This window comes from Oryctolagus cuniculus, chromosome 19 (genome assembly GCF_964237555.1).
Source record: "Oryctolagus cuniculus chromosome 19, mOryCun1.1, whole genome shotgun sequence".
In the NCBI taxonomy this organism is placed as follows: domain Eukaryota; kingdom Metazoa; phylum Chordata; class Mammalia; order Lagomorpha; family Leporidae; genus Oryctolagus; species Oryctolagus cuniculus.
Genome location: NC_091450.1, coordinates 10,814,754 through 10,958,932, shown reverse-complemented (window position 1 = coordinate 10,958,932; position 144,179 = coordinate 10,814,754). Strand labels below are relative to the sequence as shown.

General features: G+C 39.2%; 1 protein-coding gene and 5 pseudogenes across 1 annotated transcript; 2 read left to right on the top strand and 4 right to left on the bottom strand.

Moving 5' to 3' along the window:
- Positions 1 to 14,307: 14,307 nt before the first annotated feature.
- On the bottom strand, positions 14,308 to 15,277 carry LOC100343620 (ras-related protein Rab-23 pseudogene; annotated as a pseudogene).
- Positions 15,278 to 39,996: 24,719 nt separating this feature from the next.
- LOC138847050 (vomeronasal type-1 receptor 90-like) lies at positions 39,997 to 40,926 on the top strand. The gene has a single exon (XM_070064677.1). It carries the CDS (start codon positions 39,997 to 39,999, stop codon positions 40,924 to 40,926), a length of 930 nt encoding a protein of 309 aa, XP_069920778.1.
- Positions 40,927 to 52,133: 11,207 nt separating this feature from the next.
- Positions 52,134 to 102,174, bottom strand: LOC138847090 (MARVEL domain-containing protein 2-like; annotated as a pseudogene).
- A 1,701-nt stretch (positions 102,175 to 103,875) lies between these two features.
- LOC138847089 (TM2 domain-containing protein 1 pseudogene) lies at positions 103,876 to 111,679 on the top strand (annotated as a pseudogene).
- A 14,718-nt stretch (positions 111,680 to 126,397) lies between these two features.
- LOC138847143 (core-binding factor subunit beta-like) lies at positions 126,398 to 129,751 on the bottom strand (annotated as a pseudogene).
- A 4,054-nt stretch (positions 129,752 to 133,805) lies between these two features.
- On the bottom strand, positions 133,806 to 134,145 carry LOC138847142 (mitochondrial import inner membrane translocase subunit Tim13 pseudogene; annotated as a pseudogene).
- Positions 134,146 to 144,179: the final 10,034 nt, after the last annotated feature.

The following is a 144,179-nucleotide window of genomic DNA, read 5'->3' as shown; positions in this document are numbered from 1 at the left end:
TAATGGACATATAACATAGAAAGATACTAATTAATTAAAAACTTTCACTAGAGATAATATGAAATGGCATATATGAGGGCTCTTCAAAAAGTTCATGAAAATCTACATTATGAAAAACCAAGACATGAATTTCAAAAGTCTCGCATCAAATTATACTTATCTTTTAATTACATTTTCATAAATTTTATGAAGTATGTTTGTATATTGCATGTCTAGTGTCTGAAAATCAATGCATATAACATACCAGGTAAGTAAAACTAAATAAAATTTTCATATAATCATCTTAACAGAAAAGACATCTGGGTAAGCCTATAACCCATTTAAGATTAAACTCTAAACAAAACAAGAATTGAAAGCAACTTCTAAAACTGATAAAAAGCAATTATGTGTCAAAATTTGTTCTAGCAGTTAAGAACTAAGTAAGGATTCCAAGATCCTATATAAAATGCTGAACATGAGCGGGCATTGAAATACAAATGGCCAACAGACACATGAAAAAATGCTCAGGATCATTAGCCATCAGGGAAATTCAATTAAAAGCAATAAGGAAGTTTTACCTCATCCCATTTAGAATGGTGATCATTCAAGTCAAAAAGTAATGAATGGTGGCAAGAATATAGAGGAAAAGGCATGCTAACTTACTATTGGTGAGAATATAAACTGGAGTAACCATTATGGAAGACAGTATGGAAATTCCTCAGAAATATAAAAGTAGATCTACCATGTTACCCAGCCATCCCACTCATGGGAAAATACCAAAAAGAAATAAAATCAGCATATAAAGGAAATAGTTGTACTTCCATGTGTATAGCAGCTCAATTCACATTAGCTACGATACAGAATTAACTGAGGTGTCCATCAAATGACAAATGGGAGAATGTGGTATACATACATGATGGAATACTACTTGGCCATAAAAATAATGAAATCCTGTCTTTTGCAACAAAATGCATTCACCTGGAGACCATTACCTTTAGTGAAATAAGCCAGACCCAAAAAGACAAATATGATACATTTTATCTGATTTGTGATAGCTAATCTGTAGAGTGCAAAAATGTTAATGTATATGCATGAAAGTGATAATTAGATTTGTTTATTGTTTATGGTCCTTGACTATACTCATGTGGAACAGTGGTCTATTTGTCACTTGTTGTAGTCTTTATTTAGTGGATTATAAAGTAAAATAAAATATACTATTGCAAAAAATAAAAGGAAAATAAAGAAAGGTGAGGGCAGGAGGGAAGCAGGTATTATATTCTTGGAAATGTATCTATGTACTACATAAAATTTGCTATCCTCATAGTAATCAAAATGTTTACAATATTTGTGCAAGAACTCACAGGTTCTATATCTGAGTGGGTTCAGTTTCCAGCTCCATCTCACTTCCCCTTTTTGTGACTGTAGACCATGGAAAACAGAAGTAATGGCTCAAGCAGTTTGGTTTCTTTCACTTATGTAGGAGATTTGAATTGAATCTCCAGTTCCTGACTGAGGCTTGTCCTGCAAAGCCACACCGTGTGGGAGAGCAGGGCGACAGTGTCCTTCCCACAAGGAACACCAGAGAGGTTTCGTGAACATGTCTGAATTTATTCACAGCCACATCCACTTTTTAAAGGGCAGGGAGAAGGGTTCATAACTAACTCAGGGGAACACTAACTATAGGATAGAATCAACACTGGTGACAATATGCCTCTCCAATCAGCTTGGTGGTAGCTTTCCAGGTGGGCCTGGACCACACTCAGGAGCAGTTTATCTGATTGGCAGAAGGCGGAGGAGGGGAGAAATGTGCCTGGGCTCAGGCTAACTGCTGGAATCAACCACACCTTACTCTGGTCCTGGCCCACCCTGGTTGTTGTAAATATCTGTGCTATCTGGGCTGGCACTGTGGCATAATGCAGGAAGCCACTGCCTGCAGTGCTGGCATCCCATATGGGTACTCTCTGCTATGGCCTGGGAAAACAGTTGAAGATGGCCCAAGTCCGTGGGCCACTGCACCCTCATGGGAGACCCAGAAGAAGCTCCTGGCTTCAGATCAGTGCAGCTCTGGCCGTTGCAGCCAATTGGGGGTGAACCAGCAGATTGAAGACTCTCTCTCTCTCTCTCTCTCTGCCTCTCCTTCTCTCTCTATGTAACTCTTTCAAATAAATAAATAAATCTTTAGAAAAAGATCTATGCTATCAACCAACAGATGGGAGATATCTCTGTGTGGGTTTCTCTTTCTCTCTCTGTAACTCTTTCAAATAAATTCTTAAAATTATGTCAAAATAAAAGTTCTTAAACCCTTCTCATGAGTATTAGTCTTGTTTTATTACTTAATTATCCCTACCATTATTAAAGATTCCAAAAAATGTCTTGAATAACAACAAATTGTGGTCAATGCTATAATGGATTTAGTAAAGGACTAGGACCACATGGCAAGAAGAGATTGATTCCAATTCAGAGTGGGGAAGACCTGGGAGAGCTTTCTGGAGGAGCTGACATCTGAGCTGAACTGGAAAGGCCAGCTGACATGCAGTTGGGAAGGAAACACTGTGCACAAAGACTTAGAAAGTGTCCATGGTGGCAACTGAGGAAGTGGAGGGAACCTGGCACCCCTGGAGTATATCATGGATATAATGGGGCAAGCAGTTAGAAAGTCAGAGAATAGCCACATTGGACAGTCTTGATAACATCAAAATAATGGGTTTGGACTTGACTCTGCAGGCACTAGGGAGCCTTGGAGAGCTTTTGAGGAGGGCTGGATATGAGCACTCAGTGTAGAAGTAGGTCAAATTAGGTTGAAGGTGGGAAAGAAATTAGAGACAATTCTGAGGTAATAAAATTCCCATATTTTCCATTTAATTTCAGCAAAAAAAATTACAAGAGGTGACCATCTTGTGATTTCAGGAATTTTTGATACAGAATTTCATGTGTTTAAATTTTAATGGTTAATTATGCCTCCAGCAAAGTGATTGCTCCTCTGATCTTGTATTTTTAGCAAAGGCTAAGCAAAGCTTGAAAGAGCAGCATTGATAAAACACATATTTCCCCTCCCTTTTTTTTGGCAAGAATAACATCTGAGTCAGTACTCCAGATTTTCTCCAAGGAAAAGAGTTATCCTTGTTTTAGTTTCAGAGACAGGACCATGAAATGTGACCATATAGCAGACAGAAACAACCTGACAAGAAGCAGGACTGTTAGATAAAATTCAGTCCCCATGTTAGCACTGTATCCAGCTGCCTGGCTTTGTAATCAGGCCCTGCCACTTACAGCCTATGTAACTTTTGGCATGTTACTTAACCATTTTGTGTCTCAGTTCTGCCATCTGTAAGATGGGAATAGCAATAATATTTACCTCCAGCATTGTGGTGAGGATTAAATAAATTGACACCTATAACGTGCTCTCAATAGTGCCTGGCATATAGTAAAAACTCAGTAAATGTGTACTGTTTTCATTAAGTAATCAAGCAACAAAAATGAAATAACTGTCCATGACACAGTGTAGCTTACCGAGCCTCTTCACAAATCCACCTGGTCACTGAGCTCCACAGTAGAGGGATGCTAGTTGTTCTAATTACCATTGTTGCTAGCAAACACAAAACCTAGAAGCACAAAAAAGCCAATTGCTTCTGATCACAGGCCCTGAGGAATTCTGAAAAGGTACAGTGAGAATGTCTTCTCTCTGCTTGCCATGTCCAGGGCTACAGCTGGAGAGGAACTAAAAGGCCAGTGAGGGGAAAGGTGGAGCTGAATCAGCTGAGGCTGGCAGATCCACTGCTGGACGTCTTTGCTAATCTCCCTGGAAATTGGTGGGATGACTGTCCCCCAGTCACTAGGCTTACCGTGACTATGACACTTACCTTTTATATATGTGCACGGAAGTGACCTTTTACCCCATACATACATACAACTATTATGTATCAATTAAAATTTAAAATACAGGTATGTGCCACAATTCAGTAGTTTGGTCAAGTACAACAGCATATGTGACCATGATCCTGTGAGATTATATCACCTAGTGATGTAGCCATCTTGGTTTGTGCAGTACACTCCATGAGGTTAGCACAGTGAAGAAATCACTTAACAATGCATTTCCCAGAACAAGTCCCCAGCATTAAATGACACAGAACTGTATTTTTTTTAAATGAGGTTCACATTTATAAGAGTTGGCATACAAAGTTCATATTTTAGGGGTTTCTAGGATGAGTTCAGTACTAACACTGGTCAGCCAGCAATTTCGTATCATTTTCTCACAAGGAAGAAAGAGCTCTGCAAATGTCCAGATATTTCATGATGATTTTCTTCTCTGGGAAAGTCACACTTGGCCATTGCCCAGTGGGTGAATAATGAGGGGGAAGGAGACCACTTCTGTGAGGTGATAGGCATTGTCACGCTGGAGGGCATCATAGAGGAGATCATCAAGTCCGAGATCCTGGACGAACCTGACCTCTACAGTAAGTGCATGGCCTTGGCTATTCTCTGAGGCCATCCTGTTTGCCTCTGAGACTCTCAGCGGCAGCCCAGCTTGGTGCAGTGTGAATGAGTGCCAGAACAAGCCCAGTGCACTGATGTGTGTCAGCCACTCTGTCAAGCGGCTTAAATCATCCATGAGTCACTGGGAACATGCTGGCTAATTACCCAGAGAGTACCTTTAGGAGCTGAGCCAAGACTATGAAAAGGAGACCTCCCCGCCTTTGCTTGGGAAACACCGTGTATCAGAGTGGAGCCCAGAGTTTTCTCTGCCCTTGCCTCTGCCCTCTGTCATTCCTTTGTTGTCTCTTCTACCTACACACAGACCTCAGCAGCCCCTGGGGGTCCAAGTCATAGTCTGCTCACACCACATACCAGGGAGTGATGGAAACCAGCATGAGGTTGCCCACCCCATCCTAAGCCAAAACCTTCAGTGTCCATATGACTGCTCAGATACGGCACTGCTCTCTTAGGCCTTTCAGCCCACCACCCAGGTTTCTATTCCCACCCCTTCACCCTGGACAAGTCACCTGCCTGGCTCGAGTCCCTGCCCTCTTCTGTCTGGGTTCCTCTCCCGCCTTCTCCCTCCCCAGAACAATATGAACCACTGTATGCAGGGAGTGGCTGCTTGGGTTACTGATCCTTATGAAAGCTTTGCTTGCAAACATTACAAAGGCTACCTTGCCTCTGGGTCTCTGGGATGGGAGTGTTATCCCTGGGACAGTAAGCATTTTCTCCTCTGGATTTCATCTTTTCCTCCCCTCAGATAACTCATTTCAGACCTCTGTCCTTTGCTAGAAGCAGTCTTTCAGAAACCAACAGCTGGTAGAAACAGCTCAGACACTGCACAGCAGTAAGGCAGTGAGCTGTATAGAAAGAGTGTGTTGCCTTTGGGCTAGGAAAAAAATTAATGCTGAATGGTGAGGCCAGGGCTGTGGCATAGTGGGTAAAGCCACCACCCATATTGCTGGCATCCCATATGGGCGCTGGTTGCTATCCAGCCCTCTGCTATGGCCTGGGGAGGCAGTGAAAGATGACCCAGATCCTTGGGCCCCTGCACCCATGTGGGAGACCCAGAAGAAGCTCTTGGCTTTGGATCAGCACATCTCTGTCCATTGCAGCCATTTGGGGAGGGAGGCAGTGGATGGAAGAACTCTCTCTCTCTGCCTCTGCCTCTCTGTAACTTTGCCTTTTAAATTAATAAATGAAATAAAATCTTTTTTATGTATTGAAAATTTTTACTTTTTTTAACTTTTATTTAATAAATATAAATTTCCAAAGTACAGCTTATGGAGTACAATGGCTTCCCCCCCATAACTTCCCTCCCACCCGCAACCCTCCCCTTTCCCACTCCCTCTCCCCTTCCATTCACATCAAGATTCATTTTCAATTCTCTTTATATACAGAAGATCAATTCTCTTTATATATATATATACTTAATATATATATTAAGTAAAGATTTCAAAGTTTGCACCCACATAGAAACATAAAGTGAAAAATACTGTTTGAGTACTCGTTATAGCATTAAATCTCAATGTACAGCACATTAAGGACAGAGATCCTATATGAGGAGTAAGTGCACAGTGACTCCTGTTGTTGACTTAACAAATTGACACTCTTGTTTATGGCATCAGTAATCACCCTAGGCTCTTGTCATGAGCTGCCAAGACTATGGAAGCCCCCTGAGTTCACCGACTCTGATCGTATTTAGGCAAGGTCATAGTCAGAATGGAAGTTCTCTCCTCCCTTCAGAGAAAGGTACCTCCTTCTTTGATGACCTGTTCTTTCCACTGGGATCTCACTCACGGAGATCTTTCATTTAGGTCATTTTTTTTTTTTTGCCAGAGTGTCTTGGCTTTCCATGCCTAAAATACTCTCATGGGCTTTTCAGCCGGATCCGCATGCCTTAAGGGCTGATTCTGAGGCCAGAGTGCTGTTTAGGACATCTGCCCTTCTATGAGTCTGCTGTGTATCTCGCTTCCCATGTTGGATCATTCTCTCCCTTTTTTATTCTATCAGTAAGTATTAGCAGACACTAGTCTTGTTTATGTGATCCCTTTGGCTCTTAGTCCTATCATTATGATCAATTGTGAACAGAAATTGATCACTTGGACTAGTGAGATGGCATTGGTACATGCCACCTTGATGGGATTGAATTGGAATCCCCTGGTATGTTTCTAACTCTACTGTTTGGGGCAAGTCAGCTTGAGCCTGTCACAAATTGCACATCTCTTCCCTCTCTTATTCCCACTCTTATATTTACCAGCAATCACTTTTCAGTTAAGTTTCAACACTTAAGAATAACTGTGTATTCATCAGGAAAATCATCCACCCAGACCAAGTGGGATTCATCCCTGGTATGCAGGGATGGTTCAACATTCGCAAATCAATCAATGTGATTCACCACATTAACAGACTGCAGAAGAAAAACCATATGATTATCTCAATTGATGCAGAGAAAGCATTTGATAAAATTCAACACCCTTTCATGATGAAAACTCTAAGCAAATTGGGTATAGAAGGAACATTCCTCAATATAATCAAAGCAATTTATAAAAAACCCACAGCCAGCATCCTATTGAATGGGGAAAAGTTGGAAGCATTTCCACTGAAATCTGGCACCAGGCAGGGATGCCCACTCTCACCACTGCTATTTAACATAGTTCTGGAAGTTTTAGCCAGAGCCATCAGACAAGAAAAAGAAATCAAAGGAATACAAATCAAGAAGGAAGAAGTCAAACTATCCCTCTTTGCAGACGATATGATTCTGTACTTAGAGGATCCAAAGAACTCTACTAAGAGACTATTGGAACTCATAGAGGAGTTTGGCAAAGTGGCAGGATATAAAATCAATGCACAAAAATCAACAGCCTTTGTATACACAAGCAATGCCATGACTGAGAAAGAGCTGCTAAGGTCAATCCCATTCACAATAGCTACAAAAACAATCAAATACCTTGGAATAAACTTAACCAAGGACGTTAAAGATCTCTACGATGAAAATTACAAAACCTTAAAGAAAGAAATAGAAGAGGATACCAAAAAATGGAAAAATCTTCCATGCTCATGGATTGGAAGAATCAACATCATCAAAATGTCCATTCTCCCAAAAGCAATTTATAGATTCAATGCAATCCCAATCAAGATACCAAAGACATTCTTCGCAGATCTAGAAAAAATGATGCTGAAATTCATATGGAGGCACAAGAGACCTCGAATAGCTAAAGCAATCTTGTACAACAAAAACAAAGCCGGAGGCATCACAATACCAGACTTCAGGACATACTACAGGGCAGTTGTAATCAAAACAGCATGGTACTGGTACAGAAACAGATGGATAGACCAATGGAACAGAATTGAAACACCAGAAATCAACCCAAACATCTACAGCCAACTTATATTTGATCAAGGATCTAAAACTAATTCCTGGAGCAAGGACAGTCTATTCAATAAATGGTGCTGGGAAAACTGGATTTCCACGTGCAGAATCATGAAGCAAGACCCCTACCTTACACCTTACACAAAAATCCACTCAACGTGGATTAAAGACCTAAATCTTCGTCCTGACACCATTAAGTTATTAGAGAACATTGGAGAAACCCTTCAAGATATTGGCACAGGCAAAGAATTTCTGGAAAAGACCCGGGAGGCACAGACAGTCAAAGCCAAAATCAACTATTGGGATTGCATCAAATTGAGAAGTTTCTGTACTGCAAAAGAAACAGTCAGGAGAGTGAAGAGACAACCGACAGAATGGGAAAAAATATTTGCAAACTATGCAACAGATAAAGGGTTAATAACCAGAATCTACAAAGAGATCAAGAAACTCCACAAAAACAAAACCAACAACCCACTTAAGAGATGGGCCAAGGACTTCAATAGACATTTTTCAAAAGAGGAAATCCAAATGGCCAACAGGCACATGAAAAAATGTTCAAGGTCACTAGCAATCAGGGAAATGCAAATCAAAACCACAATGAGGTTTCACCTCACCCCGGTTAGAATGGCTCACATACAGAAATCTACCAACAACAGATGCTGGCGAGGATGTGGGGAAAAAGGGACACTAACCCACTGTTGGTGGGAATGCAAACTGGTCAAGCCACTATGGAAATCAGTCTGGAGATTCCTCAGAAACCTGAATGTAACCCTACCATTCGACCCAGCCATCCCACTCCTTGGAATTTACCCAAAGGAGTTTAAATTGATAAACAAAAAAGCGGTCTGCACCCTAATGTTTATTGCAGCACAATTCACAATAGCCAAGACCTGGAACCAACCTAAATGCCCATCAACGGTAGACTGGATAAAGAAATTATGGGATATGTATTCTTTAGAGTACTATACCGCAGTAAGAAACAACGAAATCCAGTCATTTGCAACAAAATGGAGGAATCTGGAACACATCATGCTGAGTGAAGTAAGCCAGTCCCAAAGGGACAAATACCATATGTTCTCCCTGATCGGTGACAACTGACTGAACACCAAAAAGGAAACCTCCTGAAGTGAAATGGACACTATGAGAAATGGTGACTTGATCAGCATAGCTCTGACTGCTAATGGACAACTTAATACATTATCCCTCATAGTATTTTTTTTTTTGTCTGTTCTACTTAATATGACTGGTTTAATTCTGTAATTATCACACAGTTATTTTTAAGTGTTGAAAATTAACCGAAATGTGATCCCTGTTAAACATAAGAGTGGGAATAAGAGAGGGAAGAGATGTATAATTTGGGGCATGCTCGGGCTGACTTGCCCCAATTGGTAGAGTTGGAAACATACCAGGGGATTCCAATTCAATCCCATCAAGGTGGCATGTGCCAATGCCATCTCACTACTCCAAGTGATCAATTTCAGTTCACAATTGATCATAATGAAAGGACTAAGAGTCAAAGGGAGCACATAAACAAGTCTAGTATCTGCTAACACCAACCGATAGAATAAATAAAGGGGAGAGTGATCCAACATGGGAAGTGAGATACTCAGCAGACTCATAGAATGGCGGATGTCCTAAATAGCACTCTGGCCTCAGAATCAGCCCTAAAGGCACTCGGATCTGGCTGAAAAGCCCATGAGAGTATTTCAGGCATGGAAAGCCAAGACACTCTGGCAAAAAGACCTCTGTGAGTGAGATCCCAGTGGAAAGAACAGGTCTTCAAAGAGGGAGGTGCCTTTCTCTGAAGGGAGGAGAGAACCTCCACTTTGACTATGACCGTGTCTAAACAAGATAAGAGTCGGAGAACTCAAGGGGCTTCCATAGCCTTGGAAACTCATAACTGGTGCATAGGGAGATTACTGATGCCATAAACAGGAGTGTCAATTGGTAAAGTCAACAACAGGAGTCACTGTGCACTTACTCCTCATGTAGGATCTCGGTCCTTAACGTGCTGTACACTGAGGCTTAATGCTATAACGAGTACTCAAACAGTATATTTCACTTTGTGTTTCTATGGGGGTGCAAACGACTGAAATCTTTACTTAATGTACACTAAACTGATCTTCTGTAAAAAAAAAAAAAAAAAAAAAAAAAAAAAAAGAAAAAAATTTTCAATTCCCAACTTGACTCTCACTGGGATTAAACATGACAATAGGTCTGATCTGATTTCATCATCATTTTAAAAAAATCATCTATTATTTTTCACTTTATGTTTCTGTGTGGGAGCAAACTGTTGAAATACTTACTTAAGGTATACTAAGCTGATCTTCTGTATATTAAGATAATCGAAAATGAATCTTGATGTGAATGGAAGGGGAGAGGGAGTGGGAAAGGGGAGGGTTGTTGGTGGGAGGGACGGTATGGGGGGGGGAAGCCATTGTAACCCATGAGTCGTACTTTGGAAATTTATATTCATTAAATAAAAGATAAAAAAAAAAAAAAAAAAAAAAAAAAAAAAAAGAATAACTGTGTATTGATTATAGTATTCAACCTAAAGTATTAAATAGAACAAACAAAAAATACTAAGAGGGATAAGGTATTAAGTTGTTCATCAACATTCAGGCTGATCAAGTCACCGTTTCTCAGTGTTCATTTCACTTTAACAGGTTTCCTTTTTGGTGCTCGGTTAGTTGTCATTGATCAGGGAGAACATATGATATTTGTCCCTTTGGGACTGGCTTATTTCACTCAGCATAATGTTTTCCAAATTCCTAACAGGGATCACTTTTCAGTTAAAATTTAAACACCTAAAAATAATTGTGTGTTAATTACAGAGTTCAACCAATAGTACTAGAACAAAAAAAATTACTAACATGGATAAAGTATCACATTGTACATCAACAGTCAGGACAAGAGCTGATCAAGTCACTGTTTCTCATAGTGTCCATTTCACTTCAACAGGTTTCCCCTTTGGTGCTCAGTTATAAATCTTTAAAAAAAAATTTTAAAAAGCTGAATGGTGGTCTGGCCTTGGCAGGAAGGAGCTGGAGTGTCCCAGTGCCCCCACCAGGACGCAGGTGCTGCTGTGCTCCAGGGCCAGGAAGGGACTGAGCTCAGAAATGTCCTGTCCCTCCCCACCCAATGCTCCCTTTTCCACCTCTGCCCACCACCCTTGCTTTAGAATTCCTGGAGTCTCAGTAGACAAATTGGTGAAGACATTCACACTAAGGTGTTAGTGCCTAACAGAAGTCTAAATGAGTCAGCCCCTCCCAGGACATTTGTGTGAGCAACCTTAATACTCCAGATCCCAATCTTGAAATAAAAGGAAGGAAAGGAGAACCCAGAGGAATAGTTCTTTAATGATGAAATGTTAACTGCCATTCTGAGTGGGACATGTTGAATGACACACATCAGCGGGCTGCTGGCTAGTGACAGTAAAGGAACTGGGTCCCCCACCCTTACTTGCTACTCTCTTTCTCTACGGGAGGCAGTTAGGGTTTTTCCACCCAAATAAGCAAATACCTGGTATGATGCTTACCGAGCTGCTAAAAGACCAGGATCCAGAAATACCTTGTTTTTCTTACATGACCCTGACTTCCTATAGGGTCCAGACTCCTGGGTCTGTACCTTCCCACTACTGTGAGCAGAGCAAGAAGAGTGTCCATCCAGGGAACAGGTGACTGCAGAAGCCCAAAGTCAAAAGCAGCCCCTAAGAGCCGCTTGACAGGGAAGGGCACTTTCTCCCTTTACAGGGAGATCCAAAGGAGCTGGCAAGAGCACCCTCTAAGAGGAAAGGGAGCATAAAGGGGACCAGTTTCTGGGGCCCTCTTTTAATTCCCCAGGGGGTTATCCCCTTCCATCACATCCACTCAGCTTTCACTGGAAGTTCCCTACAGCCCTGATGGCTTCAGGACAAGTCTGGAGAAAGACCCAAGTATCTCCCCCAGTTTCCCTAAAAGCAGATGAGATAGGCCAGGAGTTTCAATGATTTATGCAGTATTCAGGGAAGACAGAAATGTCCATGGAAAACACCTACCACACCAAATTAAATTGGAAAAAAAACTTTTTTTCCAGTCAATAATCACAGGCCCAATATATGGGCTCTTGGGGGGTGCCAGGCCATGCCTCAGGCCCCTGCTCACCTTCATAGATTACAGGTCCATTCCTATTTCTTTCCTGCTTACCTATATTTCCCTCAATTCTCCCCCCATGTAGGGGCTGGGGTTGAAGCAGAAGAGGTAGTAACTGCTCTCACCCTCTTGCATGTATGACTTTGTGCAAGTACTTTCACTATAGTTTCCTTTTTTAGCTTTGAATGCATTTTTATTATTAAAATTCATCTTTCATGAAATTTTTATCAAGTAGTATTTTTAGATTAAGTTTAGGGTATAACTGCAATACATACAGGTGGTTTTCCATTCCCAATTTACAAAAAGCATTATTTATTAGTAACACAAATATAGAAAGAATTCAGTTTTCTTTTTACTCCAATGTTTATTTTTAAAAGATCATTTACTAACATCCAGCTATAAATGAATTAAACAGAAGAAAAGGAGCACTACTTCATAAAGATTATTATGGCCAAACCATCTAGTTACCCAGGTGTGTGGTGAATGATATTTCAGAGTCCACTGTGGCTTTAGATAGTTTTTGTTAGCAAATAAATTCTCTTGTAAGGGAAACCTAATGAATGATAACAGTACACATGATATTAGTAATAGTTAAAATTGAGGAAGTCTACCTGTTCAGTGGATGACTGTGCAGTACAAGACAAATGCACACCCCTTCAGTTCATTTTGTTTTCAGAAAAACAGGCACACTAATGATACACTGGGAGCACTTCAGCAGGTCACCAATAACAATTTCAAAGTTTTGAAAAGAATGTAAACAATGTACAGTATGCACTGAAAGAGTACAACACTTAAGATGGCATTAGTAAGTCCAGCGCTGCGGCTCACTAGGCTAATCCTCTGCCTGTGTGGCCGGCATCCCAGGTTCTAGTCCTGGTCAGAGCACCGGATTCTGTCCCGGTTGCTCCTCTTCCAGTCCAGCTCTCTGCTGTGGCCCAGGAGTGCAGTGTGCACCCACATGGGAGACCAGGAGGCAGTACCTGTGAGGGAATGGACCCTCACTAGATGCAAACTCTGCCTCCGTTTTGATCTTAGACTTCCTTGTTTCCAGATGGCAAGAGATAAATTGTTATTTATAAGCCCCATAATATATGTCATTTTGTCATAGTAGCCTGAATGCACTAAAGTGCATACTACTAAAATTATTACAATGAGTGTTATTTCATATGTGAAATACATAAATGTAGCAATGTAATATTGTGAAATGCATAAATGTTCATGAGAAAAGAATGTTACTATTTTCAGAAAAGAATGTTTAAAAAATCTATGGCGTTATAATGAAATTCAACTATACATCTCAAAATATGGTCTTCTATTTATTCAACATATCATCTTTTTTAAAGTTTCTATAAGTTACACATATAAAAAGTCTGAGAATAGTATGGTTCAGTAAATAATTACTAAAATTTTACATAATTAAAGTTGTGATGGTCTTTTGTCGCTCCCCCTCTTCACGGAGGAACGACACAGGACCCTGCGCTGTTCTTTTGTCTGCTCGGCCCTCCCCGGGTTTGCTGCTGGTTCTTCCCGGGTTGGCTGCCGTCCCTCCACCTCCATGGAGGGGCGGGCCCCCCTGCCACTTTCCCCACTTCCGCGGGGGAGCGGCACACCGCCGGCCGGCTCTCTCGGGGGCTGCTCAGATGTTCCTCAGGTGTTCCTCTTAGATGTTCCTGGTGCATGTTGTCTCTCTCCTCCTTTATAGTCCTCTTCCACCAATCCCAACTCTGCTACCCACACGCCGAGTATGCTGCTCTCCTGCAATCAGGAGCAGGATCAGCTCCTGCAGGTTATTGTTCAAACTGGAGGCAGCTGTGTAGAAGCTGTTTACTCCTCTCCCAGCGCCATACTGTGGGAGAGCAGATGCATAGAATAAGTCTTAATTCCAGTAACTTAGTCTAGTCTGAGTTGCTCCCCACAGTCTTTGAAGAAAACAAAAGAAAATAAAAAACTTACATATACATAATGTGTAAATGGTTTTAGAATCTGTTTCCTTACACTCTACATACATATACCTTCAGTCTACTCCAGTAACAGGTATCTGCATGCATACCTCCACTCTCTACATTACACAGATATTGCACAAGTGACATTGCCAACTACACACTCGTACAGTCTGGCAAGATTTAGGGTTTACCTTTTAGTAATTTTTCTAAGTATTCAAATCCAATACTATTTTCCAGAAAAGCTATTATGACCAATTTCAGAAAAAGAATGTTTATTGTCTTTCCTTGATCCACAGTGTTAAAATCTGTACCAATATATTTAGGCATTTATGTTTTCCAATATCTAAAATTCAGCAAAACCTGCTTAAAGAATTGTTTCAAAAACAGGAAATGCTTCGGTTAATGTGAAAAAAATTAAATACATCCACAGGGCATTCATTTTTTCACCAGAGGTCTCACTCTACATTCTGAAAAGCATTGCAGAGCAATAGTTAAGTCTGTCAGTTTTCAGAGAGCCATTAGGTGCAAAGTCTGCTAAAAATCTTGTACCATAACATTACAGCTGGATGTGTTTCTTGCGGAACTGCACAAGATCATTCAGCTCGCATCTTATTTAAAACTTTTTAGGGTATGCTACAGCTGCTGAAAGGATTTCTGTTTTTCTTGGCCTATTTTTTGTTGTATTTGTTGGGTCTTTTGTTGGATTGTTGACATCGCCACCATTCAAGGTACTTACATTCTGACTGGAGTAACTGCCACCGTAAGTATTAAAGACCCCAATTTTGTTACTACTTGAATGCATTAGTTCTGGATCCTCAGTTATGTGTTGTTTGAGTTTTTGAAGTATTTTTCAGCAAATATTTAAAAACATCATTCACATTTAGATCTTTCACTGATGTTCTGTAGAATCTTAACTTCAGCCTTTTTGCCTCATTCTTTGTACAAGAATCATCCAAGAAATCAATCTTATTTTTTTACAAGTACAGTTCATATATCCCCAACTTTCTCTCTCCAACTGGAAATTGTTTCAAAAGATTCCCTGTCTGTAGTAGAAAATATAAGCACACAAGTCTGGGCTCCTGGATAATAGGCGTTCATTATTGTATCAAATTCCTTTTGACCAGCAGTATCCCATAACATCAATCTGACATCTTCATCAATAACTTGGATTTGTTGCTCCAAAAATCAACTCCAAGGTTTTCTTGTAGTCTTTCGTAAAAACGCATTTGCAATATTGCTGAATCATACTTGATTTTCCAACTGTTCCATTCCCTACAACCACCATCTTGATGGCCACTTCCATATCTTCCTCCAACATTTTTGGAGTTGAAATGGTTTTTGTAGCAACTCTAATGACAGGTAATCAGGTCTTCTCTCTCAGATTGTCCTCCCAGCCACGGACCCACAGCCTAGCACGACTGGCTCCTCCTGGTCACAGCGCAACCTCTGCTGCCTCCCAATGCCCCAGGTCCCCCGTAGGGGCCACACAGCTGGCTAGCACCCAATTTTACTCTATTAAAAAGGACTGTGTTTTTTTAAATGAGCTTTACTAATGGCCAAGGCTCAGAAGGAGCAGGCTCAGCAGCTGCTGGCTCTGCCGGCAGTGGCGGGGCACAGAGACCAGACTCCCCTCATCTGTGGACTTGCTGCGCTGCAGTGCATGTGACCTCACTGTAGTTTTTAGTTGGAGTCTCATAACTGCATGTGATGAGTAGGAAAGCTGTCGCTAACCATCATCAGCCTCCTTATATAGCCTCAGGCAAACAAAAACGTATGTTTAGAGGTGTTACACAGCTAGAAGGTAGGGGAGCCCCACTGCAGTTTTTGCATGGTTACCACCTAAGTGTAAATCACCTAAGTTGATTAGAGGCATTTTCCACTAGAGATAGATACCCATCTCTATCCCTCAGCAACATCCTTCCACTCCCTAGGAAAGAGGTGTGGTCATGTCACCTGTGGTTGGCCCTGCAGAAATGTGTGTGATCCCAAAGGATTTCCCTGTCCTGTGTGACTCTGGGAAATCCTCTAAAGACCAACAGTGATTCTGAGATAGCTACTATCTGTCCCCCTGTGACCCTACAGCTGACAATCAGAAGCAGTAGGTCCCACACCAGGAGAGGAAGCAGCACGACTTCTCCTTGTTTACACTTTCCAACTCTGAGATCAGGGTGAAGATCTCACCCCAGTTCCTGCTGGACACACATTGCTTCATGGCCACAGGCAGGACCCTGCCCTGGCCCCGTGAGTCTGCAGTGTCGTTGAAGCAGTATCTCTAGTGTGGCCAGAGATGTCAGTGCCTTCTGTTCTCATTCCAACATGCAGTGGCACTGAGAACCACTGTTCTGGGAAGGAAATTGCCTTATAGAGGGTATTGGATGCCACATGCTGTCATGTGCAGCCCAGAGCTCACCACGTAGGGATTGAAGTATAAACTACTCAACATTTTCTTCCTCTTCAGAAAAGAGCTAAAGAAACCATGGTTGTGCTTTCCCCTTACTTCACTCACTTCCTGGCTGGAGCCTGAGGCCAAGCCCATCCTGTTATTCTAGGGGTGCCCCAAGTATTTGAACAGGAAAGTCATTTTCCTATACAACAAGACCCTAGAGGACAGTGTCCACAAGGATTCTGAAAATATAGAAGTAGCCTTTTTTTTTTTACAGGCAGAGTGGACAGTGAGAGAGAGAGAAACAGAGAGAAAGGTCTTCCTTTGCTGTTGGTTCACCCTCCAATGGCCACCGTGGGCGGCACGCTGCGGCCTGCGCATCATGCTGATCCGAAGACAGGAGCCAGGTGCTTTTCCTGGTCTCCCATGGGGTGCAGGGCCCAAGCACTTGGGCCATCCTCCACTGCACTCCCAGGCCATAGCAGAGAGCTGGCCTGGAAGAGGGGTAACTGGGACAGAATCCAGCGCCCGACCAGGACTAGAACCCAGTGTGCTGGCACCGCTAGGCAGAGGATTAGCCTATTGAGCTGCGGCACCGGCCTTAGAAGTAGACTGTTAATCTTGGGGTATTTAGAAGGAAAAAAATGATGAAAACTCTAAGAAAATTGGCTTTAAGAGAACAATCCTCAACACAATTAAGGCAACTGTGTTGTATCTTCATACAATTTTTTAAAATATTTTTATTTATTTATTTAAGGAGTAGAGTTACAGAGAGAGGCAGAAACAGAGAAAAAGTCTTCCATCTGCTGGTACACTCCCCAAGTGCCCTCAATGGTCAGAGCTGAGCCCATCCCAAGACAGGAGACGGAAATTCTTGCGGGTCTCCCACATAAGTGCAGGGGCCCAAGCACTGGGGTAATCTTCCACTGCTTTATATATAGCAATGAAAGATGGCTTTGAAAAAAGAATTTGACAGACCTCCATCTTGTTCAATACTTGGGAATGATTTGAAATGTATTGGAGTTAGTTCCTCTTTAAAAGTTTTCTGGAATTCAGTTACAGATTCATCAGGGCCTAGACTTTCCTTTGATAGGAGAAGTTATCTCTCTATGCAGACTGGTGTCTTAGCTATTAATAGATACTAATATAATATGTTTTAAAGCAATATACAAGTTATTATTTTTATCCTATTTCTTTTTTAACTTTTATTTAATGAATATAGATTTCCAAAGTACAGCTTATGGACTACATTGGCATTAGATGGCACTGGTATATGCCACCTTGATGGGATTGAATTGGAATCCCCTGGAACGTTTCAAACTCTACCATTAGGGGTAAGTCCAATTGAGTATGTGATGAACTGTACATCTCCTTCCTCTCTTATTCCCACTTTTATATTTAATGAGGATCACTTTTCAGTTAAATTTAAACATGTAAGAATAATTGTGTATTAATTAAAGAGTTCAACCAATGGTATTAAGTAAAACAAAAAATACTAAAAGCAATAAAATAGTAAGTTGTTCCTCAATAGTCAGGACAAGGGCTGATCAAGTCTTTGTTTCTCATAGTGCCCATTTCACTTTTTTTTTTTTTGACAGGCAGAGTGGACAGTGAGAGAGAGAGAGAGAGAGACAGAGAGAAAGGTCTTCCTTTTGCCATTGGTTCACCCTCCAATGGCCGCCATGGCTGGCGTGCTGCGACTGGCGCATTGCGCTGATCCAAAGCCAGGAGCCAGGTGTTTCTCCTGGTCTCCCATGGGGTGCAGGGCCCAAGGACTTGGGCCATCCTCCACTGCACTCCCTGTCCACAGCAGAGAGCTGGCCTGGAAGAGGGGCAACCAGGACAGAATCCGGTGCCCCAACCGGGACTAGAACCTGGTATGCCGGCGCCACAAGGAGAAGGATTAGCCTATTGAGCCACGGTGCTGGCCTACCCATTTCACTTCTACAGGTTTCCCTTTAGGTGCTCAGTTAATTGTCACTGATCAGGGAGAACATATGATTTTGTCCCTTTGGGACTGGCTTATTTCACTCAGCATGATGTGTTCCAGATTCCTCCATTTTGTTGCAAATGACTGGATTTCGTTGTTTTTTACTGCGGTATAGTATTCTAAAGAGTACATATCCCATAATTTCTTTACCCAGTCTGCCATTGATGGGCATTTAGGTTGGTTCCAGGTCTTGGTTATTGTGAATTGTGCTGCAATAAACATTAGGGTGCAGACTGCTTTTTTGTTTGCCAATTTAAATTCCTTTGGGTAAATTCCAAGGAGTGGGATGGCTGGGTCGAACGGTAGGGTTATCTTCAGGTTTCTGAGGAATCTCCAGACTGACTTCCATAGTGGCTTGACCAGTTTGCATTCCCACCAACAGTGGGTTAGTGTCCCTTTTTCCCCACATCCTCGCCAGCATCTGTTGTTGGTAGATTTCTGCATGTGAGCCATTCTAACCGGGGTGAGGTGAAACCTCATTGTGATTTTGATTTGCATTTCCCTGATTGCTAGTGATCTTGAAAATTTTTTCATGTGCCTGTTGGCCATTTGGATTTCCTCTTTTGAAAAATGAATATTGATAAGCCACTCCCAAATGGACAAATACCACTTGTTTTCCCTGATAGGTGACAACTAACTGAGCACCAAAAAGGAAACCTGTTAAAGTGAAATGAACACTATGAGAAACGATGACTTGATGAGCCCTCACCCTGACTGTTGATGAGCAGCTTAATATGTTATCCTCTTAGTATTTTTTCTGTTTGTTCTACTTAATACTGTTGGTTGAATACTGCAATCAATACACAATTCTTCTTAAGAGCTGAAACCTAACTGAAAAGTGATCGCTGTTAAATATAAGAGTGGGAATAAGAGAGGGAAGAGATGTGCATTTTTGGGACAGGCTCAAGCTGACTTGCCTCAAACGGTAGAGTTAGAAACATACCAGGGGATTCCAATTCAATCCCATCAAGGTGGCATGTACCAATGCCATCTCACTAGTCCAAGTGATCAATTTCTGTTCACAATTGATCATAATGATAGGACTAAGAGCCAAAGGGATCACATAAACAAGAGTAGGGTCTGCAAATATTAACTGATAGAATAAAAAAGGGAGAGAACGATCCAACATGGGAAGCAAGATACACAGCAGACTCATAGAAGGGCAGATGTCCTAAACAGCCCTTAAGGCATGCAGATCCGGCTGAAAAGCCCATGAGAGTGTTTCAGGCATGGAAAGCCAAGACACTCTGGGGAAAAAAAAATGACCTAAATGAAAGATCTCCGCGAGTGAGATCCCAGTGGAAAGAACAGGTCATCAAAGAAGGAGGTACCTCTCTCTGAAGGGAGGAGAGAACTTCCAATTTGACCATGGCCTTGTCTAAATATGATAAGATTCGGTGAACTCAAAAAGCTTCCATAGCCTTGGCAACTCATGACAAGAGCCTAGGGTGATTACTGATGCCATAAACAAGAGTGTCAATTTGTTAAGTCAACAACAGGAGTCACTGTGCACTTACTCCTCATGTAGGATCTCTGTCCTTAATGTGCTGTACATTGTGATTTAATGCTATAACTAGTACACAAACAGTATTTTTCACTTTATGTTTCTGTGTGGGAGCAAATTGTTGAAATTTTTACTTAACATATGCTAAACTGATCTTCTGTATATAAAGAGAATCGAAAATGAATCTTGATGTGAATGGAAGGGGAGAGGGAGTGGGAAAGGGGAGGGTTGTGGGTGGGAGGGAAGTTATGGGGGGGAAGCCATTGTACTCCATAAGCTGTACTTTGGAAATTTATATTCATTAAATAAAAGTTAAAAAATTATCAAAAAAATGTCTATTGAGGTCTTTGGTCCATCTCTTAAGTGGGTTGTTTGTTTTTGTGGAGTTTCTTGATCTCTTTGTAGATTCTGGTTATTAACCCTTTATCAGTTGCATAGTTTACAAATATTTTTCCCATTCTGTCAGTTGTCTCTTCACTCTCCTGACTTTTTTTTTTGCAGTACAGAAACTTCTCAATTTGATGCAATCCCAATAGTTGATTTTGGCTTTGACTGCCTATGCCTCCCTGGTCTTTTCCAGAAACTCTTTGCCTGTGCCAATATCTTGAAGGGTTTCTCCAATGTTCTCTAATAACTTGATGGTGTCAGGTGGTAGATTTAGGTCTTTAATCCACGTTGAGTGGATTTTTGTGTAAGGTGTAAGGTAGGGGTCTTGCTTCATGCTTCTGCACATGGAAATCCAATTTTCCCAGCACCATTTATTGAATAGAATGTCCTTGCTCCTGGAATTGGTTTTAGATCCTTGATCAAATATAAGTTGGCTGTAGATGTTTGGGTTGATTTCTGGTGCTTCAATTCTGTTCCATTGGTCTATCCATCTGTTTCTGTACCAGTACCATGCTGTTTTGATTACAACTGCCCTGTAGTATGTCCTGAAATCTGGTATTGTGATGCCTCCGGCTTTGTTTATGTTGTACAAGATTGCTTTAGCTATTTGAGGTCTCTTTTGCCTCCATATGAATTTCATCATAATTTTTTCTAGATCTGCGAAGAATGTCTTTGGTATCCTGATTGGAATTGCATTGAATCTATAAATTCTTTTGGGAGAGTGGACATTTTGATGATATTGATTCTTCCAATCCATGAGCATGGAAGATTTTTCCATTTTTTGGTATCCTCTTCTATTTCTTTCTATAAGATTTTGTAATTCTCATTGTAGAGATCTTTAATGTCCTTGGTTAAGTTTATTCCAAGGTATTTGATTGTTTTTGTAGCTATTGTGAAAGGGATTGATCTTAGCGGTTCTTTCTCAGCGTAGCATTGATTGTGTATACAAAGGCTGTTGATTTTTGTGCATTGATTTTATATCCTGCCACTTTGCCAAACTCCTCTATGAGTTCCAATAGTCTCTTAGTAGAGTTCTTTGGATCCTCTAAGTACAGAATCATGTCGTCTGCAAAAAGGGATAGTTTGAGTTCTTCCTTCTCAATTTAATTCCTTTAATTTCTTTTTCATGTCTGATGGCTCTGGCTAGAACTTCCAGAACTATGTTGAATAGCAGTGGTGAGAGTGGGCATCCCTGTCTGGTGCCAGATCTCAGTGGAAATGCTTCCAACTTTTCCCCATTCAATAGGATGCTGGCCATGGGCTTTTCATAAATTGCTTTGATTATATTGAGGAATGTTCCTTCTATACCCAATTTGCTTAGAGTTTTCATCATGAAAGGGGGTGTTGAATTTTATTGAATGCTTTCTCTGCATCTATTGAGATAATCATATGGTTTTTCTTCTGCAGTCTGTTAATGTGGTGAATCCCATTGATTGATTTGCGAATGTTGAACCATCCCTGCATACTAGGGATGAATCCCACTTGGTCTGGGTGGATGATTTTCCTGATGTGTTGTTGTGTTCTATTGGCGAGTATTTTATTGAGGATTTTTGCATCTATGTTCATCAGGGATATTGGTCTATAATTTTCTTTCAATGCTGCATTTTTTTTAGGGATTAAGGTGATGCTGGCTTCATAGAAAGAATTTGGGAGGATTCTATCTTTTTTGATTGTTCTGAATAGTTTGAGAAGAAATGGAATTAGTTCTTCTTTAAATGTCTGGTAGAATTCAGCAGTGAATCCATCTGGTCCTGGGCTTTTCTTTGTTGGGAGGGCCTTTATTACTGTTTCAATTTCTGTTTCAGTTATGGGTCTATTTAGGTTTTCTCTGTCTTCATGGTTCAATTTTGGTAGATTGCATGTGTCCAGGAATCTATCCATTTCTGATAGATTTTCCTGTTTTCTGGCATACAAGTTCTTGTAATAATTTCGGATGATTCTTTTTATTTCTGTGGTGTCTGTCGTTACGTTTCCTTTTTCATCTCTGATTTTATTGATTTGGGTCTTTTCTCTTCTTTTTTTAGTTAGTTGGGCCAATGGGGTGTCAATTATGTTTATTTTTTCAAAAAACCAGCTTCTCGCTTGGCTGATTTTTTGTAATGTTTTTTTGGATTCAATCCTGTTAATTTCTTCTCTGGTTTTAATTATTTCTCTTCTCCTACTAGATTTGGGTTTGGTTTGCTGCAGTTTTTCTAGGTCCTTGAGATGCACTGAAAGCTCATTTATTTAGTACCTTTCCAATTTCTTGATATAGGCACCTGTTGCTATAAATTTGCCTCTCAATACTGCTTTTGCTGTATCCCATAAGTTTTGATATGTTGTGTTGTTGTCTTCATTTACTTCCAGAAAGTTTTTGATTTCTCTTTTGATTTCTTGAATGACCCAGTGTTCATTCAGGAGCATGTTGTTCAGTCTCCATGTGTTTGCATACTTTCTGGGGTTTCCTGAGTTGCTAATTTCCAGCTTCATTCCGCTGTGGTCTGAGAAGCTGCATGGTATGATTCTAATTCTTTTAAATTTGCTGAGACTTGCTTTATGGCCTAGTATGTGATCAGTCCTAGAGAACGTTCCATGCACTGCTGAGAAGAATGTAAATCTTTAGATGTAGTTATCCTATTTCTTTAATATTCATTCCATGTATCATGAGGTCTCAACTATTAAATTAATGTAGTTAAAATACTTAAACACCTGTTTTAAATTCTATAGCTCAATATCTAGAGTTATATTGATTTATCTACCAAAACCATATTATGAATTTATTTTCTGCCTATAGTCTTTGAATATCTCCTCTGATAGAAGAAATGATACTTAGAACCAATTTTTGTTGATATGATAGGGAACTGATAAACTGTGTGCAGAGTTAGAATACAGGTTTTACGCACATATGGGATTTATGGAATCCAATGTGTACATTTTTCTAGTCTTCATTAACTCTGAAGGATCGGGGTCCAGAATAATAGAAATACATATTTTGTACATTTTGTAACTCATGTTATCACCTTTCCCTCCCAGGTTTCTGTGATCTGTTTTTAAATAGGACATTGTTTCCCTTATCTGCAGGGGAAAATTCCAAGACCCAAAGTAGGTGCCTGAAACTTCAGATAGTACAGAGCCCTATATATACCATATGTTTTCTTATATATACATATCTATTTTAAAATTAAATTACAGGCACAGTAAGAGATTAATTACTTTGATAATGAGAACAATTAAAATACACTTTAGTAAAATGTTAATTCTTTTCTGTCCCTCACTTTCAGTATTTCTCTCTCATTGTCTTGTTGTACTCCATTGATCTTCCTTTAGGACAGAAGTTGATACTGAGTAACTTAAATTGGAAAATAAAATTGTGACTGGACAGAAACTACAGTATATTTTAGGAGGAATTTGCATGCAATCTCAGTAGTTTCATCACATTTTCTAATATACAACAAATATTTCATTTTAATGTTTTCATTACTTCTATATTTAATGGCCCTAAAAAATTAAAAACACATTAAAACAACATCTGTCTTAATTCATATTCAGAGTAAGATGGGATTATTTTGCAACACATGTATAATATACAAAATTATAATCTGATTCACTGAGCTAAATCTAAGAAAAGTGATATTTCATATACTTAATCATTTAAGCAATATTCACATATATTTAATCAATGGTACAGGATGTATCCAAATATCAAAGATGAAGAATCAAAAGCACTACATATATCTTTTTATTTTTTATTGCAACATGAACAGTATGTAAAGCTGTTGAGACACATTTAGGTTTATAGGACTAAAATAGAAAACTGGGATTTGTGAATAATGTGTTTTATTATCAAAATATTTATTTGTCAAATGACAATTTAACATAAGTAGTCATGTTCTTAGACTTTCAGCCTGTTTTGTGTCAATAATTTTTTTAACTTTTATTTAATAAATATAAATTTCCAAAGTACAACTTTTGGATCATACCGGCTTCCCCTCATAACTTCCCTCCCACCTGCAACCATCCCATCTCCCACTCCCTCTCCCATTCCATTCACATCAAGATTCATTTTCAATTATCTTTTTTTTTGACAGGCAGAGTGGACAATGAGATAGAGAGACAGAGAGAAAGGTCTTCCTTTTGCCATTGGTTCACCCTCCAATGGCCACCGTGGACGGTGTGCTGCAGCTGGCGCACTGCGCTGATCCGAAGCCAGGAGCCAGGTGCTTCTCCTGGTCTCCCATGGGGTGCAGGGCCCAAGTACTTGGGCCATCCTCCACTGCACTCCTGGGCCACAGCAGAGAGCTGGCCTGGAAGAGGGGAAACTGGGACAAAAGCCGGTGCCCCGACCGGGACGAGAACCCGGTGTGCTGGTGCTACAAGGTGGAGGATTAGCCTATTGAGCCGCGGCACTGGCTGAATTATCTTTATATACAGAAGATCAATTTAGTATATATTAAGTAAAGATTTCAACAGTTTGCACCCACACAGAAACACAAAGTATAAAGTACTGTATGAATACTAGTTATGTCATTTATTCACCTAATTCACACATTAAGGACAGAGATCCTACATGGTGAGTAAGTACACAGTGACTCCTGTTGTTGTATGGCCTTGTCTAAATAAGATCAGAGTTGGCGAACTCAAGAGGCTCTCATAGCCTTGGCAGCTCATGACAAGAGCCTCGGGTGATTACTGACATCATAAATAAGAGTGCCAATTGTTAAATCAATAAATGTTTAAATAATGATTTATAATATGAAATCTGATGCTAATATAGATATAACACAATTCAGTTACAGTAAAACATAGATTAATAGAAATACATGTAGCCGTATTTGGCAGGTCATGGTAGATAGCAAATGAGTCAGAATGGCATATGCTTAAGGAGTCCAACTCTCCTTCCATCTCCACCAGATCTCCCACCACTTATTTCTGTTCATTTTCTTTAACTTAATACATTGTGCTTTTAAATGTCTATTGATCTGTCTTCACTCAACTGTGAAGTACTCTATTTTACTTGTTTTTCATTTCATCTGACACAACTTTCTATGTATGGTGACTAGTCACATGGGGAGTACCTAATTTTTTTTAATCAGTGTTTGAAGAAGACCTGGTTTCAAAGTGCCCTGAGAAAAGAAATATTAGCAGCACAACAATTTGAGATGTATTTTTAAAACTGAGATGGAGCTCTTTAGGTGTCCATAGCAGCATCTGTGTACCAATTGTGGTGCCATGTAGGCAGCATAGCAAATAGATTAATTGGTTTAAAGGTGAGGTTCATGTATGGATCACTGGAGATAAACCTAAAATCACTGGCTCAGTCAAATTGTATCATTGTCAGTCCAGGGTTTGAGGATGGGATTACATAATAAATATCCAAACCATTGTAAGACATGAATGGAGAAACCACATCTGACATGAAAAATACACTATTTCCAATGTAAAGTATACTATTAAAGAAACATTTTCCAAGCAAAGAAATTAAAATTAAAATTTTTTCTAAGTAGACAAATCAGGTGTGCAGTGATTAGGTATGTCTGAGCTTAAATACAGTTATTTTGAGACTTCCTGCCCAAGCATTCTATTTAGATTTGCTTCTACAGATAACTTCCACTGTGTTTAACTTCCAGAATGTGAAATTAGCCTAGTTAATTTAACCACCAGGATTCCATTCTAATCCTATTGTGGTATTCCTGAGAATTAACAATCTGAGCAGTTGCATTGTCTGATAGCCAATATAAAGCACTACAAAAATGATCTTGTACACTGTGGATTTAGTGGATACATGAAAGAGAGATTTTTCTTAATAGCTTCACTTTTCTTAAATTTTATGCATTAATAGGGTTCAATTAATGTGGCCAAGTGGTGGGCTTCCAACATATGTCTCTGGGACTTTGTGAGTTGAGAAAAACAATATGTACTGAATGGTTGAGCACTTATATGGGTACCCTTGTAATTAAGATACAGATAATTAATGTGCATCTGTGTTAGAATCCTGAGTACTGTCAATGATCCAGAAGTGTGAAAATAGAGAAATTATGAGTTTGGAAAGGGAACACAGATTTTTGTCTTGTTTCTTACACTTTAAATCGACATCCATATTTAATTAGAAGAAATGATTTCCCACTAACACCATTAGGCAACATGCTATGGTTGCTTAAAGCCTACATGGGCTATGAAACTGATCTAGAAATCCCAGGAAGTCATACAGGGATTTTTAATCTCAGAATGACTTTTAAATAAATAGATTTGCTGCATAATGTCTACCTAGTTGTTTATAGAATACTTTCCTCTTTTTGCTTTTGGTCATTATCAAAAGTTATGTGTAATTTAAATAAAATCTCTGAGATAAAATGACTTAACACAAATGCAGTTGAATTTTTTCCAGTAATAAAGGGAAATACGTAATGACATTACATTTTTAGTGAGTTCAGTATATGCAAACGTCACATATGCTAATGACAATGTAAAATAGTTTACTGAAATATGATAGTCATGGATGTTTCAGATGACTATTTGTGTTGACATTCTAGTTTCCAGAGAGATTCAAATTGAATTTCTTTTATCTCCTGAAGCAGAATAATATTTCATATTCCACATAATACAATGTATCATTAGGGCCAGTAGGATGTCTGTACTTTTAAAATGAAAAAATCATAATTTAATTAGTATGCGCAATACAGGCCTCCATTTTAAGAGAAAGATGATTCTCCTGCATGTTCTTTTTTTTATTTTATTTAATGAACATAAATTTCCAAAGTACAGCTTATGGATTACAATAGCTTCCCCCCAATAACTTCCCTCCCACCCACAACACTCCCCTCTCCCACTCCCTCTCCCCTTCCATTCACATCAAGATTCATTTTCAATTCTCTTCATATACAGAAGATCAATTTAGCATATATTAAGTAAAGATTTCCACAGTTTACACCCACATAGAAACACAAAGTGTAAAATACTCTTTGAGTACTAATTATAGCATTAATTAAACACCTAAGAGTAATTGTGTAATTACAGAGTTCAACCAGTAGTTTTAAGTAGAACATAAAAAATACTAAAAGAGTAAAGTATTAAGTTCTTTTTTTACTTTTTCTTTTTTTTGTTTGTTATATAGTTATTTTTTTATTTAATAAATGTGAATTTACAAAGTGCAACTTGTGTATTGTTGTGGCTTCCCCCCCCCAAAACCTCCCTCCCTCCCTTGGCCTTCCCCTCTCCCACTCCCTGTCCCATCCTGCCCTTCATCGAGTTTCATTTTCAATTACGTTCATATACTGAAGATCAACTTAGTATATACTAAGCAAGGATTTCAACAGGCTGCACTCACAGAACCGCACAAGGTATAGGGCATTGTTCGACTAGTAGTGTTGTTTTTAAGTTTCATAGTAAAACACATTAAGGATAGAGATCCTACATGGGGAGCATGTACCCAGTGACTCCCATTGTTGATTAACAATTGGCACTCTTATTTATGATGTCAGCAATCACCCGAGACTCTTGCTATGAGCTGTCTAGGCTATGGAAGCCCCTTGAGTTCACTGACTCTGAACTTGTTTAGTCAAGGCTGTATCACAGTGGAGGTTCCTTCCTCCCTTCAGAGAAAGGTGCCTCTCTCCTTAATGGCCTGTTCCTTCTGCTGGGGTCTTGTTCACCAGGATCTTTCATTTAGATTGTTTTTTGCCACTGTGTCATGGCTTTCCATGCCTGTGAGACTCATGGACCTTTTAGCCAGATCCGAATGTCCCAAGGGTTGATTCTGAGGCAGGAGTGCTGCCATTCTATGAGTCTGCTATGTGTCCTGTTTCCCCTGCAGGATCATTCTCTCCCTTTTAATTCTATCCTTCATTATTTGCTTACACTGGTCTTATTTGTGAAATCTCATCGACACATACCCTATCTTTTTGATCGGTTGTGTATTTATACTTATCACTTTACCAAGTGCACTGGCTTTGGTACCTGCCTCCTTGGTAAGATTGAGTTGTTCAATGGCTCCTTAAAATTCTGTTTTTTGAGAGACAACTACTGAGTGATCTTATCTGTAATTAAAATTTACCTTTATTTAACAATTTGGTAATGTTCTTCCAATCATTCCATTGAGATATCAACTTAGAATGAGGATATTCACTCTTTCACATACAGTTATTTTATAAATTTCCTATGTTGGACATAAAGTTGGATTTTGAGGGGGAATGATTTAGCATTGAACACCAACAAACAAATTATATATGCAGGTTAGTGGTGGGTAATTTTAATCCAGTATGTTTCAGTACTTGAATTTTGTTAGTTCTTTGAAAAAAAAGCACAATGTTTTGCTATTCCTAATTTAAATGTAACAAGACAAATATCATGTTTTCTCTGATATGTGGTAGTTAATACAGAATACAACAAAGTGTATGAATGAAATGGTCATCTTGTGATTTTATTGTTGTGTTTAACCCTAGTTCCTGTGGAACTGTGATCTTCCAACTTTTCACTTGTTGAGTATTATGCTTACTGGTGCTTTAAGCCTGTGATTACAGAATGGATTGAAATTGTGGTTTTGCAAAAATTAAATTAAATAAAATAAAGAAAAAAGATTAAATGACATGCAATTTTCTATTGCAAATTGTAATAATTTCTCAAAAAATTCTATGAAAGTAAAACAATATAATAAACTGCATAGTAATGATTTATTGAAGTTACTTAAAATGCATGTTTAATTTTATTCTTGCTCTAAGCTTTTATTATTCATTTAAGATTGCAAAATGACTTCATAAATTAAAATTATTGAAAGGACACATGAATTTTATTTTTCTTATTTATTTAAGTGCTGCATTTTAAACAAAATTTAAACAAAATTTTATCTTCTCAATTTACTGGCCATTTCATCAAGCCATTTAGCTTCTATTATTTTCTTTCCTTGACCAGAAAAACTGCAAATGGTAATTTCTTTTTTTTTAAAGATTTTATTTTATTTATTTGAAAGACAGAGTTATAGAGAGAGGTAGAAACACAGAGAGAGGTCTTCCATCCATTGGTTCACTCCAAGATGGCTGCAACAGCTGGATCTGCGCCAATCCGAAACCAGGAGCCAGGAGCTTCTTCTGAGTCTCGCACGTGGGTGCAAAGGCCAAGGCACTTGGTCCATCTTCTACTGCTTTCCCAGGCCACAGCAGAGAGCTGGATCAGAAGAGGAGCAGCTGGGACTAGAATCGGCACCCATATGGGATGCCAGCACTTCAGGCCAGGACTTTAACCTGCTGTGCTACAGCACCAGCCCCAAAGAAGATGGTAATTTCAATGTCACAAGGTTGTTAAGATTTTGAGTAAGAATTAATATAATGATGATGATTGTGACAAATAGTAACTAATTGAATAATCACAGTTACATGGAAAACCATCACAAGTGAAGTAGATTAAAGATGGTTTTAAATTCCCTGTTTGTCTTTTTGTTGAGAAGTGGAATCCAACTCATCTCTGCTTTCATGTGAACTTGTACCTTTAATGTGTCTAAGCAATGAAATGTAGCAAAAGTGAGGCTCTGAGACTATGGAGGTTGGCCCATAAGAAAACTTAGGGCTTCCATCAATCTTCTTGGAATAGCACTCACTCTCACATGGTCCCTCCTAAAAACCATCTTCCATGTTCACCTCACGTATCAAAGGAATATTCAATCGATAACTGTTTAGAGGTTCCAACTGAGCCTCAAGCAAGAATCAGAATCAACTTCAGCTCCGTGTTGTCATCTTGGAACTCCAGCTCTGTCAAGCCTTCAAATAATTGTAGCTCCAGCTACAATTAATCACTTATGCTAATATCAACATAAATTACCCCATATTATATTTTTTTATCTTTTATTTAATGAATATAAATTTCCAAAGTACGACTCATGGGTTACAATGGCTTCCCCCACATACCGTCCCTCCCACCCACAACCCTCCCCTTTCCCACTCCCTCTCCCCTTCCATTCACATCAAGATTCATTTTCAATTATCTTAATATACAGAAGATCAGCTTAGTATACCTTAAGTAAGGATTTCAACAGTTTGCTCCCACACAGAAACATAAAGTGAAAAATAATAGATGATTTTTTTTTAATGATGATGAAATCAGATCAGACCTATTGTCATGTTTAATCCCAGTGAGAGTCAAGTTGGGAGTTGATAATTTCTTTTTTTTTTTAACAGAAGATCAGTTTAGTGTACATTAAGTAAAGATTTCAACAGTTTGCACCCCCATAGAAACACAAAGTGAAATATACTGTTTGAGTACTCGTTATAGCATTAAGCCTCAGTGTACAGCACATTAAGGACAGAGATCCTACATGAGGAGTAAGTGCACAGTGACTCCTGTTGTTGACTTTACAAATTGACACTCCTGTTTATGGCATCAGTAATCTCCCTATGCACCAGTCATGAGTTTCCAAGGCTATGGAAGCCCCTTGAGTTCTCCGACTCTTATCTTGTTTAGACACGGTCATAGTCAAAGTGGAGGTTCTCTCCTCCCTTCAGAGAAAGGCACCTCCCTCTTTGAAGACCTGTTCTTTCCACTGGGATCTCACTCACAGAGATCTTTTTGCCAGAGTGTCTTGGCTTTCCATGCCTGAAATACTCTCAACCCCATATTATATTGATCCTGTTGCACTACTCAGTGCATGGACAGTTAGAGATAACAATGCCTTATTATTTTAAGATTTGCACCGTAATGGCTAATTTGAAATATGAAATCTTATTAAAAAATATTTTACAATATCATTTTATCAATTATGAAATAATATACTATTGCCCTGGGCTTAAGATTAAAAAAACATTAATGACATTTTTTGAATATTTTGGAGATTGTTCCATGTACTTTGCATATCTTAACTCATTGAGTCAATATATAATCAGGCATCATACTACCATCATTCACATAATACTCTGAGATAAACAAAGGTTAACTTAACAAATTGACAACAACAGGAGTCACTGTGCACTTACTCCTCATGTAGGATCTCTGTCCTTAATGTGCTGTACATTGTGATTTAATGCTATAACTAGTACTCAAACAGTATTTTTCACTTTGTGTTTCTATGTGGGTGCAAACTGTTGAAATCTTTACTTAATATATGCTAAACTGATCTTCTGTATATAAAGAGAATTGAAAATGAATCTTGATGTGAATGGAAGGGGGGAGGGAGAGGGAAAGGGGAGGGTTGCAGGTGGGAGGGAAGTTATGGGGGGGAAGCCATTGTAATCCATAAGCTGTACTTTGGAAATTTATATTCATTAAATAAAAGTTTAAAAAAAAAAGGTTAAGTAACTTCATGAAGAAATGTTTGAATTGAAACATTAATCCAGGAAGATAGATATGAACTCTTTCCTCCTACGACAGCATTGCATTTCAGATGGTTGACTTTGGATTTGAACTCATGTGTGCCTGATTTCAAAGTTTACTAAATAATTGACCTATATAGAGTTACTTGTTTAAGGCAGTTGTATGAATTTTCAAATGTATTATGGTATGAAAGCAACATGCATTTCAGATAGTAGAAACTGTACTTCAGAGTTTGAATGTTGGCCTTTTTACTGGGTTAGCAATATGTGGTTACTCTCTTACAATGACCGGGCAGCTCCCAATTGGCTAGATGATCAGGAGATCAAATGACTGATACTTTTTTTTCATATATACAGTTTTTTTAGAAAACTTTTTTAGTAAATATAAATTTTGAAAGTACAATTTTTGGATTATAGCGTTTCCTCCCCCATAGTCACCCTCCCACCCACAAACCATCCCATCTCCTACTCCTTCTCCCGGCCCATTCACATCAAGATTCATTTTTTTAACTTTTATTTAATGAATATAAATTTCCAAAGTACGATTTATGGATTACAATGGCTTCCCCCCCATACCGTCCCTCCCACCCGCAACCCTCCCCTTTCCCACTCCCTCTCCCCTTCCCTCCCTGATCGGTGACAACTGACTGAACACCAAAAAGGAAACCTCCTGAAGTGAAATGGACACTATGAGAAATGGTGACTTGATCAGCATAGCCCTGACTGTTAATGAACAACTTAATACATTATCCCTCTTAGTATTTTTTGTCTGTTCTACTTAATATGACTGGTTTAATTCTGTAATTATCACACAGTTATTCTTAAGTGTTGAAAATTAACTGAAATGTGATCCCTGTTAAACAAAAGATTCATTTTCAATTATCTTTATATAGAGAAGATCAACTTAGTAAAGATTTCAACATATTGCACCCACACAGACAAACAAAATATAAAGTAATATTTGAAGACTTTTTACCATTAATTCTCATAGCACAACACATTAAGGACAGAGATCCTACTTGGGGAGTAAGCGCAGAGTGACACCTGTTTTTGATTTAACAATTGCAACTCTTATTTATGACGTCAGTAATCACCTGAGGCTCTTATCATGAGTTCCCAAAGTTATGGGAGCCTCTTGAGTTCACAAACTTCAACCTTATTTAGAAAAGGCCATAATCAAAGTGGAAGTTCTCTCCTCCCTTTAGAGAAAGCTACCTCCTTCTTTGATGGCCCGTTCTTTCCACTGGATTCTCACTCACAGAGATATTTCATTTAGGTCATTTTTTGCCACAGTGTCTTGGCTTTCCATGCCTGAGAAACTCTCATGGGCTGTTTAGCCAGATCCGAATGCCTTAAGGACTAATTCTGAGGCCAGAGTACTGTTTAGGGCATTTGTCATTCGGTGAGTCTGCTGTGTATCCTGCTTCCCATGTAGGATCATCCCCTCCTTTTTAATTCTATCAATTATTATTAGTAGACACTGGTCTTATTTATGTGATCCCTTTGACACTTAATCCTATCTTTATGATCAATTATGAACTTAAAATGATCACTTTAACTAGTAAGATGGAATTGGTACATGCCAACTTAATGGGATTTGGAGTCCCATGGCATGCTTCTAGCTCTACCATTAGGGGTAAGTCCGAGTGAGTGTGTGCCAAACTGTACATCACTTCCCTCTCTAATTCCCACTCTTATTTTTAACAGGAATCAATTTTAAGTTTGATTTAAAAACCTAAGAATAATTGTGTATTAATTAAATAGTTTAACCAATGGTATTCAGTAGAAAAAGAAAATACTAAGAAGAATAAAATAGTAGCTATTGTGAATGGGATTGATCTTAGATGTTCTTTCTCAGCCATGGCACTCTCTGTGTATACAAGGGCTGTTGATTTTTGATTTTATATCCTACTGTATACAAAGGCTGTTTTGATTTATTGACTTTATATCCTACTATTTTGCCAAATTCTTCCATGAGTTCCAATAATCCCTTCATGGAGTTGTTTGGATCCCCTAAATAAAGAATCATATCATCTGCAAAGAGGAATAGTTTGACTTCTTCTTTCCCAATTTGTATCCCTTTAATTTCTTTTTCTTGCCTAATGGCTCTGGCTAAAACTTCCAGTACTATATTGAATAGCAATGGAGACAGTGGGCATCCCTGTCTGGTACTGGATCTCAGTGGAAAAGCTTCCAACTTTTCCCCATTCAGTAGGATGCTGGCCATGGGTTTTTCCTAAATTGCCTTGATTGTGTTGAGGAATGTTCCTTCTATACCCAATTTGCTTAGAGTTTTCATCATGAAAGGGGGTTGTACTTTATCAAATGCATTTCCCTGTATCTATTGAGATAATCATATGGTTTTTCTTTTGCAGTTTGTTAATGTGGTGAATCACATTGATTGATTGGCGAATGTTGAACCATCCCTGCATACCAGGGATAAATCCCACTTGGTCTGGGTGGATGATTTTTCTCATGTGTTGTTGTATTCTATTGGCGAGAATTTTATTGAGGATTTTTGCGTCTATGTTCATCAGAGAAATTGGTCTGAAATTCTCTTTCTTTGCTGCAACTTTTTCAGATTTAAGAATTAAGGTGGTGCTGGTTTTGTAGAAAGAATTTGAGAGGATTCCCTCTCTTTCAATTGTTTTGAAAAGTTTGAGAAGAATTGGAGTTAGTTCTTCTTTAAATGTCTGGTAGAATTCACAAGGAATCCATCTGGTCCTGGGATTTTCTTTATTGGGAGGGTCTTTATTACTGATTCAATTTCTGACTTGGTTATGGGTCTGTTTAGGTTTTCTATGTCTTCATGGTTCAATTTAGGTAGGTTGTATGTGTTCAGGAATCTATCCATTTCTGCTAGATTTCCCAGTTTGTTGGTGTACAATTCTTAGTAGTAATTTCTGATGACTTTATTCCTGTGGTGTCTGTTGTTACATTCTCTTTTTCATCTCTAATTTTATTGATTTGGGTATTCTCTCTCCTTTCTTGGTGTGTCAATTTTGCTTATTTTTTCAAAAAACCAGCTCTTTGTTTTGTTGATATTTTGTAATGATTTTTGATTCAATTTTGTTGATTATTTTTTCTACTTTTAATTATTTCTCTTTTCTTACTAGCTTTGGGTTTTGTTTGCTGTAGTTTTTCTAGATACTTGAGATGCATTGATAGCTCATTTATTTGGTGCCTTTCCAATTTCTTGATGTAGGCACCTATTGCTATAAACCTTCCTCTTAACACTGTCCCACGGGTCTTCAAGCCTCATTCCCTCTAGGCTCTTCCTGCTGCTTTTCCGCCAGTGTCTCGGGCTACTGTGGTCTCATCTCATCTCGCTTTCCAGTGCTGGTGCTGACTCAGCAGCTGGAGTCCCTAGCCATGGGTGCCCACATCCTCCACGGAGGTCCACCATGTCCTTCGAATTACAGAAGAGTTTCCTCTGCTGTTTTTCCCTAACTCTTCCCTAAGACTACACTATCTCCACTTTTATTAAACTATCTTCTCCTGGACTAGATCAATAAGCTCCTTCCTTATTTCACCATCTTGGAACCTGACATGTGAGCAGTTTTAAGAAATAACATCACATATGTCCTCCTTCACAGCTTCTGAGTACAAAAGAAATCATTTAAAATAATTCATACCTATATTTTATGTTTTTGTCATGTACATCATAATGTTACATACATACATTGTGGAATGGTTAAATATATCATACTACTGAATGTTAGAGTTTTTCACTGAGTTTAAATTTATTTATGCAAAAAGTAAATTCTAGAAATCTACTGTACATAATGTCCACAGTTAAATGTGTAGTACTCACTTAAATATCTTCAAGAAATTTTTTCATGATAAATTTTTCATCAACAAAAAGGGAAAATGCCCAATATATATAATTATAGAACTCAGAAGTGGAAAGCTATTAAATACATATAGGGGTATATCTGCATGACCACAAATTAGACAATGAAGTTGCAAGTATGAGACAAAAATAAAGGAAACAAGGTAAAATATTTATAAGTGAGAGCCAGCATTACTCATGTGACTAAGTACCAAAAAATCCAAGGATCTTGGAGTATGAGAACCTACAAAGTCCAGATCAACATAAAGTTCTAAAGAAGCATAATGTGCATCCAGTCCCACAGTGCTGCTGGGATGGGAATTTCCTTGTAGCCATGAAGGCACTGATTAGTCCAGGTAGATGTGATGTTCTGAGTGCTGGGGGACACCTGAGAAAACCACCAGAGTCTCCTGAACAAGTCAGAAAACATTGGCAAGTCTGCTGTGGCTCTTACTGATTTTGAAGTTGGAGCTACTGCAGGTCTCCCGTGTTGTTGACAAAGACTGTAACCATACAGTCCCCATGGGCAGATGTAGGATAGCAAGGTGTGTTCACACGTGGGGAAGGTGAGGCTCAGCTGTTCTTGCCCTGTGCTTTTCCCCTTTCCCCTCTGGTGTCTCCTGTATGTGCCAATCTCAAGGTCAGAGCTTCTACTGTTTCACAGGTGACAAGAAAATCGTGGGCCTGATGGAAGATGAGCTCATAGCATATTTCCTTATAACTACATGGGTGGAGATTCATCTCATCTTCATTGCCTCCCTGCAGAGACTCAGCTGGGTGAGTGTGTGTTTCTCAGCTCTGTCAGTAGCCATGAGTGCTCCACAGCCAAGGGGGTTATTAGATTTTGCAGGATGATATCAATGACGATGAGGAAAATTCTGTTATCATAATTTCAACCTTACAACATAGAGTATCACGAGTGAAATCAGTAGATGCTGCAGTTGTAAAAATCAATTTCATACATCTTATGAGGCTATAATTCATAGATGCGGGAGAGAAAATTTATAGTTAGAGAATTATGCTTTTAAATTAGAATTGTATCTGATTTTTATCTTATTTGAATAATTTTATCACTTTTATTTACTATATGCATAGTGTTAAATTTTTTTTGGCAAAACACCAAGTCTGACCTAATTAAGAATGCTTTTAGGGGCCGGCACTATGGCACAGTGGGTTGACACCCTAGCATGAAGTTCCAGCATTTCATATGGGCACCGGTTCTAGTCCTGGCTGCTCCTCTTCTGATCGAGCTCTCTGCTGTGGCCTGGGATAGCAGTGGAGGATGGTTCCAGTCCCTGGGCCCCTGCACCCACATAGGAGACCCAGAGGAAGCTCCTGGCTCCTGGCTTCGGATCCGTGCAGCTCTGGCCATTGCAGCCATTTGGGGAGTGAACCAGTGGATGGAGGACTTCTCTCTATGTCTCTACCTCTCTCTGTAACTCTGTCTTTCAAATAAATAAAGTAAATCTTTTAAAAAAGAATGTTTTGTGTTTGTTTTGAGTTCTTTTAAGTTTAAAGGTAAATTGTTTTAGATATTTTGAAACCTTAAGATTTATATAGCATAAAACATTATATTTTTAATCTTGCAAATTATTGAATATTAGCATGTCAAGACAAAGATATATTTTGTGATCAGAGAAAAAATAAGTACAAATTTCAAGAAATTAGATTTCCTTTTAAGAAAAGAACCCTCTAATTGTAGTACCTTTGCTGTTTACTTTAAAAATTTTAATTTTTGATTTGATATTTAAAATACATTTTAAATGACCAGTTAACTTCAATGTCATTAGTGAGTCATTAATTTCATGATGATGCCTGAATTCAGCAGGCCTCCTGCCTATTTGTCTTTAAATGCCAAACTTCAAAGTGTTCAGTGTCAGTTTAAAAAGAGAAACACACTTTAGTGATTTGCTGCACAGCATTATAACTCTTTTATTGTTTTTGTACTGTGAATTTGAATATTGCTAATAAAGCTTTTAAATGCTCTCATCACAAGGAAATAACAAATGTGCAGGATAATGCATAGGTAAATCAACATAACTGAATCATTATCTGATATATATATATATATATGCATCATGTCATCTTACAATAACCCATAAATAAACATGTTTATGATTTAGTAAAGTGAAATAAAATAAAGATAGAATCAATAAATGTTACCCTGAAAGTAACAAAATGAAACAAAGCAATGTTGAGGGTTAGCCATTCCCTGCTGATGAGAACCAAATGTCTCAAGAAACAACTTCATTATCTTCCTGTGTAGATGCTGGAGATGGTTAACGTTGTCTTAGTAGCCATCATGCATTTCTTGCATTTGAGCATGGAGACTCTGAAGTAAGGAGCTTCCAATGACCCCGACTAAGGCACCTGCAACAGAGGGAACAGGTTCTTAATTTCCTTCCAGATTCCCCACTTATGACAGCTCTCGGGACTCTGACCCTCTCCAGATTATGATGAATAGGCATGTGATTATAAGACATATCCAAGCCTATCATAACATGTTAAATTTTCAAAAAATTTCTTTGTGCTGTTGATAACCAGTCACAGGATTTACAATGCTATTCACAAAATATTGTCAATTAATAGAAAAAATATTTTTTATTTATATAATCCAACAATAAAGAACAAGGTAGTATCTTGTAATATAGATCATATAATTACATCTTAGCTTCAGAGTACAAACATCTATGTATAAATGATATCATTTCTAAAGCAATATTTCTCTGAATTTTAACATACAGATGAGAATCTTATAGTTACTTTTATCCAAAATGACAAATTATCATATACAAAATGACCCCTGTGTTCTTGTAGAAAGCTTCTTCCTTTCGTTGCACTCCTCTGTGTTTCTGAGGTAAGTCCATAGACTTTTTTGTTCCTAGTATGTTAAATGGTGTTATTTGCTCCAACATAATTTACAATTATCTATAGACTGGAACTTACAATATTGACAATAAAGTAAAAATCCACAAAATAATTATGAAATGTATCTTCACTATTTGTCTTCTGATGATTTTCATAAGGTTCATCCTCAACACAAGCAGAAAGTGGTAAATGAGTCTCTTTTGTATATGATAAATCAAAAATAGGCATTCACATTTGTCTGTTTTTAAAATAAGTTAGTTGGAACCACTTTCCTTTACACTATGATCAACTTTATTTGAACTGTATGGATTTGATCTTCATGCATACCTTCTATTTTCTCCTATTGTCTGCACTGAGTTATTCAAAACCCTGTAATTGTTTCCATGTCAGGGTTTGCAAATTCAGCAAATTCAAATACAAGGTCCCAATTAATTAACTAATTAAATTAATTAATTAATTAAGCTTACATCATAGCAAAGTAATAAATGACCTCTAGTAAAAATGTGCAATGTGTCTACTAGTTTGCAATAGCATGAAATTGATATAAAATTATTAAAATTCTTAATCTAAAATATGTTTAATGCAGTTCCTGCATTTTATCTGCTAACTTCTCTTGGGAACAATAGTTCTCTGCAGTCTGGCATCAGCGCCAATGCTCATAGAGCCTTGCTGAAATAGTGTGCTGCCCTCCTGCAGGTGGTGAAGGCATGCAAAAAGAGAGTGAGCTAGATATAAATTTGGGCCAAGGAACAAATACTGAAATTATTCTCTGCAATATTTAATCTGATACTGTATATATTTTAATGGCTGAAAATCACGTGTTGCATTAATAAAAGGATTTAGGTGTATCAGGCAAAATATGCATAATTCATATCTGTGCTCTACTAGGTTTTTACTAATACTTAAGAGGAACTCTTAAAATTTGGGAAATATTTGAATTGTGCTGTTAAGTCAGTATGATTTTGGAACTTCTTGTTGGTCTAATCTGAGATCAAAACCAAGTTTGCTGAGAATGCTGAACTTATTGATGGCAGCAACAACTTGTTTAACCCCAGCAGTTCACATGCACAGATATTTTAGTAAGTGCAGCTTTTGGTAAAAGAACATCAAATGGATAATCAACTCTGTGCTTTCCCAGATATAAGCACAGGCATTGCCATTGAAATTATAGGGTTCTTTTATTCTAACTCAGCTAGGAATGTCTAAATATAAGCCAAAAATGCAACTTCCCAACAAACCTGAATACATACATTGATGTGCCTACAGTGGTACAAGTGGCCTTGAAAAGAATCACACACTCATTGGCTTTGGTAAAGGGAGAGATCTGGTTGTCTGCAGTTTTCTCAACATCAGACAAGTAAATGTTTGCATCTAATGATTCTGCTATAACAGCATGAAATGGAACAAAACCCAGATTAAATTAATTTGATGACATTATTTTGCCTTCATTCAATGTAATAGCATGGTAATGTAATGGTGAACTGTTAACATTGTAACTATGTTTAATGAGACTTGAAAAGAATGATCATAACTATTGAAGATCTAAGGATTTTTTAAAGCATGGGAGAATATTCCACAATATTTTCAGTGATAAAATCTCACCATGTGTTGATTCTGATAAAAACACATATATGATGTAAAATAGAGTGTTTATTACTTTTCTCTTGCTGATTGAAAGCAGTACTTTGCAGTACCCTACTGAATTGAAGAGTTCATATAAGGAATTTCTGGTATGGAAACTGAAAATAACGGAGATCTGGGACCATTCTGAAGATGGGAAGCTAACACAAATTTCTGGTATGCAGAATAATACTTTCTGATGATGTGAGACTTACTGTATTTGATTGCTTTTCAGGCATGCATGAGTTTCCTCTCCACTATTAAGATGAACACACTTTCTGCTTATGTAGCTATTAATAACTGTATTCTCTGCCAAGCTGGCATTGGAATCTTATCCAACAACTTTCTCTTCTTCCACATCTTCACACACCCACAGTATCACAAGCCAAAGCTCACTGACCTGATCTGCTGTCACCTGGCCCTTGTCCACATAATGATGCTTCTCACTGTGCTGTTTTGGAGGTCTCCAGATCTGTTTGAGTCCCTGAATTTTTTCAATGACTTCAAGTGTAAGGCTTTGTTCTACCTCATCAGGGTGATGAGGAGCCTCTCCATCTGCACCACCTGCCTCCTGAGTATCATCCAGGCCATCACCATCAGCTCCAGCACCTCCTGGTTGGCACAGTTGAAACATAAATCCACACATTTCATCTTCTTTTTATCATTACTATGGTTTCTCTGTTTGTGTTCCAGTACTAGCACGATCTTCTACACTGTGGCAAATTCCAATGTGACTCAGACCAATGTAATGGTCATCACTAAATACTGTTCATTTTTCCCCATAAGTCATAGCATCAGAGGTTTGGTGTTCACACTAATAACATCCAGAGACATCTTCCTTATAGGAGTCATGCTGCTCTCAAGTGTGTACATGGTGATCCTCCTACTCAGGCATCAGAGGAGGTCCCAGTACCTTCACAGCACCAGCCTCTCCCCAAGATTCTCCCCAGAGAAGAGGGCCACCCAGACCATCCTGCTGCTGGTGAGTTTCTTTGTGGTCATGCACTGTGTGGACTTCATCCTCTCATCCTCTTCAATTATACTGTGGTCATATGACTCAGTTATCTTGGGTATACATGATGTTGTAGTCAGTGCCTATGCCACTGTCAGTCCACTGGTGCTTATCAGTTCTAATAAAAGGTTAATTAATTTTTTTCAAAATATACTGTAGAAAAGCTTTGAATTTTAACAAATTGAGTATAAACTTGGTGGTCTTTGTGTGAGCATGCGACATAGAAAATGCTTCTTCAGTTCCCATATCATAGTTCTGGCTTTGAATACCACCTGTGCTTCTGGCTGGATTTGAAGGTCACCTGTGCTTCTGGTTCTGATTTGTGTAAATGCATATCCTGAATGGCAGCAGGTGCTGGCTTAAGTACATAGGTTGCTGCCACTCACATAGGAGAAACATATGAAGATCTAGAATCCTGGATTTAACCTTTTCTACCCTGCTGTTGCCAGCCTTTGGAGAGAAAACCAGATAAGTGATCTCTCTCTCTCTCTCTCTCTCTCTCTCTCTCTCTCTCTCTCTCCTCTTTCTCTCACCTTAAGTCTTTCAAATACAGGAAAAATTAATATATGAAATATAATTTTACAATGATTGTCTTATAATAGTTGTTTCACACATGATGAAAATTATTCTAATGGGATAAGTTCCTGTGGGATTAAATTAATCTCTATGGAATCACACTTTTATATCTAAATACTTTGAAATCTATATTGCTGAGTAGTTCATTTTCTTTCATTTAACAAGCAACATGATTTAGTATCCCCATATGTTTACCCATTACTTGTCTTTTCATTTTGATTTCAGACTTTCACCCAGGAAATCTTTTATTTCTTCTTAAAGTAATTACTGTAGAAGTACTCACTGAAAATCAAATATTTCATGATTCTTATGTTGAAAACAATCACTGTTATAAAAAAAAAAAAGGAAGGCCGGTGCTGTGGCTCAATAGGCTAATCCTCTGCCTTGCAGCGCCAGCACACCAGGTTCTAGTCCCGGTCGGGGCGCCGGATTCTGTCCCGGTTGCCCCTCTTCCGACCAGCTCTCTGCTGTGGCCCGGGAGTGCAGTGGAGGATGGCCCAAGTGCTCGGGCCCTGCACCCGCATGGGAGACCAGGTGAAGCACCTGGCTCCTGCCTTCGGATCAGCACGGTGCGCCGGCCGCAGCGTGCCAGCCGCTGCGGCCACTGGAGGGTGGACCAACGGCAAAAGAAGACCTTTCTCTCTGTCTCTCTCTCTCACTGTCCACTCTGCCTGTCAAAAAAATAAAAGGAGATAAGCATTCAATCATAGCTTGGACATCAATTTTGCCAGCAATGGTATTTTGTATTTCTCTCTTTTTTTATTTTTTAATAAAGAGTGTGGAGATTTTGCCATCATCATTTTGAAATTGCAAGTCTTTCCATTCATGCATTCTTAAATTTTACTTCTCCTCACTTTTACTAGGTCTGATTCTGATCTCTGTTTGAATTTTGTTTCCCTTTTAAACTTCTTACTATAATGAAATGATTCATGCAGTGTCTTACACCTGACATACTGTTAGATATTTATAAATTTTTTGTTGAATTACTATCTTTCATAATTTTATAAATTCTTTAAATCTAATGATCCAAATAAATGTATCTTATTCCTTATCATTCTAGTTGTCATTTGATTACATTTGGATTTTCTATTGCATGGCCATACTATAAAACAACTTGGAAGCTCAGTCATTCAGTTCATTACCAACTGAGTTTAATTTAATGTTTAAACTGAGCATTGCATTTTGCTTGTTACATTTTTCTAATATTTATGTTTTATTTGGTTGTTTTCACAATATGGCTGAACAAATTCATTGTTGTTTGCTTTGATTATTTTTCATTCTCATTATTAATTATTTCATTTTCCACTTTAAATATCTGAAACACGATTTCAATGATGTGCCTGAGTATTAACCCCATTGGGTATAATATTTGTCTGCTCTGTCCCAAGGACCACACAAAGGATCTGTGCAGTCCTCAGTGTAAGCTTGGGCCCCTGCACCTGCAAGGGAGACCCAGAGGAAGCTCCTGGCTCCTAGCATCAGACAGTCCCAGCCCCACCCATTGCAACCATTTAGAAAGTGAACCAGTGGATGGAAGCTCTCTCTCTCTCTCTGCCTATCTGTAACTCTGCCTTTCAAATAAATAAATAAATCTTATGCCGGCGCCGTGGCTCAATAGGCTAATCCTCCACCTTGCGGCGCCGGCACACCGGGTTCTAGTCCCGGTTGGGGCGCCGGATTCTGTCCCGGTTGCCCCTCTTCCAGGCCAGCTCTCTGCTATGGCCAGGGAGTGCAGTGGAGGATGGCCCAGGTGCTTGGGCCCTGCACCCCATGGGAGACCAGGAAAAGCACCTGGCTCCTGGCTCCTGCCATCGGATCAGCGCGGTGCGCCGGCTGCAGCGGCGGCCATTGGAGGGTGAACCAACGGCAAAGGAAGACCTTTCTCTCTCTGTCTCTCTCTCTCACTGTCCACTCTGCCTGTCAAAAAAAAATAAATTAAAAAAAAAATAAATAAATCTTTAAAATTATTTATTTATTTATTTAACTCAAGAGGCAGAGACAGATATAATGAGAGAGATCTAAATTTTGTCTATTAAAGTGATATGAAAAGAAAGGCAGGAGGAAAAGGAATGGACATGGCTTGAACATTGCTTAGAATGCATACATATACAAAAAGAATACAAGCTTGTACATGCAAATCATGTGTCTAATTTTACCAGGCAATAAAGTTAAAGTAATGATACTAAATTATATAATATACTCTGCTTTAATTCAAAATTCATTAGGCGTAGGAAAATGTAATAATATTAAGGTAAGAACATTTCTTCTCAATTAAAACTAATAGAAAGCATCTTGCACACATATTTTGACAGCACCTCTTTCAATATTTGGAGGGACTATTAGAGCACTCTCTGTCTTTAATGTTGCACTATCACTTATTCATTCATCAGAAATTGTGACACCTAGGTCTGATAATAAATATAAAAATTAATTATTCCAATATATAGAAAGATAATTGCAGGTTTGCATTATGGCCACACATTACAGCTTTGGTAAATATATATATGTATATATATATACACATATATACATATATATACACACATATACATATATGTGTGTGTTTATGCTTTTTTTAAATGGCATTAAAGACATTTTTTGAAATCTTTAATGATGGTAGGAAAAATTAAGTAATAAAAGAAGACCAGTATTCATGAGATCCGTTTAATAAGTTTAATTTTTACATAATTTAAAAAAAATTCATCTTAAAGAGTTACAGAGAGAGGGAATGACAGAGAGAAGGAGCGGGGAGAGATCCTCTATCCCTTGGTCCCCATGACCACACAATGTCCAGGGTTCAGCCAGAATGAAACCAGAAGCTAGGAGATTCATCCAGGTCTCCCATGTGTGTGAAAGTAGCCTAAGCACTTGAGCCATTCTCCACTGCCTTTCCAAGCTGTTAGAATGGAACTGTATCTAATATGCAGCAGCCAGAGCATTAACTGCACCCTGATGGGATGCCAGTGTCACAAGAAGTAGTTTTAACCATTACACCACAATGGCAGCCCCTATTTTGACATAATTTTCAATTACCATTTCCAGTTTTCCTGTAGGTGACTTAAAGCAAAAATCAAATTTCATAACAGCTAATTTGGTTAGCTGTTATGATTAGCTAATGATTTAGTAGCTATTTCTAATTCACAAATATGTAAACTATATTTATATAAAATAAATGAATATACAATAATACTTATAGGTAATAAAAAATTATACTCACAACATACGTGTATTTTCTAGTACCATATTAAAATTCAGTACTGGGGTGAGCATTTGGCACAGCAGTTGAGGCTTGTTGGGAAATATGTATTTCACATCCTAGTGCTTGTTGTTAAGTTCCAGTTCCTTTTCTGTTTCCAAATTCCTGCTAAGGGTGTATGCTGGGAAGCAGTAATTATGGCTCAAGTTATAGGATCCCTGTCCCCTGCATGAAATACTTGGATTGAATTTTCAGCTACTGCCTTTAGACCTGGGCAAGATTGAGAAATTGTAGGCATTTATCAAAGAAGGAGGTACCTTTCTCTGAAGGGAGGAGAGAACTTCCACCTTGACTATGACCCTGTCTGAATAAGATCGAAGTCAGCGAACTCAAAAGGCTTCCATAGCCTTGGAAACTCATGACTAGAGCCTAGGGAGATTACTGACGCCATAAACAAGAGCGTCAAATTGTTAAGTCGACAACGGGAGTCACTGTGTACTTACTTCTCATGTGGGATCTGTCCTTACTGTGTTGTCCAATGTGAAGTAATGCTATAACTAGTACTGAAACAGTATTTTACACTTTGTGTTTCTGTGTGAGTGCAAACTGTTGAAATCTTTACTTAATATATACTGAATTGATCTTCTGTATATAAAGATAATTTAAAATGAATCTTGATGTGAATGGAATGGGAGAGGGAGTGGGAGATGGGAGGGGTGTGAGTGGGAGGGAAATTATGGGGGGATGCCATTGTAATCCATTAACTTTACTTTGAAAATTTATATTTACTAAATAAAAATAAATAAATAAATACTCAAAAAAAAGAAAGTGTAGGCATTTGAGAATTGAACCAGGAGATAGATGGAAGCTTCTCTCTCTCTCTCTACTCTCTCTTTCTCTCTCTCTCTCTCTCCCCTAAATAAAATATTTATAAAAAATTTAGTTTTAGTAAATTTTAAGATTGAAATGCTACAAACTATAAGTTAAAGAGATTTGGCTTAACCCACATTAATATTTTACATAATTTTTTTCTGGCTATTCAAATTTAAAGCATTTAATATATGCAATGAAATTGGATTCACATAGACAGTGATTGAAATGGATACATGAATCTTCCAAAAACCTTAGTTGTGAAATAGCCATAAGAAATAAGAAAAAAATATATCCAGTCTTGAAACTAAGGGATGATAAAAATCCTTTTTTCTTCGGCTTTCAGAGTAAAAGGGTGCACCATTTAACCATGCTGACATGAACCTAGTATTTTAGCAAAGGTTCACATAAAGAGTGAGATTTACTTGAGGCAGAAAAAATAGTTACAGATCTTAAAATTTGAGTAAGAAACCAAATATGGTGTTCCAAAAGCTGAAGTTCAACATAAATGTACCTTATGACAGAACATTCTATGGGTGAAGAGAAGAAAACATTTATCCCATGGAGGTTATGAGAGGAAATGATGTTTTAGAAAGATGAAACTTCATTTAGCTCCCAAAATCTCTGAGCACATTGTAGATTGGGAAATACGAATATTTATAGATAGATAATTCCATGTTACTGAGATTTGACAAACAAATGGTTAATTTTGCCACTCTGAACCTCTGAAACTGTGTATTAAACCTTGGACAGCAGCCATTTTAGGAATGCTGAATAACTTGTGACAATGTAACTACATTTCCTTTTTTCATTGAAAACAGAGCCATGTTTTCTACTCTGTCTCACTCTATAGGGACTCAGTGTTTTCCTCAATTTAGGCCCCTCTTCCAGGCCAGCTCTCTGCTGTGGCCAAGGAGTGCAGTGGAGGATGGCCCAAGTGCTTGGGCCCTGCACCCCATGGGAGACCAGGAGAAGTACCCGGCTCCTACCTTCGGATCAGGGCGGTGCCGGCTGCAGCGTGCCAGCCACGGCAGCCAGTGGAGGGTGAACCAATGGCAAAGGAAGACCTTTCTCTCTGTCTCTCTCACTGTCCACTCTGCCTGTCAAAAAAATTAATATGGAAAGCAAAGAGACCCAGAAGAGCTACAGCAATCTTAAACAGCAAAAACAAAGCTAGAGGCATCACAATACAAAATTTCAACACATATTACAGGTAGTTATAATCAAAACAGTCTGGCACTGGCACAAAAGCAGATATACAGACTAGTGGAACAGAGTAGAAACCATAAATCAATCCATATATCTACAACCAACTAATATTTGACAAAGTAGCTAAAATAAGTCCCTGGAAAATTGGATCTCCTCAGGTGGAAGTATGAAAAAAGGAAACTACTAACTTACACATTATATAAAAATGACCTCAAAATGGATCAAGGATCTGAATATATGACCCAGTACCATCACATGACTAGAGGAGAACATTGAGGAAACCCTGAAAGACATTGACATAGGCAAAGACTTCTTGGAAAAGACCCCAGAAGAAGAAATAAAAACCAAAATTGACAAATGGGATTACACCAAGCTGAGAAGCTTCTGCACTGCAAAAGAACACTCAGCAAAGTGAAGAGGCAATTGGTAGAATGAAAAAATATTTGCATTATGAAATTGATAAAGGATTAATATCCTGAATCTATAAATAGTTCAATAAACTCAACAACAAAACAATCCAATCAGTAAATGGACAATGGACTTCAATAAGCATTTTTCAAAAGAAATTCAAATGGCAAATAGACACAAGAAAAAATGCTCAGAATCACTAGCCATCAGGAAAATGCTAGTCAAAACTACAAACGACGTTTCATCTTCCCCCAGTTATTTTGTTTTAATGCAGAAATCAACTAACAATAAATGCTGGTGAGGAAATGAGGGAAAAAATACCCTAATCCACTGTTGGTGGGAATGTAAACTAGCACAGCCATTATGGAATACAGTATGGAGTTACCTCATAAAGCTGAACATAAATATACCACATGAACCAGAAATCTTACTCATGAGAATATACCCAAGGGAGACAAAATCAGCATATTAATGAGTTATCTGTACCCTCTATTTATTGCAGCTAAATTCACAATAGTTGAGATATGGAGTCAATCCAGATGTCCATCAGCTGATGACTAGATAAATAAATTGTAGCATAGCTACAAAAAAGCTGTAAAAAGAATGAAATCCTGTCTTTTGCAACAAATCAGATGCTACTGGAAACCATTATACTGACTCCAGTCACCTCATTCTACTACCTGTTGAACTCTTTACTGAATGTAAGCATAAGGTGACCTGAACATTAACATTGTGAACATTAACAGAGGGAATAAGATAGGAAGGAGGAGAAGTGGTGGGAGTGTGGGCAGGCAGGAGGGAACAGGGGAAAGTATCACTATATTCCTCAATCTATATACATGAAATACATGAAATGTGTGTACCTTAAATAAAAATTTTAAAAGGCCTTTAGAAAAACAATAAGAAAAATGTTTAAGCTCTATTTGAAAAAAATGTTTATTTAAGAATAGAGTAAGAGAAGATAAGAAAAGAAGATACAGCTTTATGTTCATTTCAAGGAGATAGTAACACCCATCCATTGTCTAAATCATTATATCACAAATGTTTCTATAGATACTTGATCTGAACTATGTCTTGTAAATACATCAAAACTATTGCAAATGCCTAAGTTAAAATGCCATAACGTATAAGCTATGGCTGGATATATGTAACCCCATTTAAATAGGAAAAATGACTTAAAAAGAAATATATTTTAAAACCTTTGAAAAAAAGTACATATATAAATTTCTTTTGGTGAAAAATTATATATAAATAGAGAACTAAAACACACTAAAGAAAGTAGAGATTTCAATGACCTCATGGACATAATGAATTTGTTCTTGTGGCATTATCTTTTTTCATTCTGATTCATTCCATATTTATTCAAAAAGATTTATTCTGTTTAAGTGATAGCTTATAAGACACATCCTAGCGATGACATATAGAATGGTACATACTACATGAAAGGAAAGAAATGCAGCTTTTAAAGCATGGGTGATATGTATACTTATATTCATACCCAAATTGAACAATTGGTTACATGCATAATTCATGACAATACAGAGTACTTTGAGTCAACAGTTTTATTACTGTCACTTGAGAGAGCAAAATTGGAGAACCATGGAGCTGATTTTGAATATTATAAATAATATTTTGAAAAGATGTTACTGGGGCCAGTGCTGTGGTGTGGCAGGTAAAGCTTCTGCCTGCAGTGCTGGCATCCCATATGGGCACAGGCTCGAGCTCCGGATGCTCCACTTCCAATCCAGCTCTCTGCTGTAGCCTGGGAAAGCAGTAGAAGATGGCCCAAGCCCTTGGGCCCTTGCCCCCACATGGGAGACCTGGAAGAATTTCCTGGCTCCTGGTTTCATATCTGTGCAGCTCCAGCCATTGTGGCAAATTGGATACTGAACCAGCAGATGGAAGACTCTCTCTGCCTCTGCCTCTCCTTCTCTCTCTGTGTAACTCCGATTTTCAAATAAATAAATAAATCTTTTTTAAAAAAGAAAAGATGTTGCATATAAAATATAAAATATGCAAAATGCATGTTCTTCTACCCAGCAGAGATTGAATTTCATTATCCTTCCTGTATTGAAACTGGCTCAGTGAAGACCAAAGGAATAAAATAGCTGGGCCATTCTGGCTTCAGAGATAATCTGTGCCATGGGGAAAAGGTATGATCCTGCTGCCCTTGGGACAGGGGATATAATCTGGAGCAAAAGACAGGCATACTATGAACTATGGAAGGAAATACTGCAGAAAGAGATGTTTTTCAGAGTAAGGAGGGCTTTGAAAGTTTTCACATATCTCTGGGTATCTAGATTGTCACACTCAGGCTCTGGGTGGGGCATATTATCATCAAAGTCCTTTGAAAGGTTAATATCTAGTTATCTGATCTTCATTTTCTCTGTAACAGAAACTGAAGAGAGAACGGTGAGCTTTACACTGCTTGTACTGGTGTTAATGGCATGACCTGTCACAAATGCCGATCAAAATAGTGAAAACAGCGATATTTTATTTATTTATTTATTTTTGACAGGCAGAGTGGACAGTGAGAGAGAGTGATGGAGAGAAAGGTCTTCCTTTGCTGTTGGTTCACCCTCCAATGACTGCTGCAGACAGTGCACCGCGCTGATCCGAAGGCAGGAGCCAGGTGCTTCTGGTCTCCCATGGGGTGCAGGGCCCAAGAACTTGGACCATCCTCCACTGCACTCCCTAGCCACAGCAGAGAGCTGGCAGGGAAGAGGGGCAACCAGGACAGAACCTGGCGCCGGTGTGCCAGCGCTGCAAGGTGGAGGATTAGCCTATTGAACCATGGCGCTGGCCGAAAACAGCACTACTTTGTCTCTTCACACTAATAAAACCTTTTTCAAGTCAACAGAAAACAACTGAACTAAAGGAACAGAAAGATGCTCTCTAGTTTTCTAATTTTGTCTTCCCATCTTTGTTAGATTCCTGTACAATGCTGGTAAGAAGATACATTAATGAGCATCTTTCTTCTCTTTATGAATTAAAATATTTCTTTATGTGACCAAATACATATACATAGGATACCTATTAAATTGGTCAATAAATGTAACACTTATGCAAAAAAGTAACACTTATGGTAATTTTGAAATAAATATTACACTTCAGAGCAGTATTTCTTTGAGAAAATTAGTAGGTGAATGATTATACCATTTCAAATATTTTACCTTCATTGTGAGAATGGGATAATCATTACCTCAAAATTTATTTTTACCAAACATTCAAAAGATTACATACATAACTGATTGTAATATAAGAAATGATTTGATGAAAGCATTTGCTAGAACTAAGCTGTCATTTTATTTTGAGGAATTCACTGCATTTCAAATGATCAATATTAAAAGTAGGTGCCCCATATGGACCCTGGACAAGTATATAGTGCATAGGTATGTGGAGTGCACTGCACTGTGACGTGTGATACCTCAGCTTATTTGTTGACAAGCTGTGACCTGTGTGCTGGGGAGTAAGGATTCTCTTCACACGTTTGAATTGATGGAGAATCCATACCAACCCTCAATTTTATTTGATAGTTAACTGGTGTAATTTCATAATGATTCCAAGATATAGGCACCATCAGAATAAACAGACTACACAGGTGTCCTCTGAAACCAAATGGATGAAAAGCAAGCAAGATGGTGGTATGATTACAACTTTTGAAATTCTCATTGTGAAAATATTATATAATAGGTGCATTATTGTTGCAACAAAATATGATACAGTGGAACCACTTGGTAAAATTCAATGATGGAAAAAAGAAATCAAATGTAGAGTTAGCATGCCTTAAATATATTGAGGACCTATAACAATTTCAGTGGTGGGGCGGATAAACAGGATTGGTTATTATCCAAATATTCCACTGCTAATCGAGATTAAAGATGATATCTGTCTTTGTTCATTTAGGTAACTGGTGTATGTGCCATAAAATCATGGAGTTTTCAGAAATTTATGAACAAAAGATGAGAAATATCTCATAAATTGATTTTGGATTTCAAATGATACATCTGAATAGCAGGAGGAAGAAAGGTATAACACTCCCCAGACCTACTACTTTCAAAGATGATATCAGATTTGACATAAGAGGACTTATTATTTTCAACCAGCAAGAGTAACTATGATGTTAAAACAAGTCTTGTTGTATCAAGGCAACAATTTTCAAAAATGTAATGTCGCCCTTACTTTGAAGTATTTTGCTCTTTTGCATCTAAATAACTGTACTTCCTTGTATACTGTATAATGTATGAAAAGACATTGTATTTCTCAATGTTCTGTTTATAGAATGGAAATATATATAGCCCCAGTATTCCATTCAAATAATGATCTCATCTATTTTATTTTAATAACAAAGTATGCATATATGCTTTAGATTATTTCCAACTTATTGTAATGTACGCATATGCATTTTATTGAAATATTTCTAGAATTAAAAACTTGGGAATTAGTGCGTTAAGGTAGTTAAGATCTTATTATTAAGGTAGGCACAACTTAAACTTTTAATCAGGTTTGAAGTCACATCACTTACCTGAAAGGTCTTCCTCAACTTGATAATATAACAAAAATTAAATCTCTCAAATAAATAAATAAATAAATATCATCTCTTGTCTATTTCCCGGGGCAGGGCTTTAAAAAGAGCACCGAAATACTTGGGCTCCCAAACGGACTCCTCCATCGGTGGGCTGTGGCGGATTCATTCTCCCAAGGGCGTCAGTCCCAGCCCCATTTTGTCTTGAATTCCCCACGGTTTGCTCTTTTCTCTGCGCTTCCCCGAGGTTACAACTTCGGAGCCCGCCCCTTCACCCACTGGGTTCTCTTCGCCCCAGAGCGCCCGCCTTTTTTCGTCCCCACCCCGCCTCCTCCGCAGCCAGGCTGACAGCAACAGGGCTGGGTTTCTCTTTGTGGAGCACACCCGTCTGGAAGCCTCCATGCATCAAGTCCTTTCTTCTCTTCGCTGTCAGGATCCCGCACCTGCCGGGCTGTTCTCCCCCCGCGTGGGGCATCTCACAAATCTGAGTCCCCAGCTCCAGGTGGCGTGTGGAGCAGCCTCCCTTCCCCCAAACTCCCCAGGCCTCGTGCCTCAGGTCACCACTATCCACCTTCCAGGGAGTCAGAGTCGCCCAGCTCTCACGGGGTTCCAGCTCCGAGGCTCCCGCCCCAGCCCTGCTCTGCACAGCCCCATCGCGCCCCCACGCACCCACTCGTTGGCCCAATGGCCAAAGGTGCACAGAGCCACCTGGCTGGCCACGTCCACGATGCGGTTGATATAAGGGTCGCGGCGCTGCAGGGCCGCCAGGCTGATGTCGCGCCCCTTTCCCACCAGGCCGCCTTCTGCCAGGGCTGCCATCTTCCCTCCCGCCCGAATATCAACACGGGGCTCCCAGAAGCTGCTGTCAATAGATTGCAGAATAGCAAGCCGCCTCACAGCGGAAACCCTATGGAGACCTCTGGTCCGGGGAGGCCTTCCCAGGAAGTGGCTTTCATCTGTATCCACAGAAAAGAAAACTTCCTTGAATGTGTGTTAAACATACCAACAACGGGCCAGCGCCATGGCTCACTAGGCTAATCCTCCACCTGGGGCTCCGGTAGTATGGGTTCTAGTCCCGGTTGGGGCACTGGATTCTGTCCCGGTTGCTCCTCTTCCAGTCCAGCTCTCTGCTGTGGCCTGGGAAGGCAGTGGAGGATGGCCCAAGTGTTTGGATGGCACAAGTGCTTGGGCCCTGCACCCACATGGAGACCAGGAGGAAGCACCTGGCTCCTGGCTTCAGATTTGCGCAGTGCCAGCCATAGCAGCCATTTGGGGGGTGAACCAATGGAAGGAAGACCTTTCTCTCTGTCTCTCTCTCACTGTCTCTCTCACTGTCTAACTCTGCCTGCCAAAAAAAAAAAAGAATACCAATAACGTCTATGTCACGGAATGTTGCTACATGAATCCGGACACTAGGAATGGGGGAGAGTGTTGGAATAGCTGAACAAGACTTCAGTGAAGCAAGATGATTTTTAATCACTGAAGTGAGCTAGTGGGGAAGTACTGGCAGATGTCAATGAGGTTTCAATGTGAGTGGTGTTTGTTAAAGGTCACTGAGTGGAGTGAGGCCCCACCATCCCACAGGGACTTTGAGACAGCAATTCCTGTAGCTTCCAGGTCATTGAGAAACACATTCCTGGATTGTAAAACTGGCAAGGGACTCAGAGAAGATTTACATATCAAAGGCACAGAGAAAGAATTTTAAAATGCTCTAAAGTAAATGATTTAAGAAATGGAAGGTCATAGATCTAGCGTTTGGAAAAAGTCTTTTCCCAGCTCAACCAGATGGAGGCAATGTCAGGCCATCCTGGTCACCGTCACCATGTTCCATGCATGCGCACCATGTGTCAGCTCTTTCTTGTGTACCTTGGTCTGGACTCAGCACTGATGTTCGCCTCTTGCACCTCCCCCAAGCAGTAAGTCCAATGGTGGAAGTGTGGTTCCAACTGATTTCTGCACTCTTGGAGGAGTCAGTGTGATGGAAGGTGGGGGAACTTTTGGAGATTTTCTTGAACTCTCTGTTACCATGATGGTGCTTACCACAAAGGAAATGAAGTAAAGACAAGGTTGGCTAATTCCAACGCCATTTCTGGGCAGACACAGCAAGCCCCCACTCAGGCCATAGGTCAGGCCTCTCCAGGTCTGCAACAGTCACAGTGCTTCCTGATACTTGCTTTTCTAGATCCAAGGCTGTGGACGATGCTCCATGTGATGACCCATTCCACAGGCACCATCAGAATCGCAATGTCTATTGCTCCCATTTTTTGTACTCACCCATCCATACATATCAGATGACCTAGTGATTTTATAATTTCCCAAAGGCAAGAATTACACAAGTTTCTTTCCTTCTCTTTAATGTAAACTTGGGTAACTCAGCACAAACCTGCATGGCATCAGCCTATGCCCATGCCTCATGGCCTTCATGGAAATTCACAGCCTTGGCATTTTTTAATTGAGGGTCAAAGAGAAAGATGTTAGAATTAGTTGATTTTTTAAAAACTTTTTTAGTTAATTGGTTTTTACTTGAAATGCAGAAAAACAGACAGAGAAACAGAGTGCTCTTTTATCTGCTGGTTCATTCCCCAAATGTCTACAAGAGCCAAGGCTGGGATAGGCAAAGCAGGGAGCCAGAAACCCAACCCAAGTCTCCCATTTGAATGCTAGAGATCCAAGTACTTGATCCTTTGCCTGATGTCTCCCAAGGTGTACATTAGCAAGAAGCTGGAATTAGAAGGGGAAATGAGACTCAAACCCAGGCACTACAACTGGGAAGCAAGGATCCAAATAGTGTGTGTGGGGAGCAACCCGGACTAGACTAAGTTACTGGAATTAAGACTTATTCTATGCATCTGCTCTCCCACAATATGGCGCTGGGAGAGAAGAAAACAGCTTCTACACAGCTGCCTCCAGTTCAGCCAATAAACTGTAGGACTTGCTCCTGATTGGAGGAGAGCAGCGTACTCGGCGTGTGGGCAGCCGAGTTAGGATTGGCGGAGGAGGACTATAAAGGAGGAGAGAGACGGCATGCACCAGGAACATCTAAGGGGAACACCTGTGCAGCCCCGGAGAGAGCCGGCCGGCGGTGTGCCGCTCCCCTGCGGAAGTGGGGAATGTGGCAGGGGGAACCGCCCTTCCATGGAGGTGGAAGGGATGGTAGCCAACCCGGGAAGAACCAGCAGCAAACCCGGGGAGGGCCAAGCAGACGAAAGAACAGCGCAGGGTCCTGTGTCGTTCCTCCACGAAGACGGGGAGCGACATAATGGTGCCGTGACTCGGATAGGAAGCCTAGGCAGGACTTAGTGTCGTTCCTCCATGAAGGGGGGAGCGACAGTGTGTCTTTCTTGAAATTATTTTTTTTACATTTTAATTTTATAAAGATAATAGCTTTCATGTATCTCATAGATACAACTCTAAGATCACCATACTTCCTTACTTCCTCCCTCCCCCAACCCTCTTTCCATCTTTTCTCTTTTCTCCTTTCATTTTTTACAACATATTTTCAATTTACTTTGGAATTACAGATTTAATGTTTCACTAACCATAATGTTCAACAAGTAAAAAGTAGAAAGACCACTAACCACAGAAATACAGGCAAAAACTATAAAATAATCAAGTCATCAGTGGCCACTTCATCCTTATACATTTTTGTATTCTGTATTAACTACCACATATCAGAAAAAAATATATATACATGTCCTTTGGAGATGGCTTATTTCACCAAGCTTAATGTTCTTGAGTTGCATCCATTTATTAGCAAAAAACAAGGTATCATTCTTTTACAAATAACTCTTTAATATGCTGATTTCATTTCCTTTGGGTAAATCACCACTAGTGCAATGACTGGCTCATATGGTAGATCCATTTTTAGATTTCTGAGCAGTCTCCATAATGCCTTCCACAGTGGTTGTACTAGTATACATTCCCACCAGCAGTGGATTAGGGTACCTTGTCTCCACATCCTCACTGACATTTGTTATCTTTGGATTTTTGGGTGGTAACCACTATAACTGGCATGAAGTGAAATTGCCTTGTGATTTTTATTAGCATTTCCCTGGCAGCTGGCATCCTGAGTGTCTTTTCATGTATCTATTGTCTGTATTTTGTCCTTTGAAAAATGAATGTTCATATCCTTAGCCCATTTCTTGACTAGATTTTGTTGTTGTTGTTGAGTTTCATGAGCTACTTATATATTCTGATATTACTCCTTTATCAGTTGAATAGTTCACTAATATTTTCTCCCATTCTCTCAGTTTCTTTTTCACTTTCTTTTGTGTTTCTTTTGCTGTACGGAACCTTCTTAGTTTGATGCAATCTCAGGTCTCTATTTTTGCTTTTATTACCTCTGTTTCTGGGATCTTATCCAAGAAGTCCTTGCCTGCGCCAATGTCTTGAAGTGTTATCCTTGTGTTTTTCTCTAGTGATTTTATGGCTTCAGGTCTTAGGTTTAGATCTTTGATCCATTGTGTGTTGATTTTTGTATGGGGTAGAATGTAGGAGTTTTGTTTTATACTTACACATGTGGAGATCCAGTTTTTCAGCACCATTTATTGAAGCAACTGTCCTTTCTCCAGGGAGTCATTTTAACTTTTTTTGTTAAAGATTAGTTTGTCTGAACCTAGCTAGCGCTGCAGCGTAGTAGGTAAAGCTGCCGCCTGTGGTGCCAGGATCCCATATGGACACCAGTTAGTGTTATGGCTGCTCCACTTCCAATCCAGCTCTCTGCTGGATTGCCTGGGAAAGTAGCAGATGATGACCCAGGTCCTTGGGCTCCTGCACCCATGTGGGAGACCTGGAAGGAGCTCATGGTTCCTGGCTTCAGGATGGTGCAGCTCTGGCCATTGTGGCCTGTTAGGTAGTTAACCAGTGGATGGAAGTCCTCTCTCTCCCTGCCTCTCCTTCTTTCTCTGTGTAACTCTGCCTTTCAAATAAATAAATAAATAAATCTTAAAAAATAGTGTGTTTAAGATGTGTGGATTGATTTCTGGGGTTTCTAACCTGTTCCATTGGTCTACATCTCTAGTTTTTGTGCAAGTACCAGGCTGTTTTGATTGTAATTGCCCTGTAATACATCTTAAAATCTGGTATTTTGATGCCTCCAACTTTATTTTTATTGTTTAAGATTGCTTTATCTATTTAGGGTCTCTTGTATTTCCACATGAATTTGGGGCCTTTTTTTATATTTAAGAAGAATGTCCTTTGTATTTTGATTGGAATCACAAGGAATCTGTAAATTGGATAGTATGAACATTTTCATATTAAATATGGAGTCCATGAATGAATATGGAAGGTTTTGACACTTGTATATCATGTATATCTTTCCTTAAATTTTTGTAATTTTCATTGTAGAGATTGTGTTCTTGGTTAAATTTATTTAAATTATTTGTAGTTATTATGAATGGAATTGACCTTACAAGTTCTTTGGCAACCATGTGATTTTTGTGTACACAGATACTACTGATTTTTGTGTGTTGATTTTATATCCTGAAATCTTACCAAAGTGTCTTATGAGCTCAAATAATCTCTTAGTCTTTTGCTTCCCATATGTATAGGAGCAAGTCATCTGCAAACAGGGATAATTTGACTTTCTTCTTTCACATTTCTATCCCTTAGATTTTTTTTCTTGCCTACTGGCTTCAGCTAAAACTTCCTGAACTATATTAAATAGTATTGGTGAGAGTGGGCATCCTTGTCTGGTTCTGGATCTTAGTGAAAATGCCTCCAGCTTTTCCTCATTCAGTGTGATACTGGCTGTGGGTTTGTCATGTATTGCCTTGATTGTGTTGAGGCCAATTTCTATTTGGCAATCAATGCTCTTGGCCGCATTCCTGCTTAAGCAAATCTTGCAAGATTTACAGATTTCTATGTTGATTGGTCCTTTCCTCTGTTTCTGGGATTTTACCTTAATTAGAGAGTGTCACAGTGCATATTAGAGAATAAAATCTTGGCAGAGGGATACAATAATGATGTAGATAAATTTCAAATGTGATACAGGCCAAGAACAATCTCATTTGTGCCCACTTGTCAATGTAGTTCTTTAACACACTACTCAAAAATTTATTTAGAATTAAATGTACAATTAGAATTGTGTATGCCTTATTGAACTTAAATTCTCCACTCATCTGCTAGTTATAATACTTTACTCTCTTGTATGATTATGAGAACCTCATAGTATACACTTCATTCTCTGTATACTTGTATATATTTGTTTTTAAATAATAATAAGATACATAGATTTCTTCTGGCATCAGGTTCTTTAAAAATAAATAATTTTGTGGTATATAAATGAATCCATAGAAGGAGTTGCAAAGCTTCCCAATTTTATAAAGTCAGAATTAATTGAGTTTCCAATATGAGAGGTAAACTACAAAGAAAGTATGGTTATAATATAAACCGACACAAAATTCTAAATAAGATCAACACTATGCCTTGATAACTTGAATAAGATCAATTTCTTCTTCTGATACCATATTAAACAAATATGCAAATGTAAACAGAAGTCTCAGAAATAGCAGTGTTCAAGATATTACAATAATCAATACTGAACATGAGACTAATAAAATTTTGTAGTTAAGTACCCATTAAACTTCAACTGAAACAGAAATAGCAATTTTATTTTACTTATTTTTCAAAAATATGTATTTATTTACTTGAAAGGCAGAGTTACCAAGTAGCAGAGGCAGGGGGCAGGGGGAGGTCTTCCATCCTCTGGTTCCCTTCCCAAATGGCTGCAACTGCCAAAGCTGAGCCGACCTGAGGCTAGAAGGCAGGAGATTTGTCCAGGTCTCCCATGCAGGTACAGGGGCCCAAGCACTTTAACCATCTTCCACTGCCTTCCCAGGTGATAGCAGAGAGCTGGATCAGAAGTGGAGCAACTAGTACTCAAACTAGCATACATAAGCAATGCTGGCACTGCGTAGTGAGGCTTTACAAACTATGCCATAGTGCTGGCCTCAAGAAATAAAAATTGTACATGATAAAATTATTCATCAAAACATATCGGCCAGTGCCGTGGCTCAATAGGCTAATCCTCCACCAGCAGTGCCAGCACATGGGGTTCTAGTCCCGGTCAGGGTGCCGGATTCTGTCCCGGTTGCCCCTCTTCCATGCCAGCTCTCTGCTATGGCCCAGAAGTGTAGTGAAGGATGGCCCAGGTCCTTGTGCCCTGCACCCACATGGGAGACCAGGAGAAGCATCTGGCTCCTGGCTTCAGATCAGCGTGGTGCGCCGGCTGCAGCAGCCATTGGAGGGTGAACCAATGGTAAAGGAAGACCTTTCTCTCTGTCTCTCTCTCACTGTCCACTCTGCCTGTCAATAAAAAAATATCAATCACACTAGATTCTAACATTAGAAACTTAAACTGAAGAGTTAGATTGGATCACTAAAACTATAGTTCTACATTGAATTAGATGTCATACACAAATTTTGGAAATGGACTCATACTATCTAATACAAATATTTTGAAAAATTTTATTTTCAAATTCTACATTAAATAATTTGCCAGCTTTATAGTCACAATCTTGCAATTTGATGCTTAATTATGTCCTTTTATTCAGATCTCTGCTAATGTGGGCAACAATATGTAAGTAGGGGCAACAATTGCCACTTAAGACATGTGCAGATCTTATCAGTGTCAGTGTTTGGGTCATGGCTCTTCATATTCCAGCTTCTTGTTAATGTGCACCCTGAAAGACAGCATGCTATGGCTCAAGTTCTTCAGTCCCCAGCATCAATATGGGAGACTTGGATTGAGGTCCCAACTCAAGTGATTTCAGTCTGATGTAGCTCCCAGCTATTGCAGAGATTTGGGGAGTAAATAAGTAGAGAATGTTTGCCTGTGTCTGTGTGCCTCCTTCTCTCTTTGCTATCTATATAGGTGCAACAAACATTTTAAAGTTTAAGTATATATAAATATATATTACATATACATACATATGTATATTAAATATCATATCACTGTGATTGTTGTGATGATGGTTAGAAAATTTCAAAGAAAAATTGTAATTTCCAAAACACTACTAATTTGTAGAAGAAAACTATAAGCAAATAAAAGAAGTAGCACAGTGATTTTTTTGGAGTAAATATTAAAAAGACAGCTATGGAATGTACAATATTTTGTGGACTCTGCAGTTGGTTTCTGTAGTGTAGTGGTTATCACAATATTTTGTGGACTCTATAAATGTTATCAGGAAGATTGTTTTGTTACTCAATACAAACTACATATGGGAAAGCAGTTGTACTTCTGAAATTGAATGAATACGTGGAAAATACGCCATAGATGTCACAAACAAAATGACAAAATAAATGATATTTATTTGGAAACATCAGAATGTTGATGTTATACTGTATGGTACAGTATGTTATTCAGAGCATTGTTTATATTCATAGCATTAAATGCTATGGATGCATTCCAGGAGGTTAAAAAAATGGGAAATTTTAAAGCACAACAAGGAGAAATTTACACAAGCTACTAGGATACAAAATACATTGGTCTTGGATACCCAAGGCTAGAATTGGCTTTAGCTCATTGGTGGAGGGGTCCTTGATAGACAATAGTAATGCCCAGAAAATCTTATGTGACTTGTTACAGTATTGACAAATATTAAAGATAATCTTTCTTAAAGAATTCTGTGCAGATTTGTAAGACCTGTGGAGCATGAAACACATGCAACTAAAAAGAAATTTCAAGTAAATAAGTAAATAAGAAAGTGTTTAGAAAACTGGGGCTTTGGGACAGGCAGACATGAGTTCTATCCCTCCTGACTCCCAGGCTCTAAGTTTGTCAGAGCCTGAGAAGAATGATTTCATCTCGGTATCATCAACTTTCACAACTATGTGGCATTCACACAAAAATCAAATGACCCTTTCATATCATTAAGTTTAAAACTCAAATTTATTGCTAATAGAATGAATTCATGGTTCATAAAGAGGATTTGATAAACACTAAAATATAAAATAATCAAATAAAATATCCTCAAACTCAAGTAGAATAATAAATTTAAGCTAATTTGGATTTTAAAATTTGCATATGAAAAATATATAAAATAAATCATATTAAGACTGAATATTTTATACAGATATAGAATATGTGAGTATATACATGTTACTTAAAATTTAGATTTTTGCATCGTTTTTCTAAGTTTTTTTTAAATTTTTTGACAGGCAGAGTGGACAGTGAGAGAGAGACAGAGAGAAAGGTCTCCCTTTGCCGTTGGTACACCCTCCAATGGCTGCCACAGCCGGCGTGCTACAGCCAGCGCACCGCACTGATTCGATGGCAGGAGCCAGGTACTTCTCCTGGTCTCCCATGGGGTGCAGGGCCCAAGCACTTGGGCCATCCTCCACTGCACTCCCTGGCCACAGCAGAGAGCTGGCCTGGAAGAGGGGCAACCAGGACAGAATCCGGCGCCCCGACTGGGACTAGAACCCAGTGTGCAGGCACCGCAAGGTGGAGGATTAGCCTAGTGAGCCACGGCGCCGGCCTCTAAGATATTTTTAAAATGTGTAATCTAACACTGTAACTATATACAGACATATTTTCTCATTTTATATTTCATATTTTTAAATTATAACTAGTCCTATTATTATCCTTTACTGTGAAACAAATTAAGATATTCTAATACATTGAAATTATTCAAGCATCTCAGCAACTATATATCTCATTTTTATATTGATTTCATGGGCATATCTGGTAGAATATATTTTACATATTCAAAATAGTTCCCCCTTTTTTTAGCAATTCCACTACATTTTTGTCCTATTGCAATGGCAAGAAACCTTCAGATCATTATTTTGTGATAAACGTGATAATTAGCACATTTTACTTATATTTCTACCAGTGATGCTTTAGCAGTTGTGTTTTTCTAGTAAATGGAAGATGTATATATCTGCTAGAAGTATATTATCCACAGTGAAATTTTATCAGTAACCAACAATAATTTCTACCAAATAACTTATTCTTATGTTTCATCTTCACACATTTTTAACTGTCCCTGTTCAAAATAGTTAACAGGTCAATTAGTGTTTTCTATGATGGACTATTAATATATTTTGGAGTCAGCTTGACTGGTGTCCCATATGGACACCAGTTAGTGTTATGGCTGCTCCACTTCCAATCCAGCTCTCTGCTGGATTGCCTGGGAAAGTAGCAGATGATGACCCAGGTCCTTGGGCTCCTGCACCCATGTGGGAGACCTGGAAGGAGCTCATGGTTCCTGGCTTCAGGATGGTGCAGCTCTGGCCATTGTGGCCTGTTAGGTAGTTAACCAGTGGATGGAAGTCCTCTCTCTCCCTGCCTCTCCTTCTTTCTCTGTGTAACTCTGCCTTTCAAATAAATAAATAAATAAATCTTAAAAAATAGTGTGTTTAAGATGTGTGGATTGATTTCTGGGGTTTCTAACCTGTTCCATTGGTCTACATCTCTAGTTTTTGTGCAAGTACCAGGCTGTTTTGATTGTAATTGCCCTGTAATACATCTTAAAATCTGGTATTTTGATGCCTCCAACTTTATTTTTATTGTTTAAGATTGCTTTATCTATTTAGGGTCTCTTGTATTTCCACATGAATTTGGGGCCTTTTTTTATATTTAAGAAGAATGTCCTTTGTATTTTGATTGGAATCACAAGGAATCTGTAAATTGGATAGTATGAACATTTTCATATTAAATATGGAGTCCATGAATGAATATGGAAGGTTTTGACACTTGTATATCATGTATATCTTTCCTTAAATTTTTGTAATTTTCATTGTAGAGATTGTGTTCTTGGTTAAATTTATTTAAATTATTTGTAGTTATTATGAATGGAATTGACCTTACAAGTTCTTTGGCAACCATGTGATTTTTGTGTACACAGATACTACTGATTTTTGTGTGTTGATTTTATATCCTGAAATCTTACCAAAGTGTCTTATGAGCTCAAATAATCTCTTAGTCTTTTGCTTCCCATATGTATAGGAGCAAGTCATCTGCAAACAGGGATAATTTGACTTTCTTCTTTCACATTTCTATCCCTTAGATTTTTTTTCTTGCCTACTGGCTTCAGCTAAAACTTCCTGAACTATATTAAATAGTATTGGTGAGAGTGGGCATCCTTGTCTGGTTCTGGATCTTAGTGAAAATGCCTCCAGCTTTTCCTCATTCAGTGTGATACTGGCTGTGGGTTTGTCATGTATTGCCTTGATTGTGTTGAGGCCAATTTCTATTTGGCAATCAATGCTCTTGGCCGCATTCCTGCTTAAGCAAATCTTGCAAGATTTACAGATTTCTATGTTGATTGGTCCTTTCCTCTGTTTCTGGGATTTTACCTTAATTAGAGAGTGTCACAGTGCATATTAGAGAATAAAATCTTGGCAGAGGGATACAATAATGATGTAGATAAATTTCAAATGTGATACAGGCCAAGAACAATCTCATTTGTGCCCACTTGTCAATGTAGTTCTTTAACACACTACTCAAAAATTTATTTAGAATTAAATGTACAATTAGAATTGTGTATGCCTTATTGAACTTAAATTCTCCACTCATCTGCTAGTTATAATACTTTACTCTCTTGTATGATTATGAGAACCTCATAGTATACACTTCATTCTCTGTATACTTGTATATATTTGTTTTTAAATAATAATAAGATACATAGATTTCTTCTGGCATCAGGTTCTTTAAAAATAAATAATTTTGTGGTATATAAATGAATCCATAGAAGGAGTTGCAAAGCTTCCCAATTTTATAAAGTCAGAATTAATTGAGTTTCCAATATGAGAGGTAAACTACAAAGAAAGTATGGTTATAATATAAACCGACACAAAATTCTAAATAAGATCAACACTATGCCTTGATAACTTGAATAAGATCAATTTCTTCTTCTGATACCATATTAAACAAATATGCAAATGTAAACAGAAGTCTCAGAAATAGCAGTGTTCAAGATATTACAATAATCAATACTGAACATGAGACTAATAAAATTTTGTAGTTAAGTACCCATTAAACTTCAACTGAAACAGAAATAGCAATTTTATTTTACTTATTTTTCAAAAATATGTATTTATTTACTTGAAAGGCAGAGTTACCAAGTAGCAGAGGCAGGGGGCAGGGGGAGGTCTTCCATCCTCTGGTTCCCTTCCCAAATGGCTGCAACTGCCAAAGCTGAGCCGACCTGAGGCTAGAAGGCAGGAGATTTGTCCAGGTCTCCCATGCAGGTACAGGGGCCCAAGCACTTTAACCATCTTCCACTGCCTTCCCAGGTGATAGCAGAGAGCTGGATCAGAAGTGGAGCAACTAGTACTCAAACTAGCATACATAAGCAATGCTGGCACTGCGTAGTGAGGCTTTACAAACTATGCCATAGTGCTGGCCTCAAGAAATAAAAATTGTACATGATAAAATTATTCATCAAAACATATCGGCCAGTGCCGTGGCTCAATAGGCTAATCCTCCACCAGCAGTGCCAGCACATGGGGTTCTAGTCCCGGTCAGGGTGCCGGATTCTGTCCCGGTTGCCCCTCTTCCATGCCAGCTCTCTGCTATGGCCCAGAAGTGTAGTGAAGGATGGCCCAGGTCCTTGTGCCCTGCACCCACATGGGAGACCAGGAGAAGCATCTGGCTCCTGGCTTCAGATCAGCGTGGTGCGCCGGCTGCAGCAGCCATTGGAGGGTGAACCAATGGTAAAGGAAGACCTTTCTCTCTGTCTCTCTCTCACTGTCCACTCTGCCTGTCAATAAAAAAATATCAATCACACTAGATTCTAACATTAGAAACTTAAACTGAAGAGTTAGATTGGATCACTAAAACTATAGTTCTACATTGAATTAGATGTCATACACAAATTTTGGAAATGGACTCATACTATCTAATACAAATATTTTGAAAAATTTTATTTTCAAATTCTACATTAAATAATTTGCCAGCTTTATAGTCACAATCTTGCAATTTGATGCTTAATTATGTCCTTTTATTCAGATCTCTGCTAATGTGGGCAACAATATGTAAGTAGGGGCAACAATTGCCACTTAAGACATGTGCAGATCTTATCAGTGTCAGTGTTTGGGTCATGGCTCTTCATATTCCAGCTTCTTGTTAATGTGCACCCTGAAAGACAGCATGCTATGGCTCAAGTTCTTCAGTCCCCAGCATCAATATGGGAGACTTGGATTGAGGTCCCAACTCAAGTGATTTCAGTCTGATGTAGCTCCCAGCTATTGCAGAGATTTGGGGAGTAAATAAGTAGAGAATGTTTGCCTGTGTCTGTGTGCCTCCTTCTCTCTTTGCTATCTATATAGGTGCAACAAACATTTTAAAGTTTAAGTATATATAAATATATATTACATATACATACATATGTATATTAAATATCATATCACTGTGATTGTTGTGATGATGGTTAGAAAATTTCAAAGAAAAATTGTAATTTCCAAAACACTACTAATTTGTAGAAGAAAACTATAAGCAAATAAAAGAAGTAGCACAGTGATTTTTTTGGAGTAAATATTAAAAAGACAGCTATGGAATGTACAATATTTTGTGGACTCTGCAGTTGGTTTCTGTAGTGTAGTGGTTATCACAATATTTTGTGGACTCTATAAATGTTATCAGGAAGATTGTTTTGTTACTCAATACAAACTACATATGGGAAAGCAGTTGTACTTCTGAAATTGAATGAATACGTGGAAAATACGCCATAGATGTCACAAACAAAATGACAAAATAAATGATATTTATTTGGAAACATCAGAATGTTGATGTTATACTGTATGGTACAGTATGTTATTCAGAGCATTGTTTATATTCATAGCATTAAATGCTATGGATGCATTCCAGGAGGTTAAAAAAATGGGAAATTTTAAAGCACAACAAGGAGAAATTTACACAAGCTACTAGGATACAAAATACATTGGTCTTGGATACCCAAGGCTAGAATTGGCTTTAGCTCATTGGTGGAGGGGTCCTTGATAGACAATAGTAATGCCCAGAAAATCTTATGTGACTTGTTACAGTATTGACAAATATTAAAGATAATCTTTCTTAAAGAATTCTGTGCAGATTTGTAAGACCTGTGGAGCATGAAACACATGCAACTAAAAAGAAATTTCAAGTAAATAAGTAAATAAGAAAGTGTTTAGAAAACTGGGGCTTTGGGACAGGCAGACATGAGTTCTATCCCTCCTGACTCCCAGGCTCTAAGTTTGTCAGAGCCTGAGAAGAATGATTTCATCTCGGTATCATCAACTTTCACAACTATGTGGCATTCACACAAAAATCAAATGACCCTTTCATATCATTAAGTTTAAAACTCAAATTTATTGCTAATAGAATGAATTCATGGTTCATAAAGAGGATTTGATAAACACTAAAATATAAAATAATCAAATAAAATATCCTCAAACTCAAGTAGAATAATAAATTTAAGCTAATTTGGATTTTAAAATTTGCATATGAAAAATATATAAAATAAATCATATTAAGACTGAATATTTTATACAGATATAGAATATGTGAGTATATACATGTTACTTAAAATTTAGATTTTTGCATCGTTTTTCTAAGTTTTTTTTAAATTTTTTGACAGGCAGAGTGGACAGTGAGAGAGAGACAGAGAGAAAGGTCTCCCTTTGCCGTTGGTACACCCTCCAATGGCTGCCACAGCCGGCGTGCTACAGCCAGCGCACCGCACTGATTCGATGGCAGGAGCCAGGTACTTCTCCTGGTCTCCCATGGGGTGCAGGGCCCAAGCACTTGGGCCATCCTCCACTGCACTCCCTGGCCACAGCAGAGAGCTGGCCTGGAAGAGGGGCAACCAGGACAGAATCCGGCGCCCCGACTGGGACTAGAACCCAGTGTGCAGGCACCGCAAGGTGGAGGATTAGCCTAGTGAGCCACGGCGCCGGCCTCTAAGATATTTTTAAAATGTGTAATCTAACACTGTAACTATATACAGACATATTTTCTCATTTTATATTTCATATTTTTAAATTATAACTAGTCCTATTATTATCCTTTACTGTGAAACAAATTAAGATATTCTAATACATTGAAATTATTCAAGCATCTCAGCAACTATATATCTCATTTTTATATTGATTTCATGGGCATATCTGGTAGAATATATTTTACATATTCAAAATAGTTCCCCCTTTTTTTAGCAATTCCACTACATTTTTGTCCTATTGCAATGGCAAGAAACCTTCAGATCATTATTTTGTGATAAACGTGATAATTAGCACATTTTACTTATATTTCTACCAGTGATGCTTTAGCAGTTGTGTTTTTCTAGTAAATGGAAGATGTATATATCTGCTAGAAGTATATTATCCACAGTGAAATTTTATCAGTAACCAACAATAATTTCTACCAAATAACTTATTCTTATGTTTCATCTTCACACATTTTTAACTGTCCCTGTTCAAAATAGTTAACAGGTCAATTAGTGTTTTCTATGATGGACTATTAATATATTTTGGAGTCAGCTTGACAACATATGTAAAATATTTTGGCTTCATATTTAGATCTGTCATTGGTTTACATTAACATTTAAGTTTGCTAATTATAGAAATAAATCCAGGAAATATTACACCTAAAAGGTATTTGCTTGTATGATGATTGTGAAAATTCTACATAAAATTTCACAATCAGTCAGCGCTGTGGCACAGTGGGTTAATGCCCTGACCTGAAGTGCCGGCATCCCATATGGGCACCCGTTCTAGCCCTGGCCGCTCCACTTCAGTTCCAGCTCTCTGCTATGGCCTAGGGAAGCAGTAGAAGATGGACCAAGTGCTTGGGCCCCTGCACCCACGTGGGAGACCTGGAGGAAGCTCCTGGTTCCTGGCTTCAGATCGGTGCATCCCTGGCCATTGTGGCCAATTGGGGAGTGAACTAGAGGATGGAAGACTTCTCTCTTTCTCTGCCTCTCCTCCCTCTGTGTAACTGAATTTAATAAATAAATAAATCTTCAAAACATTTTAAAAATAAAAATTTCACAATCTATGTCAGAGTATTCAGTGTTATGAAACGTTTGATTGAATCCTTTGAAAAGAAGTCATCCTGTTTCTCTGCTTTCTGCTTAGCTGTGTCCAAAGTGTCCAGGTTTTTTTCTCTCATTTTATCTCAAAATCCTCTTTATTTTGACATTCCACTTTATATGACATGTCTGGTGGCTATGACCTCACAGAACTGCCTGCAACTGGTCAACAGGGCTTTTTACTACAGTGTTCTGTCAATTCTAGTCACATCTTGGATTCTATAGAGAAAGGCAGATTAAAATGTCATAATTAATTCAAATTTTTTAAATGTTCAGCACCACACACACCTCCCTGACTGGCATTATTGTGTGAGTGAGTGTGCATGTGTGTGTGTGTGTCTCACTGCATATGTAGAGTAGTATAAAATTTAATAGGTCTCAAATGAATGAACATTTCACAACTAAGTCCATTCACTAGCTACTCACCCATAAAGTGAATATTGCAGAAATGTTTGTGAATACATTATTTATAAAAGTTATAAAGAGCAATCATTTCAAGATTCATTAAGATTTAATTGAAAATTCAATTTAATCAATTGAGTTTTCCTGCTATTGTTTGTTCAGAAACTAAGCAATACAATTAATGTGTCAATTTACTGATGATTAATTCACATTGGACATAAGATGGCCATTAAACTGCCTTAGATATACTATTTATTCAAAAATCAAAATATATACTTTGATAACTTACCAATTTGTAGACCCCATGTTTTAATTTATACATTACACCAACATTTAAAAACCATGTTTCCATTTCATGCCTTAAGACTTTTTGTATTCTATATTAACTACCATACTCTTAAGCTTTTTCGAATTTAAACAGTATTTATGTTAATTCATTTGAAATAGCCACGATAAAACCAATACATAGTAATATAAATTACAGTTTTATAAAATATGTAGCTCTTCCATTTCTTGACAGATCTAATTATCAATTTTGAGAAACATGCATGTTCCTAACACCACACTGCTGAAAAGTCTGTAGGCACCAGGAAGATTTCAGCATTTGAGTGAAAGATGTATGTTTTCCATGATTTGATTTTTTCTTAAAAACTATCAGTTATTCTCTTCAAAGTGACAGATTCACTAACTTATTTCTGAGGATGTGGTTTCTGAGTACCTAAGTCTGAATAGCGATAGTCTATGGTCATTCCTTAAATAAAGATCACGTTAATGCAAACAGCTGTGGCTCAGTAGTTTGAGGCTCTGGCCTGCGGCAACAGCATTCCATGTGGAAGACAGTTCGAGTCCTGGCTGCTCCTCTTCTAATCCAGCTCTATGCTATGGCCTGGGAAAGCAATAGAAAATGGCCGAAGTGCTTGGGCCCCTGCACACGCATGGGAGACCTGGAGGAAGCTCCTGGCTTTTGGCTTCCAATCAGCACAGCTCTGATCATTGCAGTCATTTGTGGAGGGAACCATCAGAATAGAAAACCTCTCTCTCTGTGTCTCTGTCTCTCTCTCTCTGTAACTGTCTTTCAAATAAATAAAATAATTCTTTAAAATAAAGAAATCACATTGTTAATAACACAAGCAACAGCAACAACAAAGCACAAAGGCATTTCCTTTAAATGACCACTGCAGCAGAATTGTTTTATATACACTTACAGTTTAATCACCAGTTGAGATGAACATAAAATCAATAATTTCTATATCTTCAACAAGGATGTTCCTAAATAAAGTCATCATTCTCTGACACCTGCTAGTGAGTGGCCTTCAAACTGAAGACACATAACAGAATGTCTAAACAAAGTGATTTGGCCCTATTATTTGGTTGGTGGTGATCTGCAATGGACTGAAAAAATTGAAAACAGCATTTAGAACAAACAAATGCTTTTGTGAGTGGTTATTCAGATGAAGCCAGATTCAGATCAAGCTCTGAGTACTCTTGGGAGCAGCCTCAGATGTTCCTAGGCTTTCCAGAGCCCATCTAAGCATTATTCATATAACAGGCTCATTGTCCATGTGAACCTATCCCAAGTCATCATTTCCAGGTCTCCATCCACCCACACTGAATACTGCATTAGGCATTTACCCATTACTTTATAAAATCCACATAAGACCACAATGTGTTGATGATTAAAATAGCTTCAGAATCAAAGTCCAAATCTATGTATTTTAGTATTCTGATAACTATGCCACATTTGTACCACTTTGCCTCGGTTAGTCATTCTTCTTCCTTCCATTATCCCTTACACAGAATTTGTATAATTCTCTCAGGGAGTGGCCGCCCTGCGCACTTGAACATTTGACCTGCTGACATTATTTCAAGGAACTGTCTTAATGAAAAAATTTCTGTTGCCAAATATTCCTGGTTCTGCTTCCTCATGCATGCACACAGGAAAGAACAGTCATAGGAGGTCAGTGTGGAGACATGTCAAGAGATTCTGCTGCTTTCATGAAGCTGAAGTTCTAAGAGCTAAACTGCCCAGTGAAGGCTGAAACAAAGCATTCTATAGACAAGAAATCCTGGATGTCTCATCTAGTCCTCTAGGCTCATCTTCCAGGAACTCTTTATCTATTTCCTAGAAAGTAGGACTGGAAACTCCTTCTTATGTTCCTGGGGAATTCACAGGCAATACAAATTTCAGAATCATCACATATTCTCCTGGACCCAAATTCACACATATAACTCATTAATTGTTGTTTGACAGAATTCCCTGCCACACTGTCCACAAAGAGAGATTCCTGTAAAGCATTTGCATATTGAGGAAAGAGGGGTGAGTACAAAAATGTAGGGGTAAAATTCTCACAGGGGTGGAACTTGTGCTATTGCCACATACTTAGTAAGACAATTGGAGATATCAAAGTAACTACTAGCAAATTAATATATATAATAAACTTTGATATGTTTATATGTGTTTATTATTCTTTGTTTAATGAATATTGTTTTTGTTGAACTAGTTCATAAATGATGCTAGCCTAGAATGGGATGAAATTGTGACATCTTATATTTTAAGATTCCTATCCTATATTTTAAAATGGTATTATTTACATCAGCATGGATGGAACTGGAGAACATTATAGTAAGTGAAATAAGCCAGACACAGATGAATATTGTGTGTTCACTTATATGTGGAAGCTAAAATATTTGGTTTTATAGAATTAGAATGTTCAATAGAAGTCATCAGAACCTGGGAGAGATGGCAGGCCAGGAGGGGAAAGAGAAATGATGTTTAACTTGTGTAAAAGTGCACTTGGATAAGAGGAATAACTTCCAATGTTCAATAGTGCAGGAGGATAACTATTGGTGACCACAACTGATTGTATGCTTCAAAATTGCTGATAAAGGGAATTTTGAATTTCCAACACTAAGAAATAATAAATGTTTGAAGTGATAGATATGCCAACTACTGTGATCGGATCATTATATTATATATATACATATATATGTATTGAAACATCTTACTGTATCCTCCAGATATACTATTTATTTATTTATCTATTTATTTGTTATGTATCAATTAAAATAAAATGTTTATCATTGGAATAAAAGGCTTAAATGCATAATGTTGATAATCACATTGCTTGCTGCTTTTTTGCCACACAGGTGACAACTCCTGGGTGAAAGAGTATCTTCATGAAGAGCAAGCTTCCTATATGATCCAGGACTTTAGGCAGAGTACCTGACCTGTTTCCTTCCTTCTCTGCTCTCCTTCAATCCATGCAGTAATTGGCTGAACAAAATGAAGAGTAGGCTGTCATGTGAAATAGCAGAGCCCAAGAGCTTGTAGCAGTTGCATTTGAGACTATATTTCATAAAACAAGTTAGTTATTGGTCAATTTGCAAAGAACATTTTTTTTAATTTTTTTGACAGGGAGAGTAGACAGTGAGAGAGAGAGACAGAGAGAAAGGTCTTCCTTTTGCCATTGGTTCACCCTCCAATGGCTGCCACAGCCGATGCACCATGCTGATCCGAAGCCAGGAGCCAGGTGCTTCTCCTGGTCTCCCATGTGGGTGCAGGGCCCAAGTGCCTGGGCCATCCTCCACTGCACTCCTGGGCCACAGCAGATAGCTGGCCTGGAAGAGGGGCAACCGGGACAGAATCCAGTGCCCTGACCAGGACTAGAACCCGGTGTGCCAGCACCGCAGGCGGAGGATTAGCCTATTGACCCACAGCGCCAGCCTTGCAAAGAACATTTGAGGTTTAAGGCCTTTACTCTGGCTCTGGGCTTTTCTAAGGACACTGCACAAATGTATATTTTCCATGTTAATACCTCACTAGAGATTGCTTCCATACTTGCAACATAAAAACAAATTCTGAACATTTGTGTAAAAATAATATTTCAAATGGATTTCTACTAAAATTGTTTGATGTCTAGAATGTTAATCTTACGGGAATTTATGTGATTAGTCTTTTTTAATGATTCAATTATGTTTTTTCAATTGACATAACTGCAAATAATATAATTACATGCATAAAGTGTGCAATGTTAGACCAGGATAGCATTCTTTTGATACCATAATGCTTTATTCATATATATATATACATATAGCATATATATGTTTATATATGTATATATATATGTATATATATAACATCTAGATTTAGAACGTATTTATGGTTTTAACTACCCAGGACTCCAACACATAGGCTATTTTAATACCTTTGGGAAAATGGAGGATTGTCAGTTTCCTAAATAGATTTTCACTTTTCTGATCTTTAAGCATTGTAGTTCCAGGTGCTATTTTGAGTTGTACAAATACCATATTGAACAAGAAAATATCTGTGTACTTAGGAGGTTCATTTTCAACTGAGGAGAACAAGGAATAGTAATAATGATAAGCAAAATTTACCCAAATATTCATTCATACTTGCTATTTTTCCTCTTTTACAGTGCTTGTATTCTTTGTTTTGATTTTACAAATTGAAACAGATTACAAGTCAGAAATCATGATAGCATACAAGTAAACAGAAGTAAATAGAATATTTACTTTAAGAATATTGCATCATTGTGCTTAGTTTTAGACACTTATGTTAATAACAGTTGCCAAATTTGATTTATGCCTAAATCCACTGTGTTATATTAGAAGCTTAGTTTTGGTGGAGTGGTTTAATCCCATGCAATTATACTACATAGGTTGGCATTAATACAAAAGGGACTACTTTGGTATAAAATATGCTTGTATGAGATTACAAGCACATGTTATATGATTACCAATTAAAAATAATGGCAGTTCTTGACCCAAATACTTCTTCACTTATATAGATTAGGAAAAATATTTGTCTGCAGTCAGTGTGTATCACCTTAAATTGGCACTATTTAAAAACAGAGATTTTAAAAAGTATTTAACCATTAATATGTTGGCCTTTGTTCTGTTGCTTGTGGCTATAAGCTATAGATTCAGACAATGAGGTACAGCAAAGGAAAGACACAAACATCTGTTCTTTCAAAAGCCACACTAGGCTTGCTCCGTGGCTCACTAGGCTAATCCTCCGCCTGCAGCGCCGGCACTCCAGGTTCTAGACCCAGTTGTGGCACCAGTTCTGTCCCAGTTACTCCTCTTCCAGTTCAGCTCTCGGCTGTGGCCCAAGTGCTTGGGCCCTGCACCCACATGGGAGGCCAGGAGGAAGCACCTGGCTCCTGGCTTCAGCGTTGGTGAACCAACGGAAGGAAGACCTTTCTCTCTGTCTCTCTCACTGTCTAACTCTGCCTGTCAAAAAAAAAAAAAAAAAAAAAAAAAAAAAAAAGCAACACTAGGCCGGCACTGCGGCTCAATAGGCTAATCCTCCGCCTTGCGGCGCCGGCACACCGGGTTCTAGTCCCAGTCAGGGCGCCAGATTCTGTCCCGGTTGCCTCTCTTCCAGGCCAGCTCTCTGCTGTGGCCAGGGAGTGCAGTGGAGGATGGCCCAAGTGCTTGGGCCCTGCACCCCATGGGAGACCAGGAGAAGCACCTGGCTCCTGGCTCCGGATCAGCGTGGTGCGCCGGCCGCAGCTCGCCAGCTGTGCCGGCCATTGGAGAGTGAACCAATGGCAAAAGGAAGACCTTTCTCTCTGTCTCTCTCTCTCACTGTCCACTCTGCCTGTCAAAAAAAAAAGCAACACTAAACATGAAAGTGCTCTTTCCTACAATATTTACCATCCTTTGATGCAGTAAAAATTTATTGTCTAAAATTATTAGCAATTTTGCACAATAAGCAACACTGAAAAATACCAAAACCCATTGATTTTTTAAGTTTCATTCCAAGATCTGATTTGTAGAGCTGTCAGTATATGAATATGTAAACATTTTGTATGAGATTTTAGAATTACAGTAATTTATAAGTATATACTAGTATAGGAAGTGTATCCTGCTAATAAAATAACTTTAGCATCAGTAGAAAGTACTAAGTTATCTAAAACAATTTTGAAAACATTACCTTTCAGTAATAGAATATGAAATAAAACCTGAAAATCCATAGGAATCATGAAACAATGTGTGAGATGAACTACGAAAAATATAAGCTACCCAAGTATAATGTGCAAATGACTTTTGGTCATAAATCTCATGAGAAGCAAACATGAAAGGATAAGTAGATCATTAGTTGAATTAGCAAAGACTTTTTTTTTGAAACTAAGGAATTTAAATTTTTTTCCATTTCAGTAACAAACACACAAATAGGTACAAGATATAGGTGGCTAATGTTTGGGCCTCTCCATTGGATAGACATGAGTTTGCATATTTGAAGACACTGGAAAGTTTTCTTCATGGCGCCTTCAGGCAGGAACTTATATATGGAGACAACATACATATGAATCATCATTGTCAAGGAATAATCCAAAGTAGTACACTTATAATTATGCCCTCTCAAATGGAAACAATTGATATTATATGACTCTGACTTCTCTAAGTGTTTAGTTAAAAGAACCAATTATTAGATTGAACATTTAATGGTGAAAATCAGAAATATGATCTTCTAGGTATTAGTTTTTGATAAAATGCCATTATTATAAATTTTCTTACATATCAGTGATTCTGATTGTTTCCTTTTCCCTATCCTTATGGGATGGATGGTGAAATACACACAAAATTCATTGTCTTCATATTACTCATGTAAATAGTATAAAATATATACAAACTGGGACATGTAACGTCACATAATTTACTTTTAAATTTTAATTAAATTGACAACCTGGAAAAAAAACTTTGTTTTCTACAACTGTGAATTCTAACCTCTAGCAGAGGCCATGAAAATGGTTTTTCTACTATTTATATTCTGGGTCAACAATTTATCCCATAAGGAGATCTTTAAGAAGGTGTAGGCTGTAAAAAGGGCAAAATTTAAAAAAGTTTTCCAAAATAACTGTTACAAATTGTGAGGCCAGAATCCTCTTGATAACCACCACACACAAAAAAGTAGAATATAAATATATTTGTTCCTAAATATATTTGTATTCCATGTAACTGTGTGTATTTCTTTCAGCTATACTCTGCAAAATATGACACATATGTTAACTAGCTGAGAAAAAAAGCCATATATTCTCTCAAAGAAAAATGGGTAAAACATAACTCTGACCCTCCTGCAGAAGCAAATCTTTCAGCAGATTAGCTGAAGGTAAGGTTGAGAAAATGTCAATGATCTACTGAAAGCTTTGGTAGACCCAGAAATGTAATTTAAATATAAAATATTGGATTTTGTCATCAAGCAGATCCTGTTCCAATAATTCTATTGTTTTGAAATAGATACCAGATTATTTAGAACTTTTTATTGCAAGTAGAAGGTATCCATCTTGAGTGAGCTTAGGCACAGAATTTATGAAGGAACCAGAAAAAGTTCAGTTAAAGAGTATATGAGAACACTTTGAAAGATCCACTTAAAAGTGTATGTTGCTGCAGAATCATTTTGAAATCCATGCATAGTTTTTTTCATTATATATATTTTCCATTAAGGTTTTAGAGACTACTTGTACCCAAAATGATTCCCCTTTTCCTCAGTGATCAATCTCAAGATAAAAAGAGGGATTAGATTTCTGTAGAAAGCTGTAAGTCAGGGCTCAAGATACCATTGTGGTTGTTTTCTGATCTTCTATGTAGTCCTCTCTGAAAGTGTTTTTTGTCCCTCTCTCCATTACTTCCTCCAAAACCACTTCTCTTTTTCCAAGGATCCTCACCTGACATCCATTTTCGGATCAGTCTTTAGTCCAGACTTAAATAGAGCCAGTCCATTCCTCCTTTAGAATTTTGAAGATGGGATTTAATCAGTAACAAAATGTGGGAAATTGATACTACTAATACCATTTTCATTCATAAAGCACTCTGGTCTTCAACTTACACGTGCACTCTGAACCCTGTGGAATGATCAACTCCTACCTCCTATATCTTCAATGGATCTCCACTACTCTTTAGAAATCAAGTGTAACATAACTAACATTTTCAGAAAGCAGTAGAAGAACTTGAGATACAAGCGTGCCTTTTGATTATTTGAATAAAGTGAATGAAGCAGTCATTTTCTGTTACTATGTTCACAATTGGACATGGTGACTGAGTCAGTGGTGAGCTGATCTCACTGAGCGCTGACATGGGACCAGCAGGTGAATCCACATTCTCCCTTGGTGGGACTTCCAATGCCTTGGAGTGCCACACAGAAGGTGACAAATACCTTCCTACAAGCCAGAGATGTGTCATTATGTAAGCCAGCTGTAAACACTTGTGTAGTGGCACAAAGGAGAACAGGGAAGAAAGAAAGAAAAGAAAAAGAAATAAAAGAAAAGGGAAGAAAAAAGAAAAGAAGAAATAAAGAAAGAAAAAAGTGAGACTATTTTTCTCAAAGAAAATGGACTTTTTAAAATAAAACCATTTTTCAGAAAAATTGGTTGTTTTACTTAGTACCAGCAAATTGGAATTAACTCATTATGGAAATTTGTAATAGAATAGACTTTTAGCATATTTTTACAAATATCTGCAGTATTCAATTTAAAAGACTCTAAAGAGCACCATGTTTACAGAAAGAAAACACAAATATAAAACGTTTAAACATGAATGAAAATGAAAATGTTGGTCGTTACCTCTTTCAAAAGCTACCCAAAGATATCATGTGAGGAGCCAGTATTACAGAATGAACAGATGTTTTCAATTTATTAAAGCAAATAAAAATACTGTAGTTTTGGACCCCCAAAAAGGACTCAAATATTATATAGCTCATGGTTAATAAAGAGTGTGTACACATGCATTTTGAGATGTTAGTCAAGTATCTATGATCCCAAGGGAACAGTGAGAGAGACTTGCTGAGGCAACAACAATGAAAATGCAGAATGAATAAAAAGGGAAAATAGAAATGGCCCAGTTTGGTGCAGGAACACTTAGAGATTGAACACACACGGAAAACAGAGGCACGAAGCAGTAGATCTATGAGGCTCACAGTCTAGAGAGAGTCAATGATGGGGGCAGTTTGGTTTCACTGAGTAACCAGGACAGAGTGGCTTACAAAACAGAGAATAAAGTCACGGATTGTGCCGGGACATGAGGTGCCACTTTCATTTTTGTGAGTGGATCCAGAAGTCAATTCTTGTTTTAAAAATTAACTTAAATAAAACAAGAGAGCCATACAGGACAAATATACACCCTTGTAAGCAAGTACAAGTGAAACCACCTACTAGCTTTGAGACTAAATCTGTGATACCTCTAATAGCAACTTGGACAGGAATACAAAATGTCATCTAAATACCTAGTTTCTGAGTTGGTGGCTTGCTGATGTCAATGGGAAAGATTGCAAGACCCATAGACAGGGAGGGCAGGAGACTTCAAATAAACTATCAAGGCTCCAGGCTCCAATAAAGACATTAAAATTTATATCTACAAATCACATTGTCTGTAAACTAGGAAATAACAGTAGAACTACCTATCAGAGTGTAACATTGTTTAAAGATTTTAGGCTCCGATAATGTCTTGAAAGCATAAATCCACAAATCATATTTTCTATCAACTGTCCAATGACAGAACTCCCTTTGATAGAGTAACTGAGAAGTTATTTACACATATGCAAATTTCATTTAAGATTATGTTATATAACAATGTCAAATGAAACATCGTGATGACCATTACATTGGTCTAGGTCACATTCAAATTGCCACAGAATAAAAGACTCTGTTACTGCTGGAAGACAGAGAATCCATAAGAAGAATATATAGAAGATGAAATGTGTGGATTTATATTTAAATTTTGCCAACCAGGAAGTGCTGGGGCTAAGGGGGATGGCCTGGATGATGCTCAGGAGGCAGGCGATGCAAATGAAGAGGCCTCTCATCACCTTGTTTGAGTAGAACAATGCCTTGCAATTTAAGTCATTCCAAAGATTCCATGTCTCAAATGCATCTGGAGAAAATAAAAATGACACAGTGAGTAGCATCACTATGTGGACAAAGGCCAAGTGACAGGTGGTCAGGTCAGTAGGCTTAGGTCTGTCAGCCAGCACAAGTATGAAAATGTGGAAGAGGAGAAGGAAGGTGTTGGCTGAGATCCCAAAGCCAGCTTGGCAACAAAGGCATTTACTAACAGCAACATAGGCAAAAAGTGTCCTCATTTTCATTTCAGGAACAAATGCAAGCACTTCTGAAAAGCAAACAAAAACAACAGGTATCACATCACCAGCAAGCATCATTCTCCATACCACAAGTTCGTGTTTTAATGTCACCTTTCAGGATGGTCCTGGATCTCTCTTAGTTTTAGTTTCCATCCCAGAAATCCCTTGAGTGGACTCGCTTCAATTCAAGAGAGTGTTTTCAAGGTCCTGCTCACAATTATCAAGGTAAAAGCACTATGAGCATTCACTTCATTATACACATGAAGCTGAATTGAAATTATCACATAGTGAAATTTTACTGCTAATAAAATGTATGGAAAACTTTCCATGGTTTGAAATATTCTTAGATCCTCTATAGTCAATTCCCTTCAAGTCTTATTCATTGTAATTACAATGTTAAAATTTCACCAACACCTCAGCACTTTACTGCCTTGAACGTGGATGCAATTATGCTGTCTGATTAATTTAATCTAAAGGTACCTTTGTCCGTTTCATGTTCCTGTGACTGAATAACTAATGTATATAAAGAAAACAGAAGTTTGTTTCCTCACAGTTCTGGAGGCCAGGAAGTCCGTGATCAAGAGCCTGAACTCTGTTGAAGGCCTTCTTGCTGCATTGTCCCATGGTAAAAAGTAAAGTGACAAGAGAGTAAGGGGCAACAGGCAAATGTGACCTTTTATTTAATGGCACCAACCACAACCATGAAAGTAGAGCACTCATGGCCCAATCTCCTCTTAATTATGTTAAAATGGCAACTGAATTTCAACATGAGTTTCAGAGATGACATTGAACCTGAAGGAAGGAGTTACAACTTATCTGTATGATGCTGAGAAAAACAGCAAATTACCACAATAAATTGCCACATTTTCCCTCTTGTTGGGGCTGATGAGTGTGTTATTATGTCTTCAAGGCCACATATATCACTTCAGGCCCATAAATATAAATATTTAAGGGAATGCAGAAGTGTTGGGAGGCTTTGTTCATTATGTACAGCTAAATTGGGATAAATTTCTAACTGCAATTGAATTGTCTGCGTTTATATCAAAATCATAGACTTAGTTGTACATGTTCCTGTTACAGCAGAAGCTTCATTTATAAAGGAAAAGAATCAATAAACCTGTTGATTTTTCTCTTAGGCAGGACCTATGTTAAACACCAGAATCATACTGATTTAAAGGCACAATCACAATAGGTTTCAATTGTCAAGGGTCTCTCTTGAGTACTAATATGAAATGTTAAAAATATTACAGCACACAATTATTCTTAGGTGTTAAATTTAAACTGAAAAGTGATCCCTGTTAAATATAAGAGTGGGAATAAGAGAGGGAGGAGATGTACAATTTGGGACATGCTCAATCGTACTTGCCCCAAATGGTGGAGTTAGAAACGTGCCAGAGGATTCCAATGCAATCCCATCAAGGTGGCATGCACCAATGCCGTCTCACTAGTCCCAGTGATCAATTTCAGTTCACAATTGATCACACTGATAGGTCTAAGAGTCAAAGGGATCACACAAACAAGTCTAGTGTCTGCTAATACTAACTGATGGAATTAAAAAGGGAGAGAACAATCCAACATGGGAAGCGGGATACACAGCAGACTCATAGAATGGAAGATGTCCTAAACAGCACTCTGGCCTCAGAATCAGCCCTTAAGGCACATGGATCTGGCTGAAAAGCCCATGAGAGTATTAGAGGCATGGAAAGCCAAGACACTCTGGCAAAAAAAGACCTAAATGAAAGGTCTCTGCAAGTGAGATCCCAGTGGAAAGAACGGGGCCATCAAAGAAGGAGGTACCTTTCTCTGAAGGGAGGAAAGAACTTCCACTTTGACTATGACCTTGTCTATGTAAGATGGGAGTTGGCCAACTCAAAAGGCTTCCATAGCCTTGGAAACTCATGACTAGAGGCTAGGGTGATTACTGACACCATAAACAAGAGTGTCAATTTGTTAAGTAAACAACAGGAGCCACTGTGTATTTACTTCTCATGTGGGATCTGTCCTTAATGTGTTGTCCAATGTGAAGTAATGCTATAACTAGTACTCAAACAGTATTTTACACTCTGTGTTTCTGTGTGGGTGCAAACTGATGAAATCTTTACTTAATATATACTGAATTGATCTTCTGTATATAAAGAGAATTGAAAATGAATCTTGATGTGAATGGAATGGGAGAGGGAGCGGGAGAGGGAGGAGTGTGAGTGGGACGGAAGTTATGGGGGGGGGGGATCCATTGTAATCCATAAACTGTAATTTGGAAATTTATATTTACTAAATAAAATTTAAAATATTACAGCACAGATCTTTAACACATGCACAATTATTTCACTAATATATACATGAATTATTTTATTAACACAATTCACTGTTTTGAGCCACAAAACAAAGAGACAACATTATTGGATAAAAATACTGGAGAATAATTTTACTATTTTTTTATGTAATCCAAAGATAGATCTGGCTCACCCCCTCTGATGCATACCCAGCATTGGCTAGACACATTCACCTGCAGGAGGCCAAACCACTCTAGTTCAAGGCTCTGATACCATTGGTGCTGATGTGGAACTGTAGAAAATCTTGGTTGCCAAGATTAGGGGCTGTCAAATAAAATACAGGATTTAAAATTTTTAATTTTAGGGTTTTTTAAAGAAAAAGTATATCTAGTTTTGTTCATTGCAAACAAATAGACACATTGAATATATGTACTAAAAATTCATTTATTGTATAAATTGAATTTAACTTCATTGGGCCCTGTATTTTTATTTGATGAATTTGTATGCCAAAACATGGATGCAATCATGGGATTTGTCAGAATATGGAGAAAAGAAATAGAAGGAGAAAGGAAATAAAATAGGGGGAAAATAGAAAGCAAATATAGAGGTCAAATTTATAAAGGTCAAATTCATAAAGGTGAAATACAGACTATAAAGGAAAATGGTTTCCAAATAATTCTAAACCTTTATTATGAGAAAGGATGGCTACTTTGTCCTGGGTTATGGATATAATCTTGAAAAGTCTCAGAAGTCAGGTAATACACATAAAGTTCACTGTTATGGTATAAATTTATACTTTATGATCAATCTTTTCAGCCCCAAAGTATGTACATAGTTGTGGATTATGGTTGTGGGAAATTACACCATTAAATGTACCAAGAAGAAAAGACTTGACAAAAAGACTATGGGTTTAGATCTGAAACAGAGGTATGTAAAGTCTTAGATGATCCCAAGGACCATTTTTAGATGGAGCAATTTGTCATTTTAGAGGAAAACAACTTTGTAGGATCCTCATCTTTACAATAACATCTAATTTTCAGATAATATTATTTTAGAAAAAAATACCATTCCTATACAGACTATTATACCCCACCTGGCTTATGTGTGATTGTATAATTCATATTAAAACAGTGCCTTGTGTTTTTTATTATATAAAAATGTACTTTTAACATCAAGTTGACTGTATTCTGTAAACAGCATCATGAAATCGGTGATGGTCATACACATGAATAAATTTTGAAAATTTGACAACAAATGAATAAAATATAAAATTCCTATTTCTGAAAGCTTCAGTATTTTCACACCAAGTCCCTGTGTATCATAATCAGAAGCAGATGAGAGTCACAGTCACATTGTAAGGCAGGCCCTTCGGGAGGGATTGGGAAATCTGTTCACTCTACTATAGGAGCTCTAAGTGTTCCATCAGCAAAAATGCAGGAAATGCATGAAGCATACTAAGACAAACTAAAGCATCCCCAATGCCTCATAAAGAAATAGAGGAATCTACAGACCCAGTTTCTTGAGTTTTAGACCTACATCAGCAAGGCATGGAAAATCATAATCATTATTTTGTTGGTTTGCCCATTATTTTTCCATGATAAAATATCCTGATTCTATCATTGGTCTGTTAATTTCATGTTTTATGTTACAACTGACAAATGAAAATATTTATGTGGAACAATGTTAGGATACAAGTATACCACAGAAGAGTTCAATTGCCCAGTGCTGCGGCTCATTAGGCTAATCCTCCACCTTGCGGCGCCGGCACACCGGGTTCTAGTCCCGGTCGGGGTGCCGGATTCTGTCCCAGTTGCCCCTCTTCCAGGCCAGCTATCTGCTGTGGCCAGGGAGTGCAGTGGAGGATGGCCCAAGTACTTGGGCCCTCCTGCACCCCATGGGAGACCAGGATAAGTACCTGGCTCCTGCCATCGGGTCAGCGCGGTGCTCCAGCAGCAGCGCGCCAGCCGTGGCGGCCATTGGCGGGTGAACCAACAGCAAAAGGAAGACCTTTCTCTCTGTCTCTCTCTCTCACTGTCCACTCTTCCTGTCAAAAAATAAAAAAATAAAATAAAAAAAGAGTTCAATTATGTAATTTAACACATGTATCACCCCATCTGCATTGTCCTTATTTGTGGTGAGAATTTGTAAAATCTACTCTGTAAGCAATTTTTGAATACACATTGTGTGGGGCCCCCTGGGCTGGCCAGCCATGGGGCCCCCACGTCAAGGTTTGGCCTGGCAACTGTTGCTGTGTCGGCAGATGTTTTTTAGTTTTAGTTACCAGGTGCTTTCCAACGGGCGGGGCTTTTCCGGAGGAGCTAAGAGTGCTGTAAACAACAAGATGGCGCCTGCTGCGTGACACCTCATTTGATTGGCCCAAGGATGCGTGTACACTGAGTGAACAAGTATTGGATTGGAGGACTCCGTGCATGGACTTTAGCCCCCTTGCGATTGGTTGGATTTTGTATATAAGCCGTACTCCAAGGAAGGAAGTCACTCTTTTTTCTTCTTCCTCCTTCCTTTCTCTCTACCTCTGTCGCTGTTATTTCCCCTCTCATAATTAAAGTCTACGGAAGACCGGAAGACCGATTAGCTGCAAGTAGCGTTGTTCCTTTGCGGGCAAGGGAGCGACACAGTGTACTAAAAATAATACAGTTACCATGCTTTACAGATAATCATTATATTATGTTTCTTTTTTCTAATCAAATCTCTGTATTCTTTGTGACTGGTCAATTAAAGACCCATATACAGGAGTCCTGCTAAATTCAGTCATTACTGTGAAATGTAGGAGGATTCAACAGCAAAATCTAGACTGAATGATTGTTTTCAATGTGTTTTATACATCAAATCAAAATTTGAATTAAAAGACAATAGCAGGAGAAAATTAGATAATTTATAAGATAATCCTTTATCTTATAAAAGGTAAGGCTGCATTTTAAATTTTTTTATTTTCCTCTAATCACAAAAGAAAACTCCAAAATTAATATAGAAAGTATTGTTATAAATTTGACTTTAGGGGCCAGCACTATGATGTAGTGGGTATGATGTTGGCATGCCATATAGGAGCTAGTTTTAACCCAGCTGTTTCATTTCCAATCCAGCTCTCTGTAGTGTGCCTGGGAAAGCAATGGAGGATGGTACCAGTGCTTGGGCCCCTGCACTCATCTGGGTGAACCAGAGGAAACTCGGAAACTCCTGGCTCCTGGGTTTGGTCTCGCCTAGCTCTGGCCATTGCAGATATTTGGAGAGTGAACTGGCAGATGGAACATCACACTCTCCATCTCTCCCTCTCTCTCTTTAACTCTGACTTTCAAATAAATAAATAAATCTTTAAAAATTGAGTTTACATAAAACATAAAGTTCTAATGGTGAATGTACTTTATGACAATCATTTAACATGGTGGGTGCACTAAATTAGTCCTTAACATTATGGACATTTGAAAACCAGCAGCTGGCAATATTTCTAAAAGTTGAATGGTGACCAGAAAACAAAATCTCTCCATGGTCAACTATAACAATGGAGGGAAAATTAGTTTTGGGATTACTTAGAACACTTATTTTCAACATTAAAAATCCTAATGTTTTATGTGATAACACATTTAAAGTTCAAAAATACTTAATGTATATATCATATCCCTAAGTTTAAAAGTATAAAAGGTAGAAGCAAAGCATTATGAGTTAGATAGAATTTAATATTTTTCAAAAACCAAAATTTCAAATTATGCATATAGCAAATGAACATAAGAAAAATTTTCAAATGAAATAAAAACAAAGAATTGTAATTCAAATAATGAATCATGCAACTACGAATTTTATTTCTAGTTAGATCTATAACCAATAAGACATAAGACATGAAATAGATGTTTGTATCTGCAAAAGTCTACTGATTTTAATTGTTATTCTCTAAGATAAAAAGCTGAAATTATGAAGATTTCATTCACACATCATTTAAAGTCATCTTACAACATCCATCAACCCAACTGTCTGTGGGCCACTTACTGCCCCTAAGAGACCTGAGAAGGACACACTCACCCAGTCTTTGCAGGGAGCCCATGGATGTGAGATGGGGCATCCTACACATAGTTATAAGAAAATATTGCAGTGAGCTAATCTCCCACCAGACTCACAGTTGCCATGTCCCCTGTAGAACATGACAAGTTATGGCTTTTAGATTGATACAAACAAGAGGCACTAATGGAAAAATTAAACAATCACAAGAAAGAATATCTGGGGGCTGGCACTGTGGCACAGTAGGTTAAAACCCTGGCCTGAAGTGCTGGCATCCCATATGGGCACTGGTTTTAACCCAGGCTGCTCCTCTTCCAATTCAGTTCTCTGTCATGGCCTGGAAAACAGTAAAAGATTGCCCAGATGCTTGGGCCCCTGCACTCACATGGGAGACCCAGAGGGAGCTCCTCGCTCCTGGCTTCATATCGCTGAAGCTCCAGTCATTGCAGCCATCTGGGGAGTGAACCAGCAGATGGAAGTTCTCTCTCTCTCTCTCTCTCTCTCTCTCTCTGTCTCTACCTCTGTAACTCTGTATTTCGAACAAATAAAATAATTTTTTTAAAGAAAGAACATCTGGGTGCCAAACATCCCCAGGTGTGAACATATTTTCCTAGCTGTGTTGGCCTGATGTGACTGTATGTTCTCAGCATGTGCCAACTACACAAGAGTCCTGCAATATCCCCAGCCTCAAAATGAGTTAATGCCACAGCAGACTTGACAATGTCCTCTGGTTTGAACAGATGATTCCTCCTGTCCTACTCACATGTCCTCCAACAAACATCATGTTTTACATGCTAAAAACATAAAACGGAACCTGTCACTTAGCAAAGCTAAACTTTTTTTTCCCACCCAGAATCATTAGGCAGAATTTGTAGAGCAGGGTGCTTATTTTGGTAGCTCCTAAAGCTAGTCATGTGACCCTCATTAGAAGCCCGAGTTGAGAACCACTCAGTTTTACCTTTCAAACTCCAATGTGCATACATGTCATTTGGTATTCAGGTGTCATTCTAGGAAATTGTGAGCCTGCAGGTTTTCAGTGGAATCCATGGATTGCTTTATTGATGAAGACCCCTGCTGATGCTGATATTTCTCCTCCTTGACCAGTTATGGTGGCACTACGCTAGAGAATCAAGTTGGTCCTAAGTCACTTTTATCCGGTTACTTAAACATGAGTACCATGGGCTTCTATTGAAGAAATCCAATCATCATCTCAAGACATCAGATACTTTGTTGGTCCTCAAAGACTTGAGAAGGCAGCGATGTCTGAGTAAATTGGCTTCTGGAAAACAATTCATTTATTTTCATTGGTGTATTGTTTATTGGTCACATGCTATGCAATCACAAGTACATTAGGGAGCATTATTCTGGGAATCTTGCATACATTATGTAAGTTATTTTTATAATATACTGGGAATTGGGTTCTAAGGGTTCTATAATTCCATTGAAGATTTTGATGTTAGGAAGGACTTGCCTTTCTACTTCTTAAACATTTCTATCATTGGTCTTAAAAATCCACAGCATTAGAGTCCAACAAGATGATCAGGAAGGACAAAAGGAAAGTGGAGCAGTCATGCAGAGTGATGTTTGATTGCTGAGTTGTAATATTGGAGTAGCTAACCATTTCTAGGAATAGGAAAAAGTGGAAAATGTGATGTTGGATGGCATGTTTTAGAATCATTGGTTTTAGGAGCCAGTGCTGTGGTATAGTGGGCTAAGCCTCTACCTGTGACACCAGCATCCCATATAGGTACTAGTTCGTGTCTCTGTTTCTCCTCAAATGGCTCATAACTGATCTTTTATATGGAGCTCTGCAAAGAGAAGGCTTGGCAGGTGGCCCAAGAAACATCATTGTCCTAATGGCTATTCCTTAGGGTGCGGGTGTGCACCTTCCGGATAGGTTAACGCTGGCGAGACCTTGGAGACACCAGACACGTTTATTGACTTTTCAGCTTCTACTTTATTTTTCAGCAGACTCGGGTTACATGTCGCGTACACCCACCGCCTTCACCTCCTCCAACCCTCTTATATATCTCCCTCCCACCGTCCACCTGTTTATATATTATTCTAAATATAATAGCCAACCAACAAAGACAACAGCAATGACTTAGGCAATAACTATGCGGAAAACATGTTACCAAATCAGCAAGAAACAAAACTTAGTAACTGTGGGAAACATGCAATAACAGGATGCTTAAAGTCAAAACAGGATCTTGTGATTAGCAACGGGCAGGGTGGAAAAAGCCCAGCACTAAACTTCTCGTACTTGTACATGTCGGGAGAGGCACAGCTGGCCAGGCTGTCCTGTTCCCCGACATCAGGGGATATCACATTACAGATATGAGGAACATCTGCTTAGACCTCCAGCCATAAAGCACACCAGATGATAGTATGAGTTCTTGGGAGTCACACCCAAGTAGAAAAGCTAGTCCCCAATGTTCACTCTCTCATCTGATCATAAACGACTTAGGATAAGATCATAACCTACACAGCAGGCTTCAACACCTAAAATCCTGTGCTGTTCACAAAACTTATGCCTAATGCCTACACGGTAATGGAGAGAGGATAAAGATGGGGTCACACCGAGGGCTGACCTGGATGGACTTTCCTGGGTTGCCTGTTATCTGTGAGTTCCTCCTGGAAAATGGCCCGAGTGTCCAGAGTGAGAGCTGAGCCAACGTGTGAAGCACTGTAAAAGCCCTCACTCTGGGTCATGACAGAAAATGGCAGAACATCTTGCTTTCTTGAACATCTCCCATCTCTTACCTGGAAAAAAGGTGTTGTGCCTACAATGTGAGTGCCTGGTCACCAGAGTTCTAAGTTCTGTTGGTATCTGTTACAAAGTAATAAAGTCTCATTTTCAAGGTTTAATTACTTAGGCCCCTTCCTCCAAGAAGATCTACTCAAAGTGCCTTCTGGGCTGATGGTGGTCCCTCCCACTCCCTGATATCCTCTTAACCATGTAAAAGCATGTGAACTCATTCTAGTCATCATGCCCTGGGGGAATCTGAATAAAGTCCTGACTCAATGTGGGTGATCTATCTGTGTTCACAACCTCCTTTTCCTGCCATTAACAAAACACTGAAGACTGTTTCCTAAAAATCAATCCAATTTTAAAATAAGAAGGAAAATAACTGTATTATTTCCTTAAGGTTTATTTGTTTTATTTGAAAGTCAGAGATACAGAGAGAGAAGGAAAGGCATAAAAATAGTTAGTGGCTACTACTAGCTATAAAATTAATCTCTGAGTCAGGGGGCAGTCAAGGAGATTTTTAGATCTGAGCTTGAAGCATATTTTTCTAGTTTGCAATATGAATGTCTCTGTTAAGAATCAAGACTCTCTGTGAACTCTATGAGGAGAATAGAGGTCAGCATATCTGATGGTATCCTGAAACATTTATATCAGACCATCCAGCTTCAGCATGAAGGGTTTCATAAATGTATCACTTTATAGGTAGATAGCAATGTCTCCAACATAATGAGCATCTGTAAAGGATAATAGTGCAAGTAGTTTTCTACTGGAACAAACACATCTCTAATCACCTCAATTTGTCAAAAACCAATTGGCTTCTCCCCTCAGCATTTTCATCTGTATCACTCACACTGCCATCTACACCATGTTGGTTTCCACTTCACAGTTCACTCTAGGGGGCTTCAGCTAGTTCACGGAGCATTTGCTCATGTTTTAATTTTTTTCTTATTTGGTTTATTTTATTTAAAGGGCAGAAGACAGAGAGAGGCATACAGGTGTGTGTGTGAGAGAGAGAGCGAGAGAGCATTTGAAGGTATGTGTGTATATGAGCGTGGGGGTGGATGTGAGTTTCTTCAGGGAGTGTCTGAGGATGTATGACTGTTGTGAAAACAGGTGTCAGCATGTGTGAGGGAGTGGAAAGGTGGGTAAAGAGCTGGTGAAGAATAAATATTGGGCACTGACTATGCAGGTCAAGTGGAAAAAATAGAAAAGCCTTGTCTTTGAATTGGGCCTGAAGAGCAGAATAAGAAGATACCTTGTTGGTGGTTGTCAAAGAGACGCACTTTAGGGTTTGCTAATCTTCCCTTAAGAGGACTGCGTGGAGCTGAGAAAGGCCCTTCAAGTCCTGCCAGGCTTCCAGTGTAGGTCCGGAGCCTGTTCCAAGGCTGAATGGAGTCAGGAGTGGACACCAGGCGAGGCCAGAGCAGCTCTGGGATAGAATGACCACGATGTTCCCCCCTCCAACCCCCACCCCCACCTGGCATCACTGGTGGAAGCTGGGGTCCTTTGCCGGTCACAGGCCACGAACTCGCTGACAGCAAATGTCGCCAGCAGAGGTCAGCAGCAGCACCACCGGGACTGGCCCCCAGAGTAGCGCCTGCCACAGAACTTCATGGTGCTGTTGTTCCAGACACGTGACCTGCAGCTGCTCTACAGCAGCCACGCTTTGGGGTCATTGTTCTTTTGGGAGTGACACAAAGCTCGTGTGGTTAGAAGGTAACGTTTTAAACAGTGCTACAGATCCCTCCCCGTCTGGTTTGTCCCTGCAGACCATGCCCAGCAGGTGCTTTAAAAATGCTTGCTGATAGCCACACCAATGATTCCACTGCCTATCTCTGCATTTCACTACAAATTGAAGTCGCCGGGCCTTTGTGGACCTCTAAAGACGGCTCCCTGCACTTCTTCCACCGCAAGTGTGTGTTTGGGGGCGTCCACACTTGGTGATGGGGGCTAGAGGGCAGGGTCCTAGGACAAGCAGTCTCCAAGCAATCTCCAGCCTGTCCCAGGCAGCGGTACATCAGTGGCCACATGACCCCTCCTGGTTTTACATCCGAAACAGGAATTTCCTGAGAGGGTAGGAACTTCGGGACATCAGCCACACCTTCCACACTCTGGACGGCAACATCAATTGGCTAGCTCTGCTCATCGCCCCAGCCAGTGAGACCGGGGGCCAATGGGTGCACAGCCGTGCCAGCTCAGGCAGAGCCGCTGGCAGCCCGGAGCACTTGCCAGAGTAGTCTCTGCACCTGGAGCGTTCACATAGCCACCTGCGAGCCTGATTGCGGTGTGGATTCACTGGACATTTTGTGAGCTGCTGGCTCTAGTAGCATGCGGGCTCCCAGGTTAGTGCCAGACTAAGCACAGCTGCTGAGGGAACGCTAGGGCGTGGATCTGGAGCAACCTCACTCCATGCAGTCAGGTTAATGCTAAGCAGCCCTGCGCACACTCCCCGCAGCCCCAGAGGTGTGCTAGGGAAAAGGTACAGAGAGAAGGAGGTAGGGGAGCTGTAGATGGAAGGGGGGTGGATAGAGAAGGAGGCACAGATAGAACTAACAAAAAATCCAGAAATCAGCCTGAGAGCTACAGACATGGTAGAGTGGGAATGAGACCAGAAAAGCCAGAGGCAGAAAGGAGGTGGATGGGTAGCACAGCAGTTCCAGAGATAGTATCTATTTAAATCAAAATACTCATTAGTGTTCTTGCTTTATTCTAAAAAAAATCATCTTGGAAATAGTTTTGCTCATTATAAATTTACTTAACAGAGTATATTTTTTTCAGGAAGTGATTTTGATAAGTATTTTATGTAGAAAGAGTTATCTGTATCCCTATGTTTATTGCCGCTCAGTTTACAATAGGGAAGATATGGAATCAATCCAACGTCCATCAACTGATAAAAAAAAAAAGTGGCAAATATACACTATGGAATACTATTCAGCCATAAAACAGAATGAAATCCTGTCTCTAGCAACAGAATGGATGCAATTGGAAATGATTATGCTTTGTGAAACAAGCCAGTCTCCAAAAAGACAAACATCATATGCTTCCCCTGATTTTTGGTAACTAATACACAGATTAAAAAATTGTAATGTATATGAGTGAAATGGACATTTTGAGATTTTATTATTGTTTATCAACTCTTGTTTATATTCTTGAGGAATAGTGGCTTTTCTAGTTGCTACTTGTTTAATTCTTTATTTATTGGAGGCTTAAGCTTGGGGTTATAAAATAAACCAAAAGTATGTCACTGTAAAAAATAAAAGAAAAAATTAAAAAAGAAGGAGGAGGGAGGGTGGGAGCATGAGTGAGAGAGGGTGGGGTGGCAAATATCATTATGCTGTTAAATCTGTTTATATGGATAACATGAAATTTGTTCACCTTATGTAAATAAAAATTTTAAAAAAAAGAGAGACCTGCAGGATGAAATTTGCTAAGACAATAGCAGCTATGTGGTGAAGACCACAGAATGGCAATGAAGCCCTTCCCTAAAACCCTCCAAATTTGCTCTGTAGAAATCATGATACATATGGGGTGGTTGTCCTGTGCAAACAGAAGAGCCTGTGTTTTGATTTCTGTAGACTTGGGATGAACGTGTGTTTTTGTAATGAAATATTTTTGACTGGAAATGCTGGGGAGGGTAAGACATCCCAGAATGTGTTGTGTAGGTGCTGACAACTCTTCAGTTTTCACATAAAACGAACAGAGTACCATATTTGATACTTGGATTGATATCTTGTTATTGGGTACTTATTATTTTATGTTAGTATCTTTTTATCTTTTTTATTAAAGCTAGTGTTTCATGGTCAAAGAAGATGCATAAATAATCAGCTGGTGTAGGAGATGAAGTGTCTCTGAACACCAAGATTCAGGCAGCATTTGCCAATTAAATGTGTCATTAGCATCTGGAGTTCAGTTGAGAGTCACTTGTCTAAGTTGTGGATGTGGTCTTACATTTTAAATATAGGAATGTGTAATTTTATAAGTAATACCATATTGCATTTTTAAAATACATGTCTTTTTATATTCCTTTCTGTAATAAAGTTTTAAAAAGTGAATCAATTACTGTTTTTTTCATTCTTAGCTTTAGTGTGATCATTATGGCATTACAGGGTCATCTCTGATTTTTAATACTACATTCCAACTTTAAAATTGTCTCATCATCAAGTAACTAAAAAATATTGCTATAGAGTATAATTTTTACAGATGTATGTTTGAAGAGGTAGGACCCAGAAAACATTTGAATGTTTCATAAGAAGCTATGAGTTAGTATTTTGTTTAGTAAAATTGTGGTTGAAGCTGAGTGATGAGTAATCCATTATCCAACTGACTTTTACTACTGCCAATATAAATTCAATCACAACATAAATTAGAATACAGATCTATGGGGCTGGCAATGTGGTTTAGCAAGTACAGCCAACACCTGCAATGTCCGCATCTCATATGGGAGCTGGTTTGAATCTGGCTGCTCCACTTCCAGTCCATCTCCTTGCTAATGTGCTGGGAAAGCAGTGGAAGATGACCCCAGTGCTTGGGCTTCTGCACTCATGTGGGAGACCCAGAAGAAACTCCTGGCTTCTGGCTTTGGTCTCCATCTTAGCCATTGCTGCCATTTGAGATGTCATCAAGCTGATGGAAGATCCCTCTCTCTCTCTCTCTTTCTCTCTCTCTCTCCCCCTCTCCCTCTCCCTCTCTTCCTTTCAAATAAATATAATAAATCTTTCTTAAAAATTTTAAAAGAATACATTTCCACAGCCCCTAATGTAATTCTTGGGACACAATAAATATAAACTATAGACATATATCAAGGGTTCCAGAATGAAGCAGCATAAAAGAAATCTACAGGCTAAGGTGCTTCACCTTGGAGATACAGTAAATCAAGAGTACCAGTGGCTTTAGACATTAGTATCTGAATTAAATTACTATTAACTTCAAAGCAAAAAGCACATTGTCAAATACACATAAAATTGGTGAGATTGGATAAAATTCATGTCAAGTGAAGACTTCTCAGACTTTGGATCACACAGAAAAATCACAGCTTTCTCAACAAAGCTTAAGACTGTTTCACTCCCACTGTACTTGGAACGGAAGTGCCATTCAGAATTATAAACTCAGCTGACACCTAAGACAGGAAGGGAATTCTCCAAATTTAGCAACAGTCATTTGGCTTTTTCTTTAGTAACTCTCTTGGTGTCTGCTGCATTTACCAACAGAGCTCCAGCAGTTCATGGAGATAGTTCTTTGAAGATGTGAAATATTGCAAAGGAAATCAGAACTGAATCAATTGCTTAAACAGAATGGATTCTGAAAAAAAATCTCAAGATGTAACTAACCTCCCTAACCAATGACACCCCAAATCCCTGTCCCTCCTCCCCCGTATTCTTCACCAGTCCTATTATTCATTTGCCCAACTTTGAAATTTCAGGCATCACTCAGTCGTCTTTTCCTCTTATTGGTGGCCAACTTCAGCATATTTTACTTCTTCATTTGCAATCGAGTCCCTCCTTTTGTTCTTTAAGGCAAGTGTCCTGATTTTAATATATAGTTTTCATATCTTTGCTTCCTCAAATTCAGGTTGTTCATCATTTATCCTTCCAGATTCTACTATTTTCCTTATATAATTTGTTTTACAACTAGTGTAAAAATCGTATTTCTATTAGTTTAAGTCTTATTGGTCCCCTTTTCAAAACTTCTTCAATTAATCCTTCCCATGGTATGGAGTGGTCTATCCCTCTATGGTCTATGTGTTGGAGGCCTGGTCTCCAATGTGGTTGTGAGGGATTGTGTGGAACCTTTAAAAGCATGAATCTATCTAGAGATTTCTTTGATCATGGTGGCCTCTGCCCTCAGACAGGAACATTAATCTCCTAGACAAGTTGTAGAAAGAATAAATTGTTCTAGAAGCCGTGTGTCTGAATGAAATGTTTATTTAAGCTCCAGAATTGCCCTTTGATTGCCTGTGTAGCAATGTGAATTATTCCCTCCATCATCCTCCTACCACTGGGATCTGCTCTGGTGTGAGGAATGTCCTCATTTCTCCATGCAAGGGATGGACTAGGACTGAGACAGCACAGTGAAAGCAAGACTTTATTATCAGTTTTGCAAGATCAGGAATCTGAGCAGGCACACAGGATCAGTTAGAGCAAGCAGTTTATATCCTAGCATGCTGGTCCCTCTCCCACTTCCTTATTGTTTGAGCACTATGGGGGATTACTCTTTGCAGATGTTGCCCAAGTTACAAAGTCAGCTTCCTATTTCCTTTTCTGCACTTTAGTATTCTCTTGTGAGTCCTATTCCCTAACATCCTGTTTCCCTTGTGAGTTTTGCTACATCTGAAAGTCAGTTAACATTCTGTCTTGAAAATGCACCACCAGATATTTTCTTACAATGTGACAGAGCCCAGAATGTCCTCACCAAAACCCAACTTAAAAAGGAGCCATGCCTATGAGCTGCTTCTTATTATTCAACTTTCAATCTAGCAATTGAAAGCTGACAGACATAATCTTCCTGGATCTGAATCAAAAGATATGTTTCTCAACCTGGCATTCAAGACCCCATTTGTTTTCTAGCTCTGTTCCCACAGTTCTTCAGTGTCTGTGCTGTTACCAAAACATATCCATGTTCTCAAATACTTGTCTCCTCTATACACTATGGTTACATCTGGATATCACTATTCATACATCTCAATTTATTTATATTTATTATTTATATATTTTCATGGTTCATATTAAGCATTCTACTTAAAGAAAACTATTTTCACCTTCCCATGAACATGTCATATCCTGTCTCTCTGAACTCTCCTTAACCTGTTTATATTATGATCTGGTTTTCATTCTATTTATCTGTCACATCTGTTGTGATTTTCATTCAATCAGTATTGTTTAAGACTTCAATATGTGCCAGGCACTGTATTAGGTGCCAAAATATGGGAGTGAATAAAACAGTTTTGGCCCTCTCAATTATGTAAAGCAAGTCAGAATTACCAGTGACTACTATATGGTAGGTAGCTTGAAACTTGTTCTCTCAAGGTCTATAAAATTGTTTATCAAAACACAGTATAAATTTTATTTAAAATTATTTAATATGTTTAAAAATTGCTTATGAAAATACAGTACCATTGACTTATGGTGCATTGTTTCTAAACCAAAATTCTATTAATAACAAGGATCTTGTACTCAAACAGTACTTTATACTTTGTGTTTCTGTGTGGGTGCAAACTGTTAAAATCTTTACTTAGTATATACTAAATTGATCTTCTGTATATAAAGAGAATTGAAAACGAATCTTGATGTGAATGGCATGGGAGAGGGAGCAGGAGATGGGATGGTTGTAGGTGGGAAGGAGGTTATGGGGGGAAAAAGCAGCTATAATCCAGAAGTTGTACTTTTGAAATTTATATTTATTAAATAAAAGTTTTTTAAAAATTCAAAAAAAAAAAAGAAACAAGGATCATCTGGAATGACAAAACCTTGTGTCTTAGGAGTGTAATCTTTTGTGAATGGAAGGGGAGAGGGAGTGAGAAAGGGGAGGGTTGCAGGTGGGAGGGACGGTATGGGGGGGAAGCCATTGTAATCCATAAGTCGTACTTTGGAAATTTATATTCATTAAATAAAAAAAAAGAAGTGTAATCTTTAATAATATGTGGAAAACCTGGGCATAATAATAGCAAAAGTAGAAGTAAAAAAAATCCAGTAAAATATTTTTCAGAAATTCATATTTTTATAATCATATGTAAGTTTATTTGTTAAAAAACTGGGAGAATGGAAGGAGATGATACCATGTATTCATCACATTGGTACTTTAAATGATATGATTAAATGCATAAATAAAAAGTCTGAGTTTGTTTAGACTTACAGTTGATACTTTAATATCACTTTAAGGGACCGGCGCTGTGGTGAAATGGGTAAAGCTGCCACCTGAAGTACCGGTATCCCATATGGGCACCGGTTCAAGACCCAGCTGCTCTACTTCCAATCCAGCTCTCTGCTATGGCCTGAGAAGGCAGTAGAAGATGGCCCAACTCCTTGGGCCCCTGCACCTACATAGGAAGACCCAGAGGAGGCTCCTGGCTCCTAGCTTGGGATCAGCACAGCTCTCTCTTTCCCTCTCTTCTATCTGTGTAACTCTGAATTTCAAATAAATAAATAAATAAATCGTTAAAAAAAATCACTTTAAGAGCACCAGAAGTCCATCTAGGGTTAACAAGATGGGGATATGCATAGTGATAGGAAGAGATGAAAAGATAAAAACTATGATATACAAGTATGATTATAAATCATCCTTAAGGAGAAAAACAAAATTTCTTGCAGGCCTGTATCCTTGACTGAATCACCAGAGAAGAAACTCGGCACTTAGCAGTTGGGAAAGTTCTTACTATGTATTCCAGGTTTAAATAATTATAAATATTTTACATCTCATTTCAAATATCTCTACCTTTTGCAATTGTGCAATGTCCCAGTAACATTTCCTCCCTGCCACTGCCCTCTGCTCGGTACTCCCCTATTTATCCTATGCACACCTTTAGCTTCAAGGGCTCACCAAGTACTGCCTCATGGCCCACACAAAGCCTTTGTTCCATGCTAAGTGAATCCAGTTATTTTAAGTTTCTGTTGCTATTGAGTTTTCAGCAAAATTAAATAGTTGGCTGACGGAAACTTGTTGGAGCTTTACTAACAGACAAAGATGAGTCCTTGGATGTGCAAGATAATTCAGGAACAGAAGGCTATTACATAGAACTGAAAAGAAACATCTCTCATGAGTTCCAAGAGACTTGGGAACTGGCTACCTTCATCATAATCAAACATGGGGACTTGGAGCCACCTGTCTCTTTTCTGAGTCAGAGAGTAAACTCAGTATTTACCCAGAATTATTTGACAATAGAATGTAACAATGAATCAGGTCAAATTCAGAGTCAGTTTTCCCTGCCACATGTTCCAGTAGCACTGCTAGGTGCACAAGGACACTAGTGCAAGTGAACAAACACAGAGTCCATTGCGACTGCATGCATGGGGATGGTGAATGCACTTTCAGAAAATCATGCACTGACCATTCCTTTGCAGAACAGAATGTGCCCGCACATTAACACTTCAGGAGCATGTATGCTCTCCCTCCGAGCTGTCAGAGCCCTCTTATGGAAAATTGACCAGGTAATATTTTCATTTGTTATGGAAAACAAAAACAAGCAAATTTATTCAAAACAGGTAATTGTGGTTTGAAGAAGTGGATAGTGCACTTGCTTTGGTGAACATCTGAGTGAAGTCTAACTTCTGCATTTACAGTAGTTTTAGACAGATTATTTGCAACATATTAAACATCAGGTCTTCTCTCAAAGTCAATTCATTTCAAAGTAAAAGATGCTCCATTTTTTTTTGACAGGCAGAGTTAGAGAAAGAGAGAGAGACAGAGAGAAAGGTTTTCCTTCCGTTGGTTCACCCCCAGATGGCCGCTACGGCCAGCGTGCTGCGCTGATCCGAAGCCAGGAGCCAGGTGCTTCCTCCTGGAAAGACATTCAATTAAACATGGAAGCTCATTTGGTGTTTAAAACACATCTTGTTTTGAAGTTAAGTATTTGAAAATTACAAATATTTCTCTCAATTTGGCTTTCCAATGTGCACTCCTCTTCTTTCTAGGTAACTCTTTTAAATAAATAAATCTTTAAATGTCTACATGCAACTACATTGTAAAACCAATCTAAAAATAAACATTTGAACTATTTCAGCTACAAACCTAAAACTTGGGCTCAACCTAAATGGAAAATGGAGAACTCCTTCATAATTATTTTTCAAAAATTCAAAAAGGTATTTATTTATTTATTAGAGAGCAAAGGCAGAGACATAAAAATAACTCATCAGCCATTTTGTTCCCCAGTTGTCCCCAGTGAATGCATCTAGGTCAGGAGCCTGGACCACAATACAGGTCTCCCACATGGGTGACAGGAAACCAATTACTGGATTCCTTGCTGTTGTCTGCTAGGGTGTACAGGCAGGCAGCTGGAGTCAGGATCCTGGGACAGCAGAGGAGTCCAGGTGTTCTGGATGGGAGACACAAACCTCTCAATTTGTGTCTTATCCAAACACCCACCCCTCCTATTGAATGTGTTTAATCGAGCAACTCATTTGACAATCAATATGTGTGGTTCGGCATAGTTACAATTATGATGAGATAGGTGTTTTATAAATCTAAAGCAATGCACTGAAAAGTGTGTATAATTAATAAAGGGGATCACAATATGTTACATTTTCAAACCTGAGTGAAGTGTTTAGATACAAAGATTCTTCCATAAATCCTAACACTATAAAGGATTTGTTTCAAAATTGTGGCTTTGAAGGGTTCAGGGCTCTATCTTATTGTCCAACAAGTGACCCTGCCAGTTTTCTCTTTGGTAAAATAAGATACCAGACCCCTGTGTTACAGATAAAGAACTTTATTACAGCACATGAAGCAGCATGAATTTAGTATTCACATCAAATCTTCTTGCTCCCCAAGTCCATGGAGCCCTTGCAGAATGGAAATTTGGGTTCTACACAGCAGCAGATTTTAGTTGTAGCTGAGAAAACTACAACTTAGTAAACTACAGTAACTTAAAAGGAAATGGTGTGACTTTGTGTATAATGTCTGTCATTCAAGGCTTTATATACAATCCTCTTGAAAAGGTAGCCTGAGACAAAAACAGATGCAGCAGTATAGAAATGTAGTGAAGAATCTACCATTTCACAATGATTGTTCATCAAACATGCAAAGTGACAGAGTAGGCATGTTGTAGGCCATGAGTGGATCTGATCATGCAAGAAGTAGACTAGAGTATACAAAATGCCCTACCCCATATATCCAACTCTGAGTTTACCAGCAGCTACATACACTGCAGCTTCTCAGTTCCAGTGCCTGCTGCATATGTGTCTCTGCCTAAAGACTTCTTTCCTTGGTATCTGCTCATCCCACATTCAGTGAAGCTTAAATCAGTGAAGCATCTCATATTCATGTGACAGGAACTTGGTATCTACAGAATGTGTCCAACTAATGAGAGGCAGAAATCAAGGGATAAATTCCATTCTTCTGGATCCTTTGGTGGAACAACTTTTATGCATTCTATGTGCTTCCTCAAAATGAGTAGCCATATTAAGGCCCCCGTTGCCCATAACAATCAGTCATCTGTATTACTCAGCTATGTGACTTGTCCAGCCGTAGGTTCTGAGGATTTTCTTTCTTTTGTTGCTCACTCTTGTACTTCTTGTACAAAAATACTTGTACTTCTCTCCCGAAACTGAAATGATCTCCTGCAACTAACAGCGATAAGGCCTTGCCTTATGATCTGACATTAAGGAAAGCAAAATATTGACAGTTAGTGGAATCATATTGCTTTGCCTTCCATGTCTATATGTTGTGCTTACAAGTTAGGGCTTCTTTTCATGTCTCCTCTAGACTTGATACTTTCTTTTTATGATTTTTTTCTTCACATTTATCTATAGTCTTTCTATCAATGTTAAGGAACTCTTTGCACATTGTTTTACCTGTTTTAGATATTATAAATAAAATTTTCTTCTTCAATGACATATGTCATGAATATGAATCCATAATTTTGTTGTAATCATATTGATCACTTATTTATTGCTTGTTTTTAAATCATAGTTGGACAGTGTCCTTTTGTATATTTTCTCTGCTTATTATATTTGTTTATTCATGAACCTTTTGTCCCTCTATAAAACTTTTAGATTAAAGTGTCAATTTTTAAAAGTGCTACAATTTTGGCAGAGTTTATATTGATATGTAGTTGATTTCAGGGATGTTTTCCATGCATGCACATGAGACATATTTTCATTTATTCAGTTCACCTCTTCGATCTTGAAGACAATTCTATGTTAAAAACATTTTACATTTATTTTTCCCAACAGGTAATTGAAACTGTGATACACTCAGGTATTGACATAATTTTTTAAAATAAGAGTTATAGCATTGGGTTTCCAAGATTAATATTTACAATGGCAATAAAATGTTTTAATGTTAATCTATACCTTTATAATCTACCAAAATGATACTTTATTTTTTTAAAGCATTTGGTGCTCTTCTTCAAGTGAAATGTTAACACATTTTCCAAAAATATAAAGCAAAAAGTGTAGGTCTTTCATTGAGGCCTCCCATTGGGACTTCACATTTCCCTAGATGTCGTCTCTTGAGACACAGCACATTGTTCCCAGTGTGGGTACCATGAGATTAAACTTCTAGCAATGCACACTAGTAAAGTTTTCATTGACAAAAAATCAGGAAGTTCATTCACTAGTCAACATTTTCTAACCTTCTGCTTTTCTCCTTGGTTTTATCACTTAAGAAAATTCTTTGAATATTGTATGACTAGTAGCTATCTTAGGCATAAACTTTAATTCTACCCCCTGGAAAATGGCCTATGAGGAAGATATTACTGAATAGAATCCAATAAGAGTGAGGTGGTTTTTTTTTTTTTAAAGAAATTTTGTTGATGCTGAGAAAAATAAGGTATTTATCCTGAATAAAGTCTAAAGCCAAGATAATTCTTAGAAAGATGAAGCATCTCAATAAATCCAAGAGAGATTTCAAGTAAATGTAACATCCCAGGGCCTTTGGATGCCTGTCACAGAGGACAGAAGGGTAACCATATTCATGTATCCCTTTTTGATATAAGCACAATGCACTGAACCGTGGAAATGGAGAGATGCATGCACAGAGAGAGTGATTTAAGATAGGCTGGACTGGATCTCATGGACATGGATGTATCTGCTGAAGTCCATATATAATGAGTAAACAGCAACACACACAAAGACTGCCATGAGATGTATAGCCACGGCCTTGTAGTCAGCCAGTTGAGCTTGTTAATTAAGGTGTTTCACTTGTCAGTCACTGGGTATAGTTAATTCATTTCACAAACACTAATACAATGCTTATAATGTGCACCCCAAATTCCAATATCGCTATTACACATTAGCCTCATTTTCCAGAAGACAGATCAGACATGTGTCAAAGATCACAATGTCTGAAAATGCTGATCTGGGATTGAAATCCCTCTCAAGGTAATGAATGTCACAATGGAACAGGTGTCACCATTTTCCCTTAAGAACCCATTTCCCTTCCCTGAGAGAATTCTCCCAGGAAGATAAATTTGTACTAGAAAAACAAATATTAGAATTCGACTGAGGAAAAAAGAAAAACGCACCACACTTGAAGTTTATGATCTCTAAAATGACAACATAGTTCAAAGAGATAGACTAATATGAAATAGCAATACAGATGGATACAGGGCTTATTCCATCCTTAGTAAAATTCTCAGTGAATCTTGAATTTGTGTTGAATTGTTTGAGTGAAATCACACTGCTTAACATTACACAGAATTTAATGATCTGGAAGCTAAATCAGAAAACATATGCTTCTCTGCCAGAGACTAGTATAAAAAAGGGACTCAATTAATACTAAAATTTTTATTTAAAAATAGTTTCAGGCCGGCGCCGCGGCTCACTAGGCTAATCCTCCGCCTAGCGGCGCCGGCACACCGGGTTCTAGTCCCGGTCGGGGCACCGGATTCTGTCCCGGTTGCCCCTCTTCCAGGCCAGCCCTCTGCTGTGGCCAAGGAGTGCAGTGGAGGATGGCCCAAGTGCTTGGGCCCTGCACCCCATGGGAGACCAGGAAAAGCACCTGGCTCCTGGCTCCTGCCATCGGATCAGCGTGGTGCACCGGCCGCAGCGCGCCAGCCGTGGCGGCCATTGGAGGGTGAATCAACGGCAAAGGAAGACCTTTCTCTCTGTCTCTCTCTCTCACTGTCCACTCTGCCTGTCAAAAAAAAAATAGTTTCAGTTAAAGTGTAATAATAACCTCATATATCCCAATTCATTACTTTTTTATATTCTTAAATTATTTGCTTTATGTGAGAAAGTATATTATTTAGGTTATCACAGCATTCATTTTATCCAGAAATGAAGAGCCATTCCTTAACTCTTCATGAATTCTTGAAATTCTCTCATGTTCCTGCCAGTTTTCTGAGTGACGTGGCAACCTGCTCGTCACTGCACCCAGCAAACTGTTCTTGGAAAACAGTTTGTAGTGTTCTTGTTCATCATCCATCTGAATCACACTGCATGTTTTCTACAAATCCTGGCACCAGGAAGTTTATAAATGTGTCTGAAGGAGGAGAGTGCGGATGTATCCATTCAGAAATCCAGATTTCATTTTTGTTGCTCTCAACTCTTTGAAATTAACTTCTGTGTTTCCTTGTCTAAGGTGGTCATTTCACTCTCCTGCTGCCGCATATAATCCCCACGTCTCTAAGTCAAATTGTGTCTCCAGAGTTTTAGGTCCACCAGAAAATTAATAAGTTAGATTGTCATGGTGACAAACAGAAAGATTGTCACAGTTGTTGAATAATGGATAGTAGCAGAGGCTGCCATTGTTGCTGCCATTCACTCAGACTATGGCTGCAGGCATGTACAAAATGCACAAGGAAGCATTACTGCCAAACCCATTAAGCAGCCAGGAATCAGAGCCCAAAAGAATGGTCCAGAAATGCATGGACATGTCAATCACCAGAATAATAATGGTGGTGATCTAAGCTCATCCAGCAACCCAAGTACAAAATGTGTCTGTGTGGGGAGCAACTGGGAGCAACTCGGACTAGACTGTTACTGGAATTAAGACTTATTTTATGCATCTGCTCTTCCACAATATGACGCTGGGAGAGGAGGAAACAGCTTCTACACAGCTGCCTCCAGTTCAACCAATAAACTGTAGGACCTGCTCCTGATTGGAGGAGAGCAGCGTACTCGGCGTGTGGGTAGCAGAGTTGGGATTGGTGGAAGAGGACTATAAAGGAGGAGAGAGACAACATGCACCAGGAACATCGAAGGGGAACATCTATCTGAAGGAACACCTGTGCAGCCCCCGAGAGAGCCGGCCGGCGGTGTGCTACTCCCCTGCGGAAGTGGGGAAAGTGGCAGGGGGCCCGCCCCTCCACGGAGGTGGAGGGACGGTAGCCAACCTGGGAAGAACCAGCAGCAAACCCGGGGAGGGCTGAGCAGACAAAAGAACAGCGCAGGGTCCTGTGTCGTTCCTCCACGAAGAGGGGGAGCGACATGTCTGTAGTAACTTCCCCGCACATGCTTCCCAGGACTACTGCACCTCCCCAACCACAGGGCTGTGAACAGCTGAACAGGCTGTGCTCCTGGCTGTCCTTGTGAAGGTGGGTGGTGGAAAAGGTGAAGCCAGCCCCAGAAATAGCTCCACCATGCCCAGCTGTCACAGCAGGCCAAGGACTTCAGGTAAGAAAACCTCAGCTTGTACACCTCCTACTTCTCAGGGTACATCCCTCTCAAGGCTTAAGGACCTTAAGGGCTTAAAGGAGGAGCTTAAGAGTGCACCCCTCATAAGCTCAAGCTGACTTGCCCCAAATGGTAGAGTCAGAAACGTGCCTGGGGATTCCAATTCAATCCCATCAAGGTGACATGTACCAATGCCATCTCACTAGTCAAAGTGATCAATTTCAATTTACACTTGATCATAATGATAGGTCTAAGAGTCAAAGGGATCACATAAACAAGACTAGTGTCTGCTAATACTAACTGACAGAATTAAAAAGGGAGAGAACAATCCAACATGGGAAGCGGGATACACAGCAGACTCATAGAATGGCAGATGTCCTAAACAGCACTCTGGCCTCAGAATCAGCCCTTAAGGCACATGGATCTGGCTGAAAAGCCCATAAGAGTATTAGAGGCATGGAAAGCCAAGACACTCTGGCAAAAAAGACCTAAATGAAAGATCTCTGCAAGTGAGATCCCAGTGGAAAGAACGGGGCCATCAAAGAAGGAGGTACCTTTCTCTGAAGGGAGGAGAGAACTTCCACTTTGACTATGACCTTGTCTATATCAGATGGGAGTCGGCGAACTCAAAAGGCTTCCATAACCTTGGCAACTCATGACAAGAGCCTAAGATGATTACTGATGCCATAAACAAGAGTGTCAATTTGTTAAGTCAACAACAGGAGTCACTGTGCACTTACTCCTCATGTAGGATCTCTGTCCTTAATGTGTTGCTCAATGTGAATGAATGAGTCACTGTGCACTTACTCCTCATGTAGGATCTTTGTCCTTAGTGTGCTGTACATTGAGATTTAATGCTATAACTAGTACTCAAAGAGTATTTTTCACTTTATGTTTCTGTGTGGGAGCAAACTGTTGAAATCTTTACTTAATATATGCTAAACTAATCTTCTGTATATAAAGGGAATCGAAAATGAATCTTGATGTGAATGGAAGGGGAGAGGGAGTGGGAAAGGGGAGGGTTGAGGGTGGGAGGGACGTTATGCGGGGGAAGCCATTGTAATCCATAAGCTGTACTTTGGAAATTTATATTCATTAAATAAAAGTTAAAAAAAAGAATGAATGCTATAACTAGTACTCAATAGTATTTTTCACTTTGTGTTCTGTGTGGGTGTAAACTGTTGAAATTGCTAAATATGCTAAATTGATCTCCTGTATATAAAGAGAATTGAAAATGAATCTGGATGTGAATGGAATGGGAGAGGGAGCAGGAGATGGGAGGGTTGTGGGTAGGAGGTAAGTTAATGGGGTGGGGGAAGCCATTGTAATCCATAAGCTGTACTTTGGAAATTTATATTTATTAAATAAAAGTGAAAAAAAAAGAGTACACCCCTCCACACCCAGAGATCTGCTCTAGGGACAGCCAGGCCCTCATGCCCATGCTCTGGTCTCATTTTTACTTGAGCATTTTAGAATTATAATACGGTTCTAAAGGGGGGGACGTGCTGGTCCCTAACATGGCGGCTTTCTGGCCTTCAGGGCTCTGTGCCTTGGAGGCCATGGCTGCTCGGCCTTGGGTGTCCTGTGGCTGGTACCATTCAACACAGGATCTTAGCAGATGGCCACCACCAGCACTACAGGGGCTCAGGACCTCAAGTAGAGACAATGTATTTATAAAGACACAGAAGTAAATGCTGCTATGCAAGAATCAGTTCACTAAACAAACTACACTGCTCATGTTCCATGTTTTCCAGCACCTAATATAGCTTGTAAGGATTTCAATGGCAAGGAAGCACATTTTACAGGAAATGAACTTAGTTTTCTCAAACTCATATCTTCCCAAAAAGAAAGTGTCAGTGGCACTGTCTTTTTTTCGTGGATGGCTGGGGATAGATGAATTTTACCTTGTGTACCCTACTTTGGGCTGTTTAACATTTTGCACTGCAGGGTTTTCTGGAATTGGGGACCTAACTGATTTCACTGCAGATTGTTTGACCTGTAGCTGGAAGTAATTTTATTAGATTAGTGTGGAACAAGGCTTACAAGATTATTTCAATGAAACAGAGGGGGAAAATAGTTGTACCTGTAAATACTTTAAAAATGAAACAGAATTGGGCCTTCTTGATTTTAGTAGAGAACTCCCCGTACGTGGATTTCTGACAACATTATTCATAAAATACAGCATAGGTGGTTTGCATTTTGGTACAATACATTAAGCCACCACTTGGGACACTTGCTTTGCATTCTGGAGTGCCATTTTCAGTCCCAGCTGATCTGTGCTGATGACCCAGCTTGTGCTAATGCCCCTGGAAGGCAGCAGATGATGGCAAGGATGTGGTTCCTGATATCCATTTGTGGGATCTGGATGGAGTCACAGGCTCCTGGCTTCAGCCTGGCCCAGTCCATGCCTTTTAGCAAGTGGATAAGCAGATGGAAAATTTCTCTCTCTCTATCTCTCTCTCTCTCTCTCTCCCCTCCCCTCCCCCCTCTCTCCCTCCCTGTCACTCTGCTTTCTGAATAAAAAATACATCAGTAAATAAACAAATACATAAATAAGACTTAAGTTTTGTTCTGATGTCTATGATATTCATTTCTCAAGATAACTCCAGTAAAATTTTTTGAAGGTTTATGTTATTTATTTGAATGGCAGGATCATAGCAAGGGTGACAGACATAGAAAGATATACTTAACAAGTTCTCTGCCCAAATGGCTGCAACCTGCCAGGTAGAATTACTGAGATCTCACACAGGGGTACAGGGGTGCAAGCACATGAATCATCTTCTGATGCTTTTCCAGCCACATGGACGGGGAGTTGGGCTGGCGCCGGAACAGCTGGGACTCCCACTAATGCACATATGGATGCTGGCACTGCCAGTTGCAGCTTAACTCACTATGCCATGATGCAGGTCCCAAATAACAGCATTTTAACTCATTTTGTAAAGTAACCATAAAAATGGATTATAATTTTTCTCTATATTGAGACAAACAAAATATTTAAAAATCTGAATAATGAAGTAAAACAGTAGTAACTGGCATATAAAAGTTGACTGCATTATAGGAAAAAGTAGTTACATAATTTTTTTGTGACTTCAGATTTCAGATACTTTAGATAATACAAAAGAAGTTAAAAATTAACTACTAAAAGTAATTTATCTTCTAATCTCACATGCATAATATATATATATATATGTGTTTTGAAGTGTGCCATCCATGTATGTACCTCAGTATACATCCATGCAAGCATGCCTACATATATGTATATATGTGTGTATATATATATATATCAGATATAACATTTCACTAAACCTTACTTCAGTACTTAAAACTCTCTCTCTATATATATATATAAAATCCGTTGTTTCTCTAAATGCTGAATTTAGTTATTCTATCTCAGTAGTGCAAATTATTAGGAAAGAAATTGTCACAGCAATTAGTTCATACTAGTTATTCTGTGGTAAAGCAGCTCTGAATTTATGTGGATTATAAAAAAATGAGTACTACTTGGGGCTGGCATTGTCATTGTGGTGTAGCCGATTAATCTGCCTCCTGCAGTGCTGGCCTCCCATATCGGCACTGATTTGATCCCTGACTACTCCACATCCAATCCACCTCCCTGCAAATGCACTTGGAAAGAAGCAGATGGCCAAAGTCCTTGGGCCCCTGCATCAATATGGGAAACCTGAAGGAGGTTCTTGGCTGCTGGCATTGGTCTGGTCCAGCCCTGGCCATTGTAGCCATCTGGGGAGTGAACCAGCAGATGGAAGTTTCTCTCTCTCTCCCTCTCTCTCTCCTTCCCTCACTCCCTCTGTTTCTCTGTAACTCTTCCTTTCAAATAAATAAAGTAAATTTGGAAAAAAATGAGTATTACTCAGTTATGTGACATGTCCAGCAATAGGTTCTGAGGCCTCTGAACTGTATTTTCCTGAATCTGGGAGGATCCAGGCTGATAGAGGTCTCACCATCATTAAAGCTGCATGTGGCAGTGTTAAAGGGAAGGGGAGTGTGAAAAAAATATGTACTAGCTCATGTATTTTACACTGAGAAGTGACATACGTGTTATTTTACCCCTATTTATTTGACCAAGCATGTGCATTTTCCTCATTTATTTCGCTAGGACTAACTGTAGGTAACAACATAATAAAGCATAACATGTTTTTAGGAGAGGATAAATAAAATACTCAAGAATGACCTTGAGGGCCGGCGCCGCGGCTCACTAGGCTAATCCTCCGCCTAGCGGCGCCGGCACACCGGGTTCTAGTCCCGGTCGGGGCGCCGGATTCTGTCCCGGTTGCCCCTCTTCCAGGCCAGCCCTCTGCTGTGGCCAGGGAGTGCAGTGGAGGATGGCCCAGGTGCTTGGGTCCTGCACCCCATGGGAGACCAGGAAAAGCACCTGGCTCCTGGCTCCTGCCATCGGATCAGCGCGGTGCGCCGGCCGCAGCGCGCCGGCCGCGGCGGCCATTGGAGGGTGAACCAACGGCAAAGGAAGACCTTTCTCTCTGTCTCTCTCTCTCACTGTCCACTCTGCCTGTAAAAAAAAAAAAAAAAAAAAAAAAGAACGACCTTGAAAATAAACATCAACAAACTTCAGGTCCTCAAATATTCAGTTGAATTTCACTCTGATTGAAAACAGAATGACCTTAAGGAGACGATTAAAATCCCTATTCAGGCCAGCGCCGCAGCTCACTAGGCTAATCCTCCACCTAGCAGCGCCGGCACACCAGGTTCTAGTCCCGGTCGGGGTGCGGGATTCTGTCCCAGTTGCCCCTCTTCCAGGCCAGCTCTCTGCTGTGGCCAGGGAGTGCAGTGGAGGATGGCCCAAGTCCTTGAATCCTGCACCCGCATGGGAGACCAGGAGAAGCACCTGGCTCCTGCCTTCGGATCAGCATGGTGCGCCGGCCACGGCGGCCATTGGAGGGTGAACCAATGGCAAAAAGGAAGACCTTTCTCTCTGTCTCTCTCTCTCTCACTGTCCACTCTGCCTGTCTAAAAAAAATCCCTATTCAGTGCAACCATAGAATTAAAAGTACAAGATTTCTGAAAGATGCACAATAATGCCTTCAGTTAGTGTTGTTTTCAAGTCATCACTTTTAATACATGAATGTTAAATAACAATTACTGAGAAAATGTATTTTAAAAGATACATGGTTTAAAAATAACTGAAGGTATTCAAATATTTCAAAAGAAAATATTCATTTAATGAAAATTAGATTAGTACAGTGGAAAAGAGGAGCAAAAAAGACAAAATATGTACAAAAATAAGAGATCTGGAAGAAGAAAATTCATAATATCAAAATAACACTATTGTTATTTTTAAAAAATATGAACTAACATTTAAGAATGGTGTATATTCATGGTATACAATGTGATATTTTAATATACACACATTGAATAACATGAAATCGGAGTAGTCATATGCAGTTTTTGAATATTTAGCATTTCATCACAGTGAAAACTTTCAAAATACTTTTTCCCCGTGTTTTTAAGAAAAATATGTAATACATTGTTATACAGCCATTTTACTGTGTGATGGAATACTGGAACTACTTACTTCTAAATAACTTAGTGTTCATTAATCAAAATTCCTCCATCTCCCTCAGGAATCCCCAGCCTCTGGTAACTACCATTATATTCTTTTTTTTTTTTTTTGACAGGCAGAGTGGACAGTGAGAGAGAGAGTCAGAGAGAAAGGTCTTCCTTTTGCCGTTGGTTCACCCTCCAATGGCCGCCGCAGCCGGCACGCTGCAGCTGGCGCACCGCGCTGAACTGAAGCCAGGAGCCAGGTGCTTCTCCTGGTCTCCCATGCGGGTGCAGGATTCAAGGACTTGGGCCATCCTCCACTGCACTCCCGGGCCATAGCAGAGAGCTGGACTGGAAGAGGGGAAACAGGGACAGAACCCGGCGCCCCAACCGGGACTAGAACCCAGTGTGCCGGCGCCGCAGGTGGAGGATTAGACTATTGAGCCAAGGTGCCGGCCTACCATTATATTCTTTTTTTTTTTCAATTTCCATGTGGGAACTTTATTTGAATCCCAGTTTAAGTAATTGTTAAAAAGATCACAGAATAATTTAATATTTTTGATGTAATTAAAGACATTTATTTTTGAAACTGTGATTACAGTGATACAATGCTTTAAAGAAGAGAGCTTATTTTTTAATGATGCATACTAAAATAGTCACAATGAAATGACAAGATATCTTGGGTTCACTATATTCTTAACTTCTGTAAGATGTTTAGATTCTACCTATGAAAGAGTAAGATCACCCAGTACAGGTCTTTTTTTATTTTGCTTGGCTGATTTCACGTAACACAATGACCTCTAGTTCAATATATGTTGTTGAAAATGACAATTTTTAGTCTTATTTATGACTATAGTATAATATTATGTAAAGATACCGCATTCCTTCATTCAGGCAGGGCTGGATAGACAATTAGATGGTTTCCCTTTGTGGGATATCATGAGTAGTGCTGCAGTAAACATGTGAGTGCAGATATCCCTTCAATAGTTGATTTTATTTCCCTTGGATAAATATCCAATTGTGAGATGGCTATATTGTTAATAATGTTGTTTTCAGCTTTTCAATGAACCTGCAGAGTGCTTTCCTTAATGACTGCTCTAATAAATATTTCCATTGACAGTGCAAGGATCTTCTCCTCTCTTCATCCTTGCCAACTCTTGTTATCTTTGTTTTTTTTTTTTTTGATTATAGTCAATCTAACTGCATATGTGTATATGTGGAATCAACCTTGCATCCTTAGGATTAATACTGCTTAATCATGGTGAATAATCTTTTTAATGTGTTTTAGGATTTTTTGGCATATTTGGTTGCGGACTTTTTATTTACTTCAAGGATACTGGAGTGTGCATCTTTCAGTTTATTGTGTCTGTCTTTTCTATCATAGTGATATTGTACTAGCCAACTAGATTAAGCAAATAGCTATGGAAACTCTACCTGAACTGTTCATCCTCCAAAAAGTGGACATTTTAATAGATCTGTTTATTCATCTGTGATGAATAAGTATACTTTCCCAGGGACATTAGCAAAGAGCTGTATTGGAAGTGGAACATCTGGGACCAGGAGCAGTACCCATATGAGATTCTGGCAGCTCAGGTGGAAAGGTAACCCTCTCCACTGCATTGCTGGCTCTCTATGGGGTTCGTGACTCAAATCTGAAAATTTCTTCTTTCACCATTATGCACCTTGAGCAGACATAACATGAAAGGTTTTCAAAATATTTATGTAAAGTAAATACTATGAAAATACCATTTATGGACTTCAAAATTTCTGCACAAAAATAGACACCACTTAACTCCATGCTTCTCTAAACTTTTGAATACCCTTGAATGCACTTGGTGAATTTACTTGGTCTTTGGCCTTTTACACATTTTTCCTTATTTTTCCCCATTCTCAACTGGAGACAAGAAGTTCAGTTGAAATCTTAGAAATCTACAGCTATTTTAGGTTAGTTGGAGCTTCTGTTAGCTATAAATATCTCTTGAATATTTAGGCTGCTGCCTCCCATGGTGGACATTAACAGGAAGCTGGGTAAGAGTCAAGGGGAAATCATGGGAAAAGAACAATGCAATCCAATATGGATGCAGAATTCAAAGTAGTGGCTTAACCTGCTATACAATACTCACACCAAGGTAATTCTTTAATGCTACCATTTTTATATCACTGTTATTGATTTACTCATTTTCATTCTAACTCATGCCATCGTTGTATTTTTTCTAAAATAGTTTTATTTCAAAATTATTACAGGATTCTGAATATCATATCTTTATTTATCTGCTATGAAAAGTGTTATTGTGACAAACTTGACCCCAATATGTTTTCTTTTTTAGAAGGTAGACCAAATTCTTATTACTTTAAAATTTTATTTGGACCAATTTTGTTGTCAGAAAAATTAGAGGTATCTTAAATTTAAATAATGAATACATACCCAAACTAAGAAACTAAATTTGGTAAAAATGGGGTAGGAGCTTCCCAGGAATCGTAAATTAGAAAGCAGAAATCAATTTGGGTAAATAGAAAAACTCCATTGTTTAAAATGTTGTGTTACACATTTAAACTTTAGTAGTGCACTGCAAAACAGTTCACATTTACATATTCATCTTGAGATTCAGCAGCTGTTTCTTAATGTAATCTCAAGACCCTAAGAGCAAATCTATTGCTCTTCTGTCTCCTTAACCCACAGTTAAAATGTCTCCATTATATATAAAGAAAACATCTGCCATGTGTGCAGGGCCAAATGCACACTCTCATAACAAAAGTACAACATACCTCTCAAGTGTTAACAATACAAACATTATGCATGATATATAGTATTTATAAAATATAAGTTGTTTCTGTGTAACTTTAAAACTCGTCTTTTGCACTCTTAATTATGAAAATGTAGATTTCCATTTCTGTATCAATTTTATTTATAAAGGTACAGGAATATGGGAAAAACTTTTATTTAGAAAACTGAAATGTTAAGTTTGAACAAACATTAGGAGCATTTTCAAGAGTACGCACCTCAGCTCCCTATTTAGGTTGGAATGGCAAACAGCGCTTCCCAGCCAGTGTCCACGAGGCTTTGGAAAGTCTCTAGGAAAAGGTGGATCACTCCAGTTTGCTCCAACAGTGTTCCTTTTGGCTCCCTTCAGTCAGAAATTCTGATTTCTTCAAATGCATGTTTTTAATGTTGTCAGTATTTATAAAAGGTCTTTTTTCCCTGGTTCCAAAGTCTGTCAGATGAAAGAGAATCCTTCCAGAAGTTATTTTCATTTCTTTGTGCAGAGGTGATCTTTGTTAGTTTCAGGTTATATTTACTTTTCCACCTTTTTATTGTTGGTTGCTCACTGCAGGGTACACCATTATCAAGTTTGCTTTGGGGAGGGTTTATTTTCTCTGATGTCCCCCTGTTTATTTTGAAACCCTGTCTTGGGGGTTGCCAGGCGCTGCGTGCTGCAGCGGGTCAGGGACGGGTTTGCTCCCTCAGGTCAGCCTGTGGTGGCAGGACGTGGGCAGATTTCAGTGGTCTGGCTGGGGACCCTCTCCAGCTGCCCTCAGACTCAGCGGGGTGCTGCTGAAACCGCTGGAATCTGCCGCACTCCTGAACCGCCTGCCTGGCCCGACCCTTCTCCACCTCTGCGGGAGCACGAGATCCTGCGGTTGCTGCAGTTGTACTCAACAATGGAGTCTGAAACTGGGGATTCACACACAGGCTGTGTCCCACTTGAAAGTGAGCGAGGAAGCGAGTGGGAGCCATTGTCCAGGGGCAGTTTCCCAAGTAAAGGCGACAGAGCCGTGGTGGCCATCAGGGGGCCCCCGAAATAACCTTGGGCTGAATACACAAGTGGGGAAACGTGGCCACCCAGATCAACGGCTCTGGTTGCAGGGCAGAGACCTCCAAGGCACTGAGACGCTGATGTGCTCAGCAGGAAGAAGAGGAGGAGAAAGTGAAGCCAGAGATCTCAGGCTGGCGGCAGCTGCTAAGGCTGTAAGAGGCAGGAAGAAGCTGGACCATGATCAGGGTCCTGGTGCAGCAACCCAGTTTCTTTATCTTTCCTAATCTGTTTTGCAATGTCTTTTGTAATTGAATCCTGGCTTGATTAGTTTTCAATGAGTCTACAAGTACATGTCATCAATATGGATGAAGATGGTATTGAAATAACTGCTGATTTGACACTTACGTTGAACAATTGTTACTTTAGCATCATTACACATAATATACAATATATAGTATATAATTACATATTATAATAAATACATTTATTTTTATTATTATTTTGGATGATATATATTTATAAATATATATCATCCCATAAAGTTCAGTAGAAGTTTTCCTATTAAATTTAGTGATAGGATAAATAAAGTGCAGTATAAATTTTTCTATCAAATTTAGTCATAGGATAAAGTCATTTCCAGATAGAGTATTCACTGATCCAGTTTTTCTTAGCAACATTGGATCAGGATTTCCTAGTCTCTTTTGTACTAGTGATGCAGCTATCAATGAAAATTCATTAATATGTGTCCCAAGCTGTCTTATCTGGGGAAACAATTATTGATTTCTGCTGGGTAACTTCTAATCAGTTTTTAAACTAATCTGCCAGAGAATTAGATTCTTCTAATTTTCAAGTTCCTGATACATTAATTTTACTGCCTTGATGATAGTCAATAGCATTAACTTCTATTTAAGCATGAAGTCTACTTACTGTCCCCTTCTCTCTTTTGTCAACATATTGATTCTCCTGTATACTGATTGGAGGTCTTATTTATTCTATTTGCAATTTATAAGATTTGATGGTAGATAATAAAATTGAAACAAAAAAATATAAAAAATCAAAATGAAAAATGGTTTCCTGAAAAATTAAACAAAATTGCCACATCATTGGCCCACTAACCAATAAAAGAGGGAGAAGACCCAAATCAAAATTAGAGATTAAAAAGGAAATGTAACAAGAAACACAGAAATAAAGAAAGAACATCAGAAATCACCAAAAGCTTTATAACAACAAATTGGGAAACTGAGAAGAAAAGGATAGAATCCTGGAAACATATGACATAACTAAATTGATCCACAAAGACTGGAAAATAAACAGACCAATAACCCAGACAGAAATTGAATCAATAATAAAGACCATCACAGCAAGGAAAAGCCCAAGACCAGATGGCTTTGCTGGGGAATTCTATCAGACATTTAAAGAACTAGCTCTAATCCTTCTCAAGCTATTCAAAACTATTGAAAGGGAGGTAATCCTCCCAAACTCCTTCTGTGAAGCCAGCATCACCTTAATTCCTAAACCTGAAAAAACTATAACAGATAAGGAAAACTAAAGACCAATATCCATGATGAAAATAGATGGAAAAATCCTTAACAAAATGCTAGTCAATCGAATCCAACAATACATCATAAAGCTCATTCACCTAGACCAAATTGGATTTATCCCTTGTACGCAGCAGTGGTTCACAAATCAATGTGATACATCACATTATAAATTGAAGAACAAAAATCATGTTATCTCAATAGATGCAGAGAAAGCATTTGATAAACACACATGTTAACCTGTGTTTTCATGAGGCAGTATTTTAATGGAGGTTAGCAGCAGAAGTCACAATGCTATACTGTACAGGTGTTTATCCTTGTGCTGATACTATCTGGCTACAAATAAGTTCCAAAATAATTCTAAATAGTTTTTGTGCCTTATGGTCCTCATCAAGAAAATGGAAAGGATAGCGTTATTACAATGTTGGGTTATAATAGTTGAATGGAAAAATATGAAAACATTTTAGAGTGAAACTTTGCTCATACTAATTTCATTGTATTTTGTCTAGTATTTTTATTATTGCTATTATTTTTATGGTCTAGATTGTGATATTTAATATGAATGGACTTAAAGTGTTTCTCCAGAAACTAAAACCTGAATAAATGGACTTAAATTGCATGCAAAATGTATAATGACTTTTAGGATGCTTCATCTAAAATGAACAAAGATTATCTATTCCATTATGTTTTGGCAAATAATATGAAGAGCTAACCTTTTTTTTCCCCATCAAGGTGGCATGTACCAATGCCATCTTACTAGTCAAAATGATAAGTTTCAGTTCATAATTTATCATAATGATAGGATTAAGAGGCAAAGGGATCACATAAACAAGACTAGTGTCTGCTAATACTAACTGATAGAATTAAAAAGCAGAGAATGATCCAACATGGGAAGCGGGATACACAGCAGACTCATAGAATGGCAGATGCCCTAAATAGCATTCTGGCCTCAGAATCAGCCCTTAAGGCATTTGAATCTGGCTAAAAAGCCCATGAGAGTATAGCTATTATTTTTAAAATGTGCAACATTTTTAACAACTTTCAGCTTGAGAAGATTGTTACCAATCACAACTTTTGGTTGATAAAAGCATGCCAATCTTCTAGAAAATTGCCCACTCACAACATTTCTGTATATGTGGTCTCTGTCCACCAAATTTGAACTACTGATAATAGAAATCTATTTGTCATTAATGAAACCAAGATTTCACAAAACTCAATTAACTGTAAAATTTAAAGTTGGAGTTTTGAATTCATTTAATGAAGCTCTATTAAAATAGAATTTATTGCACTATTAAATAAACTTTTCAATTATCCTTCCTATGAGTAGATTCTGAGAATAATTTAAGAGTATAATATTACTGAATGGTAGTGGCATCTTCCCCTTTTATATGGTAGGATAATTATTAAATTGGGGTCATCTAGAAATCAGTTTAAAATTTGTAGCTGAGTGAAACCTGTGTGGCCCTCAATTCCTTCTGAGAAAGGGCCAAAAGATATTGGTGGTGAATGTTGAAGTCTAAAAGAATTGTTATTTTTCTTCTCCCTAAATAAGGTTCAAAGGATGTTGAAATGTATGATAAACTTCTCTGGTTTTCCAATCTCAGCCTCAGAAGCAGGTGTAGAAAATCTCATCCTTCTGGCATTGTATCTATAACAGATACCTGTTTCAGTCTGTTTCATACATTTTACATCTATATTTTGTTTGAAGAAAATGTTTTTGAGCTAAAAATGTATGAAAAATCATTGCTTTAAAATAAGACTCTTTCTAAATGTGTTATTCTTGTGATTTTAAAAAATATTTATTTTATTTGAAAAAAGTTACAGAATTACAGAGAGAGGTAAAGTTACAGAGAGAGGGAGAGACAGAGAAAAGACAGCCTTCCATCTGGTGCTTCACCACCAAATGGTCAGAATGACCAGAGCTGAGCTGATCTGAAGCTGATCAGGAGTGTCCTCAGGTCAACCACATGGATGTAGGAGCCCAAGGAATTGGGCCATCCTCCCCTGCCTCCCCAGGCACATTAGCAGGGAGCTGGATCAGAAGTGGAGCAGTCGGGACTTGACCCATATGGGATGCCAGCATGGCAGGCCTGGGCTTTAACCCATTACAGGACAGCAGGCCTCATGTCTGTGATTTTTGTACTGTCAGCTTCATTAAGATTAAAACATGAATGTGTTTGAAAGGTTATGGAGATGGGGTGACGGGAAAGTGTTTTATTATAAGTTCTTTGCGCCGGTGCCACAGCTCTCTAGGCTAATCCTCCACCTGCAGCGCCGGCACCCCGGGTTCTAGTCCTGGTTGAGGTGCCAGTTCTGTCCCTGTTGCTCCTCTTCTAGTCCAGCTCTCTGCTGTGGCCCAGGAGTGCAGTGGAGGGTGGCCCAGGTCCTTGGATCCTGCACCTGCATGGGAGACCAGGAGGAAGCACCTGGCTCCTGGCTTCAGATCGGCACAGCGCGCCAGCCACAGCGCACTGGCCGTAGCAGGCGCTTTGGGGGTTGAACCAATGGAAAAGGAAGACCATTTCTCTCTGTCTCTCTCTCTCTCTCACTGTCTAACTCTGCCTGTCAAAAAAAAAGAAGAAGTTCATTGCTTAGGTTTTTTTAACACAATTAGATTGCTTTCCTATCATCTATTTAGATCCAACTGAGTAGTGGGGATTTTTTTCAATAGAAGAGGCATAACTGTGGAACATGATTTTGAAGGGTGGAAAATCTCAATGGGATTCACACTAAGAAAAAATTTGATTGTCCAAAGGCAGTAAAAAATCATTAAATTATTTTGGGGGAATAGAGAAGTTATGGTAAGGGACTAATAGCACAGAGGAGGAATGGAATGAACATCAGCAGTTACTTTTTTTTAAAAGATTTTATTTATTTATTTGACAGGTAGCATTACAGACAGTGAGAGGGAGAGACAAAGAGAAAGGTCTTCCTTCCACTGGTTCACTCCCAAAATGGCTGCAATGGTTGGAGCTGCACCCATCCAAAGAAAGGATCCAGGTATTTCCTCCCAATCTCCCACATGGCTGCAGGGGCCCAAGGACGTGGGATATCTTCTACTGCTTTCTCAGGTCACAGAAGAGAGCTGGATGGAAGAGGAACAGCCAGGACTAGGAACAGATCCCATATGGGATGCTGGCACTGCCAGCAGAGCATTAACCTACTGTGCCATGGAGCCGACCCCAGCATTTACTTTAAAATTAGACTTCATGTAGCTTGTTTTTCATTGTCTCTTCTGTTTTGCTGGTTTTGGTCTTTGAAGTGATATGGCCTTGTATAAAAAACACATGGTTATATCTTAACACTGTACTCAAGAAAACTGGAAGAACTAGAGAATGTGTGCATGCTACAAAATGTGTGTCACTGCTTACGTGCATTATAAAGGAAATTGCAACTGTGGTTCTGGCTCATAATCAATTGATAAAACATTTGAATGCAAATAAAATTCAGTTTCTCTCCTTTGGTACTTCCTATTTGGAGAAAAGTGGAAATATTTTTTTTTATTTAGAAAACTTTTATTTAATAAATAAATAAATTTATAAATAAATTTCAAAAGTACAACTTTTGGATTACAGCAGGTTTTCCCCCCATAATCACCTTCCCACCTGCAAAACATCCCATCTCCTACTCCCTCTCCAATCCCATTCTTCATTAAGATTCATTTTTAATTATCTTATATACAGAAGATTTCTTTTTTTTTAAACTTTTATTTAATGCATATAAATTTCCAAAGTACGACTTATGGATTACAATGGCTTTCCCCCCATACCGTCCCTCCCACCCACAACCCTCCCCTTTCCCACTCCCTCTCCCCTTCCATTCACATCAAGATTCATTTTCGATTATCTTAATATACAGAAGATCAGCTTAGTATACATTAAGTAAAGATTTCAACAGTTTGCTCCCACACAGAAACATAAAGTGAAAAATAATAGATGATTTTTTTAAATGATGATGAAATCAGAGCAGACCTATTGTCATGTTTAATCCCAGTGAGAGTCAAGTTGGGAATTGATAATTTCTTTCTTTTTTTTTTTTTTTACAGAGGATCAGTTTAGTATGCATTAAGTAAGGATTTCAACAGTTTGCACCCCCATAGAAACACAAAGTGAAATATATTGTTTGAGTACTCGTTATAGCATTAAATCTCAATGTACAGCACATTAAGGATAGAGATCCTACATGAGGAGTAAGTGCACAGTGACTCCTGTTGTTGACTTTACCAATTGACACTCCTGTCTATGGCATCAGTAATCTCCCTATGCTCCAGTCATGAGTTTCCAAAGAGGAAATCCAAATGGGCAACAGGCACATGAAAAAATGTTCAAGGCCATTAGCAATCAGGGAAATGCAAATCAAAACCACAATGAGGTTTCACCTCACCCCGGTTAGAATGGCTCACATGCAGAAATCTACCAACAACAGATACTGGCGAGGATGTGGGGAAAAAGGGACACTAACCCACTGTTGGTGGGAATGCAAACTGGTCAAGCCACTATGGAAGTCAGTCTGGAGATTCCTCAGAAACCTGAAGATAACCCTACCGTTCGACCCAGCCATCCCACTCCTTGGAATTTACCCAAAGGAATTTAAATTGGCAAATAAAAAAGCGGTCTGCACCCTAATGTTTATTGCAGCTCAATTCACAATAGCTAAGACCTGGAACCAACCTAAATGCCCATCAACGATAGACTGGATAAAGAAATTATGGGATATGTACTCTTTAGAATACTATACCGCAGTAAGAAACAACGAAATCCAGTCATTTGCAACAAAATGGAGGAATCTGGAACACATCATGCTGAGTGAAATAAGCCAGTCCCAAAGGGACAAATACCATATGTTCTCCCTGATCGGTGACGACTGACTGAACACCAAAAAGGAAACCTCCTGAAGTGAAATGGACACTATGGGAAACGGTGACTTGATCAGCATAGCCCTGACTGTTAATGAACAATTTAATACATTATCCCTCTTAGTAGTTTTTTTATCTGTTCTACTTAATATGACTGGTTTAGATCTGTAATTGATGCACAGTTATTCTTAAGTGTTAAAAATTAACTGAAATGTGATCCCTGTTGAACATGGTGGTGGGAATGGGAGAGGGAAGAGATGTATAATTTGGGACATGCTCAGGCTGACTTGCCCCAAGTGGTGGAGTTGGAATCATACCAGGGGATTCCAATTCAATCCCATTGAGGTGGCATGTACCAATGCCATCTCACTGTTCCAGGTGATCAGTTTCAGTTCACAGTTGGTCATGGTGAAGGGACTGGGAGTCAAAGGGAGCACATAGACAAGTCTAGTACCTGCTAACGCTAACTGATGGAGTAAATAAAGGGGAGAGTGATCCAACATGGGAAGTGAGATACTCAGCAGACTCATAGAATGGCAGATGTCCTAAATAGCACTCTGGCCTCAGAATCAGCCCTAAAGGCATTCGGATCCGGCTGAAAAGCTCATGAGAGTATTTCAGGCATGGAAAGCCAAGACACTCTGGCAGAAGATCTCTGCGAGTGAGATCCCAGTGGAAAGAACAGGCCATCAAAGAAGGAGGTACCTTTCTCTGAAGGGAGGAGAGAACCTCCACTTTGACTATGACCTTGTCTAAACAAGATAAGAGTCGGAGAACTCAGAGGGCTTCCATAGCCTTGGAAACTCATGACTGGAGCATAGGGAAATATTTTGAAACCAACAACAATATGCTGCCCACATAATGGTCCAAGCTCAAAAACATATTTTAATAATATTAAGCCAGAGAGTGGCAAGATGGCAGAAGAGGAAGGGAGCACACTGACAGTCCTGGAAGAGACAGTTTAATAAAACTGGAGATACTGCAGGTTCAAGGAAGAGTAGGGAAAGAAACAGCAGAGGAAACTCTTCCAGAACTAGTGATTCACAGTGGACCTGTGTGGAGAGCATGGGAGCACACAATTTGAGACACTAGCAGCAGAATCAACACACCAGCGCTGGAACGCGAGGTGAACCAAACCTCAATAGCCCGAGACACCGGCGGGCAAGCAGAAAGAGGAGACTAGAGGGAACGAGGCTTGAAATCCCATGGGGAAAAAGTTCACCAGGCTAACTAGAAGAGAGAGGAAAAATAAAAGTCACCGGTATGGACACGAGTTTCTCTCTCTCCACTCACCTCTCAAAGGCGAGCAAGACAAAGAGCAGGCGCCATTTTGGACATACATCATAAGCAGGGTGACCTCAGGTCTGCACCGGTCCTTAGCCTAGCAGAAAAACCTGACTCGGGGTGGGGGTGAAATAACTGGAGATTAGGACCTAGTGAATGTGTGGTGCTAATGAACTGAGACTGAAAAAAGAGATGGTAGGGGAGAGAACTCACAGAATTCACATGAGTGCTCTCCAGAGATGCCACAATTCGCTAACCTTGGCAACCCAGTGGGAGACTGCAGGAGAATTTGAGCCCACAAGTGGAGCCTGACGTGATTCTGGGCATTTCAACATGGTATGCAGGCATTCTAAGCCGTGGCTTAAAACACCGTATCCAAATATTTGCCTCTGCACATTTAAATTTTAAAAAGGACTTAGATGTTAAAAATGAATTATAAAATCATTACTCTTTTTTTTCTTTCTTTTTTTTTTTTTTGACAGGCAGAGTGGACAGTGAGAGAGAGAGAGACAGAAAGAAAGGTCTTCCTTTTGCCATTGGTTCACCCTCCAATGGCCGCTGCGGCCGGATCACTGTGCTGATCTGAAGGCAGGAGCCAGGTGCTTCTCCTGGTCTTCCATGGGGTGCAGGGCCCAAGAACTTGGGCCATCCTCCACTGCCTTCCCGGGCCACAGCAGAGAGCTGGCCTGGAAGAGGGGCAACCGGGACAGAATCCGGCGCCCTGACCGGGACTAGAACCCGGGGTGCTGGCACCGCAGGTGGAGGATTAGCCTATTGAGCCATGGAGCCGGCCAAAATCATTACTCTTAAAAAAGAAATTTCCTCTGCTGATGAACATTAGGACTAATTTCAGGGGTAAGATATAAAGATGCCCCTTTATTTATTCTATACATGAACTAAGCACTTCTATATGGTTTCTTTCCAACCCATGATCATATTTTCATTTTGTACCTATAGTCTTGCACATGGGCAGTTGGGGGTTACATATGACTAGTGAAGATAGAAGACAGAACTCTTATTTAAAGACTACTCTTCTGCTGGTTACTCACACGTTTGCTATTCAATATCTCTCACTTATCAATGAACATTACCTCATTTATTTATGTATTCGATGGTCCATTCTATTCCTCCCACAACAGTGCCAGAATCACAGTGACAAAGACTTATTACACTTGCTGCTCCTTCAGCATTTAGATGAATGCCAGGCACATGTGACTTAAATGCTCAGTAAATCATCTAATAAGTGGCCATCGTAAGTTATCCCCTGCAGGATCCTAACATTATGGCATGTCATAATTAGTGACCCATACACAAATCATTGATTTCTGTATTTGCAGCAAAAGTAGTATGTAATATTATTTTTACATTTCTTTTTTTTACATTAATGACTGGACTACGTATTTTCATAAAATATTTCATTTTTGTATTTACTGTATTTCATTCATGCCTATTTTATAATTTCTTATTGTATCTTTTTAAGATTAATTTATTTATTTGAAAGGCAGAGTTACAGAGGCAGAGAAAGAGAAAGAGAGAGAGAGAGGTGTATTCCATCCACTGATTCACTCTCAAATGGCTGCAATAGCCAGAGCGAGGCTGATCCAAAGCCAGGATCCAGGAGCTTCTTCCACATGACTTCAGAAGTCCAAGGACGTGGGCCATGTATTACTGCTTTCCTATGCCATAGCAGAGAGCTAGATCAGAAGTTGAACAACGGGGACTCAAACTGGCTGCCATATGGAATGCTGGCATAGCAGATAATGGCTTTACCCGATATGCCACAGCACCAGCCCCTACTTATTCTACCTTAATGGATAGTATTTCTTATTTTATTTAGACAACTCCCTATTTTGATTTTAATTTTTAAATAAAGCAAAGCAAATAATCACAAATGCATGGGTGTTGACACTTTGTACTAAATAAATGCACCTCTGGTTTTATATATTATTTTCTCAAGTAAAAATAGTTTCCTGCAGTAATTTATGACATGTCTAACAATCAGAAGGTCACAGAATGACATGATCAAAGTTGCTTCATAAAAATTTGTAGCCAAAGTGTAGTGACATATTTACAATGCCAAGAAGGAAAGTGCTGGGCACTGACCAGCCTCAGCCCTGGCAGTGACAGTCACCAGGAGTGCAGGGCCTATGCCAGCAGCATGACGTGAACTGTCGCTCCCAGGGGCCTGGCTATGGCCATCAAGGGAGTATCCCAGGCTCTTCAAAGGTCTTCTGCATAAACCTGGGGCCTCCCTCCAGCAAGTCTGCTTGGGAATCACTTTAAACTCATCAAAAAACTCTGGATGACTGGTGATGTTTTCATTCAGGACAAGGCCATGCAGGAATTCATCTGGGAGCCATCACTAAACAGCTGGTCCCAGAATGAAGTCTGTTCTCCCCCGCGGGACATTCCTGTACAGGCAGAGCGACCACGGAGAAGAGCAGTGTCCCGAGTTGGCATGCCCGTCCAACAGGGCTGCCTCTTGTTGCAGCTCTATTCTCAGTAACCCTGTGAGGATCTCCAGGTTGGCCTGCAGGCCAAGGAGAGCACAGTATGGCCAGAGTCTTCTTCATTTTTTTATGGTAAGAACATGATCCTCTGCTCTGAATGTTGTTTCCTGGGTGATGATGTCCCCGTGTCAGCAGCTCATGTCAACTGCCATCATTCACCTTGTCAGGGAAGGTCAGTCTTGATGGTGGCTTCCAGGCAGGAGTTCCTTCTCTCAGGAGGAGGCCAGGTCCTAACCCTGACTCTGCCATCTGGGTGTTACTGCTGTATGCTTTCCACACTCACACACAGAGGTAGCTCCTGCACTCCTCTCCTCTGTGCCAACTCCATGGTCTGATTCTGGGCTTCTGTCAGACATTTCAATTGTTCCCTGCTCCTCAAGGAATCCTACAGAATCCTACAACAGGAATGGGAAACATTCTTTCCAAGATCCATCCTCACCATCTTAGGCATCTGCACCATCTTAGGTCATTCCAGACACCTGGGATGCCTGTGAACATTTGGCCAGCTCCATAGGGAGGGTCAGAGCTGCCACAGAACTGGGCCATGGCCAAGTCCTCCAGGCTGTGCCTTGGTATTATTTCCTGGTTTTTCCTTGTTCAACATCTTTATGATGGTCTTATTTCCCTCCTCAGCTTCACCCCATGCAAATTTATATCTACATAGTTTCTGTTGGCAGTTTTTAAGCCCTAGCTAAGATAGCACATCTTCTTGGTAGGAAGCAGACACATTTTGAGGAATTTTCATTATTGCTACCTTCCTCTCTCCATCATCTTCCTTTTCTTTGCACTCTCCCTGTCCATGGGTCTTAGCATATCCCCTACTGGGGCCTCATCCTGCCACAGTAGCTGCTGGAGGTATTGTAGATCTAGTCACAAAGCTAGTGCATGGAGTCACATATTCTTGCTTAAGAGAGTACCTTTGTCCTGTATAGGTATCTTGTTTTTATTTAAATTAGTTTTTTAAAGCACGAGTTGAGCTCTGGCTTCTCTTAGCAGCTGGGAAGCCCCACTTCAGTCCTGGGGTTGACCCGGATCTCGACTTTATTCTCTGTCAGGGGCCATTCTTTGCCCTGGTTACTCCAAGAAGCCAACTCCTCCCCCTTTGCCTCATTCCAGACTGTGAGCTGCTCAGACCTAGTGCTTCATTCCCATCTACCTGGTTTCCATGTCAATCCAAACTCTGTTTCTGAGACAAGTCATGCCATTTCACCTTTTCCTTTTAATTCATTATCTATTTCCATTCATGCTGTTATGTTTGCTACTCTTTCTTCAAAGAGTCTCACTACTTCCTTGGGTCTAGGATGCTTTCCTATTATCTCAACTTTCACGTGCAAACACATGTATTGCCCATCAGAGATAGATTATTTGCCTTTATATTTGGATCTGAAGCTAGCACAATTTTCCTTGTTTTACTGGATTGAGAGGATTTTTATAATATTTTACAATAATTCAATAATATAACAATTTAAGGTAGCAAACTTTGGCTAGTTTTTGGAAAAAAGCACAAGTATCAATGTTCATTTTAATTTTGTTTAAATTACTTCATGGTCTTGCATTTTTCTGCATTTCAACATCATGCTATGTAATCTTGTTTGGAAAAAAAATTGAAGTTCTTTGTACATTCAAAAAGTGTATTCTCTTAGTACGTTTATTTCTGGAATGAGTCAAGAACAGTGTGGTGGTACGAAGTGTAAACTGGAAAATTCTTCCAAGAAAATACATTTCCTTTGTAAATTATTTCCTTTCCCAAGAGAGATATTGTGGCACAGTGGGTTAAGACACTGTTTGGGATGCCTGGATCTCATACTAGTGTGTAAGTTCCAGTCCTGGCTGCTCTGCTAATGCAGCTCAGATGCAGCACTTGATGGTCAAACTATTGAGGATTCTGCCACCCATACAGGATACCAGAATGGAGTTCCTGGTTCTTGGCATTCCTGTGGCCCAGTCTTGGCTTTTGTAAGCATCTGGGGAGTAGACCAATAGATTTAAAATCTCTCTCTCTCGAACGATCCAACATGGGAAGCGAGATACACAGAGGACTCATAGAATGGCAGATGTCCTAAACAGCACTCTGGCCTCAGAATCAGCCCTTAAGGCATGCGGATCTGGCTGAAAAGCCCATGAAAGTATTTCAGGCAAGGAAAGCCAAGACACTATGGCAAAAAAAAAAGAAAGATCTCTGCAAGTGAGATCCCAGTGGAAAGAACAGGTCATCAAAGAAGGAGGTACCTTTCTCTGAAGGGAGGAGAGAACTTCCACTTTGACTATGACCTTGTCTAAATATGATAAGAGTCAGTGAACTCAAAAGGCTTCCATAGCCTTGGCAACTCCACAGCCTTGACAAGAGCCTAGGGTGATTACTGACGCCATAAACAAGAGTGTCAATTTGTTAAGTCAACAACAGGAATCACTGTGCACTTACTCCTCATGTAGGATCTCTGTCCTTAATGTGCTGTACATTGTGATTTAATGATATAACTAGTACTCAAACAGTATTTTTCACTTTGTGTTTCTATGTGGGTGCAAACTGTTGAAATCTTTACTTAATATATGCTAAACTGATCTTCTGTATATAAAGAGAATTGAAAATGAATCTTGATGTGAATGGAAGGGGAGAGGGAGCGGGAAAGGGGAGGGTTGTGGGTGGGAGGGAAGTTATTGGGGGGAAGCCATTGTAATCCATAAGCTGTACTTTGGAAATTTATATTCATTAAATAAAAGTTAAAAAAAACTCTTCTCTCCTCATTACTTTGCTTTGCAAATGAACATATAAATTTTTTAAAAAAACTGTTTGCTTTCTTGAAATCACTTTCTAGCCTGAGATAAATAAACTAAATGGACAGTAGATGGCCTTTTTTGTTTTTCAAGTGTCGTGTAAATTGGTTATTTCCTTTTTCTCCTTTGTACCATTGCTCAAATATTTAAACCAAGATTGAGAGTCAAGCATTTTCCAGTGGTGGTTTAGTCACAGCCTCGGATACTAATGAAGCATCACTGGATGGCAGAGAGATTTTTTAATCATAAGTATGACATTCTCAAAGCATTAGAAGACCTGCCAGGAAGGAACGTCTATTCTCCTGGTGGTCAGTGATAGTTGCTTTTTGCTGACTCTTCAGGTCCAATCCCGTGTATAGGTAAAGAGTCTGCTTCAATTACTTCATTTGAAGAAGGTCAAAAGGCTTGTTTGTACCTCAGATGGTTCCCTATGTTTCAACAGATACCCACTATGAGAGCCACTGTAGGACAAATTATAGCTGGTGTGCAATGTGAACACTATCCCATCCTAGAAGATACACTGCAAATTGTATGTGAGTGAAAATGCTTATAATATTGCATTGTATTTATTGTCATCTCCGGTGGCATTGCTGATTTTTTTTACTTTATTTGAAAGGTAGAGAGACAGAGACAAATATATGGAGAAATGAATCTTCCATCTCCTCATTCACTCTCCAAATACCCTCAACAGCCAGGGCTGACTCTGGAAAAAGCCAGGAGCCCAGAACTACATCTGAGCCTTTCATGTGGATGGCAGTGACCCATGTATTTTGTCCATCTATCACAGGATTCCTTCCCAGAGTGTGCACTAGCAAAGATATGGAATCTGAGCCAGGGGCGGGACTCAATCACAGGCATTTCAGTATGGAATGTGGACATCTGAAGCAATGAGCTCAAATTAGTCTCTCAGCTGAAAAGCATTCTTTTATTTTGGCTCTGAGTGGGATTTATTTCCATGTCTTTGATTCCCAGTCCCTTTACTCCCTTTATTCAATCATAAGTCAGCAACAGGGTCAGTATTATGGCACAGTAGGTTTAACTGGCAGTACTTGTGAAGTCAGCCTGCCATATTGGATTGCAGTTTAGTCTCGGCTGCTGTACTTACAATCCAGCTTCCTGCTCATGTGCCTGGGAAGGAAGTGGAAGACAGTCCAATTACTTGGGTCACTGTCAACCATGTGGCAGACCAAGATGAGGATTCCGGCTACCTGCTTCATCATGACCTAGAATTGGCTGTTGCAACCATTTTATGAATGAACTGACAAGTAGTCTCTCTCTCTCTCTGCTTTTAAAATAATTCATTCATTAAATTTAAAACACTGTGATGATTATATTGCTTTGGTTTTGCTTCCCTTTTCATATCTCTGCCTAAATCATTTGATTTCCTACTTCACAATTAAAATCTTAGTGATTAGTCATTGGATCTACTCACATAATCCAGGAATATTTTATTGTAAATGTATTAGCAATTTTAATTCCAGAACTGGATATTAGGCCATTGATACATTTGATGAGTCAGAATATTTTTTAAAGATTTTATTTTATTTTTATTTGAAAGATGGGTAGAGAAGAAGCATAGGGAGGGAAGGAAGAAGGGAAAGAGGGACAGAGACAGCTCTTCTACCTATTGAAAAACTCACCTAAATTTTATAAAATTTTATGTAATGAAATCATATAGGATGCAATTTAACTGGATTCTTAAGTGAACCAATTTTGAAATTTATCCATGATATTTTTGGTGTTAATACTCTATATTTACTTATTATTTTGTAGATTTTTTGGTATGGCCTTACCATAAACTTTAAAATACCATCTTTCTTTTTTTTTTTTTTCACTACACGGAAGTTTATTGTGAAAGTAAATTAGAACATACAAACACACAGTATGGCTAATGGTGGCAAAGGCAATCTGGTAGCTTAAGGCAAGTTTTTAATGGAGATGAATTTAGAAAAGACGACGCAATCGTGTAATTTTGTTTAAATATAGATTATGAAAAAATATCAAATTGCATCAATAACTTAATAAAGTAGTTTCCAAAGCCTGCAGTATTGGGAGAAAAAGGGCTCATGACCTTAATGCCAGCATTAAGACAGACAGAAGCAGCACAGCACTACTAAATGAAGGAAAAATTCTGTATTTACAGAAGGATGGCAACAAGAACATTTAATAACATTTGATCGTATTTACTGGTGGACTAAAAGTCCTTGGCTAGAAGCAACAGAGAAAAATGTATCATCATGTTATTTAAAAAAATTAAGTGCAGAAGTCAAAAACCAAGGAGCTTTGTGATAAAGTAACCTTAAAACACCACCATAAGGATCACTTAAAAAGGCGATTCCCTCAGGGGAAGTTAGGGCACTGAGTGTGTAAACATGTGAGCTGAACAACACCAAATACCAACCAAAATCATTCATTGTACTTACACAAAACCAGCATGGTCTTTTATGATGCATTATTGTTTATAACAATTTAAACACTCATTACCATGCATGACTTCAAATATAAAACAAATATCTTTATTCTGAGATACAGGATATCTGTTAATGAATTATTAAGTACTATATACAATGAAAGTCACACCTCCCTCATTAATCAAGTATATTTATATGCTTCTTAAATGCAATGAATGACCTTATTCAGACTTCAGTTCATTTTCTGAATTCACTGTGTCAGCTTTTCACTCTTTAAAATAATGCCATTCTATTATGATAAAACACATTTTTGAAAAACTTCAGAAATGTAGTAACATTTAATGAATGTGACAAAGAAAAGTATTTGTAAGGAGGTACCAAATGACTTAGCACTTTTTTCCAGTCTTGCATTTAAAATAAAAGTTGCACTCAATTTGACAGTGAGCCTATTTAAAAAATATTCTTAGACTAATTCATCTCAAAAGGTACTATTAATAGTCCTTTTGCAAAATACCATACATATAACTGAATGCTTTTTACAGAATAATTAATAGAAGAAAATGTATCTTCTGCACAGATGAACATTTTCTCTCTAAGACCAATCTCTTATCACCCAGCATTGTTTTTACAAAAGCATGCAATATAAAATACACATAAAAGCAGCTATCCTAAACATTATTTTAATACAATATTACCTTTGTAGCTGATTCATCACTGTCTCCAGTTTAATATGCTGTTACAAAAATGAAGAAGCTCCAGTATCCCTTTTCTGATTGACTTTTTAAAAAACTCCCTGAATAAAACGGAAGTCAGCTGGTGACCTCTTTAGGCATTTCAGTAGGATATTATCATCTACAGAGAATACCTCCATCCAAACTCATGAATACAGAACAGAATCTAAAACAGATCCAGGGCAGATTAGAGAGTAAAAACCAATTTAAAATTTTTTATGTTTAAAAAGGAAAAGAAACGGTGCTAATCATTAGCATTTAAAAGGCTACTGCAACTTTAACCACTGTAAACTTCGTGTTAGAAGGCTGTGGCAGACAGCTCTATGCTACTAGGTTTTTAGCTTGTAAATAATGCAAACATACCAGCAGTTTAAAAATGCTATAGACTATAAAATACAAAAGGAAATGGGAAAAACAAAACAAAACCCCCCAACAATGCCTATCTAAATGAAGCTGTATAACAAACACACCTAAAAGTACAAAAAAAAAAAAAATTAGAGCAACTGATTAGGGAAGAAACCCCTCTGATGTAACTTTTAATTTCTTGACTTGTTCTTAAATGACATGAACTTTTAAATTAAATGCAGGAAAACAGAGCTTCACAAATGTTCAGTTTCAGTTCACTAAAGTAATGCCAACAAGATAAGCTTGCACAGAAAAAAATATCAAATTATTACTGGCTACATGCTTAAAAAACTAGAAATGCAGTTTTAATCATAGTGCAAAACCATGGCAGTTTGTGATGTCTGTTACTGCCTGAGGTTGAGAAACAGACGGTAGTACCTCCAGTTATCACAGTTTCTGGTCTTTTGATCAATTATTTCTACCAACTAGAAGCAATGTGTATGTAAAAATGGGCAGCATGTCCACCGTGCTACCATTAACGAAGTTTGAGGTCATCACCACCACCTAAATTGGAACCAGGACTAGGGTCTTGTTGTCTTCTTGCCAGTTACTGCCAGCAGCTGTGAAACTCTCACCTCCATTTCCTCCCGATGAGAACTGTCTCTGTCTTCAAACTCACGTGTCCTTCTCCGAGCTTCCTCAAAGGCCTGTCGTGCTAATGCATCCTCCTGCTGGGCTCGCTCCTCATCAAACTCCAGGCAGCCCATACCATCCAGTCTTTGAAGGTCAATCCAGCCTTTCCAGATGACACAGACTCCATTCAGAATCATAGGAGCCTTCAAGTATACCTTGCCTGCTTCTCTTTCTAAGTCGACATACTCCCGGTTAGGTGTTTGTCGCTGTTCTCCCTGCCAGCTGGCCAGAAAAAACTGGAGAGACAGATTGGTTCCTGTGGCCACAAAAGCGATCTCCGAGCGACCGTCGCGGCAGGCGTTCTGGAAGCGCGCCTGGCGCTCCTCGTGCGGCAGGTCCCTGAAGCCCGTGTACTTACTTGATCTCACATTCGCGGCTTAGCTTCCTGAAGAACTCCTCGTTCTCGAACTTGCTTCTCTGGTCGGGCATGACTCGCGGCATCTTCCCGCCCTGAGGCCGTGCCGGCCGGCCGGGCTCGGGGCTTGCGCGGACACCCGCTGGCCGGCTGCGAGCAGACCGACTGACCGCCCACCCGCGGCGCCCGGACTCCCGCTTCTCTTTGTTTCAGGCGCCCGCCCGCGTGGGCTCCCGCTCCCGGGAGTCTGGGTGCCGCTGCCTGCTGGAGCCCAGCCCACGCCGCTGCCGCCGCCCTAAAATACCATCTTTCAGAAAAAGACATGGGCCTGCTCTCCGGTTTTGTTTTTGCCCTGAAAATAGAAAATAAATTAGTATCTTATGGGTGTTTCCATGTATCTAGAGTTACAAGGATACCAAGGTCGACCAGATTGCCACTGGAACTGCCATTACTACAGTATCAAATTATCTAGAGCAGTCAATTTTACTACTAAAGACAACAAAAAAAATTCCCACCATTTGTTACATCATCCCTCTCCTGCTGGTTACTATAGTAAATGATATTCTTTTAAAAATATTTATTTATTGGAAATGCAGTTACAGAGAGAGGGAGAAACATGTGTGCACACACATATACATTCTCTCTCTCTCTCTCTCGCTTTCTCTTTCTCTTTCTCTTCTGGCTTCTCTCAAAATGGTCTAAACTACCAGGGTTAGGCCAGACTTGATAGAGTAGCCAGGATTCATCCTGGTCTCCCTTGGGGGTGTCAGGGGCCCAAACACTTAGGCCATCTTCCTCTCCCTTCCCAATCATATTAGCAGGGAGCGGGATCTGGAGTGGAGCAGCCCTAACTCCAAGAGGTGCCCATAAGGGTTGTGGGCAACGTAAGTGGTGGCTAAACCCACTGTGTCACAGCTGGCCCCAGTAAATGATATTAGAATGTGTTTTTCCTAGTGTGTATACACATATGTACAAAAATACACCTGCTTTCATACCTTTTCACAATTTATAACCTGGCAAATGTAAGATTGAAATAAAAAAGCCAACACCCTTAAACAAAGCAGAGACATTTGTGGTGCTGGACACTTGCAATGGTGCATGTGCTGTGCACTTGTCAAGGAAGCCAATGAGCATGTGCAGGCTTCCAATGGAAAGGTCATTGTGAATATGCACTATGTTGGGCACCACCAATTCACATGCACAGTCCACAGTTGTGGTTTCAGCTGGTGCCTTCCACACATCAGCAAGGTGACTGATTATGAGCACTCTACCACTGGGCAGATCACTGCACATGTGTGGGCCCTCAGAATGCTATCAGATACTCATGAGCTGCCCACGTTGGATTTGAAGCCTTTTGTGTATCCTCCACATGTCATGTGTGCCACTGAACATGCTCAGACTGCCATTTCACATGTTAATACACATGTGCAGTCATTCAACTGAGTCAACAAAGGTGCATATGCATTCCACAAATCAGTTTGAATTGGTGTATAGAGAGTTCTCATGTTGGGGAAGCCACTGGGCAGACCAGGTCAGGCTCGGTAATGGCAGTTGTCTACATGTGTGGCCTGCCGGTCAGCTTCCAAATGCTCTTGTGCAGTAAGTATTGGTGTTCCCAATGGCATATCTGCCATCTACATGTAGTAGCCAACTACACATGCTCAAGTTGCATTTTGCCAGCTCACTGAACAGGTATGGCCTGTCAGTGAGCTGTCAAACATGCATGTACCATCCCCAGTTGCATTTGCAATGGTGCATGCACAGTCCAGTCCACATATCAGGGAAGCCAGTGAGCAAAGGCAGGCTACCACTGAACATATCTCTGTGCAAATGCAATCTATTGGGAGCCAACAATGTGCATGCACAGTATTAAGATGTGTTTTCAATTGTTCATGTGCCTTACAAATGCCAACTGAGCATGTGCAGTGTGTAATTGGCAGGTTACAGTGCATGCCCGGACCTCTGTTGAGAAACCAAACTTACATGTGTGCATCAGAGGTGGGTTTGCAATGCCATATGCATTTTCCAAATACCATGAAGCACCTGAACATGCACAGACTGCTAATGGGCGTATCACTGCATATGCTTGTGCCACCAGGCAGATCAGAATGTGCACATGCCAACCCTATTTCAGTCTGCAATGGCACATCTATGTTCTATGTCTCAGGTAGGCTACAGTGAATGTGCAGAGTCCCATTTTGAAGGTAAATGCACATCCCTTGGCTGTCAGGGTTTACCAAACATGAATGTGCTGGTCTCAGTTGTATTTGCAATGGTGTATGAACTCTCCACTTGTTCTGGAGGCTACTGTACCATGTGTAGGTGTGGGCAATTACAGAACATGTGCAGGATGCCATGGCACAGGCCACTGCACATCTTTGGGCTGTCTATGAACTTCTGAATGTGCATACACACTCCTTAAAAGGGGTTGCAGCTCTGCATGTACTTTACAGATACCAGTGAGGCTATTGAGGATGTGCAGATGGCCATTGGGAAGATCACTGCACATGTGCAGGTACTCAGAGAGCAACCAAATGTGCATGCATGATCCCAGTTGGATAGGCCACTGAGCATGTGCAGGCTACCATTCTACAGGTCACTGTGTGTGCACATGCCTTCAGTGAGACACCAAACATGCATGTGCTGTCTTCTGTTGGATGTACAACAGCTCAAGTGCCGTCCACATAGCTAAGAAGTCATTGATCATATGCAGGTTATCGGGCAGGTCACTGTGTATGTGCAATCAGTTTGGTGCTACCAATTCATTTGCAAACCCTATAATTGTGCTTTTATCTGCTCAGGTGCTTTCAATGTGTCTGATAGGTGACATGTCACGCACATCCTGTGATTCAGTAGGCCACTGTGTGTGCAAGTGTGGGCCACTGTTGTGCCAGCAAAACTGGGCGTGTTGTTCCAAATTGGGTTTGCAAAGCAGCATGCAACGTCCACTTGTTGGGGAAGCCAGTGACCATGTACAGGTGGCCACTGGGCAGGTCACTGAGCATGTTCAGTTAGTCAAAGGCCATAAATACGCATGCCCAGTCCAGTTTTGTATTCAGCTGCGCACATGCCTTCCCCATGTGGGAGAGGTGACTGAGTATGTGCAGTCTGCAATTCGGCAGGTCAGTGTGCATGCCTGGGCCACCATTTAGCTGCTGAACATGTATGCACCATCCTAAGTCCAGTTTGCAATTGCAAACACACCATCCACATGTCGGAGAAGTCAGCATACCAAGGCTGCCATTGAATAGGCCAGTGTACATGTGCAGTCCCTGGGGAACAACCAATTTATATGTTTTGCCCACAGATGTGATTTCAGCTGCACATGTGATTTCCACATCTCAGAGAGGTGACTGATCATGTGCAGACTGTCATTAGGTAGGTCATTGGCATGTCCAGTCCATTGGGAGCCACTGATGCACACAGGCATTCTACAATTGTGCTTTCAGCTGTGCGTTCATCTCCCACACCTCAGAGAGGTTACTGAGAATGTGCAGATTGTCATTGGGCAGGCTAGTGTGCATTCAGGGGCCAACTGTTCAGCCACAAAATGTGCACGTGTGGTTCAGAGGTGGGTTTGCAATGGTGCATGCACTGCCACATGTTAGGAAAGCAAATAAGCATGTGCAAGCTGCAATTGCGCAGGGCATGGCACATGTGCAGGCCACCCGGGAGCCCCAACATGTGCCACTGCACAGGTCATTGTGCCTAGGCATGCCATTTGGATGTCTCAAAATATGCAGGAATTGTCCACATTTATGTTAATAATAATGCATGTGTGATCTCCATGTTGAGGGGGTGCTGTAATTGCAGAAGCTCACTTCAGATGTCAATGCACATGCCTGATTCAGCAGGAGTTACCAAGAGCAAATATGTGGTCCCCTTTTGTATTTGCAGCTGTTTGTTTGCCTTCTGCATGTTGGGTAGGCCACTGAGCATGCACAGGTTTCCATTCTTCAATTCAGTGTACATGAATGGGCATTTGGTGAGCCACCAAACTAACAGATGTAGTGCCCAGTTGGGGTTGCAATGGTGTTTGCAGGGTCCACTTGCTGGGGAGGCCACTGCACACGCACAGGAATATATCTGGCAGGTCTCTGTGCATGCAGGGCTAACAATGAGCTTCCAAGTGTTCTTGCTTGGCAATCAATGGTGCATGTGCCATCTAGATGTCAGGGAGGCCAGTTTGAATGTACAGGCTTCAATTTGGGATGTCAGTGCACATCCCTGGTCCATCAGTTATCTATAAAATGTGAGTGTTCAGTCCCCAGTTGGGTGTTTTTTCTGTGCACATGACTTCCACATGTCTTGGAGGCAACTGAGCCTGTGCAGTCTGCCACTGGGTAGCTCACTGTGACTGCCTGTGCTGTCAGTGATCCAAGAAACAGACATGAATCCCAGTTAGGTTTGAAGCTCTTCATGTGCCTTTTTCAAGTCTGGCAGGCTACTGAGCATGAGCAGGCTGCCATGTGGCAAATCCCTGGGCATGTGTGGCCTTTAGTGAGCCGTGGGGTTTCTCAGTTGGGTTTGCAATGGCACATGCAAGTCCACAAGTTGAGGAAGCAACTGAGCATGCAAAGGCTGGTATTTATTTTATTTTATTTTATTTTTTGCTGGCTCAGCCGGTTATTCACCCTCTCGGGGTCACAGCGGAGTGGGGCCCGAGCACCCCCTCCCCACCAAGGTCCAGACCCAGCCCCCGATGCCCGGCCTGCAGCGTCCGGCTCGGTCACAGGTTGGCCCGCTCCCGCTGCAGCCGCGAGGTGTAGGCGCGCAACACAGTGTTCCAGGCGTCCATGTAGCGGTCCATGCACATGGCGATGCACTTCTGCTCTGAGTTGTCCAAGGAGCCCCCCCGGCTTCCCGATGCACTTCCGGAAGCACTTGTCCATCTTTCTCTGCAGCAGCTCCTGCGCGTTGGCCACGGTGATCTACACCTTCACCTGCTCCATGATGAGCCCTGGGTCCAGCTTCCTGCCGCCCGAGCCCCCGGAGTCCGAGCCGAAGCTGCCCTCCATGGCTCCGCAAAGTCAGCCGGACTGCGGCCGCGCCCACCGACCCGTCTTGCAGATGACTGTGAAGACATGCAGGAACCGGGAGCACCGAAATGCACACACACCATCCCTATTTGGGTTATTTGGGTTTGCTATGGCTCATGAAGGGAGGTCACTGTGAATGCAAAGGTTTCCATTTGGGAGGTCATTGTGCATGCTGACACCATTAGAAATCTATCAAACGTGCAAGGGATGGCCTCGGTTGTGCTTGCTGTGGTGTATGTGCCATCAACATATTGTGGAAGCCACTGCAGAGTCTACATGTCAGCGAGGTGATTTTGAATGGGCATATTACTACCTGAAATTCCACTACAAGTATCTGGCCTGTCATTTATCTAAAAATCCCGGGTGTGCAGTACCAATCTGGATTTTCACTTGTGCATGAGAGCTCCATATTTGGGGGGGAGGGAGAGCTACGCATTTGTAGGAGTCCATTTGGTCTGTCACTGCACTGCCACATGCAATTGGTGAGCCACAAAGAGGAAATGCTGAATTGCTAAGATCAATCCCATTCACAATAGCTACAAAAACAATCAAATACCTTGGAATACACTTAACCAAGGACGTTAAAGATCTCTACGATGAAAATTACAAAACCTTAAAGAAAGAAATAGAAGCGGATACCAAGAAATGGAAAAATCTTCCATGCTCATGGATTGGAAGAATCAATATCATCAAAATGTCCATTCTCCCAAAAGCAATTTATAAATTCAATGCAATACCAATCAAGATACCGAAGACCTTCTTCTCAGATCTGGAAAAAATGGTGCTGAAATTTATATGGAGGCACAAGAGACCTCGAATAGCTAAAGCAATCTTGTAAAACAAAAACAAAGCCGGAGGCATCACAATACCAGATTTCAGGACATACTACAGGGCAGTTGTAATCAAAACAGCATGGTACTGGTACAGAAACAGATGGATAGACCAATGGAACAGAATTGAAACACCAGAAATCAGCCCAAACATCTACAGCCAACTTATATTTGATCAAGGATCTAAAACGAATTCCTGGAGCAAGGACAGTCTATTCAATAAATGGTGCTGGGAAAATTGGATTTCCACGTGCAGAATTATGAAGCAAGACCCCTACCTTTCACCTTACACAAAAATCCACTCAACATGGATTAAAGACATAAATCTATGACCTGACACCATCAAGTTACTAGAGAACATTGGAGAAACCCCTCAAGATATTGGCACAGGCAAAGAGTTTCTGGAAAAGACCCGGGAGGCACAGGCAGTCAAAGCCAAAATTAACTATTGGGATTGCATCAAACTGAGAAGTTTCTGTACTGCAAAAGAAACAGTCAGGAGAGTGAAGAGACAACCGACAGAATGGGAAAAAATATTTGCAAACTATGCGACAGATAAAGGGTTAATAACCAGAATCTACAAAGAGATCAAGAAACTCCACAAAAACAAAACCAACAACCCAATTAAGAGATGGGCCAAGGAACTCAATAGACATTTTTCAAAAGAGGAAATCCAAATGGCCAACAGGCACATGAAAAAATGTTCAAGGACATTAGCAATCAGGGAAATGCAAATCAAAACCACAATGAGGTTTCACCTAACCCCAGTTAGAATGGCTCACATGCAGAAATCTACCAACAACAGATGCTGGCGAGGATGTGGGGAAAAAGGGACACTAACCCACTGTTGGTGGGAATGCAAACTGGTCAAGCCACTATGGAAGTCAGTCTGGAGATCCCTCAGAAACCTGAAGATAACCCTACCGTTCGACCCAGCCATCCCACTCCTTGGAATTTACCCAAAGGAATTTAAATTGGCAAACAAAAAAGCGGTCTGCACCCTAATGTTTATTGCAGCTCAATTCACAATAGCTAAGACCTGGAACCAACCTAAATGCCCATCAACGGTAGACTGGATAAAGAAATTGTGGGATATGTACTCTTTAGAATACTATACCGCAGTAAGAAACAATGAAATCCAGTCATTTGCAACAAAATGGAGGAATCTGGAACACATCATGCTGAGTGAAATAAGCCAGTCCCAAAGGGACAAATACCATATGTTCTCCCTGATCGGTGACAACTGACTGAACACCAAAAAGGAAACCTCCTGAAGTGAAATGGACACTATGGGAAACGGTGACTTGATCAGCATAGCCCTGACTGTTAATGAACAATTTAATACATTATCCCTCTTAGTAGTTTTTTTGTCTGTTCTACTTAATATGACTGGTTTAATTCTGTAATTAATACACAGTTATTCTTAAGTGTTAAAAATTAACTGAAATGTGATCCCTGTTAAACATAAGAGTGGGAATAAGAGAGGGAAGAGATGTATAATTTGGGACATGCTCAAGCTGACTTGCCCCAAGTGGTAGAGTTAAAAAGATAACAGGGATTCCAATTCAATCCCATCAGGGTGGCATGTACCAATGCCATCTCACTATTCCAAGTGATTAATTTCAGTTCACAATTGATCATAATGAAAGGACTAAGAGTCAAAGGGAGCACATAAACAAGTCTAGTACCTCCTAACACTAACCGATGGAATAAAGGGGAGAGTGATCCAACATGGGAAGTGAGATACTCAGCAGACTCATAGAATGGCAGATGTCCTAAATAGCACTCTGGCCTCAGAATCAGCCCTAAAGGCACTTGGATCTGGCTGAAAAGCCCATGAGAGTATTTCAGGCATAGAAAGCCAAGACACTCTGGCAAAAGATCTCTGTGAGTGAGATCCCAGTGGAAAGAACAGGTCTTCAAAGAAGGAGGTACCTTTCTCTGAAGGGAGGAGAGAACCTCCACTTTGACTATGACCTTGTCTAAACAAGATAAGAATCGGAGAACTCAGAGGGCTTCCATAGCCTTGGAAACTCATGACTGGAGCATAGGGAGACTACTGATGCCATAGACAGGAGTGTCAATTGGTAAAGTCAACAACAGGAGTCACTGTGCACTTACTCCTCATGTAGGATCTCTGTCCTTAATGTGCTGTACATTGAGGCTTAATGCTATAACGAGTACTCAAACAGTATATTTCACTTTGTGTTTCTATGGGGGTGCAAACTGTTGAAATCTTTACTTAATGTATACTAAACTGATCCTCTGTAAAAAAAAAAAAAAAAAAGAAAAAAAAGAAATTATCAGCTCCCAACTTGACTCTCTTTGGGATTAAACATGACAATAGGTCTGATCTGATTTCATCATCATTTAAAAAAATCATCTATTATTTTTCACTTTATGTTTCTGTGTGGGAGCAAACTGTTGAAATCCTTACTTAATGTATACTAAGCTGATCTTCTGTATATTAAGATAATCGAAAATGAATCTTGATGTGAATGGAAGGGGAGAGGGAGTGGGAAAGGGGAGGGTAGTGGGTGGGAGGGACGGTATGTGGGGGAAGCCATTGTAATCCATAAATCGTACTTTGGAAATTTATATTCATTAAATAAAAGTTAAAAAAAAAGAAATCTCCAGGCAAAAAAAAAAATAAGATCAAAGTTGGAGAACTCAAGTGTCTGTGTGGGTGCAAACTGTTGAAATCTTTACTTAGTATATACTAAGTTGATCTTCTGTATATAAAGATAATTGAAGATGAATCTTCTTTCTTCTTCATTTTTTTTTCTTTGGACAGGCAGAGTGGACAGTGAGAAAGAGAGAGAGACAGAAAATTCCTTTTTCTGTTGGAAGGCAGCTATGCTCACCACTATACCACCAACACTCCTTTTTCTGTTGGTTCACACCCCAAATGGCTTCTGTGGTCAGCGCGCTGTGGCCGGCACACCACGCTGATCCGAAGCCAGGAGCCAGGTGCTTCTCCTGGTCTCCCATACAGGTGCAGGGCCCAAAGACTTGGGCCATCCTCCACTGCCGTGACGGGCCACAGCAGAGAGCTGGACTGGAAGAGGAGCAACTGGGACAGAATCCAGCACCCTGACCGGGACTAGAACCTGGTGTGCTGGCGCCACAGGCAGAGGATTAGCCTATTGAGCCACAGCGCCGGCCAAAGATGAATCTTGATTATGAATGGGATGGGAGAGGGAGTGGGGGATGGGATGGTTGCAGGTGGGAGGGAGGTTGGGGGGAAAAGCCACTATAATACAAAAGTTATACTTTGGACATTTATATTTATTAAATAAAAGTTGGGGGAAAAAGCATGAAAAAAATCCCACTTCAGCTCCGAGAAAATAGAACTTTTTAAGGAGAATAGATTACACTGGGCTTATTCCAAAATGGCTGTTTCACCTGCTTTTGTGAAAATCACACAGAAATTTTTCTTCAATATTTACTGTGAGAAATCACTGGGACAGTTGGGGAGTAAACTCATGCAAAATGCAGCAGCTGTACGTCACAGAGCAGTTCTAGCACTGTGAAATGCTGTGCTTGTCCACAGTGGGCCTTCTGGAATGCATCAGTCAAAGCCTAGGTTTTCCCACTACAGTGGAGAATTCTGGGAAATTCTGAGAATTCTGGCCAGCTGAATCTGCTTCCTTGTGTGGTGGCTCACTGTACCTGTATCTTTCTGTCATCTGTTCATTTTTCAGTCATCAGTTAATACTATGACATCAAGTCTCTGTTAAATCTAATGAAGTTTTTGGTTTGTTCACTTTTCTTATTGTTGTATAGATGGGAATAAGAATTCCCAAGCCCCATGCAAGTCAGGCCAGAAATCAAGAGTCCAGCTCCTTTGTGACCTTGAGATTCTCCATCTGAACACAATTAATGTTGGGAATGAAATTTGCCCTTGAAGTTTTCTCTAAACCTTTTAGTAAAATCTCAGTCAGCAAGACAATTCTATATTCTCAATGGGAAAACTACAATTGACAAATATTTTCCTTCAAACAGAAAGAGCAAATAGTAAACAATTGATGGGCTCACTGCTCTTCTCATTTGCCCACTCTCAGAGCTGGGAGAGAATGGGTGGAGAAACCCTGTTTTCCAGAGTGGGAGGAATATCATTGTTTGTTTGCTCTTCCTGGATGTGTTCTGCTATAACATTAGAGCAACTGGCTTTTAATGTTGTAAATAAATTCCAATATATTGACAAGTGTTTTTGGCTTTCTCAGCATCTGATTGCTATTTTTAGATTTCTGGGGATTCTTAATACAGTTTTGCATATGATTGCACAGGTTTATATTCTCACCAATGGTGTATTAGGGTACCTTTTCTTCATATTTTCTCCAACTTTTGTTACTTTTTGATTTTTGTGATAGTCATTATATCTGGGTTGAGTTGAAATTCATTGTGATTTTATTTGTATATCCCTGATGGCTAGTGATGCTCAACATTTTCTCATGTGTCTGTTGGTCACTTTAAAAAAATGCCTGTTCATGCCCAAAACTCAGATATGGGGCCTGGGAGTCCTTACTCATTAACCAGTAGGCTAAATTCCTGCCCCGTAAGTGTTCTTCACCAGGTTGTCAAAGTTACCTTCATTACTTGTTTTCTTTTTTTGTATCCTGGATATAAATTTATTCTATTTTAAGCTAGAAACTTTTTATTTAAGATATACAAATTCATGCATTTCATATGTACAAATTTCTCTAGGACTTTAATCATAAATGGGTGATATATTTAACCAGATGTTTTTCTGTTTAGATGATTACATGACAATTTTCCTTATTTCTATTAATGCAGTATATTATGTCATTGTTTTTCAGATTTTACACATGCCATATACAAACATACCTCAATAAGTTTGTGAAAAAAGTTTAACTAAAAGGTAAGTTCAGTTTGGTGCAAAATTTTGAAATTCATGTCTGGGTTTTACATAATGTACATTTTCTATGAACTTTTTAGAGATTCTTCATATGTATGGTTTCATATTATTTCCAATGGATGTTTTTAATTAATGAGTATATTTCCATGTTATATGTATATCAGATTTCTTCCTGAATATTGCTTTTTATCACTATAGATTTTAAGAATTTATAATTTTCCTAGGTTTTAAAATTTTCATGGAAGCTGCTGTATTAAAAATAAAGAATGAGGCATTAGACATTTTATGAATCCTATCTTCTTCAACTTACTCTGATGTAGGAAGGAGCAGACAAGTACAACTGCTCTACATGCTACTCAGACTTATTTTATGAGACAAAATGATATATTGCACATAATGTAAACTACTAAATTGTGTCTTTTAACTTTGCGTTCTGTCAAGACTTCAAACTAGGCCTATCTTATCTTTTGTGTCAAAATTTACGTGTTGAAATTTCTTTTTTTTTTTTTTTGACAGGCAGAGTTAGACAGTGAGAGAGAGAGAGAGAGAGAGAGAGAGAAAGGTCTTCCTTCTGTTAGTTCACCCCCAAAAAGGCCACTACGGCTGGCATATTGCAACAATCCGAATGCAGGAGCCAGGTGCTTCTTCCTGGTCTCCCATGCGGGTGCAGGGCCCAAGGACCTGGGCCATCTTCCACTGACTTCCCGGGCCACAGCAGAGAGCTGGACTGGAAGAGGAGCAACTGGGACAGAACTGGCGCCCCAACCGGGACTAGAATCTGGGGTGCCAGCACCGCAGGCAAAAGATTAGCCTAGTGAGCCACAGCGCCGGCCACGTAATGAAATTTCTAACAAGAAAAAATAATAAGTAACACTGTAATTGAAGAACAGTGTGACTATATGATGATTTCATGAATTAGGGATTAAATAGTAATTTTCACATACAATACATCATTTGCATATGTATCTTTTATATATAACTTTTTAATATGTAACATGAAGGTGTACACACGACAGAACAGAGGGTCACACCCCCACTGGGACACTGGCATCTTTACTAGAGTGCCTATGATCAAATCCTGCCTTCTGATCCAGCTTCCTAATGCACACCCTGGGACACAGAAGATGATGCCTCTTGTGTAGGAAACCTGCATGGAGCTCTGGAATCCTGTCCTCAGCTTAGCACAACACCAGCTACTTCATGCATTTGAATCAGCAGATATAAGGAATCTCTCTCTCTTTCAACTAGATAGATATTCTAAAATGCTAAAATAATAAAAATATGTATAACATAAAGATTCATTGAAATAATAAATCTGTAGGACATTTAGAGTTATAAAAGATATTAAATTATTATAAAATTAATTGTTATCAGTATATAATATATACATAAATATGATATTTAAACTATTTTTAAAATTTTTTTGTCAGTATGATACACATGTAGACAACATTTTGAAAAGTGAACATAAAGTGAGCATTGTTTCCAAATTCTAGGAAGAAATTTTGAATATTTTAAGGGATATAATCCAGTAGTTTCATGAAAGCATTAATCTATAAATCATATTTCCTATCAACTCTAAAATAACAGTGGCACTATCACTTAAACTATAACTGAGTAGTTATTTGGACACATGAAAATTTTCTTTAAGATTATCTTATATAGTAGTTGTATCAAAATAAACATACAAGTTATCTCCAAGTAATAAAAAAGTGTTATGTAGGAATTGAAATGATTGCAGTCAAAACTTGAAGCCAGATAAGAATTTCAGCTATTTCTGAAAAAAAGAAAACCAACTTCACAGGATGGGAAGATATTAGTTATCAGTTCTCTAGTGCTCAAAAACAATATAAAGGATAAGAATTCCAGAAAACTGTGTAAAGCATAAAATTACTTATCAAAAAAAATTAAAGACCAATCAGCCTATAAATCAGTATAAATGTCCAGCATATTACTCAGGTATGAGTCTATTGTCTGCCACAAACTACATGAAAACACTACTCATTTGTAAATTCATTGAACATGTACCCATGAAAAACCTGTACTGCATGTTCCCAAATCTCTTCCAACAAAAACAAGTATACTCAAGGGAAAAAAAATCAAACTGAGAGACAAGTGTTACCCCCAGGACTCTGGCTGACTTCTTGAATCTCAAAGCTGTGTGAGTTGTACAACTTTCCCTCTGGTCATCTGGAATAAACAAAGAAAAGTGCCAACTAGAGACTTTCCATGGATTGAGGGACACTGATTTCAATAATAAAATTGAAAAGAATGAAGCACATGCAGAAAGAAATCACCAGAATACAGATTCACAGAAATGCATTATAGGAATAATATTTAAAATATTTGAACTGGAAAATTAAATAATTGTAAAATGATAATGACACAAAAATAGAAAACTTTCCATGTTTGTGGATTGCAATATTAATATGATCAAAATGTCCATGCCACCAAAAGAAATTTGCAGACTCAGTGTGATCCCAATCACAATACCAAGGACAAGGATCTAGAAGAAATGATGCTAAATTTCATATGGAAACACAAGAAACCCTGAATAGCTAAAGCAATGTTAAACAACAGAAACAAAGGTGCGGTGTCACAATACTAGATTTCAGGACATGCTAAAGGGCAGTTATAACCAAAACAGCCTAGCACTGGCACAAAAATAGATAAATGGAACAAAATAGAAACTTCAGAAATCAATCCACATATCTACAATCAATTAATCTTTGATAGAGGAGCTAAAATCAATCCCTGGAGAAAGGACAATCTTTTCAACAAATGGTGCTTGGAAAATTGGATCTCCACATGCAGAAGTATGAAACAAGTCCCCTACCTTACACCTTATACAAAATTCAACTCAAAATGGATCAAGAATCTTAATATTTGACCCAATTCCAACAAATTACTAAAGGAAAACATTGGGGAAAATCTGCAAGACATTGTCATAGTCAAAGATTTCTTGGAAAAGACCCCAGAAGCATAATCTAAGCCAAAATCGACAATGGGATTACATCAAGCTGAAAAGCTTTTGCATTGCAAAGGAAACACTTAGCACAGTGAAGAGGCAACTGACAGAATGAGAGAAAATATTTGCAAACTATGCAAGCTATCCAGAATAGATAAGGAACTCATGAAACTCAATACCAAAAAAATTCAATTTAGAAATGAGAAAAGGACTTGAACATATATTTTTAAAAGAAGAAATTCAAATGCCCGAAAGACAAATTAAAAAAAGTTCAAGATAACTAGCCAACAGGGAAGTGCAAATCAAAACCACAATGAGGTTTCATTTTATACCAGTTAGAATGGCTCTCATACAGAAAACAACAAACAATAAATACTGGCAAGGATATAGGGGGAAAACTTACTCTAATCCACTGTTGATGGGAATGTAAACTAGTACAGTCATTGTGGAAGACAATATGATGATTCATCAGCTCACTGAATATAGATACATCCCACTCCTGAGAATTTACCCCAATGAAATGAATCAGTTTATGAGTTATCCATATCCCCATGATTATTGAAGTTCAGTTAACAATAGCTGAGATATTGAATCAACCCAGATGTGCATCAACTGATGACTGCATAAAGAAATTGTGATTATCTATCTATCTATCTATCTGGTATGGAATACTATTCAGCCATAAAAATGGAATGAAATTCTGTCTTTTGCAACAAAATGGATTTAACTGGAAACCATTATACTTGGTGAAATAATCCAGTGACAAAAAGACAAATACCATATGTTTTCCCTGATTTGTGGTGACTTATACTGTAACAAAAATATAATGCATAGGAGATCCCATTCTTCAATAAGATTCTTTTTAAATTATCTTTTTATATGGAAGATCAACTTAGTATCAACTAAGTAAAGATTTCAACAGGTTGCACCCACACAGACACACAAAGTATAAAGACTAGTTTTACTGTTAATTCGCATAGTAAAACACATTAAGGACAGAGATCCTACATGGGGAGTAAGTGCACAGTGACTCTTGTTGTTGAATTAACAATTGAAACTCTTATTTATGATGTCAGTGATGAGCTGAGGCTCTTGTCATGAGCTGCCAAGGCCATGGAAGCATCAAAAGAGGACATTGCAATGACAGTGGGATTGTTGAATAAAAATTATTATATCTCCCTGACTCATAAATGTAGCTTATCCACATTACCTGTGGGCTTATTCAAGCTTCACATATTCTCCCCTTCCACTACCACCCCAACATTTTAACACTGCCTCTGACAGTAAGTGTGCAGTGGTATTTAGCTTGTCCATGAGCCTCTCAGTTTGAAATCAC

What these genes read in the sequence shown, in the direction of transcription:
- LOC138847050 (XM_070064677.1), top strand. Translation starts at nt 39,997, where the DNA reads ATGAGTTTCCTCTCCACTATTAAGATGAACACACTTTCTGCTTATGTA.